The sequence below is a fragment of the Rana temporaria genome, chromosome 6, assembly GCF_905171775.1.
Source record: "Rana temporaria chromosome 6, aRanTem1.1, whole genome shotgun sequence".
Classification (NCBI taxonomy): Eukaryota; Metazoa; Chordata; class Amphibia; order Anura; family Ranidae; genus Rana; species Rana temporaria.
In genome coordinates, this window is record NC_053494.1 from 43,922,443 (window position 1) to 44,066,621 (window position 144,179).

At 44.0% G+C, this 144,179-nt stretch overlaps 2 protein-coding genes across 4 annotated transcripts in view; both read left to right on the forward strand.

The window, feature by feature from the left end:
* The first annotated feature begins 24,968 nt into the window (after positions 1-24,968).
* PDPK1 (3-phosphoinositide dependent protein kinase 1) lies at positions 24,969-108,093 on the forward strand. Its single transcript, XM_040356718.1, has 14 exons — positions 24,969-25,100; positions 70,655-70,921; positions 72,533-72,575; positions 73,630-73,767; positions 79,172-79,316; positions 81,853-81,950; positions 89,480-89,555; positions 91,258-91,326; positions 91,422-91,518; positions 92,599-92,772; positions 98,315-98,532; positions 99,996-100,053; positions 102,409-102,561; positions 106,071-108,093. The coding sequence occupies exons 1-14, from the start codon at positions 25,077-25,079 to the stop codon at positions 106,182-106,184; spliced, it is 1,674 nt and encodes a 557-aa protein (XP_040212652.1). The 5' UTR covers positions 24,969-25,076; the 3' UTR covers positions 106,185-108,093.
* Positions 108,094-126,232: 18,139 nt separating this feature from the next.
* Positions 126,233-144,179, forward strand: part of LOC120943429 (BTB/POZ domain-containing protein KCTD5-like) — a 75,641-nt gene continuing 57,694 nt past the window's right edge. Inside the window, exon 1 of one of the 3 annotated variants that reach the window (XM_040356719.1) lies at positions 126,233-126,631. In XM_040356719.1, the coding sequence (XP_040212653.1) occupies positions 126,419-126,631 (213 nt within the window). In that variant the 5' untranslated portion in view covers positions 126,233-126,418. The remainder of the gene's footprint in view (positions 126,632-144,179) is intronic. The other 2 variants (XM_040356721.1, XM_040356720.1) reach the window with 2 other exon arrangements.

Consider the following 144,179-nt stretch of genomic DNA (forward strand, 5'->3'; position numbering starts at 1 on the left):
TCACTGGTCATGGTAACTCACAGTGCAGGACATTAATACATGAGTTACTATGACCAGTGCAACTGTGTAGGTAGGACATTTACCCCCTCCCCCCGCCGCCATGCTGAATATTAAAAAAATCACAGACAGTCATCACAGTTAATAATCTTCAGACTGCATACAGAATGATGCAGTCTGAAGATTATTAAAGTGGAGTTCCACCCATAAATATAACATTACATCAGTAGTTTTAAAAAAATGTAATTAGTCCTTTACGAAAAAAAAATATTTTTTTAGATGCCTTCAAAGTGTTGTTGCTAGGCAGAATAGTTAATCTTCCCACTTCCTGCACCTAGGTGCTTAATGCTTCCTAACCTACACCGCACAGACTGCTGGGAATGTAGTGGGTGTAACTTTCCAGGAGTCTGTGCACTCCCCAGTCTCAAAGAATCATGTGACTTGGACAGCACAGGTGCTGAAACCTGATCTGACACTGCTTGTGCAGCAATGAGCATGTGCTGAAATCCAGGAAGTCATACAGTCTGGCTTCACGATGCCCACACTTAAGATGGCCCCAGTCAATTTCTATTTTATAAAGTGTCTAAATGCTGTAACAACCTAACAAAACGGACCTTAGTTTACAGACTAACTTTACTAGAATACATTAAGCTTGTGTATTACAGGGGTATTTATATTTAAAAAGTGAAATTGTGGCCGGAACTCCGCTTTAACTTTGATGACTGTCTGTGATTTTTTTAATATGCAGCATAGTGGCGGGGGGAGGGGGTAAATGTCCTGCACAGTGCACAGGACATTAATACATAAGTTACCATAACCAGTGCAGGACATTTACCCCCCCCCCCCCCGACATGCTGCATTTTTTAATATGCAGCATGTGGGGGGGGGGGTAAATGTCCTGCACTGGTCATGGTAACTTATGTATTAATGTCCTGTGCACTGTGCAGGACATTTACCCCCTCCCCCCGCCGCTATGCTGCATATTAAAAAAAATACGCCGTATGTCATGATCCGGTCAGCATATTTATGGCTTACTTGCTGCTGTAGAAATGGTTCCTCGTCGGTGGCGCTGGCTCGTCCCCTCTATGCTCCTCCCATCAGTGCCATCCCAGCCAGCCATGAATGGTAATCCCCGCCCGCCGTGAGTGACGTCACGCCGCCAGGACGGGCGCCGCCGCCGGGCGGGGCTGTAAACCAAGGGGAGCAGCTCATCAACTGCAGTGCAATCATCCTATTGGCTGGAGGCTGGCGCCGGCTAACAGGGGCGGGCCGCAGGAGCGGAGTAAATGTATTGCTAAACACACTGACAATGAATGAATGATCGCCATGATCATTCATTTATTGTCAGTGTGTTTAGCAATACATGCACTCCGCTCCATAGTGACAATCTGCGGCACTGTTTTACAAACCCATGGGGGGCCGGATGGCCATGCTGGCCGCAGGTTCCCCACCCCTGGTCTAAGGTATTTAGTAAGAGGCATGGCAAGTTTTTGAAGTTGCAATTTTTCTTTTTTTTCATACTGTCACCAGTGCAGTACAGCATCATCATATGGCTGGTGTGGCAGTGATAAGGGATACTGACTGGTATCAGTGGGGCAGTGGAGGGTGTCAGTAGTTTTTTTATGTTCTCATTATCATTTTTTTATTTTATTTTCTATTATTTTATTTTATTTTTAATAATTTTTTACAATATAATTTTTTTGGAAGCTTCGTTGGAGGGCTTTGGTGAAATATCAGGAGTCTAAACAGACCTCTGAAGTCTCATTTTTGAGATGGAGAGAAGGACTAGGACAGAGATCTCCCTCTTTTCTCTGCAGCCTCAGCTGCACTGGACAATGAATGAATGGATGGGAAGTTCTCTGTGCTGAGTGGCTTCTTGTTCATTTACAAACCGAAGCATAGTAAACACAGTTTACTATGCAAACAGAAGCATCGTAAACACAGCTTACTATGCTTCATTTGTGAATGAACACAATGAGTGATTGATACCAAACAATCACTGTGCTTATTCAAAAAAGGAAGGGGCTGAAAATGACATATTGGCCCCTTCCCTGCTCTCAATCCTACAATGATTCCCCGCAGCAGACAGAGAGAAGAGGAGTAGAGGAGGAGAAGCCAGAAGCGCTGTGGTAGTGGGGGGAGGGGACCAGGGGGCACAAGGGGGAGGTGGCATATACTGGTACTGATTCCCTGTATTTTCCTCCTATGGCAGCTAAATGCCTGTGGGAGGGAAAGAGAAGAAGCCTACTTTCAGCTGCTGCAGGAGGAAAATTTAAATCAAAACCTGTAAATGCCTCCCCTCCTGTCCAGGTTCCAGGGGTCGACAGGGAAGGATCGCAGTCTACCCCTCACCTGCCCGCGATTGACAGGTAGATTGGAATTGACGGGTTGCCGACCCTGGATTAGGGTGTGCCCGGGCACACCTCGTGTGTATGCCTAAGTCTATACCAAAAAATGAATACAAATATTCAGCAGCCTTGAGAGATTGGCAAGTCTGGAGCACGGCAGTACAGAGACTTTCAGGGAAAAAGCAGGGGTCACAAGGGTTCTCAGGAGGAACATGGACCTGAGAGCCCATCGCGCCCTTCTGGGAGAGAGACGTTTAGCCTCAGACAAGAAAGTAAGGTTCTTATGGTCAGTAAGAATGAGAACCGACACAGTGGTACCTTCAAGGAGATGTCTCCATTCTTTAAAGGGCTAAAATGATTGTTAACAACTCTCTGTCCCAATCTCGTAATTGCATTTTGCAGGTGACAATTTCTTGGAAAAGTAGCCACAAGGATGCATAGCACTCTCAGAGGTAGGACGTTGAGACAAAAGGGCGCCAACTCCAGTCTCAGGCCACGTACACACAGCCGATGAACTCGACGTGCCAAACACATCGAGTTCCTCGGCGAGTTCAGCCCTGAAGCCGCCGAGGAGCTCGGCGGGCCGAGTTCTCCCATAGAACAACGAGAAAATAGAGAACATGTTCTCTATTTTCTCGACGAGTTCCTCGGCGGCTCCATCGGGCCGAAAGTGTACACACGACAGAGTTTCTCGGCAGAATCCGGCTCTGACCGAGTTTCTCGCTGAATTCTGCCGAGAAACTCTGTCGTGTGTACGGGGCCTCAGAAGCATCAACCTTAAGGATAAGGGGTAACGTAGGACCAGGATGTGCCAACACAGGAGCAGAAACAAAGGCAGCCTTGATACTCTCAAAGGCCTTAATGGACTCCGGAGACCAACTCTATGGGTTACTGTCCTTTCTGGTCATATTAGACAGGGGCTTGACCAGAGATGAGAAGTTACGTATAAACGTTCAAAAATAATTTGCAAAGCCAAGAAAACATTGCAGAGGACGTATACCCACAGGTCGGGGCCACTGTAGGACTGTTGAAAGTTTCTCTGAGTCCATCGAAAAACCAGCAGTGGAAATTACATAACCCAGGAATTTAACCTGTTCACGATGGAACTCTCACTTCTCCAATTTACAATAGAAATTGTTCTCTCTCAGCTTCTGAAGCACACGACAGATATCTGTGTGGTGGCTCTCTAGGGACTTGGATATCGTCAAGACAAACCACCACACATAGCTGCAACAAATCTCGGAGGACATTGTTGATAAATTCCTGGAAAACTGCCGAAGCATTGCAAAGGCCAAATGGCATTACGAGGTAACTGGGGACTTACTTTTACTTTTTTGAATAAAAAAATAAGACAACAGTGAAAGATAATGTTACGTCGAGTAAATTTATACCCAACATGTCATGCTTCGAAATTGCGCCCGCTCGTGGTATATTGACAAACTTTGCACCTTAAAAATCTCCATAGGCGAGGTTTAAAAATGTCTACAGGTTACTAGTTTTGAGTTACAGAAGAGGTATATTGCTAGAATTATTGCTCTCGCTCTAACGATCGCAGCAATACCTCACATGTGTGGTTTGAACACCGTTTTCATATGCGGGTATGACTTACGTATGCACTCACTTCTGCACGTGAGGGCAGGGCGCTTTAAAAAAATAAATCTTATTTGTTTAACTTTTTATTTTTACACGGTTTTAAAAATAAAAAGTAATTCTCTTAGTTCCTCCCAAAGCTTCCTGCTCTCTAGCTCCCTTGTCACCTCCTCCCATGCTCCCCTCCAGGACTTCTCCCGAGCCTCTCCCATCTGCTGGAATGCGCTACCCCAATCTGTCTGAATATCTCCTACTTTGTCCACTTTCAGAGAATCCCTGAAAACTCATCTCTTCAGAGAAGCCTATCTGGCCCCCACCTAACAACTGAACATTTATTTTCTCCATTGGAACACCCCCTACAGTTAATACTTCTTGTATCTCTTAACCCTCCCCCTTAGATTGAAAGCTCTAATGAGTAGGACTCTCTGATTTCTACTGTATTAAAGTGTATTGTAGTTGCACTGTCTACCCTCAAGTTATAAAGTGCTGCGTAAACTGTTGGCACTATATAAATCCTGTATAATAATAATAATAATAATAATAATAATAATAATGTCAACTACATCATCCAACACTAGGGGGCAATAAAGCCTGCCTAAAGAGTAGTTTCCTAGCTCCTAACAAAGCCAATTAGATAATGCCTTCAACACATTGCTAGTACATTTTGTCATACAATAGCTTCATATAATATATGTTGCTAAAAGTCAATGGTTTATCAACTTATCGGTGCTCTGTGCTTTCCAAATTGGGGAGGCATGTCAGAAGTGTGATTTAACAGCTAAGCAGCATTCGCCATTTGTGTTTACTTGTAGACTGCTTTTTGTGCATTCTGGTTGTAGTGCAGTCCAAGCTTATAAATTAATATGAAAATTAAATATTAATTTAGCATTACTGTGTCCTTATAAGGGATTTTGCCCAACGAATACATAGACAGCAATTCCATATTTTTAGTGGTGTGGGAAAGAGAAAACTCTTTTATATGAAATCATAGGCGTGCGCAGGGGGTGTCCCGGATGTGCCTGGGCACACCCTAATCAACCTGTTCGGCTCAGATTCCCCCTGCTGATATTTCACCAAAGCCCCCCAATGGGGCTCCTAAAAAAAATTGTAAACAAATACAGTTGTAAAAAAAAAAAATCATCTAAAAATAAAATGGTAAAAAATAATACAAAAATAAAATAATAAAAAACTACTGATACCAGCTTCTGCCCTAGTGGCACATCCACTGCCCTACTGTTTTTTACATTTAAGTATTTAAATGTGTGTATATATATACATGCGTTTTTGAGCTTTGGGGTGTACATCCTAATGCAATAAGCTGCGCATAGGTGTGCGCAATAAGCTGCGCACACCTATGTATGAAATTCTGTTAGAGCTTCTATAACTGGCTGCAAGTCAACGCTTCTATAACTGTACACACAGACAAAATCCTCTGTAAATAGGATGTATATTCATCATTTAACCACTTAAGACCCGGACCAATATGCAGGCTAAAGACCCGAGGTGTTTTTACAATTTGGCACTGCGCTGCTTTAACTGGTAATTGCGCGGTCATGCAATGTTGTACCGAAACTAAATTTGCGTAATTTTCTTCCCACAAATAGAGCTTTCTTTTGATGGTATTTGATTCCCTTTGCGATTTTTATTTTTTGCGATATAAATGGAAAAAGACTGAAAATTTTGAAAAAAAAAAATATTTTCTACTTTTTGTTATAAGAAAAATCTAATAAACAAAATTTTAGTCATACATTTAGGCCAAAATGTATTCAGCCACATGTCTTTAGTAAAATAAATCGCAATAAGCGTTGGTTATTGGTTTTCGCAAAAGTTTTCACTACCGATCACAGTTTCGAAGGCCATTAAATGCCAAAATAGCATAAACCCCCCCAAATGACCCCATTTTGGAAAGTAGACACCCCAAGCTATTTGCTGAGAGGCATGTCGAGTCCATGGAATATTTTATATTTTGCCACAAGTTGCGGGAAAATGATAAACTGATTTTTTTTGCACAAAGTTGTCATTAAATGATAAATTGCTCACACATGCCATGGGCATATGTGGAATTACACCCCAAAATACATTCTGCTGATTCTCATGAGTACGGGGATACCACATGTGTGGGAGTTTTTGGGAGCCTAGCCGCGTACGGGGCCCCGAAAACCAAGCACCGCCTTCAAGATTTGTAAGGGCATACATTTTTGATTTCACTCCTCACTACCTATCACTACCTATCACAGTTTTGAAGGCCATAAAATGCCAAGATGGCACACAACCCCCCCAAATTACCCCTTTTTGAAAAGGAGACACCCCAAGCTATTTTCTGAGAGGCATGTTGAGCCCATTGAATATTAAATTTTTTTGCCCCAAGTAATTGAATAATGACCAAAAAAAATAAAAATGTACAAAAAGTTGTCACTAAATTATATATTGCTCAAACATGCCATGGGCATATGTGGAATTACACCCCAAAATACATTCTGCTGCTTCTCCTGAGTACGGAGATGCCACATGTGTGGGACTTTTTGGGAGCCTAGCCGCATACGGGACCCCAAAAACCAAGCACCGCCTTCAAGATTTCTAAGGGCATACATTTTTTATTTCACTCCTCACTACTTATCACAGTTTCGAAGGCCATAAAATGCCAAAATAGCACAAAACCCCCCCCAAATTACCCCATTTTGGAAAGTAGACACCCCAAGCTATTTGCTGAGAGACATGGTGAGTATTTTACAGCTCCCATTTGTTTTTGAAAATAAAGAAAGACATTTTTTTTTTTTTTACACTTTCAAAACTTTGTGACAAAAAGCGAGATCTGCAAAATACTCACCATACCTCTCAGCAAATAGCTTGGGGTGTCTACTTTCCACCCCAAGCTATTTGTGAAATCAAAAATGTACACCCTTAGAAAGCCTGAAGGCGGTGATTGGTTTTTGGGGACCCGTACGCGGCTAGGCTCCCAAAAAGTCTCACACATGTGGTATCCCCGTACTCAGGAGAAGCAACAGAATGTATTTTATATGACCGCTGGCTGAAAAGAATGATACCAAGATGATACCTAAACCCGCAGGCATCATTCTGGTATAACCATTCAAAGTCCAGCAACATACCAGTATGTTGATGGTTCTTGTTGGACATGTATTGTAATCTTTTTTTTCATGCAGCCTGTTGGCTGAACGAAAAAAAAGAGATTGATCAGTGGGTATGCCCACCATTAGAATACCTCCCTTCATCCACCCACTTCTAATGATGGGCATACATGCACCATTTATATATGCCGAAGCATGGGGGCATCCTCCAGCAAAAAAGTTATGTCACGCACACACTTTTGGACTTTTCCACGGGCAAGCCTCCGTCGGAATTTCGACCGTATGTACGCGGCATAAAAAGTTATGGCGCATACACGCGGTCGGACTTTTCCACAGGAAATGTCCACCATATGTACGCGTCATTAGGAGCAAAATCGCTCCTCCGCCCCTAATGCCCCCATGCTTCAGCATTTATGCTCTTTTTTTAACTGTGGTGGTGAAATAACCTCCTACAGAGTTGGAGTCGTGGCTTTATGTATCGTGGGAGCAAACGCTGTTGCTGTCAAGCAACAGCTGCAACTGAATGGCGTACCTGCTAAACAAATGATGGTTAACATTAAAACAAAGTAACATTACAGTAGAACAGTAAGATCATACCATACCTGCAAAGCAAATACCAAAAAAAACATTGTAAAAAATAAAACATTTACGCAACCTGTGCCTAAAATATATATATGCCGAAGCATGGGGGCATCCTCCCACAAAAACGTTATGCCGCGTACACACGGTCAAACTTTTCCACGAGCATGCCTCCGTTGGAATTTCGAACATATGTACGCGGCATAAAAAGTTATGCCGCGTACACACGCTCGGACTTTTCCACGGGTAAGCCTCCATCGTAATGTCGACCGTATGTACGCGGCATTAGGAGCAAAATCGCTCCTCCGCCCCTAATGCCCCCATGCTTCGGCATATATGCTCTTTTTTTAACTGTGGTGGTGAAATCACCTTCTACAGCACTGGAGTCATGGCTTTATATATCGTGGGAGTAAACGATGTTGCTATCAAGATAGATAAATCCGCGCAACAGCTGAATGGCGTACCTGAAAACAGTAGCTTACATACCTGAAAAGCAAAGCAAGTAAATTACATACCTGAAAAGCAAGCATGATAAAACATAATAACAATAAAACATTGCAGAATAGAATACAGTAAAAAAGAGAAGACCAATAGAGAGAGAATAGAGAGGGAGAGAACAATAAAACGACAACTATTTTTTTTTTGTGTTTTTTTTTTTTTACTTTTTTTTATTATTTTTTTAACACTTTTTTTTGTAACTGTAACTGTTCAACTTCTTTGGTTGAAAATGCGATGGCATCTTGGGAGACCCTGTGTAAGTGTGCCTAGCCTGTGAAATGCTTTACCCTACGCTAGAACTTCACTCGTGTGTGGAAGCGTAAAAAACACATGCCAATGCAGAGACCAGGATTGCCAGGACAGGCAATAATAACGGGTGTCACGCCTATATCCCTGCTTTCTACAGACACGACATCTTTTTTGGGGGGCTCTTTGGGTAAGGGTACTCTCAAGGACAAAACGAAAATGCCTCTCATGCAGATGGCTTACTGCATTTGGTTGGGAATGGTGAGGTGCAGAACCGCCTGGATACAGGAGTTCTAAGATGATCTCATCCTGGAATTTAAGGAAGGATCCAGTCCATCCTGAAGCTCTGTATATGACATGAGCATTCAGTAAAGCCAATTGAAATAAGTACAGAGGCACTTTTTTGTACCAGCATCTCGCCTTACGGGCAATATGATACTGCGCCAACAACTGGTCGTTGAGGTCCACCCCTCCCATATTTTTGTTATATTGGTGACACAGAGGGGTTTCTCCACAACACCAGCCGCCGTACAAATTTGTACTGTCGTGTCTGCGTGAAGGGTGGTAAGAACGAAAACATTCTTATTTGTCCCGCCACTTCACAGTGAGCAAATTATTACACCTTGAGCAGGCTCTCTCCCTCAGCCTAAGACGGGAATCTACAAGCTGATGGGGAACGCCCCAGCAATTAGGTTGCACGGTGCCACATGCTCCAATCTGATGATCAAACAAGTGACTAAAAAGTGTCACGCTCGTGTAATAATTGTCCACATACAAGTGGTACCCTTTTCCGAATAAGGGTGACACCAAGTCCCACACAATCCTGCCAGCGCTCCCCATGTAATCTGGGCAGTCCTCCGGCTCTACCTGACTATCTTTTCCCTCATAAACCATAAAGCTCCGTGTATAGCCTGTTGCCCTGTCACAGAGCTTATAGAGCTTGACCCCGTATCTGGCACGCTTGCTGGGAAGGTACTGCTTGAAAGACAAGCGGACAGAAAATGTAATTAGGGACTCATCAATGCAGACAACTTGATGGGGAGTATACAAGGATGCAAAACATTAGTTGAAGTGGTTTATGAGGGGCCAAATTTTGTAGAGCCAGTCATACTCAGGGCCTTCACGTGGACGACAAAGTTCATTGTCATTGAAATGCAAGAACCGCAGAATCACCTTGAATTGTTTCCTGGCCATGGAAGCAGAGAACACGAGCATATGGTCATGTGGACTTGTGGACCAATAAGTCCGCAACTTGGGAAATTGGTGTATGCCCATGTTGAGGCAAAGTGAATGGGGGAAGTATGGGTTCTGCAGAAGTGGTGGGGACCCAATCAGGATAGGTGAATTCTGCAGGAAGGGCACGATGGGCCTGTCTTTGTCTTCTTCTTGGTGGCAGCGGGACACTACTTGTGCTTGCCACCTCACCAGGTTGAACTGCACTTATGGGACTCGCCACGTCACAACGTGATACTGCAGTGCTGGATGAACGACCAGGGTGTACTAGGCCGCTGGTGCTTTGTACCCCAGGGATTTTTGCACCTCGCGCCTCACCATAGATTCCATTTGCTGGAAATCACTACTTTTCTCCCACCGCTTTCGGGCATAGTATGGCTCACACAGAGACTTGCCCTGTGGGACCTGAATCTCGTATGCCCTTCAGGCTCCTTCCTTGGAGTGGCTGACATGGAGGTGGGTGCAGTACCTAGAGATTTTCAAATACCTTTATTCAGTGGCGTCTTTGGCCTAGTCCTATGATTTCCCTTGGCACCAACCTCTTCCTCTTGCTGGGGGCTGATCCTGCTTGCAGAAATCAGTGTCAATCAATGACATTGGGGTCAATTTAGGCAGGAAGGTACCATGGGATATATAGTCCTGTGAAATTGAAAGTAAACAGCAGAGGAGAAGCTTTAAAGCATGCAGGGAATGCAGGAATTTGTAAAAAGAGATTTCCTGCAGACAGGCAGACTCACAAATGAAAGGGGAGATTTCAATTAGATTGTCAAAAATAACTATTGTCGGTATTGTTATCACAATGCTCTCGTGAAATTAAAGTATATCCTTTGACCATAGAGCAAAGCTTTAAGCCCGATTCACATCTAGTGTTTTTTTTAAACATTTTTGCATGACACACATAGGGCAGCCGATTCATATCAACAGGTTAACCTACGCGCAACAAATGTGGCAAAGAAGCTTATAGAACTTTTTTGCCATGTTCAGGTTTGTATATTTTTACCGCACATTTCATCACCTTTGTTGTGCTTTTTTAAACATGGCAAAACGCATTTCTGTTTGGTATGCCAATAATTATGATTGGCACTGCGAACACTAAACTTATTTTTTGTGGAGGAGTGAACAAAGAATAAAAGGAAGGCAAATTAAAAAAATTTTTTTTTTTAGAAAAGAGATAAGTAGGTATCCCCATTTTACAAGCAGTTCTATCTACTTCAGTTTTCTGTGTTCTGTACATGCAAAAAAGGGAAGGTAAGGGTAGAACTGGGGAGATGCAACTCTCCCTAGTTCTTGCCCACTAAATGATCCCAAATGTTTTTTTCAGGTTTTTTTTGGCACAGTTTTTTCTTTTTCACAGTAATAGTGCTAATAGTGAATTTGCTCACGGATAACAATGCCCCTTATGGGCCTGGATGGGTAACCATGAGGAAGGGATAAAGGGGATTGGTAAGGTAATATAGTGGGGGAAGGTAAGGGTAGAACTGTAGAGACGTAACTCTCCCTAGATCTTGTAGATCTGACCCTGAAATTATCACAAATGTTTTTTTTTTTTTTTTTGTGTTTTCAGGCAGGTTTTTTTTTTTTTTTACTTGGTTTTGCCACATCACTGGAAGTAATGGGGTGATGCAAGGGGGAGGACGAGGGTATGGGGAGTTTAGATCAGGTAGATAAGCCTGATGACTCCCTAGATTTGTTCCTGGGGGGAAAGATCTGGCAGAACTTTTGCATTTAGAAGTGGGGTGTCTCCACCTCTCATGCCACCTCTTGCCTCCTCTAGGGCATGGGTGCTCAACCTGTGGCTCTCCAGCTGTTTCAGAACTACAATTCCCATGAGGCATTGCAAGCTACTGACTGTTACAAGCATGACTCCCAAAGGCAGAGGCATGATGGGACTTGAAGTTCTGCAACAGCTGGAGAGCCACAGGTTGAGCACCCATGCTCTAGGGGGAAGAATCTGGGAATTTTGATATATATTTGTAATTATGATAAGGTTCTAGGAGATGTACCTTTTATATATACTGGCCCGGATTCAAAGAGAATTGCGCTTTTTTTTCGGAGGCGCAGGGCAACGATTTTGCCCTGCGCCCCCGCAAATTTGCTCCGCTGCCCTCGATTCACGGAGCAGTAGCTCCGTAAATTGCGAGGGCGTGCCGGCAAAATTGCCCGGCGCTAGAGCACGCAATTTAAATGATCCCGTAGGGGGCGGGAATCATTTAAATTAGGCGCGCTCCCGCGCCGAGCGTAGAACGCATGCTCCGTCGGGAAACTTTCCCAACGTGCATTGCGGCAAATGACGTCGCAAGGACGTCATTTGCTTCAGAGTGAACGTGAATGGCATCCAGCGCCATTCACGAATCACTTACGCAAACGACGTAACATTCAAATATTGCGACGCGGGAACGACGGGTATCCTTTAGCATTGGCTGCCCCTACTATTAGAAGGGGCAGTCTTACGCTCAACACGCCGTACGGAAATTACGTAACTTGCGTACGCAGGGCTCGCGCAACATTGTGAATCGGTGTTAGTATGCAATTTACATACTATACACTGAGCACAATGGGAGCGCCCCCTAGAGGGCATTGCAAGAATGCAGCCTAAAATATGCGTGGCATAAGAGCCTTATGCCACGCAGATTTTAGGCTGCAGTCGGCGTTACGATGTTCCTGAATCAGGAGCATTCGTAACCCTGGAGCAAGTAAGCAATTGCGCTGTGTAACCTATGGTTACACAGGCGCAATTGCTACTTGAATCTGGGCCACTGTATATATAGGTTATTGTATTTATGTCATGTCTGAGGTTTAAAAAAATTATGTAATGTAATTTATGGTAAAATATTGTGTTTGGTAACCCATTGTTAAATGAATAAAAATTGTTTAAACATAAAATGTAAAAACATAAAATGTAAAAAGAAAATTTAGCTGCCCCATGAATGGAGCCTTAACAAAAAATAAAGAGGCAGATTAATTTTTTTTTTTTAGAAAAGATGAGAAGGCATTCCCATTTTACATGCAGTTCATTCCACTTCAGTTTGTGTGTTCTATACATGCAAATAAAAGAAAACAAAAATTAAGTGATAGCACTGGAAAAAAAATTCCTGTGCAGTGCACAAGAAAAAGCTTGGAAGTTTTATGGAAAAAAGTAGAAAACGCTGCAATGCATGGTAACAAAGCATTGCAGCACAGCACACCATACAACACACGCTACACACTAAAGCCCTGTACACACGATCGGTTTTTCTGATGAAAACAGACTGATGGACCATTTTCATCGGACAAACCGATCGTTTGTGGGCCCCATCAGTTTGTTTTCGATCGGTGAAAAAAAAATAGAAGATGTTTTAAATTTTTCCTATGGATAAAAAACCTGATAGAAAAAAACAATCGTCTGTATGGAAGTCCATCGGTCAAAAATCCACGCATGCTCAGAATCAAGTCAACGCATGTTTGGAAGCATTGAACTTCATTTTTCTCAGCACGTCATAGTGTTTTAGGTCACTGCGTTGGACACGGTCGGATTTTTGACCAATGGTGTGTAGGCAAGACTGATGAAAGTCGGCTTCATCGGATATCCGAAGAAAAAATCCATCGGATTAGATTCCATCAGATATCCGATCGTTTATACAGGGCTTATCGCTTGCACATTATGTACTCTATAACATGCACGCTGTGGTGTGAATGAGCTCTCAAACTTCATCACTTCACTAAAAATATATAGTGATTGTTGCAAGTTATTATTTCTTCTCAATTCTTGTTCTGGGTGCGGGCTTATACAGATGGCCAATAAGGGGTGCACGCTGCCAAAATCTGTGTATTTCTATGCTGGGTAGCACAGGTGTTTGTGATCAACCACGACCAGCAGCCTGTGCAATGACAGGGGCCATGCTGCATAGCAAGTGATTACATGTGTTTAGGGACAGATGAAAGGCCTTGGATGCAAACTGTCCATCTGAATGAGCCAGAACACTTGTCAAATAGAGAAAAAATGGGGAGCAATGCTTTCAATAGGAATACAGACAATAATTGTTTTTAACCCCCCCCCCCCCCCCCAACAGGAAAAAAAGTGCAAGTGTAATTTAATCCTAATAGGAAGGTGCAGATCCACCAGCAAACTACCGTATTTATCTTCATATAGCGTGCCCCGGCATATAGCGTGCACCCCCAACCTGGAAGGGAAATTTCAGGAAAAAAATAAAATACTTACAGTTTGCCCCTCGTCGGTGTCTTGCCTGGCGTCCATCGGCGGCCTTGTCCGGTCCGGCGTCCGTCTGCGGTCCTGGTGGTGTCCTCCCTGCTTCTCCCGCGCTGTTTTTGAGTCGATCCCCGCTTCCTGCGCTGTGTTTGAATGCCGCTGCCGATATATACCGAGCGCAGTACACTCGGGCACGCTCGGCTCCTCTCGCATAAAGGCTAGGAGGCGGCACAGGGCGTGACTGCGAGGTGAGCAGAGCCTGGCCGAGTGTACCTGAGTGTACTGCGCTCGGTATATGTCGGCGGCGGCGTTCAAACACAGTGCGGGAAGCGGGGATCGGCGTATTTTGGGGACCCACGATTTCCCCCTGATTTTAAGGGGAAAAAAGTGTATAGGCCGATAAATACGGTACTTCCTTTCTTTCTCACACTCTTCTTTTTTCTATCCCAAAGCTAGCCAGCTACAAATACTGCAGCTGCTGACTTTTAATATTAGGACACTTACCTGTCCTGGAATCCAGCGCCGTCCGCAGCAGAGGACGAGCGACCGCTCGTCACTCTGCTGCTCCCCCCCCAACCTTGGTGAGGGAGCCGGGGGGGGGGGGGGGGGACAGGAGGTGACGTCATGCCTGCAGTCTGCTCGAGACTGTGTGGCCGGAAGTGGGTGCAAATACCTGTCAGGTATCTGCACCCCCCTCCCCCTTGAAAGGTGTCAAATGTGACACTGGAGGGGGGAGGGTTCCGATCAGCGGGAGTTCCACTTTAGGGTGGAGCTCCGCTTTAATTTAAAAAAACTGTGGGCAAAAAAGGTTTTCCAATGCAGTACCCACACTGCAAAGGGTTAACTGCTTGTTTTGTCCCAGGGCGACCAGAAAGCTGTATACTCACCTGATCCTCTGTTCCAGCAGCAAACAACACTCCCCCGTGATCCAGCAGTGGACGGTTCCTGATGTTCTCACGTCAAGAGCAGCTCTATGGGCTTGATGATATTAGGAACACTTCACCACATAAAACTGCTAGACCACCAGGGTGGACACCAGCCGCAGGGACTGATCAAATTAAATTATAATTCTCCGTACACACGATGAGAGCTTTTCGTCGGAAATCCTGACCATGTGTATGCTCCATCGGACTTTTACCTTCGGAATTTCCGATGGACTTAGATAGAGAGCATTCCGACTGAGTTTGGCCCAGTCAAAAGTCCGACCGTGTGTACGTGTCATAAAGAGAAAAGTGTGACCTGACCTGTGTGATAACAATTTGCCTTCAAAACCGCATCAATTCTTCTAGGTACACTTGCACACAGTTTTTAAAGGAACTCGGCAGTCAATTTTTTCAAACATCTTGGAGAACTAACCACAGATCTTCTGTGGATGTAGGCTGCTTCAAATCCTTCCATCTCTTTATTTTATTCTTAGACATACGTGATGATGTTGGGATCAGGGCTCTGTGGGGGCCAAACCATGACTTCCAGGATTCCATCTTGTTCTTTACGCTAAAGATAGTTCTTAATGACATTGATGGTAGCTTCCTGCAGACTTATGTTTGCGAAATGCATTGATGATAAGTCACTGTCATCACTTCCGTATTGTCTCTGACGTCACATCCAGGTTGTCTCAGATATCACATCTGGGTCTGTGGAATGCATGCCGGCTCTGTGGATGCTTGCAGCGGTCCGCAGACATTGTCCCTTGGCTTAGCCGTTTGTGTTGGTGCCTCTTAGGCACTTTTACATGTGAGTGAATACATCTGTATCCAGTTCGGCTCCAATGCAACTTTTTTTATTCATCGCAAACATGTAAAAATCTTAAAATTTTGGCAATAAAATTACTTAAACGCCCAGAACGTTATATATTTTCTGAAAGCAGAGGCCCTGTAGAATAAAAAGGTGATAGTTGCAAAGTTTTATTTTACATGATACTTGCGCAACTGTTTATTAAATGCCAATTTTTCCACAAAAACTAAGATAAAAATGGATTTTAGTGCAAAAAACACACCTTATAATACCCATTTTTGATTAAAATATAAAAGATGAGGTTACATCGAGTAAATAGATACCAATTATTCAATGTCTTAAAATTACCAAAAATATAATACAATTCTATATAAATATATATATATATATATATATATATATATATATATATATATATTTTTTTTTTTTTAACTGTCATTTTTGGTTTCGGTTTTCGGTCAAGTACATCCTGCATTTTCGGTTTCGATTACCCCAGATCTTGGGGCGTATGGAGTACCTGGGGGGCCTGGTAAGTGACAATGCATAAATATAGTAGCAGTTTAGAAGCTTTGTGCTAGGAGTAAGTTCCCTCAAAGTGGACTGCACTCAAAAAACTTTCATGTTTTGGTTGGAGTGGTGAAAGGTGTAAAACCTTTGTTGGATATTAATTGTTGGTTTTACCACATTTACCGATATCTGCAGGACAAGAGTAAGGGGGAATCTAAAATGTTAAGTCACTGAGCAGGTGTAGAGGGGAATCTCCCAGTGGGGAAACATGTTCAGTGGGATTTCCCCCACATTGGGGAAGTTTCCTATCACTTTCAGAAGTAAATGGAAATCACCCCATAATTTTTTAACTGACATTCAACTGTATGGTAAGGAAAAGTCCATGATATTCCAGAACGGTAAATGACTGCCACTTGAAAAGAAAAATGTTCTGAAAAAGGTTAACAATATATTAAATATTGCGGCGCAGTATTAGATACAATAAATAATAATGAACCCATATAGTGCCACAAATCAAATATCCAAAAACAAAAACAAAATGAACTGTGCATGTTTACAATTATTATGACCTCATGCTGCAAACAGGAAGTGTGTGTGCCGCCATCTTGCGCGAGCCATTTCCAATGTACTTGTATGTAATCTGATGTGGACCAGCAAAATGTGCACTTTTTAAGTTAAAGTGTTACTAAACCCAGGCATTTTACTATATCTGGTCTCCCACAATACACAGAACATGAAAATGCAATTATTTTAGTAAATTTAAACTGCTAAATACCTTTTCTCATCAGCAGTTAGAGCAGGTTTGTGACTGGTGTCTGGTGTGGTGACTGGTGTCTGGTTAAAGCTTGTAGGAAGAGTTTTCATTCTACACTGACTGTCCTATCAGAATGCAGAGCCCCTGACCCTCTGTCTGGACAGTGCTGATTGGCCCTGTGCTGATCACATGCACCCTCCCAAGAAAAAAAAATCTCTCCATCAATACACACCAAACTGAGCACGTGCAGCTTGCTCCCAAGGCTCTGTACTATCAGGAAATATATTTGGGACAGTGGAAGGGGGAGAGCATTAGAGGAAGCAGGATCAAACAGCCCATTTACACAACCCCTTAGGTTCCACAGTGAGTATAACAAGCATGCTTCACTGCATATACATTTTACTATTGTTGGTTTAGTAACACCATGCCGGACCTTCAGAGTCTGTGCCGTAAACTGTGGCTCCAGGTAAAACCAGGTAAACTTTGCTCCAAGGTAAATATTACATAATGAGCTAGTATGCGATGCATATTAGCTTATTATGCCTTTGTCCTACAGGTTTACAATCTCTTTATTGGGGACAAATCGATGTTCATTTTCAATCAAGTGGATAAGAAAATGTGAAGGTTCAGGATAGAAAAACATCTCTTATTTCTTATGTTCTTTTATCTGATCAAATTAAATTCTAATGCTGCGTACACACGATCGGACATTCCGACAACAAAACCGTGGATTTTTTTCCGACGGATGTTCGCTCAAACTTGTCTTGCATACACACGGTCACACAAATGTTGTCGAAAATTGCACACTAGTGTTTTATTTAAGCTCCTAGAAGCTAAATAATGTTATCACATGTAATATATAGACATTACTTTAGGCTATCAGTGTCTTAGAGCAGAACAAATTAAATTTGTAAGGTTTCCTGGAGCGTTTTTCGTGCAGACAAGTTTATAAACGCTACTAATAGCGTTGTTTTTGTTTTTCTTCGCCTTTTTCTGCAAAAATGCCAATAGAATGCTAATGCTCCTAAAACGCTACTACAAAAAGCTATTACCAGCGTCTTTTATCCAGTGATTTTTTTCCAGTGTTTTTTTTAGCTTAAAAAGAAAAACTCTAGTGTGCATGGAGCCTAAGTTTAATAATAATAATCTTACATATACAGAGAGCACTACTATATAACCTTCCTTTTTTAGCTTTTTTCATTTTTTACTCAGGCTGGGTTCACAGTGCCGCTGGAGCGAGGGGTCCAGTGCGTCCCTGTTCACAATTTCAGGTCCGATTTTAATCGTAATTTTTGGATGAATTCGGACCTGAAAACGGACCAGAAGCAGCACAGGACTCCTGTGCTATTCGCTCCGCAGCCATCCCGGAGCTGTGTGTGAACTGGCTCCAATGACTGTTGGCCGGTCGGCAAGTGGTTAAGAGTGGCAATACAAGGCAATCTTCCAACAAATGTTTTCTATGTGCCCCAGCAGTGACCTGTATAACAGTGTAAGTTCTGAATACGAAACTTCCACATTGTGGAAAAAACACTCATATGCATGTGAACATTAAGGATGAGCTTCGTATTCGAGTCAAACTCATGTTCGACTCCAACATCGTATGTTTGATCCTTCGTCGAAATAGGAACAAAACGGACAAATTCGAGTTACGTTTCACAGACCATTATTCACTGCGGCATCGCTGGCTGATGATTGGCCAAGCATGCACTATGACCCGCATGCTTGGCCAATCACAGCGCGCAAAAAAACGGAGAGCCATAATTGGCCAAAGCCAGGGTGGCTTTGGCCAATTATGGCTCACAGGGTTTAGTACACGCTCCACACTATAAAAGGCCGCCTGCAGGGCGGCCTTGTGTAGTGTGTTGCGGCAGTTAACAGAGACCAGAGAGAGACAGAGAGAGTGTCATTTTTTGCAGGTAGATAGAGCAGGCAGGCTAGTCAGTTAATGTTACAGTGTGTAGAGGATATATATACATCCCAGGTGTTGTACATATATTTATACACTGTATAGTTTAGCTAGATCAGTTCTTCCTAATTTACTGGCAGGCAGGTGATTGTGCTATTTAAAGACGTTATCACAGGCATACTATAGACACCCAGCTATATTTTTTTTAATTTAAGCATCATTAAAATCACTGCTCCTGATGCAGGAGCAGTGATTTTAATGATGCTTAAATAAAAAAAAATTAAAAAAAAATGAAAACTTCCTTTAAATATTGTACCTGCTGGGTGTCTATAGTATGCCTGTGAAAATGTCTTTGAGAACCCGGGTCTTGCCCGAGGGAACATGTATCAATGGAAAAAAAGAGTCCTGAAAAAAACGACCGTTTTTAAAACTTTTTTTCCATTGATCCATGTTCCCTGGGGCACGACCCGGTTTCTCAAAGACGTTTTCACAGGCATACTATAGACACCCAGCAGGTACAATATTTAAAGGAATTTTTCATTTATTTTTATTTGTTTTAATTTAAGCAGCATTAAAATCACTGCTCCTGAAAAAACAACGGTTTTTAAAACTTTTTTTCCATTGATACATGTTCCCTGGGGCAAGACCCGGGTTCTCAAAGACGTTTTACGACAATAACTTGCATATTAGGCCCGGTACACACGGGCAAACATGTACGATGAAACCGGTCCGTCGGAGGGCTTCTGTACGATGGCTGTACTAACCATCGTACAGAAGTCCGCGCGTAAACAATACGCGGGGCGTGTCCACGTCATGTCCGCGGCGATGACGCGGCGACGTGGGCGGGCCTGCCATTTAAAGGCTTCCACGCATGCGTCGAAGTCATTCGACGCATGCGAGGGACGGTGGGCGCTCGGACATGTACGGTAGGTCTGTACTGACGACCGTACATGTCCGAGCGGGCAGGATTCCAGCGGACGGTTTTAAAACACGTCCAGGAATATTTGTCTGCTGGGAAAAGGCCCGGCGGGCAAATGTTTGCTGGAATTCGGCCCGCTCGCGCCTACACACGACCGAACATGTATGCTGAAACTGGTCCGCGGACCAGTTTCAGCATACATGTTTGGTCGTGTGTACGGGGCCTTAGGCTTTAAAATTAGCACTTTTGAATTTGAACGTTCGAGTCCCATAGACGTCAATGGGATTCTAAATGTTCGCACGAATGTTCGGTCCGTTCGAAGGTTCTGGTGCGAACCGAACGGGGGGGGGGGGGGGGTTGTTCGGCTCATCCCTAGTGAACATGAGTGCCAATGTTTACAGGCGTGTATACCTGTGTATAACGTATTCCATCAATACAGTTGTATGGACAGAATTCAGCACCAGCTGAGACTTCTTGATGCCACAAATACAGGAGTTTTATATGTTGTATGCCTTTACCCCTGTTTTTATGCCAGTGTGCCTGGACAGATCTTCACCTCCAAAAAACAAATGTTTTTTATTTTTTATCCTGCTCCAGCCTCCATCTTCCACAATTGAATATTTTTATTTTTACTTTTTTTGTGCTGCACTTTCACCAAAGTGAGAATTATGTTGTGCCTGATCTAAACGTGCACAGATATGTAAAGGGCTATTCCTGGCCTTCAGTATCCGGCAGAAACCTTCCACACATGTGCACATCATGATGTGATTAGAAAGGTAAAGGATTTTGTGTTCGGTCTGCACGTGCACCAAAGAATCAGTGCATGCAAAGACCGAATACAATTTTCTGCAATTTCCTAATAGCCCCACATTCCCATGCACGGTGGATCTTTCAGGTCCTGAAGAGCACTCTGGCATATCCGTTCATGCGCCTGGGCATTAAAGATGGCTGCACCACTAAGAGGAGACAGATGTCAGGGCCAGACGTAAGGGGACTGAAGTTCCTCTTTAAATCGATGGATTTAGTTCCAGTTCATGGCTCATGCACATACAGGTGAAACTCGAAAAATTAGAATATCGTGCTAAAGTTTATTTATTTCACTAATGCAACTTAAAAAGGTGAAACTAATATATGAGACAGTGCAAGCCGTGATTTGTCATAATTGTGATGATTATGGCTTACAGCTCATGAAAACCCCAAATCCACAATCACAGAAAATGTTAATATTACATGCAATCAATAAAACAAGGATTGTTCCTAGAATAATATCGGGCCTCTGAAATTGATAAGCATGCATATGTACTCAGTACTTGGTTTGGGCCCCTCAATGCGGCGTGGCATGGAAGCTATCAGCCTGTGGCACTGCTGAGGTGTTATGGAAGACCAGGATGCTTCAATAGCGGCCTTCAGCTCTTCTGCATTGCTCGGTCTCATGTCCCTCATCTTTCTCTTGGCAATGCCCCATAGAGAATGGGGTTCAGGTCAGGCGAGTTTGCTGGCCAATCAAGCACAGTAAGCCCACGGTCATTGAACCAGGTTTTGGTGCTTTTGGCAGTGTGGGCAGGTGCCAAGTCCTGCTGGAAAATTAAGTCAGCATCCCCATAGAGCTTGTCTGCGGAGGGAAGCATGAAGTGCTCCAAAATCTCCTGGTAGACGGCTGTGTTGACCCTGGACTTAATGAAGCACAGTGGACCAACACCAGCAGATGACATGGCTCCCCAAATCAACACAGACTGTGGAAACTTCACACTGGACTTCAAGCATCTTGCAGTGTGTACCTCTACGTTCTTCCTCCATATTCTGGGTCCTTGGTTTCCAAATGAGATGCTAAATTTGCTCTCATCAGAAAAGAGGACTTTGGACCACTGAGCAACAGACCAGGTGTGTTTTTCTTCAGCCCAGGTAAGACGCTTCTGACGTTGTTTGTTGTTCAGGAGGCTTGACAAGAGGAATACGACATTTGAAGCCCATGTCCAGGATCAGTCTGTGTGTGGTGCTCTTAATGCACTGACTCCAGCCTCAGTCCACTCCTTGTGAAAGTCCCCAACACTTTTGAATGGCCTTTTCCTGTCAATCCTCTCCAGGCTGCGGTCATCCCTGCTGCTTGTGCACCTTTTTCTTCCACATGTATAAAAGAGAAGGGATGGGGGCAAAAGAATAGTTGCTGAAGCTAGACTTGATAACATGCCTACCCAGATTTTGGTGGACTATTTCGGTACTGATGAAAAATGATAAAAAGCAGTTGCATAAAAAGAATTTATTACAATTAAAAATTATACAAAAATTTGTTTCCCTTCCACATAACTTTCTATTAATGTGCTTTGATACAGCACTTTGGGAACATCCAATTTCTTGTGCAATTACCTTTTTGAGGCTTTCCCTCCTCATGGAGGGTGTCAATGATGGTTTTCTACACAACTGTCAGCACAGCAGTCTTTCCCATGATTGTGATTCCTACTGAACCAGACTGAGAGACCATTTAAAGGCTCAGGAACCCTTTGCAGGTGTTATGGCTTAATTAGCTGATTACAGTGGGACACTTTGAGCCTAGAATATTGCACCTGTAGCGCTACCCCCGCAGGAGCCGCTGGTTAGATTTTGGGATGGCGTGTTATGTTACCTCTGTGATGTGTCTAGGGATGATGATGATGAGAACAATGACGGAATGTCCAAACAGCAGGATGTCGTTTTCTGTGCTTTTATTACTTGCCCAACATGGCAAACAGTCAACTTGAAGTAGATAGAGATAGGTTGGTGAAAGGAGAATTTGAAGATTTGATTTGAAGGCCTATGGATAACGGAAGCAGTCCTGCCTCCAATGGGACTTTAACACACGTCGCCACTCCAGCCGGAGTGGGTAAAGTGTACCTGGACAGGCCTCTCACACCGACCTGGCAGCCAGGGTATTACTCGGAACGCTGAGAAGGAACAAGTCTCTGCCACTGACTTGGCTCTAGTAGAATAAGAATTAGGAGTGGAACCTCTGCCACAGGCCCTCTACTCAGGAACGTAGATAATAGAGCGAATCCTCTCAGCAAATATAATTTTGCCTGAATCTCCCTCAGGTAGACTTCTTGATTTTGGTGTCCCCGACTGACAAGTTGCAGCATACAACTTCTCAGTGTCCGGTCACCCAGATCCCCGATGGACTGTCCAAGCCCTGTTGGATCACCTGCCTCCGGGCTCACCTCAGACCGACTCCCCACCGAACAGCACAACTCGCTTGGGATCTTTCTCATTGAATGTGGGGAACCCAGTAAGTCACTGGGGCCCCTTTGCAGCTGTAGTTGCTCCGGGCCATGAGGGCCCAGAATTGTGAACTCCGCGTAGCACGTGTGCCCCGGCCTAGTAGGCCATATCGGCGGGGCCCGTGATGTGCGCCACACCCTGAAGGTGGGTGCCGCACCTGGAACCAGGAACGGGAGAAGAACCCCACAAAATGGCGTCTGCCCTAGAAGTACCCTCCCCCAGCATTCCCCACAAGGGAAAAACTCCTCTGATTGGCTGCTGGCAGAAAGGCGCCACCGCCTGGACTCCTCTGACGCCACCTGTCCCCCAGAGATGGAAAAGTATCTCTGGAACACATAATGAAACCACAGACAGCCCAGCCTGGCAGAAACCCAATTTACATAAATCAACATGGATGAGAGCAAAGTAACTCTCTCATCCCCCTCTAAATTTAACATAGCACCTGTACTGAAATTACACAGGCGCTACACACCTTTTCACAATATTCAAATTTTCGGAAGTTTGTGGATTTGGGGTTTTCATGAGCTGTAAGCCATAATCATCACAATTATGACCAATCACGGCTTGAACTATCTTTCTTTGCATGTAATGAGTCTATCTCATATATTAGTTTCAACTTTTAAGTTGCATTAGTGAAAATTATGAACTAATTTTTCGAGTTTCACCTGTACAGTGAGGGAAAAAAAGTATTTGATCCCCTACTCATTTTGTACGTTTGCCCACTGACAAAAAAATTATCAGTCTATAATTTTAATAGTAGTTTTTTCTTACCTTTTTCTAAACTTTATTGAAAGCGTACAAAAGTTTACATGCCATTCAAGTCTCCACCCAGCAGTGTAGTGACCTGCAGTGCCTTCCAGTGTAAATATGCAGCATAGAAGATGATGGTTTTTCCTATGCCCCTTTGCTTTTTACAAACACATGGCACTATTTACTTTTTTCTAAACTTTATTCAAAGCATACACTCCATTCAGGTCTCCGCCCAGAAGCGCAGTGACTTGCAGTGCCTTGTGGAAATATGCAGCATAGAAGGCGATTGTTTCCTATGCCCTTTTGCTTTTTACAAACACATGGGACCTTTTACTTTTTTTCTAAACTTTATTCAAAGCATCCAAAGCATACACTCCATTCAGGTCTCTGCCCAGAAGCGCAGTGACCTGCAGTGCCTTGCAGAAATATGCAGCATAGAAGGCGATTGTTTCCTATGCCCCTTTGCTTTTTACAAACACGTGGGACCTTTTACTTTTTTTTTCTAAACTTTATTCAAAGCATACAATCCATTCAGGTCTCCACCCAGAAGCGCAGTGACCTGCAGAAATATGCAGCATAGAAGGCGATTGTTTGCTATGCCCCTTTTGCTTTTTACAAACACATGGGACCTGTTACTTTTTTTCTAAACTTTATTCAAAGAATACAAAGCGTACAATCCAGTCAGGTCTCCGCCCAGAAGTGCAGTGACCTGCAGTGCCTTGCAGAAATATGCAGCATAGAAGGCAATTGTTTCCTATGCCCCTTTGCTTTTTAAAAACACACAGCACTGTTTACTTTTTTTTCCTAAACTTTATTCAAAGCATACAAAGCGTACAATCCAGTCAGGTCTCCGCCTAGAAGCGCAGTGACCTGCAGTGCCTTCCAGCGTGTTGCGGACAATTGTTTCCTATGCACCCTGTCGGAAAACGGCGTTATTCCAGGGCAGGAAAACGCAGGTTACCACGTCTGTGTGAGGGAGACCATAAAATGAAGACTCCTCTTCTGGACTGAGCTAATATTTAATAACAGGTATTTTATTTGTCAGGTCACACTAGTTCACCCTGCATTGCCCACACATTTCTGGTGTGTCCTATGTTCATAGCACACAGGAGCCCTGAGTGCCGGCAGGTGTCATTGCGCCCTAGCTGTGCTATGTATGAGGCAGTCCCTTCACAGAACATCCTCACACACATCACACTGCGAAATGGAGGAAACAAACAAGGAAACGAAGACGCTTTTTCTGTGAATGAGGAGGAGGGGGAGGAGGGCGCGGCTAGCGCTCGCTGACGAGCACTCGCGTCGCCCAATCGACGGCGAAAGAAGGCGGGCCCGAAACGACGGTGCCCAATGGCGGCTGGGAGAGTGTCGGAGCAGCGCCTCCCTTCTCTACCACGAACATTGTTGTGGAGTGACGTCAGCCCCAGACGATGCGGGCGGCCATTACTGTTGGCTGTGTGATTCCCTGAAGCCATCTGAGGAGAGGGGAAGAAGGCCATGGCCAGGACCACTAGCCAAGTGGTGAGGCGCTTGTGTGATGCTGGGGGGGTGCGGTGGTGGGGCGGGAGGGGGGTACAGGTGGGCTCAGAGGGGGAGAGCCCAGGGCCAGCAGGCTGAGGGGAGGGAAGGCACCGGCAGCAGGCCTCTCCCCTCCAGATCTGCTAGGATGGGCAGATACCCTGTGTGCCCTGTGCCTGTCACTTGGCCACACATGGAGAGGAGGTGATGCCAGGCCAGGCAAGGGGGAGAAGAGGAGGGAGGCCTCCTAGACTGAGCCCCCAGCTCTGCCCCCATCACACCCTTCTTATGTATTTCTATGGAGTGTTTATGGCAGATCTTCACCCATACAAGGCTCAGGTCCTGCACAGGTTAGACGCAGGGCGCTGCGCACAAGATCGCCACCGAGCGGCTCGTCGCCCCTCCGTTCTGAGGTCTGTGTGCCCGGTGTCCAGACAGGGAAGACATTTCTCGAAGGCCACAACCTTTTTTGCATTTTGTTTAGAATAAGGGGGAGGGGGCGTGCTTAATCCCTGTCGTTTTTTTTTTTTTAAGCCATCTTTGTCCCATTGGAGAGATTTTCCTTCACTTCCTGTCACAACAGGAAGTGAGAGGAAATCCCTACAAAGTGAAGAATCCCGGCATGTCACCAGAAATGGTGTCCCCGTTGGAAGAGTTCCCTTCTGTTACTGTTCTGGGGACAACCCAAAATGTGGGATTTTCTTTTTCCATACTTTCACTTTCAGGTTTAATGGTAAACAGGACAAAAGGGAGAGATCTCACCTAATGGGGGTGCGGACAGCTTTAAAAAACCTGACGGGGGTTCTAATCCTTCTATTACATCCAAAACAAAAAATAACGGGTTTCCCTTAACTTATACTTTAAATGTTGTTGTTTTTTTAACCTTAAAGTGGTTTTAACCCTTCCATATACCCAGTGAAGTGACTGGCCTCGGGTGATGCACCGAGATGAAACAAATTCTCCTACATAAGGTCCATTTAAAGTCCAGAATCTATACAGATTGTCTGAGATTTCAGAGAGCTGAAGTTACACTCTGCAGAGCTCAGTGATGAAAGCTCTGAGAGCTGATTGGAGGGAAGGGACACACCCCTTTACACAGGAACAGAGCTGAGGCTGCCAATCAGCTGGAGATCCCTCCCCTGTCACCATTTTTCTCTTGGTGTCAGAAAAACTTGTCAGAAGTGATTCATGCTGATAGCAGAGGAACAGAGCAGCAGACAGAAATGACACTTAGTGCTCTGTATTGAGACAAGTACACACTACAGAGCAGGGATATGCAAATAGTGGACCTCCAGTTGTTGCAGAACTACAAGTCCCATGAGGCTCTGACAGCCGCCAGCATGACACCCAGAGGCATGATGGGACCTGTAGTTTTGCAACACCTGGAGGTCCGCTAATTGCATATTCCTGCTATAGAGGGATAGGCTTTGTTCATATTTCATGTGTGAGGTTTACAACCACTTTAAGACATAAATCCTCCCTGAGAGAATGAAAACTGACTCTCGCTTCCTAATTAGGTGTCTGTTTAGGCAAGATTCACACTCTTTTGGTGCAAGAATGCAATCGTGTTGATATACAGAATGTGATAATTTTGTATTTATTTTTTGTAATGAAATGTACAACCACTTTTAGGTAAAAATCCTTCTTTGTTACAGGATTCCCCCCAGCCCCCCTTGCACTTGCCTGATCTGGATCTAGCGATGTGCACAAGGGCTCTCTCCCTCCTCACAGGGCAGGTTGATGGCAACGGGAGCCATTGGCTCCTGCTGCTGTCAGTCAATTAATGTGATGAGGGGGGCGGGGTTAATAACTATAAATTGGCTGCATGTGTTCCCATTTTTTTCCTTTCTAAGCTACGCTCACAGCAGCTGTAAAGACCAACACGAGGGCACATAGAAAGCAATTGGCGACACCATAAAATTGTGCCCTTGTGGGGGGTGCAGAAAATTGTAGACCTGCAGCATTTTTACGCAGCGAGAGGTACCGCAGGTCACTGAGCTGCAGCTGATTGTGCTGCATAGACTTGATTGAAGTGCCATTTTGTGACACTTCGATAAAATTGAAAAAGGTAAACAGTGCCGCCTTGGGTTGTATAAATACAAAGCAGAGTCCCCTTACACCAGGGGTTGATAAATTTGCTTGGAATCTAGGAGCCAGCTAAAAAAGTTAGGAGCCAGAAAACGCGCCCCGTCTCGACGAGCTTGCGCACAGAAGCGAACACATACGTGAGCAGCGACCGCATATGTAAACGGTGTTCAAACCACACATGTGAGGTATCACAGCGATCGTTGGAGCGAGAGCAATAATTCTAGACCTCCTATGTAACTCAAAACATGCAACCTGTAGAATTTTTTAAACGTCGCCTATGGAGATTTTAAAGGGTAAAAGTTTGTCGGCATTCCACGAGCGGACACAATTTTGAAGCGTGACATGTTGGGTATCAATTTACTTGGCGTAACATTATCTTTCATAATATTAAAAAAATGGGGATAACTTTACTGTTGTCTTTTTTTTTTATTAAAAAAGTGTAATTTTTTCCCAAAAAAGTGCGCTTGTAAGACCGCTGCGCAAATACGGCGTGACAGAAAGTATTGCAACGATCGCCATTTTATTCTCTAGGGTGTTAGGATAAAAAATATATATAATGTTTGGGGGTTCTAATAAGAGAGAAGAAGATGGCAGTGAAAATAGTGAAAAATTACATTAGAATTGCTGTTTAACTTGTAATGCTTAACTTGTAATACCAACGGCTCACCACCAGATGGCGCCAGCTCACAAAAAAATTAAAAATTTTTTTTTTTTTTTTTCCCCCCTTCCAAGCCAAGTCGCCAGGACCCTATTTCTAGTCGCCATGGCGACCTGGCGCCCGGGATTTGTCGAGCCCTGCCTTACACGGAGGGAAGATGCCAGCCTGCATGTTTAGCATGCTAGTGTGATCAAGCTCTGATTCACCTGATCACCATAAATGTAAACGTAAAGCCACAATTTTTGAGTTGCCACCAGAATAGGAATAAAGGAGAAATCTTCCAATGGGGACACCTGTTTTGGTGACAACTGTCTAAGTGGAGGGTTCCCTCACATTGGAAAGAGATCCTCTCACATCCTGTTGAGTCTACATGATCCTAGCCTCAACCCACGTGAGGGTGCCAGCCAGGAAGCTTCCACTGTACTGGGGGTCAATCTTGTGTGACTGAGGCATTCCCTGCCCTGTGGATGCACATATAGAAGGGGTGTGTATGTGCAACTGCAGGGCAAGGAATGCCTCAGCCACAGGTGATTGGCCCAGTACAGTGACAGACTCCTGGTGGGTTTGGACTAAGATCTTCCCTATTAATGAGTAGATGGCAACAAAATAAAATGTGGATTTAACACCCCCCCCCCCCACCCACTGTACCAGATATGAGAAAAAAAGTTGTGGCTTTAGGTTTACTTTGAAGGCATTGTACATTTTTTGTTGTTTTTCACTAGGTGTTGGTGTAGTTCTTTTTCCTGTGTTGGTTACCTTGTAAGGCTTCATGCACACAGAGCGTTTGCTCAGCTCTTCTGAACGCCTTTTTGTCCTGGCAGGAGATGAGCAGCATTAACACGGTGCTTAATGCAATGTTTTTCTGATCCATTTAGGCACGTCGGGCATTTATTCATTTCATTTCATTGGCCAGAGCATGAATTTACTCTGGCCATTGAAACAAATGATCACTTGGCATGTTTATGAACGGTTTGTGTTTTTGTTTTTTTGCCAGAACTCTCCTGAATGTGCAAGTGCCTCTAAACACCTTTAATGTCTATGTGTGCAAGGATATACAGGTTCTCAGGCAAATTTAATGCAGATAAGGCACCAAGTGAGTGTAATTGCCACCTTAATCGGCCTCAGAACCTGTGTACTTCAATGTGTTTGGGTTTAAAGGGATGAGGTGGCAACCCTACCAAAGGTGTCCCAGGCCTGCTAAAGTGTTCGGGTTTGGTCTGGAGAAAAGGTGGCAACCCTACGGCCGCTGTTAAGTTAAGTCAGGACTGTCCCCAGCTCTGCTGATGTGACATGGCCACTTCATTGCACACTCTGAGCATAAATCGGAGACCCTTCCCGGTAAATTAAAAGCCGCAAAATGTAAAAAAAGGATAAAAAAAAGAACAGATCCAATTTAGACCGCTATCTTCCGCCACAATATTAATTTGTTCTATCTGGGCTTATTTATACTTCAATGACTTAGTAATTTACATATTTTAAATTTCTATGTATCAGGGAGGTTGAAGCTTATGTAACCTTGGCACCACAGTCTAAAATGTATTTGTGGACAAGGTAATGTACAATGAGACGTCACACTAAGAGTCGGCTAACCAAGGACTTAGGTAATGTGTGCTTCTGTTATCAACAGACCACAGAGAGACACCCACTGTCCTTTGTATAGGTCTATTGGCTGCATAGATCCTTAGATTTGTATAGACTGTTCCCTATTTCTAAGTTCTGGAGATTTGTTGGTGAATTCCTCTTTAGATTTATTTTTCTGTGTTTTGTATTTGCATCGTATTGAGTCCTCTGAGACGGTTATTTGTTCTTGAGCACAGTAGTCTATGTACCGGTTGTTTTCAGTTATCGGAGTTCTGAATTTATGTACCTGGAAAGTATTTTAAAACGTAGGCAGCTTTATTAGTGTCATGTGGCAGTGCGTTGCAAAGTAAACATAATCGTGAGTCTTCTTTCAGATGACTATATTATCTAATATCCTATGTTGGTCACATGCATACCCTGCTGGCACATGGATTGTGAAAGAAGGTTTTCCCGATTACAAATTAGAGCAGACTTTCTACCAGGATTCCTCCAAAGCTTGCCACAGCATGGAAACATTTCTGCCCATCACATAAGTAACCACTGATAGCGAATTCTAAGAGGGACATTCTTCCCCTGACCTTTAATCTTGCAAGGAGCATTCTTTTTACAATTACTAGTATGAGGGGTTCCTTCTTCCACAGACCTCCAATAAGAGGGGCTTCCTTCTCCCGCAGACCTCCAATGAGAGGGGCTTCCTTCTCCCGCAGACCTCCAATGAGAGGGGCTTCCTTCTCCCCCAAAGGGGCTTCCTTCTCCCGCAGACCTCCAATGAGAGGGGCTTCCTTCTCCCGCAGACCACCAATGAGAGGGGCTTCCTTCTCCCGCGGACCACCAATGAGAGGGGCTTCCTTCTCCCGCGGACCTCCAATGAGAGGGGCTTCCTTCTCCCGCGGACCTCCAATGAGAGGGGCTTCCTTCTCCTGCGGACCTCCAATGAGAGGGGCTTCCTTCTCCCGCAGACCACCAATGAGAGGGGCTTCCTTCTCCCGCAGACCACCAATGAGAGGGGCTTCCTTCTCCCGCGGACCACCAATGAGAGGGGCTTCCTTCTCCCGCAGACCACCAATGAGAGGGGCTTCCTTCTCCCGCAGACCACCAATGAGAGGGGCTTCCTTCTCCCGCAGACCACCAATGAGAGGGGCTTCCTTCTCCCGCGGACCACCAATGAGAGGGGCTTCCTTCTCCCGCGGACCTCCAATGAGAGGGGCTTCCTTCTCCCGCGGACCTCCAATGAGAGGGGCTTCCTTCTCCCGCGGACCTCCAATGAGAGGGGCTTCCTTCTCCCGCGGACCTCCAATGAGAGGGGCTTCCTTCTCCCGCGGACCTCCAATGAGAGGGGCTTCCTTCTCCCGCGGACCTCCAATGAGAGGGGGCTTCCTTCTCCCGCGGACCTCCAATGAGAGGGGGCTTCCTTCTCCCGCGGACCTCCAATGAGAGGGGGCTTCCTTCTCCCGCGGACCTCCAATGAGAGGGGGCTTCCTTCTCCCGCGGACCTCCAATGAGAGGGGGCTTCCTTCTCCCGCGGACCTCCAATGAGAGGGGGCTTCCTTCTCCCGCGGACCTCCAATGAGAGGGGGCTTCCTTCTCCCGCGGACCTCCAATGAGAGGGGGCTTCCTTCTCCCGCGGACCTCCAATGAGAGGGGGCTTCCTTCTCCCGCGGACCTCCAATGAGAGGGGGCTTCCTTCTCCCGCGGACCTCCAATGAGAGGGGGCTTCCTTCTCCCGCGGACCTCCAATGAGAGGGGGCTTCTTTCTCCCGCAGACCACCAATGAGAGGGGCTTCCTTCTCCCTCAGACCACCAATGAGAGGGGCTTTCTCCTCCCGCAGACCACCAATTAGGGGGCTTTCTTCTTCCAAAGAACGGAGAGGGGGCTTCCTTCTCCCGCGGACCACCACGGAGAGGGGGCTTCCTTCTCCCGCAGACTATTTGACTCAATTCTAGTTGCCTGTCTCACTTCTGTCCTCTGACTACAATGACCTCCAAGTCACTGACCCAGGGACGATGTGCAAATCAAGGCCTATCAGAAATCTTTATTTGGATCCTTGGTTCTGAAGAAGTTACAATATTGTAGCAATAAGGTCCAGCATGGCAGCCAGTCAGCAATAACATCCTACATGCTTTTCTAGTGAAAGGTTTTCTTTACATTTCAGAGAATAGAGAGATGCCCAATTCTGTTTAGTTTTAGTTTTTTCCCATACATCCAAATGACATTCTAGTTCCCTTTCTGGCAAGTGAAAATAGGAAGTTGGGGAAAATAGTAAACATGATGTTTTATTGGATAATATGCACATTAGTCCTGTGGGTTTTTTTTTTCTTTTTAAGAAGTTATTCAAGTTCATTGTCAGTCCCAGGATTTCTTCCATTAACTGGAAATTTGAAAGGGGGAAAAAAAACAGTGTACTGCATCTAATATTCTGTGTTGTTACCGTCCTTCCATGAGTTGCCTCCTAGTTTCTCTGCAATATTTATGGCAGGCGTTGTGTTGTACAATTATGGCAACATGTAACTACATGTGGATGTATACAAGGTTTTGGAATGTGGATATGCCATTTGCATGCCTTTATGACAGATCGCTTTTTCCGTTGTACGATTTTAAGATTTAGTGAACAAGCTTGTTCAAACGTAGTTTATGACTGTATTACTTACTACTACTGTTTTGTGTGTTTGTGCGTGTGTAAAATATTTCATTAAAATATATATATATATATATAATTTTTTTTTCAAAAATAATGCATGTTTACATTAATAGTCCAGTAAATGGTTGTGAAATCTAATGTAATTTTGCATGTGTATAGGGTTTATTTCTGTATAGTTGTTTTGACAAAATTACAGGTGCTGTGTTTGAAGTTATTAGTAAAGCTGTCGTTGTGTTTTGGTGGTGATATTGCCTTTTTAGTGGTAATGTGGACAGGAAGTCTGATGTATCAAAGCAAATGCTAAATATACAAAAATGGATCTCGGATACTTTGTTCTCACGGTTTTAGGGTTTTGTGAATGTGTATGTGTTCTGTGTAGTAATAATATTATATATTTTTAATATTATTATCAATTGTGTGGCCGCTGCTAATTCATTGTAATGGTAAGCTTAGTATAAAAGATTTGAGTCACGTAATTTCAGATATCATACGATTTGAATGGTGTTTTATATTCACCTTTATCGCAGTCATATCTGTGTATTAATGTGATAGTGGTTCTTATGGTATTTTATGTTTATTGGTTTCCTTGTATATTTAGTCTCTGGACCACAATGTGCAAAATCAAAATTTGTTGGTGAAAAAGTACAGAAATAGATATAAAGTTTGTGGCAGTAAAATTTTCTTTGCATAAGAATTACTTTTTGTTAATAGAACTAAATAACGAAAGTTGTATAAAAAATAATCCCCTGTTTGCAATCTTAGTGAGCATACAAATAACAAAGCTACCCTGCCTGAGACAGCCATAGCCTGGGTTACTCCAGGGGTATTTATTTTTTTCCAATTTCAGTATATTTTAATTGAAAAATAAATTTCCTAATCTTTTAATTTTATTTATCCAAAAACCTGATACTTAACTTGGTTCGTTGAATTTGTAATTTTAGTTTTCGAATCTAATAAAGATTTATTGTTTTAAAAAAAAATGTTAAATTAAAAATTTTAAATAAATTAAAAACGCTCAAACATATTTATAGGTAGAGTCTTTCTACTAAAGTGCCTTTATGTGCGAACATGTAAAGTCATTAGAGAATATCTTTATAGATGTATTGCTAGACATTGATATTGTAAAACATGTCTATGTTAGGTTAAATTGAACTTTTGTTAAGTATGCAAAAGTTAGTTATATTTAAACAAATATCTGAAGGTAAAAATCTCATCAGCAATAGTTTACTGATGGTGAATACATAAGCAGCTTTCAGCCCAGTCAGTGACCTCAGGAATTGGTTAAGTAACAATCCAGATACAGTTTTCTCCCACCACATCATGTGAAATCGGATGTAAGCTATAAAAAAAACTGTCACATTTTTCATTTTACAGTGGACCACAAATTGTGACATTTTATGGAATGTTAGATTGTAAATGATCACAAAGAGCCTTTCATTCACAAAGCACGTGCTTGTGAATGATAAATATGTACATTATCAGGAGGAAGAAAACAAGGGAAATAGTGATTCGTTTCATCTCAACTTTGTTCAGCTAAGCTATTAAAAACTCGTACTTTCTTTTTCTTTTTGTGCTTTAGCCTATTGTAATTTTTTTTTTAAGTAGTTGTTTCTATTATTGTAGATATATTTTATCAAAATACTTTAAAAGTTAATACCGGGGAAAAATCCACTGCTGCAAGGACATTTCATTTTACATAAATAATATAGACAATATACCAGATATAAGGGTTGATTTACTAAAATTGGAGAGTATAATGTCTGGTCCAGCTGTGCATGGTAGCCAATCGGCTCCTAACTTCAATTTAAAGTGGATGTAAACCCCAATTTTTTTTATGTCACAATGTAGAGAATACGATTTCCTATCATCTGTGCCCAGTCTTGCCACACAGAGTTAATCCAGCTCTGAGCAATCCTCTTTTATTGTTCAGTGAAAATGAACAGACTTCCAGATAAAAACCTGTCTAAATAAAAAGTCCTTTCCTCTCTCCTTGCTTCGAGTGACATACATTACCTCTCACACTGAACTGTGGATCACCCCCCATATTATGATAAACATCCAGGAATGTGCATGTGTCCAAGCTAGTGCACGAGATATGTAAAAACCCTGTCACTCGAAGCAAGGGGACGGAAAGGACTTTTTATTTAGACAGGTTTTTATCTGGAAGTCTGTTAATTTTCACTGAACAATAAAAGAGGATTGCTCAGAGCTGGATTAACTCTGTGTGGCAAGACTGGGCACAGATGATAGGAAATCTTATTCTCTACATTGTGACATAAAAAAAAAAAAACTGGAAGCTGATTGGTTTCTATGCAGAGTTGCACCAGATTTAGCACTCTCCAGTTTTAGTAAATCAAGCCCCTATATCTTGTTCATTGTCTATATTATTTATGTAAAATAAAAAATGAAACGTCCTTCTCGCTGCAGTGGATTTTTATTTTAGTAAGCTATTAAAAACTCTTACTTTCTTTTCCTTTTTCTTCCTTTTTGTGGAGTTAATATGAGCTTTAGCCTATTGTGATTTTTTTTTTTTTTAAGTAGTTTTTTCTATTATTGTAGATATATCTTGTTCATTGTCTATATTATTTAAAATACAAAATTAAACGTCCTTCTTGCTGCAGTGGATTTTTATTTTAGTAAATCAACCCTATAAAGGTAAATAAGGGGTTTTGCCTATAGCAGCCAATCAGATTAGGTATGTGAAACAATTTTCTTTTACGTTTCTTTATAAAACTAGTATTCGTAAATCTGAATAAATGTTTTTGTCAATCTCTTCCCTGAAAACATTTAATTGGGACATCAAAGACAAGAAATACTTAAGCTTGATTTTTGTATTTTCTGCAGTAATTTTGTATCAAAGTAATACTTTTATGTAAAAAAAGGAGATTAAAGAAAGACGGCCTCATTTAAACTGAGAAACTGGAACATTTCGTTAAAATATTCAGTCATACTCAGTATGAGTGTTTTCTTTTTTTGACTGTCAGTCTTTGCAGGCATGAGAACAATTAAGTAATAGCAGAAATATCAGTTATGTAATATACCGTTGAATAATTCAGTTTCCCAAAATAGGCATTTGTGAAATGATGTATAATCTGGTTGCAATAATAGGTGCTCTCGTGTTCACTGTATAGTTTTAATGCCACAACATACTGTATACCTCTCTAGAAGAACGTTTGCCAATGAATATTGAATGAGGAATAAGAATAGATGTAGTCTTTGCTGTTTTTTTTCTGCTGACCTGGAAATTGGATTTGCTACCCAGCTTGTAGCTTGTCTCCTGCCTTGTTTTCTGTGTCTTTTCGATTTTTATTTTTTTATATTCTATTTTTAATGGTTGGTGTACACACAAACAGTTTTTGTTTTGGAAGCAGAAAGTGCTTTAGTCTACCTTCTTGTCTGTTTAGTGCTTGTTAACCTGCCAAATTCCACCATGTAAGTTAAGTGTGTTTGCTAAACCTAAGTTCAAATGGTTTATTGTGCCTGGGATGGCAGTTGTGGCTTTGAACAGAGTGACCCAGCCACAGAATTGGGTCAATAAAGCAATTGACGGGTTTGTGTTAATTACACAACACAGTGACAGGACCAGAGTTTACTCGTTTTAAAGAGATACTACAGTTAAATAAAGAAATAAAACCTAAACATTGGGGGAAATAATTATTTGATTCCTCCCTGTAGATTTTGTACGTTTACCCACTTGCAAAGAAATGAAGGATTTATCATTGTTATCAAATGAGACTATCAACCAAAACTCCAGAAAAAAACATGATACAAATGTTTTAGCCCAGGTTCACACTGGATACGATTTTCTTCGATTTGAGATGCGATTTCACTTGTGAAATCGCATCTCAAATCGACGGCATTTGTCGGCAATGACACCGTCCCAATCGGTGCGACGCCGCATCTGCGGCGCTGCACCGATTTCAAAAAGTAGTTCATGTACTACTTTTTGCGATTTCGGGCCGCGATTTACAGAAACCTGCACAGATGTCTCTTAAATTGCGGCTGAAATCGGGACTGCCAGCGGGAGTGAAATCGTGCAAGTTCAGCTGAACTCGCACGGCTTCACTCCCGCAGCCCAGTGTGAACCAGGGCTGAAATTGAGTTGCAGTTCAGAAAAATAATTCTGGCTACCGTATGTGCTCCTGTGGTACACAGATTAGTCCTGTCAATTTAAAGTGATTTGTAAAGTCTTGTTTGTTCAAAAAAATTTTGTTTATACTTGCCTGCTCTGTTGCAGTGGATTTGCACAGAGCAGCCTGGATCCTCCTCTTCTCGGGTCCCTCTTTGCTGCTCCTGGCCCCTCCCCCCTGTCGAGTGCCGCCCCAGCAAGCCATGGGGGCACCCAAAGCCAAGCTGCGGCTCAGTGTGTCCATTCAGACACGGAGCTGTGGTTCGTCCCTGCCCCCTCCATCTCCTGATTGGCTAACTGACTTTGACAGCAGCCGGAGCCCGTGGTGCTGCTGCTGCTGTGTCTCAGCCAATCAGGAGGAAGAGTCCCAGACGGCTGAGGGACTCGTGAACATCACTGGATAGAGATGGGGCTGGGGTAAGTATGAGGGAGGCTGTTGCACGCAGAAGGCTTTTTATCTTAATGCAAAGAATGCATTAAGATATAAAACTTTCTGACTTTTCTACCACTTAATGAAGGTTCTTATCGCAAATCCTGTTCTTCCTTGCATCAGCAATTGACTGAAAGCTGAACTCCAAGCAGATATAATAGATTCTTATTAATGCAGCTTTGTAACAATGAATACATATTTGAATTTATTTACGTGCAAGCAATGTAAATACATTTCAGATCTGGTACTAGTCTCTTGCAGTCCCTGTACATCACGGCTGGAGTGTGGGAGGAAGAACTAGCAAAAATAAGCCATTCATCTCATGTGCTTGCAAGGAGCATGCTGATGAGAGGAGAAAGCAGAGTGACAGTACAGCTGATCTCTGTATTGCTTCTTCTTTCACCATCTAAGCACTATGTAGGCATACGAAAAAATATATATGAAAGAAAATGCTACCGGCGCAAAGGAAATAAATAGATCTCCATTGATTCAGTCTGCTGCAATCAGATGTATGCCACCCTAGAGTGGAATAAATGTAATGTAACCAATTGTGGATTGCGCTGACCATTATTCATATTTTTATATATAATTGAATTAAATTCAACTTTTTAATTTAATATTATCAACTTCAATTAATATGAATTTATTGTTGGCCATTATTGGAACCTTTAGTGCAAGATAAGCTTAAAAAAATGTTCTGTCTCTCTAACCATCGCTTGTATCATGTTCCTGTGGGATGCAGCCTGCTGCCGGTGCCTGTGGGATGCAGCCTGCTGCCGGTGCCTGTGGGATGCAGCCTGCTGCCGGTGCCTGTGGGATGCAGCCTGCTGCCGGTGCCTGTGGGATGCAGCCTGCTGCCGGTGCCTGGATCAGAGCAGCGATCTCCTGCTGTGAGTCACTGAGCTGGATTTGAATTGCCAAGCCGCAGTAATAATGTCCCACCTCCTGTGATCAGGTCACACTGATTCAATGTCCCAGCATTGTATCGGTGTGCCGTCTATCACAGGAGGCAGGACATTGTTATTACGGCCACCCGGACAATTCGGCTCCCTGACACAGGAAGATCACAGCTCTGCAAGGAGAGGTGGAGAAAGGGAGGGGAGGACAGGACCTTGAGCCACCAGGATGACACACCGCAATGGGCAGCACCCGGCGACGTGGCCACCGCTACTGCGCGTGCGCTATTATCTGCGCCTATCAGCACAATTTTTTGCCGATATATGTTACGGCAGCTGAAATTTAGGTGCATCTTTAACATTTAGCATTTTGTAAGCACATGTACCTTTTTCGAACGTCGAGTCTTGTGCACTTTTTAACCGCATGTTTTTTTGTCCGCATTTGGGGTGCCCTTAATGGTTTTGCAAGCGTGACAGGTCTTTTTTAGTTCTTGTTTTTTTTCTTGGTCCTTTTTTTCAACCTGACTAACTATGTAGTTAACGGTAACAACAGTCAGTGTTTCAGTCATGCTTCTTTGTTGTCACACTGACTGGACTTTTACTGGATCGTGCAACACACATAACGCAGGCATGGTTCACTGTTGTCAGCATTTAGAAACCTGCCCCGTGCAGCCATCATTAAAGTGCATGGAGACAGGAAGAGGTTGTAAATAGGGTGCCATAGATCAGCAGCAATAAAAGATGAGAAATAAAAACGTAAAAATAAGTATTTTATAGATATATATTTGCAGGTTTTTGTAGGACGCCTTGCCAGTGCTTTAGCAGATTAAAAGTAATTCAGTTAGGATTTACATATTATTTTAATGGAGTTAAAATGACACTAAACGATATTCTCATTCTCCTAAAATAATCAATACACATCCACTACTTAATCATCCTGTTAGCTATTTTTACTGTGTTTTTCTGCCTCCTTGTAACGTCCTTCATGAGTTCCGCTCCCGAACCTCTCCTTACCCTTCCCCTCTACATTTCTTTTTGTTTGGAACAAGCAGTGCATATTAGTTGCAGCCATGTGCATTACTCCACCACCACCTAGTCCATAGGAGTGGTCAGGAGAGGGTGGCTACGTTGCTACACACAGTGGGACCATGGAGAATGAATGTAGTCACCCTCTCACAGGAAGTCAGATCACTGCAGCATAAAAAGGAATTTGCCGATTTGGATGAGGCTGAAAGCAGCCTATTGCATTAGGGTGTGCACCAAAAAGCTCAAACACACATGAGTGCCACCTGCTGTCACAGGGAGGAGGCTCTCGTGGTGGGAGACAGTTGGTTGGCAGTATATTATCCTACACCCTAAATACGAGTGTAATGTGTTCCTAAAGTTGGACCTCTCTTTGATAGAGAATTGGATGACAAAGAGTTATCTCAAACTCAACGGTTGAAAACAGAACTTCTCCTGTTTCACAACATTCGGAAGAATCAACTTGCAACAACCTGGACACCTCCGCACATTCTAGGAAAAAATCATCACCCCCAGCACCAAAATCAAAAGTCTCTGAGTCATCTTCGACACCTACATGAAAATGGATGCACAAATAGGGTCAGTAGTCAGCGGATCCCACCATCTACTACGCAGACTAATTCCATTTATTCCTAAAGAAGACATAGCAGTCGTGGTGGGAACAATTGTTAACTCCAGGCTGGACTATGCAGATGCCCTCTACCTCGGACTCCCAAAGTACCAAATCTCTCGCCTGCAGGTCGTTCAAAATACGGCCGCGCGACTTGTGATTGGGGAAAAAAACATGGGAATCAATCTCCCCATCACTGAGAAGCCTTCACTGGCTGCCAGTGAAAGAGAGAATCGCTTTCAAAGCACTCTGTCTAACGCATAAATGTATTTGGGGAAATGCCCCCAAATATCTATGCGAAAAAATAAAAGCCTACAACTCCAATCGCGCTCTGCGATCCTCCAACCAAAATTTACTCCAAAACCAGATACAAGTCCAAAGGAGAAAGAAGATTTGCTGTCCAAGGCCCTCGACTTTGGAACACTTTGCCAACCTCCATTCAGTTGGAGGAGAACCACTTGGCCTTTAGGAGAAAGATCAAAACCCACCTCTTCTGAGCTCAAAGGAGAAGTGCTCAAACAAGCGCCCAGAGGCGATTCAGTTCGCATGTGCAGCGCTATATAAGTTTTTCACTCACTCACCTAGCTTTTAATATAATAGGGGCATTCACACCGGCCACTGGCATCCCCCCCCTTATCCTCTTCTCCCTTATCCTCTCTCCCCCCCCTTATTCTCTCCTCCCTCCCCTTATCCTCTCCTTCCTCCCCTTATCCTCTTCTCCCTTATTCTCTCCTCCCTCCCCTTATCCTATCCTCCCTCTTCTTATCCTCTCCTTCCTCCCCTTATCCTCTCCTTCCTCCCCTTATCCTCTCCTTCCTCCCCTTATCCTCTCCTTCCTCCCCTCCCTGCTTGTCAGCCAGTCTGTGCCACTATACTGCCCGCCTCTTCCCTTCATGCTGCTATACTAACTGTATTACAAACATCCCATCCCCTCTGACTCATCGGCTCTCTCTTCTCCCCTCCTCCCCGGCTGACGTCAGCGGGAGTTCTTGGCCCCTCCTGCTATAGCTGTCAGCCGTAGAGAGGAGAGAACGGACAGCCGGATCTTTTGTGGTCCGATCGTGTGAAAGGGACCTACAGCAGAAGGTTTTATTCAGCATTAACATACATTGATATGATTGTTTGTTTATATGAAGCTTTTGACTTTCACATACATATTAAAAAAAACAAACAAGAGACTGCATTCTGTTTAACTGTGGGTGTTGCTATTTATTTGGTAAGGTCTCCCCTCCCCCCCCCCTCCTTTCTACTTCTATGAAGTGGGTTACACACAAGCATTTTAAAACCATGCCTGTTAATGATTTGTTTGGCTGATTACATAATTTGTGCTCTGCCCTAAAAACATATAATAGTAAGTACACTATGCCATTGATCATCCTGTCCATGAGTCATTTACCATATAACCTCTTTGTAGTTCTTCTGGACCATAAATTACACATCGTATTTGGATAACCACATGAGTCAAAAACTGATTCATCAAACCATATTTGGTTCTGTTTGTTGATTAGGATGACTGCTTATTAAATAACAAACAATATCAAGTACATCTTTCCCCTTTCTGTATGCTCTTTGGGCTATCAGTAAGCTCAAACTGGCTGACTGCCATGTACTGTTCATCTTTCAGAGCAGAAAAAAATGAAACTTTCCATGACAGGATTTGTGGAAAGAGCCAAAAATGTGCTAGCTATATAAAGCTTGATGGCTGGCTAAGATATTGAAAGTGATTGACCATGATCATAAGAAAAAAAACATGTTTGTTTTGCAACCTCCAGCAAACCAATGCATAGCAATGAAGGCTTGACGTTTCTAGTATGTTATTGTATTGGTCCTTGAAGCATGAAGCTTTCAATTGTAATGCAACAACATTTTTGGTGCTGCTTGATGTCATTACTTCAAACACAATTGGTAGGTTCCATTTTCAGAAATATTGATTATGCCGCCACCGCTACAGTATTTATATTTGCAGAGCATACTTGATGTTTTAGGCATTCCATAGAAATTGGGTGGTTATATCAGTAATTTTGTGGCAGGCGTGGATGAAAATCAAGTTGCCATGCTGTTCAGTAAGCACCAATTGGCCACCACCTGAAGAAGATAATTTAATGTATAAGTTCACCTTAAAGGGGTGGTTCACCCTAAAAACTACTTTTTTTTTTATTACACTGGCCCCCCACATTACAATACGATTAAGGCTATTATTTTTATTTATTTTTTGATGCTGTACATACCTTTGTACAGCATATTCACCCGTTGCTTCGGGGTTGCGAGTCCCGCGGGAGTGGGCGTTCCTAACATGTCTGATTGACATTTTGACCAAAAACGAGCTCCCCCCGTCGCGTAAGCCGCGTCACGGTTGGCAAAAGGAGCCGAACGGCGAGTCGGCGCTATACTGCGCATGCGCCTTTCGCCAATCGTGACGCGGTTTATGCGACGGGGGAGCTCGTTTTTGGTCAAAATGTCAATCACAGACATGTTAGGAACGCCCACTCCCGCGGGACTCGCAACCCCGAAGCAACGGGTGAATATGCTGTACAAAGGTATGTACAGCATCAAAAAAAAAATAATAGCCTTAATCGTATTGTAATGTGGGGGGCCAGTGTAATAAAAAAAAAGTAGTTTTTAGGGTGAACCACCCCTTTAACAGAAAAATCTGTAAGGTGAACTTACACAGGACCCCCTCCTCAAACCCCCCCCCCCCCCACCAGTCCCGCTGCCCTTGAGCGCGGCGACCTCCCATTCTGAGCCCTGCTATAGCCGCGTCACGGGTCCAGGGCTTAGAAATACCCTCAACTTTCACTCTTCTTCCCCGTTGACGGGACAGGCTACACGGGTTATGATTGCTCGGCGCCGGGCAATTAAAATGCTCCTAAACATACCTCCTGATCGGGTACGTGTTGGAGATTAAGTTGTATTAAGTTGGATTTCTAAGTACCAGACCCGTGACGCAGCTATAGCAGGGCTCAGAATGGGAGCTCGCCACGCTCCAGGTCAGCGGGACTGGGGGAGTGTGTAAGTTTACCATTATAGATTTTTATGTAAAGGTGAACTTGCCCTTTAAATAGATGTCTGGAAGCAGACAGTGCAGTCTAGGAATAACACAGAGCTTGACAAATTTGCTCTGAATTTAGGAGCCAACTAAAAAAGTTAAGCTGGGTACTCGCTATTAGGCTACTTTCACACTGGGACCGTGCCATGTCAGTGGTAAAGCGCCGCTCATTTTAGCGTTTCAGTGACCACTGGCGGGGCGCTTTTAACCCCCGCTAGCGGCCAGAGAAAGGGTTAAAATCACCCATGCTTCAAAGCTCGTTTCAGGCCCTACCGAATCCCTGCCCGTGCATTCCAATGGGCAGGGGCAGTTTAGGAGCACTGTAAACGGCGCTCCCAAACCGCCCCAAAGATGCTGCTTGCAGGACTTTTTGTAACGTCCCGCAAGCACACCAGGCTTTCACGCTGGGGGGACATGGGAACCTGTTTTCAGGCGCTTTACAGGCTATTTTTAGTGCAAAAATACTTTCAGTTTGAAAGTAGCCTTCGTTTTTTTGTTTTTTTTGGTCGAACGAAAAAAAAACTGACAGCTGTGGTCGGGAGCCACTGTACTAACCATGCAAGTTTAGTTCAGTGATCTCCACTACTGAGCTGTTGTGTTCTGACAGGGGAATGGCCCCCCTCTCGCCAGAACACTCAGATCAGCGCTCTCTGCCATTGGCTGATTGGGAGTCATCGCTGCTGGTTTTTCAGAATGCACGTCTGACAGAAGCCTGCTGAACGACCTGTTTCTATCAGACAGACATACACATGGGCCAAATGTTGGTCAGGTTTTTATTTTTGACTGGTGGTTGTCCCCCCACATTCGGCCTGTGTGTACCCGGCTTTTGGAGCAATTTTTTTTTGGACACAGGGCTTTATATTCAATGACGGACATGGCAGATCTTGAATTTACACATGGAGGGGACTGGAGCCGAGCATGCTGCTAGGTGTGACGGCTTTCTCAATGGGTGGTTTCAGGGGATGCGTGTCCCTTTGGGGCTCTTGCGGTGTGGATTTGACACTTGAGGTTGTTGGGGCTGAGGCTTTTAATGTGTATCTTGTGGTGTGTGGCATACTGTGTATGCAGGACTCTGGTTGCCTTCAGTGCCGTGCACGTCGTGGACTAGCGAGGACAGTGAGCACAGATTGACTGGTGCCGAGGGAGAGGGGAGTGTGAGGGCGGTGACACCGGCGCTGGGTCTGCTTGGGGAGGGTGCATGGGGGTGCCAGTGTATAGGGAGGGAGAGAAACGTTGGTTCTGCTGCAGGTATGCAATAAGGCCCATACACGGTCTGACTTTTTGCCAACAAACCTCAAAATGAGCAAATTTTCCCAAAAATCCGACCGTGTGTACGCTCCATCGGACAAACTTTTCCGCAACAAAATTCCTACGGTGTGTACAGAAATCCATCAGACTCTTGTCCGAAGTACAAATACGCATGCCCAGAACCAATGTTAAAATCAACCAACAATAGCAGAAGTTGACCAAAGGGTGGCGGTAAAGAGCAGAAAAACCACGTGATTTTGGGAAAGTTTGCAGAAAAGTCCTGCCGTGTGTATGCTATGGGTGTGCCCGGCCAACTCCCTTCGGACAAAAATCCACAAAGTTTGAAGTCCGATCGTGTGTATGAGGCTATAGAGTTGAAGTTTTTGTTTTGTTTTTGGATGTTGGTGCTGGATCGGCTGCCCGGCGCCCAGAGCTGCATGTCTGGGGTGTCAGGCAATGGAAGTTGCTCACACCTGGTACCGGTGATCTGACGATATGGTTCCTCCTATCGATATGGTTCCAGTCTTGACTGCGCAGGCGCAATCCTTGCTGACGGAATCACTGAACCTCCAGGGCGACGTGGAATTTGACGGCTTCGCTCGGACGGCTCGCTGCGCTCGCTTGGCCTCCTGGCTCTTTTTTTAACATCCTCCAATCCACAAGGATGTTAAGGAATGAGCCTGGATGCCGCCCGAGGTCCGGAGATTTCCGTGGGCTTCGCCTGCGCAGTCAGACAGGGAACCATCTCGATAGGGGAACTAGATCGACAAGACACCGGCAGTGAGCTTGGTGAAAGCCCAGGCGCTGAGACACGGTTTCTGGTTTCCATGGCGACTTGCCGTCTGAGATTTGCTGAAGCCTGAAGTAGAAAACACTTTTTAAAGCTCCGCACTTCTGAAAAAGCTTAACACAGTTAAAATTAAATGTGTGGAAACTGTTTTAAGTGTAAAAATATTTGGGATTCTGTTCCTTGACTTTATAATTCACACAGTTTTGCCACACTGCCTGGTCAGGAATGTGATGCCTCATTTTCTGTTGCATTTAAAGCTGAACTGACATTTTATTAGCTGTCAAAACAATAACATTATTAGATGTTTATAAGGGGCTTTCATGCCTTTAAAGATTTTCTTCTTGCTCAGGTACACTGTTATCCTGGCATTGAGAAGCACAGCCTTCTTTTCTCATGGAAAAAGATCTGTCCCCTTAAAGCCCAAATAAAAAAAATGATCCCTTGCAGTGGGGTATTTCACTGAACAATAAAAGAGGATTGCTTAGAGCTGGATTTACTCTGCGTGGCAAGACTGGGCACAGATGATAGGAAATCTTATACTGTACATTGTGACATCAAAAAAATAACTACACATTTTAGGGTTTACATCCACTTTAACCACTTCCCGCCGGTCAATAGCATATTGACGTCCGGGAAGTGGTTGTGAAATCCTGACTGGATGTCTATTGACGTCCTGCAGGATTTCATGCCAGCACACGCCCGATCGGTGATGCGGGGTGTCAGTCTGACACCCTGCATCTCCGATCTTGGTAAAGAGCCTCCGGCGGAAGCTCTTTACCACGTGTTCAGCCATGTCCAACCACGGCTGATCACGATGTAAACAGGAAAAGCCGTTGATCGGCTCTTCCTCACTCGCGTCTGACAGGCGCAAGTAGCGGATGGCCGATCGGCGGCTCTCCTGACGGGGGGTTCGCGCTGATTGTTTATCAGCGCAGCCCCTCCTCGGATGTCAACACTGGACCACCAGGGAGTGCCCCCCCAGTGCAAAAAAAAACACAATCGATGCCAATGAGTGCCCACAAATGGGCACTGACTGGCAACATGGGCACTGGCTAAAATAATGCCATCAGTGCCACCCCTCAGTGTCCATCACTGCCACCCAGTGTCCATTAGTGCCCATCTGTGCCACCCATAAGTACCCATTAGTGCTGCCTATGAGTGCCCATCAGTGCAGCATACCAGCGCCGCCCATCGGTGCCCATCAGTGCCACCATATCAGTGCCCCTAATTGAAGAAGAAAACGTACTTATTTACAAAAATAATTAACAGAAAAAAAATAAAAACTTAATTTCTTTCAAAAATTTCGGTCTTTTTTTAGTTGTTGCGCAAGAAATAAAAATGGCAGAGGTGATCAAATACCACCAAAAGAAAGCTTTATTTGTGGGGGAAAAAATGATAAAAATTTCATTTGGATACAGTGTAGCATGACCGCGCAATTGTCATTCAAATTGCGACAGCGCTGAAAGCTGAAAATTGGCTTGGGCAGGAAGGTGCGTAAGTGCCTGGTATGGAAGTGGTTAAAAAAAAACAGGGGCAGATTGGTCTTTGACAGCTCACAGCAGCTAACGAAGTTCAAACATGCGCTAGAAAATAACAGTTTGTGAATGGCAGTTGGATTTCTGGTTGTTCCATTGAGTTCTTCCCACAGATGGTTTTATAAATAGTGCCCAGTACATCATAATCTTAATATTTGCACAGAATATGATGCTTTGAGCGTCTACTTCATCTCTCTTGTCCAATCATATTTCATTAAAGCCAATCATTATCAGCTAAAACAGGATTCAGATGCAGGAAGTGATTCATATACAAACCATTATCTTATTAGTGCATGGACAATATTGACCTAAAAGGCACTTAGCATCATCCTTTTACAGGAAAGAAGAGTGATCTTCTACACTGCGTGTGTGAACTGTTGTGACTATACACTGTTCATCACATTTCCTTATGCAATTATGATACAACTACTATAGTCAAAATACAAAAGCACATATGTGAAGTAGGCTACTCATACCAGTTAAGCTGACAATACATCGATCAAAATCCCGCCAGTTCACCAGGGACCAGCTGAATTTTGATCCATGTATGGGCAACCTGGGTATGACTAGTATGTCAGATTTTTCTACACATGGTTACTGCCAGTGGCTATAGCTGCTAGCAGTTGCCGTTGTATTCTGCCATCCAGGAATTCTCCCTGTGTCCCCCGTTGGCAGAATACAATGGCCAGAAGAAGTAATTACTATTACAAGGGATGTTTACATTCCTTGTAATAGGGATAAAGGCGATCAATGTTTTTTTTTGTAAAGGAAAGCATCAAACTAGAAAAACGAAAGTAAAATTTAAGTAAAATTTAACAAAAATAAAATTACAAATTAAAGTGGCCTTGTCCCCCGTGTGCTCGCTTGCAGAAGCAAACGCATATGTAAACGCAGTTCAAAGCAGGTATTGTCGCGAACGTTGGAGTGAGAGCAATAATTCTAGCACCAGACCTCCTCTGTAACTCAAAACATGTAACCTGTAAAGAAAAATTTAAAGTGTCACCTCTAGGGATTTTTAACCTCTTGATAAGAGGACATCCCTGGGACGTCCTCGACTTTGTGCGGTGATATCTGAATGATGGGTGCAGCTACAGGCATCATTCAGATATCACCGTCTTCAGCCACCGATTCTCTGCGCGATAAAAATGATCAAAGCGGCAGTTCCGCCGCTTGATCGTTCTTATAGGTAGCGGGAGGGGACATCCCCCCCCCCCCTCCCGCTGCCATCCGGTGCTTCTCTGGGCTCTCCCGTGCGATCGGTCGGCGCTGGCTGGGAAGCATAGCGATGACTGGTGACCAGATGGTCACCAGTCATCTCTATGACTGTCGGAGGCCCGGGCGCGACGTTATGACTTCACGCACGGTACACAGAAGTAAACAAAGCCGCAATCGTGGCTGTCGGCCTAAGATCGGTGATTCTTTTTTTCACAATCTCGTGCTTGTAAGCCTGGAGGAGAGATGTGGGGTCTTAATGACCCCACATCTCTCCATAAAGAGGACCTGTCACACGGATTCCTATTACAAGGGATGTTTACATTCCTTGTAATAGGAATAAAAGTGATCAAAAAAAGTGTAAAAATTAAGTAAAATAAAATATATATATATTTTTTAAACGCCCTTGTCCCCGGTAGCTCGCGCAGAAGCGAACACGCATGCAAGTCCCGCCCACATATGTAAATGCCATTCAAACCCCACATGTGAGGTATCGTCGCATGCGTTAGAGCGTGTGCAAAAATTCTTGCACTAGACTTCCTCTGTAACTCAAATAGTAACCTGTAAAAAAATTTAAAGCGTCGCCTATGGAGATTTTTAAGTACCGAAGTTTGGCACCATTCCATGAGTGTGCGCAATTTTAAAGCGTGACATGTTGGGTATCTATTTACTCGGCGTAACATCATCTTTCACATTATACAAAAAAATTGGGCTAACTTTACTGTTTTGTTATTTTTTAATTCATGAAACCGTTCCCCCCCCCCCCCCAAAAAAAAGGCATTTGAAAAGTTATTGCGCAAATACCGTACGCGACCGCGTGCAATGACCGCCATTTTGTTCCCTAGGGTGTCTGCTAAATATATATATATATATATATATATATATATATATATATATATATAAAATATAATATAATGTTTGGGAGTTCTGATTTAATTTTCTAGCAAAAAAATGTTGATTTTTACATGAAGGAGAGAAGTGCCAAAATCGGCCCGGTTGTAAAGTGGTTAAATACCGAAGTTTGGCGCCATTCCACAAGCACGTGCAATTTTAAAGCGTGACATGTTGGGTATCAATTGACTCAGCGTAACATCATCTTTCACATAATTTTAAACAATTGGGCTTTTTTTTCCCCCAAAAAAAACGTATTTGAAAAATTGCTACGCAAATACCGTGCAAGATAAAAAGTTGCAATGATTACCGTTTTTTATTCTCTAGTCTCTGCTAAAAAACAACATCACATATATAATGTTTGGGGGATCTGTGTCATTTTCTAGCAAAAAAAAAGGATGATTTTTTTTTTGTTGGAGAGAAATGTTAGAATTTGCCTGGGTAGCAATCTTAACAATATTTGTTTTTGTTTTTCACACTGAGGGACTTTACAGGCGCTATAGCGCTAAAAATAGCGCCTGTTACAGCAGAAGCGCCTCTCCTTTTTGCTGGACCTGAAACTTGGCACACATGTACCCCCAGTTCTCCTCCTACAGCCGGGGAGCACCGATTTTTCAAAGCCAGGCACCCCTTCTATATACTCCCATGTTAAACGTAAGTCTAGTCATGGGCACAGTAAGGCATGGGCAAAGTGAGGCATGCAGATGGACACCCTAGGCTTATACTCGAGTCAATAAGTTTTCCCATTTTTTGTGGTAAAATTCGGTGCCTCGGCTTATATTCAGGTCGGCTTATACTCGAGTATAGACGGTACTTTTCCATAATGAGTGTGTTCCCCATGTGTGTTATCCAGGAGGTGGTGGTAGGTGGCAAGGTCGACTTCCACCCCATCAATATGAGTTTCCTGGCCTGAAACTTGATCAATTCCTCAGGGATCGCATCCTCCAGGACTCCCAGTAAACAGCATTTAGGGTCTATAGGGACTTTCGTTTGAAATACTCCATTTAGTGTACCCACCACCTCGCTCCAATGCCTGTGAAGCTTCGGGCAGTGCCACAAGAGATGAACGAGGTCCCCATTGTGTCGCTGACAGCGACAACACAAAGGGTCTGGCAGCCTACCCATCTTATGTCGTTTTGTCGGGCGTAATGTACTCTCAGCAAAATATACAATTGGGAAACTTTCTGTGCCACATTTAGAGAACATGAGGTTATGGATTGCATGGCTTCCTCCCACTGATCTCCTGTAAGTTGGCCAAGGTCCCTTTCCCACAAGGACTCAGCCTTACAAGGGTACGCCCACAGGTGTCTTGCTAGTAACATTTGGTAACATTGGGAAATGATCCCCTAAGGGCCCCGTACAGACAAGCCTCCGCCGGACCGTTTTCATCAGACATGTCCGCTGGGAGATTTCAGTCTGATGGCTGTACACACCATCAAACCGAAATCCGCGCGGACAGAGAACGCGGTGACGTAGACGACATCGACGTTCTCTATCGCACGAGTTCAATGCTTCCACGCATGTGTCGAATCAATTCGACGCATGCGCGGGATATCTGTCCGCTGGTTAGACGTACTAACCAGCGGACATGTCCGCCGGACAGCTTCCCAGCGGACATGTTTCTTAGCATGCTAAGAAACATTTGTCCGCTGGAAATCTGTCCGCTAGCCTGTACACACGATCGGATCTGTCCACTGACACTGGTCGGCGGACCAGTTTCAGCAGACATGTCCGGTCGTGTGTACGAGGCCTTAGTTGCAGTGCTGGTGTGAAACACAGGAGCGGACGACAGAGCCCACTCCACTGTGTATCCCTGCGCAGCAACCGCATGCATAATATTGCATGGTGGCGGGTAGGTTAAACTTGGCTCGCTGTTCAGGGAAGGTTAGCAGCTTACCATTAGTAAATATGTGGGATAGCAGAGTCACACCATGAGCGCCCCATCTGGGCCCCTGCTGCAACTTAACCAGATCTGGAGTGCTGCTAATTATAACAAGGAGCCTGCATGGGCATGTGATGGTGTCTCTTTACATACAACATGGACAGTTTGGTACATTGGATTGAAGTTCACAAGTCATTTGTACTTTTTAGGGGATGTAGTCGTATCTCTCAAGGCCCACTTATATTTTTAAAAAGAGAATTTTCAAATATTAACCCTGATAGTAAAGCTGGTTGTAGAATTTTAAACTGGCATTCCACTGAAACTCCGTTAATGAGTAAAGTATTACTTTATTGCAGTAAACAGTTTAAGGCCTTCCCCTGTGAGCCAGAAGACAAAGGAGAAAACAAATACAGAATCTTTAAGTGCCCATTCACACGTATACATTGCAACTTATGGTAATGTGCATTTCCATTGTGACAGATCTTCGAGATTGGTGATGAACTGGATGTGCACAGTCTGTCCTCAGAAAGGGTTAATGTGTGTTACCCATAATGTTTTATTTTCTATGTGTGGTCACCTGTATTTTATAAATCGTATAAATATAATTTAATATTATAAATCACATTTTCCTGTACTTCTTGCATCTGCAGTACTTGGTTGATCCTGCCAGTCACCTTTTTAGTAGGGAGGGTTTTAGTAAATCAACCCTCATGTGACTGCACAGTGTCCTTTAACCCCTCCTCCCACTATCAGGAATAAAAGATGCATGTCACAAGACAGAACTTTTTAACAAATCTGACACATTTCACACAAAACTCCAAAAATGGACTGGACAAAAATTGGCACTTTGTAAGAAATAAATGCATTTCAAGTTTGTGATGCTCCTGTAATTTTTTACACCTCACCTGTATCAATTAACAGGTGCTGCTGACAATATAGAAATCACACTGAGAACCAGTTAAAATTGGTGAAAAATTGACTCAACCTTTCTGTTGTGTGTCTCTGTGTGCTACACAGAGCATGAAGAAGAGAGAGAATAGCAAAGGATGAAAAACTGAGAAAAAAAATTGTGGAAAAAGCATAGACAATCCTAAAGTGATTGTAATTTTTTTTTTCATTAAATAAACATATTCTACTTACCTGCTCTGTGCAATTGTTTTGCACAGAGCGGCCCTGATCCTCCTTTTTTGGGGTCCCCCGACGGTGCTCCTGGCTCCTCCTCTCTGAGTACCCCCATGGAGAGCCGCTTTCCATGGGGGCACTTGTGCGGGCGCGCTCTCAAGTCCTGCTGCTGCGTCCATTGACACGGACAGGACTTGGGAGGGGGGGGGGGCGGCTTTCGTTTTACTGAATTCGATTGAAAGCAACGGGAGCCAATGGCTCCCACTGCTATCAATCCATCCAGTGAGAACCGAGACAGCTGCTGGGCTCGTCCTCGACGCTGGAACGGTTGGGTTCAGGTAAGAAAAATGGGGGCTCTGGGAGGCTGCTGCAGCACAGAATTTTTTTCACCTTAATGCATAGAATGCATTAAGATAAAAAACCTCATGACTTTACAACTCCTTTTAAGGTTCGTCTCCAGCGATCTTAATGTTCCTGTGTCCACTGTGTGCAACATTGTCAAGAAGTTTACAGCCCATGGCACTGTAGCTAATCTCCCTGGATGTGAACGAAAGAGAAAAATGTATCAAAGATTGCAACTAAGGATTGTTTGAATGGTGGATAAAGAACCTTGATCAACTTCCAAACACATTTAAGCCAACCTTCAAGCACAGGGTACGACTGTGTCACCTCACACTATACATCGCCATCTGGACAAAAAGGAATGCTATGGTGGAGGACCCCACTGCTGACACAAACGCAAAAAAGACAGATTGGAGTTTGGCAAAACTTACCCAAGGAAGCCAAAATTATTTTGGGAGAATGTGCCGTGGACAGAAACAAACATACAGCTTTTTGGTAAAGCCCATAATTTTGCTGTTTTCAGATAAAGAAATGAGGCCTTTAAAGAAAAGAATACAGCCCCTACAGTCAAACATGGTGGAGGTTCACTAATGTTTTTGGGTTGCTTTGCTGCTTCAGGCACTGCAAGCCTTGACTGTGTGCATGGCATTATGAAATCTGAAGACTCCCATAGAATTCTGGGGTGCAATGTAGGGCCCAGTGTCAGAAAGTTTGGCCTTCATCAGAGGTCAAGGATCTTACAGCAGGACAATGACTCAAAGCACAAATCAAAAAGCACCCAGAAATGGTTTCGGTCAAAGCGCTGGAGAGTACTGAACTGGCCAATAACGAGTCCAGATCTAAATCCCATAGAGCACCTGTGGAGAGATCTCGAAACAGCTGTTGGGAAAAGGAACCCTTCCAGTCTGAGAGAACTGAAGCAGTTAGCGGAAGGACAGTGGTCCAGAATTGGAGGTAAGTATAACATGTTTGTTATTCTTCCTTTACATACCCTTTAAGGGTCCCAATAATTTTGTCCAGTCCATTTTTTGGAGTTTTGCGTGGAATGTTTAGATTTGGCTTTTTATTTCTCCACTTTTTTGTGTCGTTCCAATACAAACAAAAGAAATAAACATGAGAATGCCTAAACATTTGTAATTGCAACACTTTTTCTGGGTGAAGTGGTACAATAGCTGACAGAAATGCAGGGGTGCCAATATTTTTGTCCATAAATGAATTTTAAAGAACTCAAGAACTTGGGTGGTACATTGGAGGACATTTTTTAATCCTGTTGCAAATGGTAAACAGGAGCAGTGAGACACATTGTGATACAGATTTTTTACAAGGTTACAGCGCGAATCATGATTTTCTCCTTTTGACTGTTTTAAATTCCGAACTTATGACTGCAAAAAAAACCTGACTCTGACCTCTTCCTAATTCTGTGTCAGTTTAGAAGGCCTCATGCACACAGGGCATTTGTCCAGCTCTCCTAAACGCCTTTCCTTCTGGCAGCAGCATTTGGTATAATAAATATGTAAATGTGTCTAGACATGTCAGTTGCTTGGGCGTTAATTTAATTGGCCAGAATAATAATTTATTCTGGCCATTAAAATTAACTACTGTGCAACTAATTTTGCACAGAGTGGCCCTGAACATTATCTGGGTTCCACCTGCGGCTCTTGCAACTCCTCCCTGCATTAGATGAGCCCCAAGAGAAGCCCTTCCTGAGAGGGGTTACCTTGCGTGCATGCTCTGGGTCCAGCTGGAAAGCCACATGAACCCAGTTGAACTCTCTCCGCTCTCCCATGGACCTTACCCACAGTTCGGGGGGGTTCGGCCCTCTCACTGACCTTACCCTTTAAACGATTTAGATTTAGGATCGCATGCTGTCCAGAAGGGGCTTGTCGAACCACATGGGGCCTATGACTCCCTTCTTTGGGACCTCGGCCTTTCCGCCAGCTATGTCTGTAACAAGATTCGTACCATGGCGAAAAGAGGATCATAGGAGACTTGCCCAGGTCCTTCGAGCAGACACCACTTTAGGGGCAGATACCCCTACCGAGTCATTCATTTGGCGTCCATAGACGCAGAGTATATGGCTCGGCCCCGCCCAGGGGTCAAGTCCTGGGTAAAAAAGTGTGGGAACTCCCACCCAAAATCCACTCCCCCACCAAAAAAAAAAAATTATACGCTCATATGCATAATTACTAAACCGCATGTTTTTTTTTTTTTTTTCGATCCACCGTACCTTTGTAATCCTTTATGTTACTGGCCGCTTTCTGTATATGGATTCATCAGGTAGTGTGCGGGTATTCCGTCACTTCCTCAAAGCCTTCCTTTAAGCAAGTTCTTCATAAATCCCGCTATAACTCGCTGCAGACCTCCGCAATGTCTCCTAGGAACAATGACAAAAGCTCCCAGGAGACATTGCGGCATCGAGGAAGTGATGGAATACCCGCACACTACCTGATGAATCCATATACAGGAAGCGGGCAGTAACATAAAGGATTACTAAGGTTCGCCTGCCCCTGACAGTGATTAGAGCCGGGCATCGCCGCTTAGTGAAGGATTGGCTTAGGCGGCTCAGCTGCTCTCGGCTGCTCTCGGCTGCTCTAAGTCCTGCAAAGGGAACTGCGTTCCAGCTGTGAAAAAAGTGCAGGAACTCCGTTCCCGCAGGACTTGAGCCCTGGCCCCGCCCCATCGTTGCTTTTGATTGACGGCAGCAGGAGCCAAAGGCACTCCGTAGAGAGAAGGACAGCGGGGACGCACCGAGGAGATGAAGGGGCTCAGGTAAGTTAAACGGGGGCTGGGGGAAAGACAACAAATCAAAACTGACCTTACATGTCAGTAATAAGTAATAAATGGGCCCCGTAGTGTGAATGGTTCCTTAATGTTTGTGCATAATTGGTACATTGACGTAATGCTGCTGCAACATATGCGATCACACTCGCAGTATTGTTTTAGAGAGACAAATCGTTAAACAGTAGTCTGACCTCCCCGCAAAACAGTAATTTAAGGAATCTGCTGAGATCACTAGAGACCCATAAACATCCCAGTGTTCCTGTCCCAGTGGGTTTTGAACCAAGGACTCCAGAGCTGCAAAGCATGCTAAGCTAATTTGATAATTTTACATATTTTTCTGTTTAATTCCTTCTTTTTTTTGCCAGTTTAAAGCATGGGAAATGGCAAATTGGTAAAATCAGATGCTATTGAAGAAGAAAAAAAATATAAGAAATATCCTTTTAGTTGTGTATTTATTTAAAAAAAAAATTAAGTGGATGTAAACTCGATTCATGAAATTTTAAGCATGGCACATATATCTGCAGTGTTTTATCTCTATTCAAAACGCTAAGTCCTGTAGCTGTCTCCTGCTTCGTTCTTCTGTTATCAGCCTGATAACTTCTGACAAGTTCTCCAATCAACTGAGATAAAAGCAGCCTGAGTTTTGTGTTGGGGAGGATGCTATAAATAGATTAGCACTGAGCTGAACGATTCAACAAACAGATCTGAAAGTCTCTAATTATTTATGAGGAGAGGGGGGGGGGTGTGCCTTTCCTCCAATCAGCTATCTTGGCTGCATGTCTGAGCTTAACTGCAGTGTTAAATAGAAAGAGAAAATCTCCTAATATGATCTGAACTTTCTAAACAGTATTTAAAGCTGAAGACAGCAGATATACATGTTAAACTTATGTAGGGCGATTTGTTTCCCTGGGTATCATCTGTGGCTGTTCACTTTACTGGGTATATGTGAGGGTTTACATCCACTTTAAGGTATTTTATAAGAATTTCATAAATACCTGAATCTGCCGAAAAACGCCAGCAAAGCGTTTCCGCAGCTCAGCAACAAGGGCACTTTTAACCCTTTCTTCGGCTGCTAGCGTTGGTGTAAAGTGCCTCGCTAACGCCGGCACCACACTAGTGTGAAAGTACCCTAATGCCTTGTACACACGGCTGGACTTTCTGAGGAAAAAAGTCAGACGGGCTTTTTTTCTCGGAAAGTCCGGCCGCGTGTAGCCTCCATCTGACTTTTTTTCTCGGAAGTCCGATGGCCCTTAGATAGAGAACCTGTTCTCTTTTTGTCCGTTGGACTTCCAACGGGGTCACGGTGGACTTTTGCATGGTCAAAAGTCCGACCGTGTGTACGAGGCATTAGTTTGAGTTTGGCTTCACTTGTTATGGTTTCTAAATCTGCTAGTACATCTCAGGCCTCGTACACACGACTGAACATGTCTGCTGAAACTGGTCCGCGGACCAGTTTCCGCGGACATGTTCGGTCATGTGTATGGCCGACCGGTCAATTTTCCGGCGGATCGGTCAGGTTTCCAGCGATTCGACGCATGCGTGGAAGCATTGACCTTCCAGGGTCGCGCACGTCCACGTCACGACCACGTTACCGCGTTCTCTGTCCGCGCGGATTTCTGTTTGGTGTGTACAGCCATCAGACCAAAATCTCCGAGCGGACATGTCCGATGAAAACGGTCCGCGGACCGTTTTCATCGGACATGTCCGATGGTGTGTACGAGGCCTAACACTACCCACCCTCGAGGCTGACAATGCTGCTGTCCAAATGTGCCCCCTATGCTCCTTCATCCAGAGTGTGTTGCTGGCCAGCTCACCAGGTGAAAACAGAATGGGGAAAAAGAGGATAACTTTCACTCCGATTGCCTAGGTGATCCAAGCTGAAGTGGGAGGCAGGAATCTGTCAAAACCAGGCACACGCCCCCTCCCCCCAATAAAGGAGGAAGAGCGGAACCCCTTTTGGGTAAAGTTCTGCTTTAATTTTTGTTTCTTTCAGACCATTTTCTGAACAAGAGAAACGCAGTCGATGTCCCCCATCAACACAACCACTGTTACTAAAAGATTATGATTATCATTAATATTTTTAAAGCATTCAAAAAGATGCAAATGTCGCGGTATTTGTGCGTTTCTTTCATTATTGTTTCTCAGTAAAATTCTTACCCTTGAATGACACATTGTAATAAAGTTTTTGTTGGCCTTTGTTTCTGAAATTTGATAGGTGAGTAAGTAGCAGCTGGAATGCAACCTAGAATTCCTGCTCCTTTTCCCCCTTAGGAATTTACCAATCGCTTCTACTGTTAAATCACAAGTCATGGACACGGACCTGGGCAGAATGTAGCCAGTAGTGTGTCCCTGATATAAGCTGAGCAAAGCATTGGTCATTGCTTTATACAGTATATTACTGTAGTAAAAGGATAAGCACAGCCGCCTGGTTTTATTAAGAAGGTGCTCTGCATTCATCTTCTGCTTACATTTGCACCGCTCCTTGCAGTTTGCACTGTTTGCTGCTGGTTTCTGCAGCCTGAGGCACATGAAGTCATTGGGGAATAGTTTATGCTTATTACAGGTAAAACACTAGCACAGAGAGGACTAGGCAAAGCACAACATTAAGCAAGGTAGATTTCTATTTGTCTGCCTTTTTGATGTTTTTAGATTAAACATGATTGTTCCATAAAAGATTTGGATATGGGCGGAAAAACCTGTATACAATTATGTCTTGCTTTTCTGTGTTGCAAACAACGGCTAGCCATTGCATGCAGTAGTGAGTCATTTCATCTGCTGCTTTAGGCTGGGTTCACACTATTACGGCACACAGCAGGGGTCCGGTGCGTCCCCCGTTCAACGTTTCGGGTCCGATTTCAGCCGGAATTTTTGGCTGAATTTGGACCTGAAGCAGACCAAAAGATGCACATGACCCCTGTGCAAATTCACACTGGAGCCGCAGCGAAGATATGTGAACCGACTCCATAGAGAGCCAGTCACAATCTCCTGCTATTGCAAATTGAATGCGGGGAGACGCGCAACCAAGTCGCATAGGCGTGAACCCAGCCTTAAAGCGGAGTTCCACCCAAAAATTGAACTTCCGCTTTTTGGAATCCCCCCCGATGTCACAATTGGCACCTTTCAGGGGGGGAGGAGGGAGCAGATACCTGTGTAATACAGGTATTTGCTCCCACTTCCGGGCATAGATTACAGCGTGATCGCGGTGATCTACACCACGTCCAGAGCCTACTTCGTTCCCGACGCACAGGTCCCAGAAGACAGCAGGAACCAGTGGGAACGCGCAGCGCGAGTCGTGCATGCGCAGTAGGGAACCAGGAAGTGAAGCAGCAAGGCTTCACTTTCTGATTCCCTTACCGAAGATAGCGGTGCCTCCACCCGATATCCGAGGGAGACATCGGCTTTGGGTGCTGACATCGTGGGCGCCGGGAAGTGTCCTAATATTAAAAGTCAGCAGCTGCAATATTTGGAGCGGCTGACTTTTAATATTTTTATTTTTTTGGCGGAACTCCGCTTTAAAGAAACCCTACTTTTACCTTTAAAAAATGCATGTACAATTACAGAAAAATCGGCTGGCTGAGGTGCAGTTCATTTTGATTGCTAAAGTATTGTTTATAGTAAACGGTTTATAATTTAACCGATAGACCAATTTTTTTTTAAAGTGAAATATTTGTTAATTTTTTATTGCTCTTTGTTGCATCCATGTTGCTGATCTCTTGCAACCTCATTATAGCCACATCCTATCAGTAGGTACTATGGGCCAGATTCACATAGAACTACGTTACGCTGCGATGGCGTAACGTATCCCATTTACGTTACACCGCCGCAAGTTTACAGCGTAAGTGCCTGATTCACAAAGCACTTACCTGTAAACTTGCGGCGGCGTAGCGTAAATCCGCCCGGCGCAAGCCCGCCTAATTCAAATGGGGCGGGACCATTTAAATTAGGGGCGTTCCCGCACCGAATGTACTGCGCATGCTCCGTCCCTAAAATTTCCCGACGTGCATTGCGCTAAATGACATCATTGGTTTCGACGTTAACGTAAATGGCGTCCAGCGCCATTCACGGACGACTTACGCAAACAACGTGAAATTTAAAAATTTGACGCAGGAACGATGGCCATACTTAAAGCGGTAGTTCACCCTCCTTTCCATCATTAGACCATTAAATTCGGCATCGTAGCGCGAGCTACGGTATGCCGGTCTTAAATTTTTAATCCCCGTACTCACTGTGCTATTGTTGATTGAAGAATCCGACTCCCGCGGGGAATGGGCGTGCCTATGGAGAGGGAGGATGATTGACGGCCGGCTCTGGCACGTCACGCTCCCCGAAGACAGCCGGAGTAGGTCTCGGCTATTCACGACGCCTGCGCACAGGCTATGCGCAGGCGCCGTGAATAGCCAAGCCTATTTCGGCTATTTCCGGAGAAGCGTGACGTGCCAGGGCCGGCCGTCAATCACCTTCTCTCACCATAGGAACGCCCATTCCCCGGATTCTTCAATCATCGATAGCACAGTGAGTACGGGCATAAAAAATGTAAGACCGGCATACCGTAGCTCGCGCTACGATGCCGAATTTAATGGTCTAATAAAAAAAAACTTTTTTTTTTTTTTTAACAGGGTGAACCCCCGCTTTAACATTGGTTAGTCCACCTAGAGGGCAACCTTAGTTTTACGCGACGTATCTGTACGGAAACAACGTAAATTTTGAGCGACGGGCAAAGCGGACGTTCGTGAATCGGCGTAACTAGTCATTTGCATATTCTACGCCGACCGCAATGGAATCGCCACCTAGCGGCCGGCCTAGAATTGCAGCCTAAGATCCGACGGTGTAAGTCACTTACACCTGTCAGATCTTAGGGCTATCTATGCGTAACCTGATTCTATGAATCGGGCGCATAGATACGACTATCGTATCTCAGAGATAAGACGGCGTATCAGGAGATACGACTATCGTATCAGGAGATACGCCGTTGTATCTCTTTTGTGAATCTGGCCCTATGTATGCACTCCTGGGGATGGTGTGCAGCATGACTTGGGGCCAGGGTGACAGTAGTGGACCCTGTCTGTGTATCATTTGTTGAAACAGCCACTGGAAGTCTGGAAAAGAATGTGAACATGTTCCTTCATCCATGCTATACAGCGCTGATGGACGCATCTACCTGCCGAGTTGTTGTATTCTGACAATTGCCAACATCGGACATTGGGATGCCCAAACAGCAGTTGCAGCCGTTCTTTGCCCGACAGTTTTTCTCCAAATCAAAATGTCTTGGGTAGGAGATGATAAACAAGGCCACCTATGAAGTGAATTTGGCTGGTCATCAGGAACTGGCTACATTTCACATATTGAATGCCCAGCTTATGGGTCATTGCAATTTGAAATCACAGTTGCTCTTAGTATTGCATTTTAAGTAAGCCAGACCGTTTTTATTTTAGCATTCTATAGCTATACAGTAAATTGCTAAATGGAGAAGGTATGTGGAAGAATACCTGCATAATTTTTCATGTTTTAGGAAAGTCCCAAACATTCTACCTGTGTCATGTTTTGCAGTTCCTATCTCCATTTTCAGAAGCTTCCTACTGGAAAAACAGCTGCCTCATTACCACCTCTAACCACCTTTGTACTGTAGAAGTATAAAGGGTGCAACTGCTCAGTTAGCACATGAATAAACAGAGCCAGATAGTGAATTTCCATTTGAATGCAACATTTTACAGCCTCTAATGTGCTTCTGTTTTTAAACCATATACTTCTAGTATTACAAAACACCTTGGAGTCTGTATTTGGTAGGGAAAATCTGTATAGAATCTCACTGGGTGCCAAGAAGCCATTGTTTCTATACACTGAACTGATGATCGCCTAACAGCCTAAAATGGACGTATATTCGATCATTAAAGTGGAGGTTCCGCCCCAATTTTTTTTTTTTTAAAGCCAGCAGCTACAAATACTGCAGCTGCTGACTTTGAAAATATGAACAATTACCTGTCCAGGGTGCCCGCGATGTCGGCAGCCGAGGCCAAGCAATCACTCGTCGCTCGGCTGTACCCGTTACCATCCTCGAGGGAATCAGGAAGTGAAGCGTTGCGGCTTTACTGCCCGATTCCCTACTGCGCATGCGCGAGTAGCGCTGCGCACGCTCACTGGTCCCCGCTCTCTCTTGGGAACAGTGTGTTTCCCAGAAGACAGTGGGGGTGCGGTTAGGGCGTGACTGCCGCAGGAGTGTATTCCTGGAAGTGGGTGCAAATACCTGTCTTAGACAGGTATCTGCACCCCCCCCCTCCCCAAATGTGCCAAATGTGACATGGAGGGAGGAAGAGTTGCGAAAAGCGGAAGTTCTATTTCTGGATGGAACTCCGCTTTAATAGAAGTTCAGGATTTTAAAGAAAACTAACAATTATACTCGCCTAGGTGGATCCAGCATCAATCAGATGCTGCCTTTTTCCCCTGCCGGCTCTACAATCATAACTGAGCTTTTAAACACCATTGATCGCTCAGTTCTCACCCTCCTTTCTAAACCGAGAACCATGACTGTCAGTCAGCGTCTCTCTGCTCTCCCCTCTAGCTCTCACTGGAGTTCTGGGCTGTGGAAGGGGCTGGCTCAGGCTCTCAGCAGCTCACTGAGAGGCGAAGCCCAGATGTCAGTCGAGGCAGCTGGGTGGATCTAGTCGATATGGTTTGGGATCTTTCTAGACCCTGGACTAGCTGAGTGATGTCAGCTGACAGCGGGCTTTAGCTTGCTGTTGGCTGAAAACGGGTCACCAGAGTGCAGAATGAACTGCACTCCTGTGATCCATTGGAGAAGTATGGCCAAAAAAAGCTTTGGCCCAATATTGGGCTATAAGTGGACTTTACGCCAGCGGTTATGGATGTGCATTTATTTGGCTCTTTGGGCGTAAAGGAATGATTTGTATGGCTCCACCCAGTGTCCTAAAATTAGGAGTAATCCTCTTATTTTAGGGATATGTGATGGATTTAGACATGTGAATACCTTCTGTTGTATGAAGACTTTCCTGTGCTACGCACTGATTAGAGTTGAGGACTTTTGGATTTCTTTAGTCTCTTCGCCATAACCTGTATGGGTATACTGTCTTGTAGGTAAAACAAGATGAGCAGAACTCCACCTCCTGCAGAACTCCACCTCCTGCAGAACTCCACCTCCTGCAAAACTCCACCTCCTGCAGGAAATCCAGATATGTTTTTAAACAGATGCCCTCTGTTAGCCATAGATAAATACACAGTATTATTAATTTCTGTAACCTGGAGTTCAACTTTTAAATATGTTTCACACAGGCTTCCGCTTGTATAAGAGCAGTGTGAACAGCAAGCTCTGACAAAATATTTGCAGAGCTTTCAGTAAGCTTTGTTGAAGCTTTTAAAGTGCCATTCAACTCCAGTGTGTAAATGTTAAGCACAGATCCTAATGGGAGTATTAATTGCCGCATTAAACAAGCCGTTAGCAGGCCTCGGAACTTCTTGAAGCTTGTTGAAAGCCCGCTATCGGCTTGCTTAAAGTGGTTGTAAACTTAAAAAAAATAAAAATAAAAGTCAATGCATAGCATTCTAGCTTATTAAGAACTACTTACCTTAGTGCGAAGCTGTTGCAGCGGTCCCGGTCCACTTCTGTGATCGGCGACATGTCTCCCGGAGTTATTTTCGGGTTTGTGGGCTATGGCGCTGTGCTTGGCCGGAGCAGCAAAGCCGTCACTCCCGTGCATGTGCGCTGGAGCCGCCGGTCATGTCACAGCTCCTGAAGAAATTACACGAGCGAGCCATTTTTTCAGTGCGCATGTGCTGATGTGGATACAGTAAATATCTCCTAAGCGGTGCAAGTTTAGGAGATATTCACGGTACCTACAGGTAAGCCATGTTTTAGGCTTACCTGTAGGTAAAAGTGGTAGTACAGGGTTTACAACCACTTTAAAGTGGCAATGAACACTCCCATTAGGATCTGTGTTCAATATTTAAACACTGGGGTTGACTTTTTTAGCTGGCTCCTAGATTCCAAGCAAATTTGTCAAACCCTGGTACCGTATATACTCAAGTATAAGCCGAAGCTTCGTGATCGCGGCCGTGGGACCCACGGACCTAATCGCCGCCGGTGTCCCGCAATTGGTCACCGGAGCTGAAGAACGGGGAGAGGTGTGTGTGTGTGTGTGTGTGTGTATAAACACACCTTCCCCGTTCTTCACAGTGGCAGTGTCATTGATCGTCTGTTCCCTGATATAGGAAAAGGCGATCAATGACGTCACACATCCAGCCCCGCCCCCCTACAGTTAGAAACACATATGAGGTCACACTTGACCCCTTCAGCGCCCCCTAGTGGTTAACTCCCAAACTGCAATTGTCATTTTCACAGTAAACAATGCATTTTTATAGCACTTTTTGCTGTGAAAATGACAATGGTCCCAAAAATGTGTCAAAATTGTCCGATGTGTCCGCCATAATGTCGCAGTCACGAAAAAAAAAGCTCATCGCCTCCATTAGTAGTAAAAAAAAAATAATATTAATAAAAAATGCAATAAAACTATTCCCTATTTTGTAAACGCTATAAATTTTGCGCAAACCAATCGATAAACGCTTATTGCAATTTTTTTTTTACCAAAAATAGGTAGAAAAATACGTATCGGCCTAAACTGAGGATTTTTTTTTTTTATAAATTTTTGGGGGATATTTATTATAGCAAAAAAAAAAAATATTGAATTTTTTCCAAAATTGTCTCTCCTATTTTTGTTATAGAGCAAAAAATAAATACCGCAGAGGTAATCAAATACCACCAAAAGAAAGCTCTGTTTGTGGGAAAAAAAGGACGCCAATTTTGTTTGGGAGCCACGTCGCACGACTGCGCAATTGTCAGTTAAAGCGAAGCAGTGCCAAATCGCAAAAGGAACAAGGTCCTTAACCTACATAATGGTTCGGGTCTTAAGTGGTTAAAAGCTTCAAGAAAGCTCTGCAAATGCTTTGTTCTCATTGCTCTTATACAAGAACATGACCCAATTATATATAAAAATATATATATATTATTTTTAAACTATATTTTTTCAGTTTTGGCCAAGTACATCCTGAATTTTTGATTTCGGCAGCAAATTTCTATTCGGTGCACCTATATGTACATATTGTAGTATCACAAAAATATCATCAAAGAGTTAACAGAGAGGAGAGTGCATTCTCTAGATTAAATGTTTACAAGGTACCTGGTAGCCTTAGACAATGCAATTTTGCCTTATGCCAGGAGCTGGTGCAGCAGTTTACAATGCCAGAAAGATGGTAGAGACAATAAAGAAAGCAGCAACTAGGAGATGGAGCTTAAATAGAATAACACTCTTTTTTCATGAATAAGATTCCCACCAGTGTGAGCTGGCGTTTGGCTCCAATATATAAGTGTATCTAAATCTGCTAATACTACGCTCTCCTCACACTGACAATACTGCTGTGCCTCCTGTACTGATTCCTCCAGAGTGCGCTCTCACTAATCCTGGAGGTGTGTTACTGGCCATATCACCAGGTTAAAACCGATGAAAAGAGCCAAAGAAAATGAATGCAGCCACCACATCTAATGATGGTAAGCTGCAATATATTACTTTGTTTGTTTTGGGTTTAATACCGCTTTAAGGGTTTGGTCAGGGAAACCCCAGGATTACCAGGTAATTTATTTATAATAGCTCAGCTAAAATTAACCACTTCAGCCCCGGACCATATTGCTGCCCAAAGACCAGAGTACTTTTTGCGATTCGGGACTGCGTCGCTTTAACTGACAATTGCGCGGTCGTGCGATGTGGCTCCCAAACAAAATTGGCGTCCTTTTTTTCCCACAAATAGAGCTTTCTTTTGGTGGTATTTGATCACCTCTGCAGGTTTTTATTTTTTGCGCTATAAACAAAAATAGAGCGACAATTTTGAAAAAAAAAATGAATATTTTTTACTTTTTGCTGTAATAAATATCCCCCAAAAATATATAAAAAAACTTTTTTTTTTTCCTTCAGTTTAGGCCGATACGTATTCTTCTACATATTTTTCGTAAAAAAAATCGCAATAAGCGTTTATTTGGTTTGCGCAAAAGTTATAGCGTTTACAAAATAGGGTATTTTTATGGCATTTTTTTATTATTTTTTTTTTTTTACTAGTAATGGCGGCGATCTGCGATTTTTTTTTTTTTCCGGTACTGCGACATTATGGCGGACACTTCGGACACTTTTGACACATTTTTGGGACCATTGGCATTTTTATAGCGATCAGTGCTATAAAAATGCTTTGGATTACTATAAAAATGCCACTGGCAGTGAAGGGGTTAACACTAGGGGGCAGGGAAGGGGTTAAGTATGTTCCCTGGGTGTGTTCTTACTGTGGGGGGGGGGGGGGGCCTCACTAGGGGAAATCACTGATTGTATGAACAGAGGATCAGCATTTCCCCCCCTGACAGGACCGGGAGCTGTGTGTTTACACACACAGCTCCCGGTCCCCGCTCTGTAACAAGCAATCGCGGGTGCCCGGCGGCGATCGCGCCCGCCAGGCAAGCGCACGGGACTCGGGGGCGCGTGCGCGCCCCTAGTGGCCTGCGAGAGCCGACGTAGAGCTACGGGCTCTCGCGCAGGGGAGCCAACCTGCCGCCGTAAAAGTACGGCGGCAGGTCGGCAAGTAGTTAAGAAGCATATTGTGGATGGGCATATATTATAGGATATTTATTTGATAGACGAGAGCCCTTTTGATAACGGTTGGTAAAAGATTTGCATATTTAGTCAAAATAATTACAAAGATATTTTCCTTATGAATTCCCCCTCCGAGTTTTCCAGTCAAAGCAAGCATCTTATTTTTCATGTCATTAATTGAATTGGCCTCGTTAACACAAGGAGGTGATTCTTTCTCATCTTCACCCTGTCTGGCATTGAGCATTCATTCAGTGTAAATATTTTCAAGGCATTGCAGGCAAGGGACAGACCCCTGTGGTTTTTCACTTGATAGAAGTTCCAGAAATAGCGTGAGCAGCCAGGTGCTTGGAAAGTACCAATTACTGTTTATCTGCTTGTAACTTTAACTTTTAAGTTTTGTAGTGTGTTTGCAGTTCACGATTTGCCTCTGAATACTTTCCGTAACAAAAACATTTCCAGTAGTAAAGCAATGGGGCTTCCTTTACCAACATGGTACAAAGAGCAAAGGTAATGAGCGCCATTTCAAGAAGTTCAAAACCATATTTATTGTCCTATAAGCTTTTATCTTGTTAATAAGAGCTCCAATCCCCCCCCCCCCCCCAAAAAAAAATTAAGTCGGCAACTACAAATCCTGTAACTGCTGACTTTTAATATAAGGGCACTTACCTGTCCAGGGATTCCACAATGCCCTCGCCTCAGGGCCGTTTGAAGGAATTAGGGGGCCCCAAGCAAAAGGGACATGGAGGCCCCCCCCCCGCACGCACAGCGCAGAACCACAGCAAGCAGAAAACCAACAGCCGGGTGGATGGAAGGGGTGATGGTGGGGCAAGATGAATCACTAGTGCCCCAGCATAGCATGAAATATAAAAGAGGGCTCCATATGGTGTAGATCAACCAATGAATTTTATTTATAAAAATATCTTACAAATCAGTGTAAATATAGCCAATAAAAGTGATCACAAAATGGTAAAATATGAAAAAAAGCAATGTGGGAAGCATAAAGATGCAAGCATCGTTATGCTTCCCACATTGCTTTTATTCATATTTTACCATTTTGTGATCACTTTTACCCCCCCCATGTTTTGTTCTATTCTCACCTCCCCTTCTTACCTGTAGCGTGGCCAAGCTCCTCTTCCTCCTGTCGTTCAGGTGTCCTGCCGTATTTTCGGAGACTTGCGTCGCGCATGCGCAGTACAAGGGGGGTCCTTATCCCCTGGACAGAACTTATTCGGCAGAACACCGGCCGGGCTGCGGACTCCGGCGCTGTGATTCTCCGGAGCCGCGTGACGTCACTCCCGCGCATGCGCACGAGAGCAGCAGTTCCCGGCACAGGCTGGGGAAGAAACGGCACTTAGTTACGTTTCTTCCCCGCCCATGCGCCGTGGGGAATTTCAGCGGACTACAAGTGAAATATCTCCTAAACGGCGCATGGGCGGGGAAGAAACGTAACTAAGTGCCGTTTCTTCCCCAGCCTGTGCCGGAAACTGCTGCTCTCGTGCGCATGCGCGGGAGTGACGTTACACGGCTCCGGCGAATCACAGCGCCGGAGTCCGCAGCCCGGAAAGAAGAGAAGACGGAAGATGGACGCTTCCTGCAGCTGGGACATCGCTGGATTCTTTTGCAGATAAGTGTCACATAATGGGCTAATATGCGATGCATACTAGCCCATTATGCTTTACATTTGCAGGCTATTCATGGGGCAAAAGAGGAAGTAAAACTCATCAGGGTTTACTTCCTCTTTAAATGCATTGGGTTAAATTGGGTCTATTTTTTCCCTATAAAAATAACAAACATGTTATACTTACCTGCTCTGTTGCAGTGGATTTGCACAGAGAACCCCAGATCCTCCTCTTCTTGGGTACCTCTTCTGTAATCCTGGTCCTTCCTTCTGTCAAGTGCCCCCACAGCAAGCAGCTTGCTATGGGGGCACCTGAGCTGAGTCACAGCTTCCTGTGTCCATTCAAACATGGAGCCCCTGACCTGGCCCCACCCTCTCTCCCTTCCAATTGTCTAGCTGACATTGACTGACAGCAGCGGCAGCCAATGGCGCCGCTGATGTGTCTAAGCCAATAAGGAGGGAGAATCTCAGACGGCTGAAACACTTATGGACAGAGAGGGACCTCGGGTAAGTGCCACACAGTATTTTTATCCTAATGCATAGAATGCATTAACCACTTAAGGACCGCCTACTTCACATATACGTTGGCAGAATGGCACGGCTGGGCACAGGCACGTACCTGTACGTCGCCTTTAAGAGCCAAGCCGTGGGTCGCGCATGACCACGATCGGGTCACAGGAGCTGAAGAACAGGGAGAGGTGTGTGTAAACACACCTTCCCTGTTCTTCTGTGTGGCAGTGTCACTGATCGTCTGTTCCCTGTTTATAGGGAACGACGATCAGTGACATCACACCTACAGCCACGCCCCCCTACAGTAAGAATCACTCCCTTAGGGCACACTTAACCCCTTAGCGCCCCCCTAGTGGTTAACCCCTTCACTGCCATTGTAATTTTTACAGTAATCCGTGCATTTTTATAGCACTTTTCGCTGTGAAAATGACAATGGTCCCAAAAATGTGTCCGCCATAATGTCGCAGTCACAAAAAAAATCGCTGATCGCCATCATTACTAGTAAAAATTATTAATAAAAATGCCATAAAACTATCCCCTATTTTGTAAACGCTATAACTTTTGCGCAAAGCAATCAATAAACGCTTATTGCGTTTTTTTTTTTCCCCAAAAATAATTAGAAGAATACGTATCGGCCTAAACTGAGGGAAAAAAAAGTTTTTTTATATATATTTTTTGGAGATATTTATTATAGCAAAATGTAAAAAATATTGCATTTTCTTTTTCAAAATTGTCGCTTTATTTTTGTTTATAGCGCAAAAAATAAAAACCGCAGAGGTGATCAAATACCACCAAAAGAAAGCTCTATTTGTGGGAAAAGAAGAACGCCAATTTTGTTTGGGAGCCACGTCGCACGACCACACAATTGTCAGTTAAAGCGATTCAGTGCGGAATCGCAAAACAGCGCAAGGTCCTTAACCTGCATAATAGTCCGGGGCTTAAGTGGTTAAGATAAAAAAACCTTCTGCCTTTACGACCACTTTAACCAGCAATACGCAGCCAATGTGTAGCATTGTAGATCAGAAAGTGAAGTCTGCAAATGTAATGAGAAAACATGGCTTTACCCCCCTACATACAGTATTTAATCAAAAACTACATATAATAAGATTTTTTCTTTTTATAAAACTATAAACACTTGTTCACATTTTTACAAAGGGCCGCTCTACAAATAGACACTGAAAAAGCACATTTTATCAAACCAGCAGCACATATCCAAAAGTTCTCAGTAATAGTGGGCCAGATTCACGTAGCCCGGGCGCAGCGTAACGTAACCGATTTACGTTACACCGCCGCAAATTTTCTGTCTAAGTTCCCGATCCACAAAGCACTTACCTGGAAATTTGCGGCGGTGTATCGTAAATCCGTCCGGCGCAAGGCAGGCCAATTCAAATGGGGCGGGTACCATTTAAATTAGGCGCGCTCCCGCGCCGGACGTACTGCGCATGCTCCCAACGCAAATTTCCCGACGTGCTTTGCGCAAAATTACGACGCGCCGACGCTTTGTGAATCGCGACGTGAAAAAAAGACTTGCGCCGGGGAAAAGAAAAAATGTAAAAAAAATTCAAAAGCGACGCGGGAAAGACGGGTATACTTTTACATGGTGGAGTAATTTTCCACTTTGTAAAAGGTGCCCTATCTTTGCGACGGTAAACTAACACTCGCGGCGACGTAACGACGGGAAAAAGCTTTGTGGATCGCCGTAACTCCTAATTTGCATACCCGACGCTGGTTTACGACGCAAACTCCCCCCAGCGGCGGCCGCGGTACTGCATCCTAAGATCCGACAGTGTAAAACTATTACACCTGTCGGATCTTAGGGATATCTATGCGTAAATGATTCTATGAATCAGTCGCATAGATAGAAACAGGGATGCGACGGCGTATCAGGAGAAACGCCGTTGTATCCCTTTTGTGAATCTGGCCCCAAGTTTCTTAAGTACAAAAATATGAACAGTTGAAGAGTATCCTTGGCGATTTGAATAAGCAGTTCAATATATTGTGTTATATCTTCAAAGTACATTTCTACTTCTTTTTAAATTGTTCCCATGGATTCCAATAAACATGAAATTGCGCTCTGCGTTATACGCCGTTATCCTTTTATACATATGACTTGGGTCTATGTGCCTTTTTAACATCCAAAAGGTTAGGAACATTCAGACCCTTCCAGTTCCTGACTATAATCAGCCGTGCAGCAAATACATTGCCATAGGTCTCAGAAGGGGTAGATGTTTTTTCATACCTATACTTAATGAAGCTGAGATATGATGGAAATTTTGTAGTGTAACGATGCCCCCTAGTGGTTACCCTAAATTATAATTTTTTTCTTTGATCATTTAAAGGCATAATTTCTATGTTTGATTCTACTAATTGCGTCGGCACTGAGTTATATCTCAGAATTTATTCATATATTTGGTTTAAATTGAAGGTTTGCAGTTGGATTGGCTGAGAAATATGATGTAAGCAGTGTACTTCCAGGCATTAGAGAGAGAAAAATTGATATTAAATAGGAGACAACAGAAAGCCGATTGGCTGTTCTTCTGCCTCCTTCTTAGTAATGGTGACAAAAGAAGGTACAATTATAGGCATTGGGGATGACAGGTAGAGCTGCACGATTCTGGCTAAAATGAGAATCGTGTTTTTTTTTTTTGTTTTTTTTTTGCTTTGAAGATAAATCATGAATCTCGCGGCATAACATCTTTCACATTTAAACAAACAAATTGGGCTAACGTTACTGTTTTTATTTATTTATTTTATTTATTGAAGTGTATTTTTTCCCCCAAAAAATTACATTTGAAAGACCGCTGGGCAAATACAGTGTGACATAAAATATTGCAGAAATTGCCATTTTATTCCCTAGGGTCTCTGCTAAAAATATATATAATGTTTGGAGGTTTCAAGTAGTTTTCTAGCAAAAAAATATTGATTTTAACTTAAACAAGTGTCAGAAAAAGATTTGGACTTTAGGTGGTTAAACTTCCTGCATTTAGGCCTCATTCACACGGATGGACCGTTTGGGTCCGCCTGTCAGCATCCCTATGGAGCTTCGGATGTCAGCGGAGACATGTCCACTGACATCCGACCCTATCCGATCCACTAAAAACAGACGTATGGGGGCACGTCCCCATCTGCCCATGGTGATCGGATCGGGTAAGATCTGATGAAAACGGACATGCTGTCCGTTTTTATCAGATCGCTCCATAGGAGACAGCGGTGCCCAACAAGCCCCTCCCCGCTCAGTGAGCAGAGAGGAGCTTGTCATCCATCGGCTCAGCGGAGATCTGCGGACTGATCTCCTGCTGAGCTGGCGGGAGCAGGCGGACTCCGAGGCCTTACACACAGACTTGCTCTAAAAAGGAAGCGTTAGTTACAATGTTTCATGTTGTTACAAACTTGGCAGACTGCCCAGATTTTTTTCTTTACACAAAGAAATGTTATTATCCCTTTGATCTAAGAAGGATTGTTACAATGTTTCCTGTTAAGAACTTGGCAGACTGCCTGGATATTTTCTTTTGACAGCTGAGTGAGCAGATAAAGTCTCTCCACTTGTTATATGAAAGAATCGGCAAACTCTGCATTTGAGATGTCAGGGGGAGTTTAATTGAGATCATAATTTTTTAACGATTAATTGTGCAGCTCTAATGACGGCGTTTACTGGGGATGAGCAATGAAGAGGAGGCACCCAAAGTGGAGAGATGTATCGTATATACCGAATAATGCATAGTGATTCATGGAAAAGATGTCAATGATAACAACATAATTTGTTGACTTTATGCATTCTTATCAATTGAAATAGGGCATGTATAATCTGTGTAGTGATTGGCTACCTTTGACTTCCAGTCTAAGAGATAATGATACAGTTTTATTTTTCTTTCTTTTTCCCCCCTTTTAGTATGATGCTATGCCTATTCAGTCCAACGTGGTCATGTGCTCCTGCCCATCTCCTTCATTAGTGATTAACTCTGACTCCAGCTCTCCAGCAACTCTAGCAACTTGCAGCAGCCAAGCAGGTTCCACCAGTGAATCGAAAACCACAGACTTCAGGCCCAGTTCAGACACCGAGCAGAACACCGGGCAACAACAAACACAACAGCCTCGAAAGAAACGTCCGCAAGACTTTAAGTTTGGCAAGATCCTTGGTGAAGGGTCCTTCTCGACAGTAAGTGACCCATTGCTGGCAGATAGGGGTAGTTTGGTTTCTAGGAACTTTATTATTATCGAATAATAAATTGCAAATACTAGCAATGTGTTGTTGGCCATGACAACACAACAAGCTGTTAAAAGCTGAAATCTTACTGGCTGCTAGAGCGTCCAGGTGCTCTTTGCATGACATGACTTAAACCAGTAAAAAAAAGAATTGTTAAGTTTTTGCAGAAATGGTGACTGAATCAATTGAAGCTGGCTTTTCATCCCCAAACATATAGGTCCCAGATGAATGCAGCTCTGCATGTTGCTAAATTTAATTTTTGTGAATTTTCATATTTTTTCTTACTTCCTGGATTCCTAAGACACTGGTGGCAGAGCTAGTGCCACCCAGCTGACCCCTGGGAAGGCTACATTGGTACTGATCACTCACTGTGCGCATTCAGAAGTGAAATCTTCTTCTATCCCCAGTGTAAAAATGAGAGGGATAATCTAATTGCGGACTATTGTTTCATGGCTGATCAGTGCCTGTCTGTCATCCACACGGAGAATCTGACCGCCACTGTTCTGATAATCTAGTACGTATCCATTGTGACAAATCAAGCAGAGGACAAAAGCTTGTTTTGTAATTTTTATAGTTTTAGTTTTTGTAATTTTAAGAAGTCCAAAGATTTATGCAGATACCTCCTTGTGCTTGTGTTTTCATATGGACAGCCTGGCAAGCATTTTTTTAAGCACCAGGTGTACTTTGATACACTTTATGTACAAATATGCTAAATGAGCTGCAATGCAAAGATGTTGGCTACTAGCATGAGTCCTATTTTCCTATGATCAATCTCGGTTGCTACAGAGGGCAGACAGAGACTCTAATGTATGAGATGTTTTGGTAAATTATTCATGTGTTTGTATGAAGCATGAGTCTTCTGTGGTGAAAGGTTTAGCCACAATTTTGGCATTCATACACGAGGGTCATTCTTTTACTGAGTTAAAATGGTATGAAATGGAACTTCCGCTTTTTTGAATCCTCTCCTGTCTAATACAGGTATTTGCTCCCACTTCCGGGCATAGATCGCTGCAGTATCCGCGGCGGTATACGCCATGTCCGGCCCCCCTGCTGTCTTCTGGGAGACACACAGGTCTCAGAAGACAGCAGGGACCAGTGAGATAGCGCAGCGTGACTCGCGCATAAACATGAGGGAAACCGAGGAAGTGAAGCCACATTTTTTTATTTTATTTTTTTATTTATTTTTTATCCATCTCGCTGGGTTGAACGAATAAAAACCTCAGTGTGTGCCAGCCTTTAATTTGCCAGTTTATTTAACACCAACCTCTCCTAAGACTGACAACTTTGCTGTCAAAAGGTACCTCTGTAGCTCCTGTTTCTTCAACCAGAGTGGAAACACTCTAATACAGGAGGTGTGTTACTGGCCAGATCATCAGGTGACAGCAGAGGGAAAAAAGGAAACTAATGTAGCCACCACATCTAATGATTGGTAAGCTGCAGTATACTATTTTGGTGGTAACTAGTTTTAATTTCTGTATCTTTAAACATTCATGTGAAAGTGTAATGCTGATAATGTCCTTTTTATAAAACATTAAAACAACTTTTTTTTTTTTTACCTTGTAGGTTGTTTTGGCTAAAGAGGTAGCAACAGGAAGAGAGTTTGCCAGTAAGTTTATATTTTTTAGTTATTTTTCACAACTTCAGACTTTTTGTCTTGATCCCAATCAGTTCTGTCTAATGTGGTTTATATTGGGTCCGGATTGCTGCTGGGTATGGTTCATATCTTAGTTTATATTCCTGCCGGATACAGCTGTGATCTTTTTGCAGCTGACAGTTACGGTTACAGTATGGTGAAAGATTATGTTGTTCTTTCTTTTTTTTCACCTTGTCCATTCAAAGAAAATCTTGTATTTTATTAACCACTTAAGACCCGGACCTTTAGGCAGCTAAAGGACCTTGCCCCTTTTTGCCATTCGGCACTGCGTCGCTTTAACTGACAATTGTGCGGTCGTGCGACGTGGCTCCCAAACAAAATTGGCGTCCTCTTTTTCCTACAAATAGAGCTTTCTTTTGGTGGTCTTTGATCACCTTTGCGGTTTTTATTTTTTGCGCTATTAACAAAAATAAAGCGACAATTTTGAAAAAAATGCAATATTTTTTACTTTTTGCTATAATAAATATCCCCCAAAAATATATAAAAAAAAAATGTTTTTTTTTCTCCTCAGTTTAGGCCGATACCTACTCTTCTACATATTTTTGGTAAAAAAAATCTCAATAAGCGTTTATCGATTGGTTTGCTCAAAATTTATAGCGTTTACAAAATAGGGGATAGTTTTATTGCATTTATAATAATAATTTTTTTTTTTTTACTACTAATTGCGGCGATCAGCGATTTTTACACACACCTCTCCCTGTTCTTCAGCTCCAGGGACCGATCGCGGGACTCCGGCTGTGATCGGGTCCCGCGGTCACGGAGCTTCGGACCGCGACCCACGGCTGGGCATTTAACAATCACGTACAGGTACGTGATTGTGCCCAGCCGTGCCATTCTGCCGACGTATATCGTCATTAGACGGTCCTTAAGTGGTTAATGAAATACGAGATATTTTGTCAATGAACAAAGGGAGAAAAAAGGAAGAATGAACAACATAATCTTTCAGCATACTACTATATACTTTTTTGTTATCTCTGAAAATGCCCTAATTTCTTGTTTGTTTTAGTTAAAATTTTACAGAAGCGTCATATTGTAAAGGAGAATAAGGTACCTTATGTGACGAGGGAAAGAGATGTGATGTCACGTCTGGACCACCCGTTCTTCGTCAAACTCTACTTCACATTTCAAGATGTTGAGAAACTGTGTATCCTTATCAGCAGTGTGCTACTGTGAAATGGGAGGGAATCTGTTTCCAGAATATGCTAGATTTACCAGCAAAGTATGTATTCTAGCCAAAGTCCAGGCTTTCTTCAATCTCAGTTAGATGGCAGTCTGTACTCTACTTTGACTATATGTAGAAGCCAAAAGAAAGTCATTTCTAAGAGGTGCCCTAAATGCCTCCTGACTCGCTATTGTAGGTTTTCCCCTTAATTTTGGGGCATTTTTCATTTGTATAGTAAAAAAAAAAACTGGTTATTAACCTCTTGCAGACCACCCGCCATCATACTGCGGCAGGTTGGCTCTCCTGCGCAATCTGCCGTAGGTGTATGTTGGTCTTTGCACAGGAGACTCTGTCTGCCGGCGACCCGAGTTGGCGGTATACAGAGGCAGAGCGGGGAACTTGTAAACAAGGCGATTCTTCGTTCTGCCAGATGACATGTCAGATCTTTTACAGTGATCAGGAACAGTGATATCTGTCATGTCCCTGATAGCCCATCCCCTCTACAGTTAGAACACACTTAACCCCTTGATCACCCCCTAGTGTTACCCCTTCACTAAAACACAGTCTCCTGCGCTCGGGAGATTGATCACTTAGTGACACAACCAGAGTCTTCCGTTGGAATAGGGAATGACCAGGGATCTTGCTGCCCTCCTCAGAATATTTGGTATTCTTGAGACTAAAATGTAAAGGGAAATGAAGGACACACTGACCTAGTGCATTATCGATGGCTAGGTTTAATTAAAATTGTATAAAAGATCATGAATACTCACAAAACAAGTAAAATACAAGCATAAACACCACTCCATCAAAGGGATAGATGCCTCCGGAAAGTCTCCTACTGGAACCAAAGAGTCGGAGAGTCCAGATGACATAGGTTACAACTATTTACACACACACACACATACACATATATATATATGTATGTTTTATACAATTTTAATTAAAAATAGCCATTGGTAATGCACTAGGTCGTGCGCCCTTCTTTTCCTTTTACATGTAACGCCTTCCCTGCCAGTGTCATTTATACATTGATCAGTGCTATAAAAAATGCACTGATCAATGTAATAATGTCACTGGTCCCCAAAAAGTGTTATTTGGGGTCAGATTTGTCCACTGCAATGTCACAGTCCCGCAAAAATTTGCAGACCGCCACAATTGCCAGTAAAAACAATAAAAATAAACGTCCCTAAATTTATCCCATAGTTTGTAAACGTGTTAACTTTTGCGCAAACCAATCAATATACGCCTATTGCGATTATTTTACCAAAAAAGAAAAAAAAAAGCTTTAACATGCATATTGGTAAAATGATGCATGAGTAATTCAGTCAAGCTGTCTCAAACTATATCAACTGAAAAATGACCTATAAAGGAAACGGGGTAGGGCCTAAACAACTAATCGATTAATCGATTATAATTTTCATAATCGATAAATCGGCCAGTAACATAATGGGGTTAAAAAAACTAAAATTAGCCCTCTATAGTACAAAAAAGCAAATCACTACTGTAAATATTACTTTCACTGTCCCACAGTAAAAAAATGAACCCCTTACAGTAGCGAATATTTGCTCTTTTTGTACTTATTTTAGTTTTTTTAACCCCCATTATTTTACTAAACATCTCAGGCCTGGGTCACACCTCTGTGTGTTTTTTGGTGCTTTTTGCAGAAACGCACTACAGTTCATTTACATGTTTTCCTATGGGACATGTTCTCGGCCATGATTTTTTTTTCAGCTGCTGCGTATTTGGAAAGGGCAAGGACTTTTTAACGCAAAACGGTGCTATTTATTTATTTTTTTGTTCAATATACTTCAATGGAGAAGCTGCAGAAAAGCATGTAATGTGTTTTTGCGGCAATTTGTGTTTTGTAATCTGCCCAACAACAAATTGGCCCCCAAAAAATGTAAAATGATAAAAAAAAATTTAAGGCCATTATCCGATTAATCGAAACAATAATTGGCCAACTAATCGATTATGAAAATATTCGTTAGTTGCAGCCCTAAAACGGGGTGTAACATGCTGGTATTGAGGAGGATAATGAAGGGCGCCTATGAAAAGCAAAAATCTCAAATGAAGCTGGAACAGGTTAGGATCGCATAGAGCACCATGATAGGCTTTTCACACTACATGACCTGGCTTTAAGAGCTGAGCAAGGTACCAAGATACAAAGTTGGCTTGCATCAAACTGGAAAGGTTTTTTTGTGTTTTTCTTTTGGCCATTGGTGTGTGGGCATGCACACCCGTTTCTAGTTTGTTCAGTATAATTACTTGCTATATTAAGAGAGTTTGTACATACATTATAGTAGGAAATTTGTTTAGTAGTCCTTTTCGGAAAGGGTTTGCTGCTACACTTGACTCACGTAAAGAGTCATGGCAGACATCAAGTTACCCTATAGATGCTAATAATGTAAGGATGTTTTCCAATAGCATGGTGAGTTGGTTTAACAAGGAGTAGTGGTACTGTATGTGCCAGGGTCTCATTTCCCCATAGAGATTGTTAGAGGAGCTCCAGGCTCCTTCAGAAAAAACATAAAGTCAGCAGTTCCAAAAACTGTAGCTGCTGACTTTTAATATTAGAACACTTTCCTGTCCACGAAGTCAGCAGTGTCTTTTTTTTTTTTTTTTTTCAATTGTCTCTCTGGTGATGCCGCTGCCATTTCTTGTAAGGGAAATCAGCGGGGAAGCCTTGCAGCTTTACAGCTAGTTCCTTATTGCACGAAGCACGCTGCCCTTTGTGAATGGCCCGGCAAAATTTACGGAAACCAGGTACCCCCCCAAAAAAAAATGTGGAGGTGGGGAAAAGGCAAACAAACAGAACTTCCCCTCTGCTTTAATGGGTGCTCAACCTTTTGAAGAGCATGGCCACTTAATTGATTTGGTAACCAGCCAGGGGCCACAATTAGGGTTGTCCCGATACCACTTTTTTAGGACTGAGTACGAGTACCGATACTTTTTTTTATGTACTCGCCGATACCGAATACCGATACTTTTTTAAAATGTGTCCCCAAATGCAGCTATGTCCCCCCACATATTCCGCCATGTCCCCCCACATATTCCGCCATGTTCCCCCACATATTCCAGCCATGTCCCCCCACATATTCCAGCCATGTCCCCCCACATATTTCGCCATGTCCCCCCACATATTCCGCCATGTCCCCCCACATATTCCAGCCATGTCCCCCCACATATTCCAGCCATGTCCCCCCACATATTCCAGCCATGTCCCCCCACATATTCCAGCCATGTCCCCCCACATATTCCAGCCATGTCCCCCCACATATTCCAGCCAAGTCCCCCCACATATTCCAGCCATGTCCCCCCACATATTCCAGCCATGTCCCCCCACATATTCCAGCCATGTCCCCCCACATATTCCAGCCATGTCCCCCCACATATTCCAGCCATGTCCCCCCACATATTCCAGCCATTTCCCCCACATATTCCAGCCATGTCCCCCACATATTCCAGCCAAGAAACTAGTATTTTCAGAAGGGAAGTCAGTAAAAGCAGACTGGCTTTGCAGTGCAGTAATGCAACACACATTGGCGCACTTTATACGTATTAATGTTTGCACTGACATTTTTTTAATGGCTCCTCAATGCACTAAAGGAACACACCTGCTGCATAGTAATACACTTGGTAATCATACACTTTGATTTTTACTATATGAATTTGTGATTGTTATTATTCGAGTTACTCGAATGATAACAATCACAATTTCAAATAGTAAAAATCAAAGTGTATAATACCAAATATTACCATGCAGCAGGTGTGTTCCTTTAGTGCATTGGGGAGCCATTAAAAAAATTTCAGTGCAAACATTAATACTATTAATGTTTACACTGACATTTTTTTTAATGGCTCCCCAATGCACTAAAGGAACACACCTGCTGCATGGTAATATTTGAAATTGTGATTGTTATCATTCGAGTAGTGAGCCATTTTACAAGTATGTGTGGTGTGTGTCTGTATGTTAAACTTGCCTAAACAGCGGCGCTGGCTCCTCTTGGTACAGCTCTCTACGCTCCTCCCATCAGTTCCACGATGATCCCCTCCCGGCGTCAGTGACGTCACGCCGCCAGGACGAGCACTGGACTGGCCTGGACTGTAGGGGGAGTGAGCGATCATCTATTGGCTGGCCGGAAAATAGGGGCGGGAGCGGAGCATAAGGTAAACAAATGACTGACTGACTGACTCTCTGTCCCGCTGACCTACATGACAGAGAGACAGTGACAATCGCAGGTGCGAGAGGCGGCCACGGCAAAATGTGTGTCACTGATTCCAGGGGGGGGGGGGACGCCCAATCTTGCCCTATGGAGCGGACGCCGTGCGGGGAACATTTAAGCTTTTGTTTAAATAGCTGTATCCGCGCCACGTATAGACACTCCCCCTTGCTCTGGATCCGTCCAATCCCGCGCAAGGGGGAGTGTCTATACGCGGCGGGGATACAGCTATTCAAACGAAAGCTGTAATGTTCCCCGCACGCTGATTAACGGCGGCGGGTTTGCGGCGACGGGTTTGCGGCGACGGGGGGGGGGGGGGGACAAGTATTCTATTTCGGTATCGGGGGTATTTTCGGGAGTACGAGTACTCCCGCAAATACTCGGTATCGGTCCCGATACCGATACTGGTATCGGTATCGGGACAACCCTAGCCACAATGAAATGAAATGTTTCAGAACTTCAATTTTTTTTATTTTGAATAGCATAATGAAGATTTTAAATCACAATCAGGGTCATCATTTTTCATAACACCAATCTCCATTGGATATTTACCCACTGTTTAATCACAATCACATTTTTTATAAACCAGATCACCATTGATCCCACTCTCGCGCTCAGGTGTGACCAACCTTCACTATATCAGTTTCTTTGCAGCCATCCCTTGGATTGCCAGAACAAGGACTGTAGACAATCTAAACAAAAAACAAACCAAAGAAGCGCTTGCCCTAGTAGTGCAATAAACGTCTTTATTAAGCAAAAATAAAATGACACACAATGCAATCGCATGCTTCTGAAATGGCACCAAGCTCATCACAACTATAAGAATCCACCTTTACAGCCCCTGTATGGATGCCAATAGATGTAGTCCAGTCGGATAAAAGCTCCTCTGCCCGTGTCTGTGTGTTAGAAAGGAAAGAGAAGAGTGAAAAGCCAACTTGTGTATGACAACCTCTGGGATTATAGGGGAGCAGCAGTCATTCAGTAGAGCGGTGTGCACCCAAAATGAGGCTCTGCGGGTTGCCATAGGTTTGAGATCGCTGGCTACAGTAGACGGCTCCACAGATTTTTTTTTTTAGCACAGTTTATAAGTGGTAGCTTTTAGCGTTTTAGAAAGGGGGAAAAAAATATATACTGTTGTACATGATGTTTCTTAACCAGTGCTGCAGATTTTGGCCTCAGTTACGCTAAGAATGGTGAACTACTGAAATACATAAGGAAGATCGGCTCATTCGATGAAACATGCACAAGGTTTTACACTGCTGAAATGGTGTGCGCTTTAGAATATTTACATGATAAGGGAATTATTCACAGGTGAGCAAGTCATGTTAAATATAGTTACAAATGTGTGTATGATGGTAAAATTGTTCCCAAACTTCAGTTGTACAATTGGTTTGAAGTAGTGACTGCTGATGGACCTTTTTCTCATAATACCTCTAAACATGAAGTGCAAGCTTGTTTGTATAAAATAGAATTTAAAGTGGATGTAAACCCACTCTCATCCTTTCTAAACTACTGCCATAGTGCTGATCTATAAGGATAGAGATGTCTCCTGCATGTATCCTTACCTGTCAAATGTCTCCCCCTCTGTCTGTAATAAGAACTGTAAAACTGCAGATTCTGTAGGTGGATCTGTTGTCTGGAGCTCAGTGGGTGGAGTCGTGATGTCAGTAGACTCCCTGCCCACTTCTACACTCCCCTTACACTGAATTCTGCTATGCTCACTAACATCCAGTCAAAATCCAGAAAAGTAACCACATGACTTCAGAAAAGGAGTGGGGGTGGGAATTAAAAAATAATGCCTGTCTCCAAGCTAGTGCATGAGATATGTAAATAACCTGTCACTCACAGCAAGGGGGCGGAACGGACTTAGATTTTTCTCTGTAAGTCCGTTTTATCTCACTGAACAATAAAAGTGGATTGCTTAGTGCTGGATTAACTCTGTGTGGCAAGACTGGGCACAGATGATAGGAAATGTTTTACTCTACATTGTGACAGCAAAAAATAAAAATAAAAAAATTGGGTTTACATCCACTTTAAAGTGGTTGTAATTGCTGAATGTTTCTACCTTCATGCATTCTATGCAGGAAGGTGGTAAACCTTCAGTGTGCAGCTCCCCTCTCAGCCCCCCTTTTATACTCATTTGTGGCCGAACCAGCGACATGCACTAGAGCACAGTCTCTCCTTGCTCATTGGCTAAGACATTGCTGCGGGAGCCATTGTCAATTGTAGCCAGTGACGAGGGAGCTGGAGGTGGGGCCGAGCCATGCTTTGTGTGTCTGATAGACACACAGAGGCAGCTTGAGAGCAAGCACGTACGAGTGCCCCCAGAGCAAGCAGCTTGCTCTGGGGGCATTCAGCAGGGGGAAGGGGCCGGGAGCCCAAGAAAAGGTGGATTGGGGCTACTCTGTGCAAAATCATTGCACAGAGCAGGTAAGTATGACGTTTGTTTTGTTGTTGTTTTTTTATTTATTTTTTTAAGTTGTGAACTTTTACAAATGCTTTAATAATAAGATAACATTGTAGAGGTTTTCTAAGGATATGACCTCTAAAGCTATTTAAAGATGGCATAGTGCTTGTCATTTCAAATAAGCATTTGAATTCCTGTTCAGTAATCTACATGAAAAAAACAACCAAGCATCACTAAATTAAACCCGACAGTTATTTAAACATGTAAAAGACCTACCTCCAGTAGATACCTGCCGTTACCTTCTATTACCCAGAAAACTATTTACAGTGTCCCTGTCTAGTTTCAGTTTGTTTTTGGGTTGTGATTTAAAGCTGAACTCTGGGCACAGCCACTTTTATTTAAATATATTCAATAGTCACAGAGGATATAAATCCAGTTTTTGTACAACTAATCCCTTTCCAAACCGACATAACGCCATCATCACAAAGCCTGTAAAAAGAGCAGAACTGTGGGATGGAGCCAGCAGGTCCATCCCCACCACAGGGTGCACCCAAAAAAAAGGAACGGTGGGTACAGGACTACTTGCCTTACACAAGGACTGCAAGCAGCAGTGACTTTTTCAAAGATGCAACGTTTCCTGTTGGATTACTGTAAAGATCTGGATGAATTGCATAAATTGCAATTAGTAAAATACATGCCTCTTGTATTTAGACAATGTTTGTTTATCCCAAAGCAGAGTTTTTCTAAAGCCTCGTACACACAATCGAATTTTCAGATGGGAATTGTGTGTTGACATCCTGTTGGCGGAAAATCCGGCCGTTTGTACGCTCCATCGGACAATTGTATTTTCCGCGGACAAATAATGGATGGTAGGCTTTAAAACTTCCGTGGACAACGGTCTGTTGTCGTATTTTTCCGATTGTGTGTACAAAAGTCCAAAGTACAAACACGCATGCTCGGAAGCAATGCTCACCAAACACATTAGCAGAAGGTGCCCAAAGGGTGGCTCTAAAGAGCTGAAAAACCACGTAGTATGTAACTACGTTCGTGTTTGTTGGCCAATAATTGTGTGCCGTTTGTAAGCAAGACAAGTTCCTGGCCAACGCCCTTCAGACTAAAGTCCGAGGCTTTGTCTGTGTAAAATCCGATCGTGTGTACAAGGCTTTAGGGCAATCCTTTCTAACTTTTTTTCCCCCATCCAATAAATGTGATCTTATTGGCAACTAAGGCACTTTCTTTGGACAGGGAGCTAGCAGTTGGTGGTGGGGCTTAGCCATAAAGTCAGACAAGTCAAGTCCTGAGTAACAAAGTCAAATTCTATTCAGTGATGCACACAAAGGTGGAGTTACAGTAGCATGTGCACATAGAGGAGGGCAGCTGATATGCAGTTTTTACCATTTTTTACATGCAGTGACTGATATTGACTGCTTTTTGTTTCAGAGACCTAAAACCTGAGAACATTTTACTTAGTGAAGACATGCATATTCAAATTACAGACTTTGGAACAGCAAAGGTCTTATCGTCTGACACCAGGCAAGGTGGGGTCTCTTGTTTTCATCATCTGATTATTATTAGTAGTAGTAGTGTTATATGGGAGTTTTGCTATCCATTAGCGCAGATTAAACAGCTTGGCAATCTTATAAGCTACATTTGGCATGCTTGGAAATTGAATACAGAAGTTCAGAAATTGAGAATTTCTGATAGCGTGGATTATACAACTTGCTTTTAAAGTGTTTTTAAACCCCAAAGGAACAATTCAATATAAGATAACTAATGCAGCCAACCACATTTGAGGATTTGTAAGCTTTTAGGTAGATTCAGTAAGAGTTAGGCTGGCTTATCAGTAGATAAGCCGACCTAACTCAGAATCTACGCCGACTTATGTTTAAGCGTATGCTCAAACAGAGATACGCTTAAACATATCTAAGATACGACGGCTTGCGCCGTCCTATCTTAGATTGCAATATTTCGGATGGCCGGTAGGTGGCGCTTCCATTGCGGTCGGTGTAGAATATGTAAATGAGTTGATACACCGATTCACGAACGTACGCCTGGCCGCCGCAGTAGATTTACGCCGTTTACTGAATAGCGATTTCCGTCCACGTCGAAATCAATAGGCCCGTGCGGCGTACTTGGCTGCAATGTACACTGGGAAATGTAGGCGCCCGGCGCATGCGCAGTAAATAAATAACGTCAAAAACGTAAGGTCAAGCCTTATTAACATAAAACACGCCCCCCCCCCCCCCCTCTTACACACATTTGAATTCCGCGCCCTTACGCCCGCCCGCTTTAGGCTACGCCGCCGTAACTTAGCAGGCAAGTACATTGTGAATTATGTACTTGCCTAGCTAACTTACCGCGGCATAGCCTAAACACGCTAAGCTATGCCGCCGCAAGTTTAGGCTCTTCTACCTGGATCTACCTATTTATACGCATTTTGCTTTGCTTTTAAGGGCCGGTGCACACTGGTGTGATGTCAGACATTGCATGTGATTCACACCGCATTGCTGTGCAGATCACATGTGATGTCTGTGCAATGCTAATTCAGCCATAGAAACTGTATGGCTGAATTTGCATCACATTCAGACCAAACTTGTGCAAGACCCTTTTTTTTTTTGGTCCGCACCAGAATCGGTTCACACCCATGCGATATGATTCCTGTCTTAATTCACAGTTTGCACTGCGAATCAATCGGGGGGTATCAATAACTTTGTATTAACACCCACAGCTGTTCTGCGAGTCCGATGCGATTCATGAATCTGCACTGTATTCGCAGGGTTTCCTGCATCACACCGGTGTGAAGCAAGCCCTAGTTTTAATACCTCTTTAACTTATTTTGTAAGTCCCAATTCTACTCATGGAAAATGTGTTATGTGGGTTTGCGATTATGTTAATGGGTTTTTGATGAATTATTATGCTGGGAAATAATAATAAAAAAAAAAAGCAGAGAGCTGAAATATGTACTTTTTGATAGCCAGCCGTGCGTCAATAAATGATTGACTTATTTTCTAATTGATCTCTCTTGAAGGGAGTAATTGATCTACAGTTGACGACCCATTTGATCAATATGCCACACACAGGGAAGGATTTAAATCGTTTGTTAAGATGTGATCATTACTTACCAATTGCATCTCTGTTTCCACCATGTAATCGTATAATCTGATCGATCAAAATGTGATCGTATTCATAAACAAAGTATCTCTGTGCTAGAGCTGCACGATTCTGGGACAAATGAGAATCGCAATTCTTTTGCATAAAATGAAGATCACGATTCTCTCACGAATTCTCAAAAACAAAAAAATCAGTTATGTTCAACACAAAACGGAGCTTATGTGCTTAAATACAGTATATGTTAATCTGACGAACTGTTTACATGTTACATTTTAAAACCTGCAGCAAACCTGCTGACCTTACATTCTTGCTAATGTGAAAGAACGCCTTTGATTTTCACATTTAACTAAATGTGAAAATCAGAGGTGTTCTGTCACATTAGCAAGCATTGTAAGGTTTGCTGCTGCTTTTTTGTGTTTAAAATAACTGTGAATGCTACGTTGGGTGTAACAAGATGTCCGCTTGCCCCCTTCTGCACAGTAATGTTAGTGAGGAGTGTGGGGTGGAGCAAGATGGCGGTGATGAAACGTCACTTCCTGATGAGACAGCCGCCGCCAGGTGTACCAAGATGGCCGCCACTCCGGAGCTAGGCCAAAGCTGGGGACTTTCCTACGGCCGCACCCAAAAATCGCGTGTCATCCAGCCTGGAGATCGCGGGGGATGGTGATTGCGATCTTTTCGCGATTAATCGTGCAGCTCTAGTTTCAGGCAATGTGCTCAGTCATACGCCTTTTACTTTTGGCTGGTTGAGCTTCCAAATGACAAGAGTTCTACACTTTCTTCCATTGACTGTCTTTGATAAAATTCTTCTGATTTAGACATTAATGGCTGTGTGTTGTGATATTTTGAGGGGACAGAAAATGTACACTGTTATACAAGCTGTACACTCACTACACAACATTGTAGATACAAAGTGTAATTTCTTCAGTGTTGTCGCATGAAAAGATACAAGAAAAGATTTACACAAATGTAAGGGTTGTACTCAGTTTTGTGACATGCTGTATGTGATCTCCCGCACACAGAGGGGTGTACTTACTTTTGTGAGATGCTGTATATATTTATTGTGATCTATAAGTGGTTACATCACACATGGTGTGTGCTGAGGTCTGCAGCAGTGAAGGATTTTTGTATTTGAAACTTTAATGTAAATCTAGACAGTTGAGGGGGTGTAATATTCCTGCTGGGTGGAGTACGCGATCCCCTTACTTTCAATATCGCCCCAATCGAGGCGTGGTTTTTGCCGCGATTGTCGCCTGACAAATCGCAGGACTGCTTTTGGGAAACAGGTGTCCCGTCATTTTGCTTGTGTGTTTTGTCAGGTGACAATATTGTTCCGTGATTGGGGTGCCATTGAAAGTAACGGGATCACAAGTGTGTCACGTCACGCGTTTTGCAGCAATTTGGGAAATTGCAGTAATTCCGCCCGCAATCCGGAATGCCTAGGTGTGATCGCAGCCAAAGCTAAGCGTCTTCTATCAGTTGCTGGGTTCTCCTTCTATAGATTCTAGGGGAACATTTTATTCCACACATTCTTTATTCCACCGCTAATATATACTCTGCATTGACCTTGTATTGCATTTTTCTCGCTGAGGACTCCAAGTATTGGAGATGGCATTGGCCGGGAATCGAACCCGAGTCACCTGCTTAGAAAGCAGCTATGCTTACCACTGCACCACCAACGCAAAAGTAGCATGTCTTTGTAGTGTGGGAGGAAACCGGAATACCAGGAGGAAACCCACGCAAGCACAGGGAGAACATGCAAACTCCATGCAGATAGTGTCCTGGTCAGAAGCTGAAACAAGGACCCCAGTGCTGCAAGGCTAACCCCTAAGCCTCTGTGCTGCCCATATGCAGCCTCTGTTCTAAGGCCCGCCCCCGCTGAGCGGGGTAAATCACTTATGTTCCCTTAAAGTGCCTTCAGAAGAAATCCAAACTTATCCTAAACTACAATATATAGCACTCCTATAATAAAACACACCCAAATAAATAACAATAAAGAGGGGCACAGTGTTCCCCTAATTGGCAACACAATGGAGCTAAATATTCCATTCACCCTTGGGCCTCATTCACACGGGGGGTATTAATCCGTACCCCATGGGAGGGCCATGATTACCGGAATGTCGATGCACAGGTGTTACCAGCATGCCGTGTAGGCAGTCCCATTGCTGTCATCTGGGGTGCAGTGACTGTACCCAATGTGACATCTGTGTGGGTGCCGGTGCACCGCCCCGAACGCACCCAGGGTGCGTCCGCACAACTGCACCCACATGGATGTCCTTTTTGGGGTTAACGCAGCCCCCACACAGGGTACAGATTCATACACCCCGTGTGAGTGAGGCCTTGGACTTCTCTATGAAGGACCTCACTGACAGGAAGAGTTCTCATTTCTCCAGCAGAGAAAGCCTAAAGAAAGCTGAAAAGACTTCTCCGACCTCTAAAGACAAAGAGTTCCAACCTCCCCTCATAGCTGGTCCAACACACGCCTCAAAAACATACCGACCTTCAACCTCTTCTTATAGCTGGTCCAACACACGCCTCAAAAATATACCGGCCTCCAACCTCCCCTTATAGCCGGTCCAACACACACCTCAAAAATATACCGGCCTTCAACCTCCTCTTATAGCCGGTCCAATACACGCCTTAAAAATATACCGGCCTCCAACCTCCCCTTATAGCCGGTAGGGGTGTTGAAAATAATCGTAGCATCGATGCATCGAGATTCGACCACCCACGATGCTGCATCGATGCTACGACTTGCATTAATCGATTTTTGATGACGTCACCTGCGCGCCGCTTTAAAGGCCTTTCGAGTCTCAAAGCAGAAGCCGAGGGAAGCCGTGGGCGTCAGCTGCGGGCGTTAGCCGCGCCTCTATTCCCGCCCCCGCCAATGCAGCTAAGGGAGCTGTGGGCTTAAGCCGCGCCTCTTTTCCCGCCCCCGCCAATGCAGCTAAGGGAGCCGTGGGCTTAAGCTGCGCCTCTTTTCCCGCCCCCCTGCTGATGCAGCCGAAGACGCCGCGCCTCCTTTCCCGCCCCCCGCTGACGGCATGCGAGAGACACGTGGAGCGAGTGTCCCCGGTCCCGGTTCCGGTCCCGACCCCCGGAGCCTTCCTCCTTGGCTCACCTCACGCTGTGCACACTGCACAGGCTGCTGTGGGAGACCCGACACGGCCGAGTACTTCAGGCAGCAGAACAGTGACAGGAGTCGGAGACCATCATCATCAGGTACTTGGGGGGATGCACACTGGCGGCAATTTATGGGCACACTGATTGGCAGCAATTGATGGGACACTGATTGGCAGCAATTGATGGCACACTGATTGGCAGCAATTGGTGGCAAACTGATTGGCAGCAATTGGTGGCACACTGATTGGCAGGAATTAATGGCACACTGATTGGCAGCAATTGATGGCACACTGATTGGCAGCAATTGGTGGCACACTGGCAGCAATTGGTGGCACACTGATTGGCAGCAATTGGTGGCACACTGATTGGCAGCAATTGATGGCACACTGATTGGCAGCAATTGGTGGCACACTGGCGGCAATTGGTGGAAAACTGATGGGCAATTTGGGCACACTGGCAGCAATTGGTGGCATACTGGAAGCAATTGATGGCATTGGCACACTGGCAGCAATTGATGGCACACTGGTTTATGTATGTCTTATTGTCTTAGTGATTGATTAACATCACAACTTCATTGATTTGAAATTGATACCCTTTTTTTTCGTATGATTTTTGCTTTTGCTCATCACTGCCACACACATGCAGCCATGCATTGCACGTGTGTGGCAGTAATGAGCAGAAGCAAAAATCATACAAAAAAAAGGTATCAATGAAGTTTTGATGTGAATCAATCACTAAGACAATAAGACATACATAAACCATAATTTATGACATGGCATACATTGTCGTTTGGCAATACATTGTCGTTATGGGGACAATGTCCGCAGTCTCTGATCCTCTCTAGTATCATTGTCCGCAGTCTCTGATCCTCTCTAATATCATGTCTGCAGTCTCTGATCCTTTCTAGTATCATGTCTGCAGTCTCTGATCCTTTCTAGTATCATGTCTGCAGTCTCTGATCCTTTCTAGTATCATGTCTGCAGTCTCTGATCCTTTCTAGTATCATGTCTGCAGTCTCTGATCCTTTCTAGTATCATGGCCGCAGTCTCTGATGCTTTCTAGTATCATGGCCGCAGTCTCTGATCCTTTCTAGTATCATGTCTGCCGTCTCTGTCCATCTCTTGTAGTATTTTGGGGTCAGTCTGGAGCTCCTCTTTAAGTTGGCTGCTATGTATACAGTTTTCTACATGCAGAGATTTTTTTTTAAGAACAGAAGAAAACCGTGCGCAGTAATCTTGATGCATCGTGATGCATCGTGATGCATCGCGGAATCGAATCGAATCGAATCGTGGACTTGATAATCGTAATCGCATCGAATCGTGAGACCGGTGAAGATGCGCAGCCCTAATAGCCGGTCCAACACACGCCTCAAAAATATACCGGCCTTCAACCTCCTCTTATAGTCGGTCCAATACACGCCTCAAAAATATACCGGCCTTCAACCTCCCCTTATAGCCGGTCCAACACACGCCTCAAAAATATACCGGCCTTCAACCTCCTCTTATAGTCGGTCCAATACACGCCTCAAAAATATACCGGCCTTCAACCTCTCATTATAGCCGGTCCAATACACGCCTCAAAAACATACCGGCCTTCAACCTTCACATATAGCCAGTTCAACACACGCCTTAAAAACATACCGGCCTCCATACTCCCCTTAGCCGGTCCAACACACGCCTCAAAAACATACTAGCCTCCAACCTCCCCTAGCTGGTCCAACACACGCCTCAAAAACATACCAGCCTTCAACCTTCACCTATAGCCAGTCCAACACACGCCTCAAAAACATACCGGCCTTCAACCTCCCCTTATAGCCGGTCCAACACACGCCTCAAAAACATACCGGCCTTCAACCTTCACTTATAGCCAGTCCAACATACACCTCAAAAACATACCGGCCTCCAACCTCCCCTTAGCCGGTCCAACACACGCCTCAAAAACATACCGGCCTTTAAACTTCACAACATAATCCAATTTCTTTATGCTGATCGACAATGCAAGAATGTTTTCAAAACTTGGCTGGCTGCCCAGACTTGGCAGATTGCCCAGACTTTGGCTTTTGGCTGAGAGTAGAGAGGAAATTCTTTGCATACCAAAGTGCAGAGAGAAAATAATTTTCATGTCAAAGATTGTGAAACCCAGGGTCAAGAATCGCAATGGGAAAAAGATTGTGATAACGATCCTTGACAATTAATTGTGCAGCTCTACTCTGTGCTGACAATTGGTGCAACGTGATTTTTTTTATTTATTTTTTATAATTGACAATTTTTATTAGGTTTCAACATATGCAATACAGTTGTTTAAAACATAAACAAAAGAGAATAAAGTAATAAAAGGGAAATAGTAGTCACAAACAGCTCTGTAGGGTCTGTGATTTATATTTGCGTGGCCCGCTATTCCAGAGAAGAGAAAGGAGAGAAAGAACGGAAGGGGAAGAGCAAGGCAAAGGTATAAGAAAGTCCCGATCAGAAGGGCGTGTCTCTCCTGGGCTTCGAGCAATCGTATTGTTCAGAACGAAGGGGGGGGGGGGAGACTCGAGATCATGGGGGGTCTATTGTGATTGATAATTTTCCACTCTGGCCGATTGACTCGGTTTGATTGAATCTGGTCGAAATCAAGTCCAAATCGATCAAAAGTGTACAGATTCGATCATCTTTGAATAAAATCGACACATGTATGGCCACCAATTCCGTGCTGTCCAAATAAGTAATGGCAACTATGCTGTTTTCCAACACTGAAAAACACCAACAAGAGACAATACCTGTGTTATGAAGTTAACAGTGAAAGTTTGTTTTGAGTTTGCTAATAATATTTCTCTTTTGTTGGTTCATAGCACGAGCAAATTCGTTTGTGGGGACAGCGCAATATGTGTCACCAGAACTTCTCACAGAGAAATCTGCTTGCAAGAGGCAAGTATTCTTTTACTCTAAAGCCCAGCTCTTAGTTGTCTCCATTTGTTTGTGAACCTTTTAGGAAGCATACCTAAGAATATTATAATTTGTTTATTTGCATTTTTAAGTTTAGTGGTATTTTTCATATATACTGTACATTAATACAAATATATATCATGTTTTTGTACTCTGACTCTGTCACAGGAGGGACACACTCTCCTCTTTGTCCCCGCTCAGAGGGGCTAGTATGAGGTTTTAGTTAGGAAGAGGCATTGCTGGGCTCTCTTTTTAGAAAGCTTGGTGTGCTCTGCAGATACATTATGGTGTAAAACACATATGATTAAAAGTTTATAAAATAGATTATACATCAGTATAGGAAAATGTATATAAAAGATCAGTTTGTAAACTTATAAAAATGGTCTTGTCTTTGTTTGTTTTTTTAAAATTGTATTGATTTGTATTTGTTAATCTGATATCAGGACAAACATATTCTGCCTTGTAGTGTGTGCATTTAGGGTATTTTATGCATGTCGTTTACCTGTAAAAGTTTTCCTGGCATAGATAATCAAAAGCCCTGAAGCTGCTGCTGGGCGCCGCCATCTCAGATGTAATGTCAGCAGCCCCTGTAGACTCTACTTTTAGAATTTTACACTTAAAGGGGTTGTAAAGGTACTATTATTTTTTTTCCTAAATAGCTTCCTTTTTCTTAGTGCAGTCCTCCTGCATTTAATGTGGAACTGCGACCACACTTTAAGAGATTAGAATCAAGTAATAGGAAAGCCGTTGAATGTGTTGGGTAAATCGATCCCATGTAGTGTGGAGGTATGCTTGTTGGGGCGATTGGAAGATGAGATATGGCCTAGATATATTTAAAACCTTACTGCAGGAAACATTATTCTTGGCACGGAAGAAAATGGTGGATGCAGGTGGAACCACCTTAGGTAAACCAATGAATGAAAACGGTTAAAGGGTCAGAAAGGGAAAAATTATATTTTTTAAAAATAACAAACATGTTATACTTGCCTCCACTGTGCAGTTCGTTTTGCACAGAGTGGCCCCGATTCTAGTCTTCTGGGGTCCCTCGGCGGCTGTCTCGGCTCCTCCCTGCAACAACTCCACACAGATATGCGAGCGAGCTTGCATAGTGTGGAGCTGTTGCGGACGCGCTCCGGTGATACAGTGGCGGCTATCAGATGTTTTTTTACCTTAATGCATAGAATGCATTAAGGTGAAAAAAATGTACCTTTGCAACCCCTTTAATCAAGTGATGCGCTACGATAAAATAATGTATGAGCATATAGAAGGGATACAAAAATATCATAAGATATGGGACATATGGAATAATGCGCATGTAACTGTGGATAGGAATGTTAGATAAATAGAGAATTGGATGAGGAATATTATAAGAAGGGGGATGGAAAATGTTTAAAAAATGTTAATAAAAAATAAAGGTGACTGGCAGCAGCCAAAGGAGTAATTAAGATTGGTATATGATCGAAGTGAGAGTGTATAGACGGTTCTTGGAGGATAAGTTGGAAGTATGTATGAAAATGTAAAGGATATAGACTAACACACACACACACACACAAACACAAATAAAAAATAATTGGTTGTGTATAGTAATCTCGCTTTTTTTTTTTTTTTTTCCTTTAAAACCTGCTTTTTTTTCATTAGACTGACATTCTGTAATCTTCTTCCTTTTTTTTTCTCCTTCCTGCAGCTCGGACCTCTGGGCACTGGGCTGTATTGTATATCAATTAGTAGCCGGACTACCACCATTCAGAGCTGGGTAAGAGATCGCCATGATTGATGTGCCATTGTACATTTGTGCCTAATTTTTGTTCTAACTTTATTAAATAATGCATATGTCCTTCTGTCTTGCAGAAATGAATATCTTATATTCCAGAAGATAATAAAGCTGGAGTATGACTTCCCAGAAAAATTCTTCCCTAGAGCAAAAGACCTTGTGGAAAAGCTTCTGGTAATTTATTTCCCCTTGGGAACCATGTCTGTGGTTTTTTGAATCTGTCACAGATGTAAACTGGTTAAGTTATTTATCCATATTATTTACCAAAGTGTTAATTTATGTTCAGCTTAATTATCTATGACATTTGCCTGAACTCAGTTAAGAAAAAAAAAAAAAAAACGTTCTTTCCTGTCAATTGAGGAACACCGGAATTTATTTTCACTTGTGTTATACTGCATACCTGTTTTTTTGCAAGCATTTTAGGATTTCGGGTGCCTAAGCTTGCAAACTGTACTCTTTTTTTGAAGGGCCCAAAGCCTGCAAGATTTAACCAGATAGGTCCTCCCAGGTGTCTGTCATCGGTGGCCATCTGTCATTGGCAGGGGAAAGCTGTTCAATTTAAAGCTTTACTTAAATGTTCTACATCCTGTATGTCATTGGGCCCTTCGTTAACAGTCTGGGAGTTTTCCCACTTTAACCTACTAGGGGTCTGTAGGGCATTGAGGGAACCCTTGTAGCATAGTCTACCCGTCTCCTGTTTGCTCCCGGTCCTTCTCATCCCCGCTTTTTAATGCTGGGGGCCTGGGCTTTGGGTGAGACATCCAGAGTCTTTATAGACCAGGAATTCCCTGGCATGATCCATCAGTTCCTTTAAATGACTGGGTGTGGTCTCTCCTCCCTGCCCTCCAGGGACCACACTTGCCAGGATATCCCATTGCAAGGGATTGTAGTCTAGTTACCCAGAGCGAGCAGATGGTTTGCTCTTTGTCAGGGGGATCCTACTGAGTTCAATACCGTTCATCCCTCACCCAATTTGCTGGGTACCACTTGTGCACCTACCCTCTACTTAGTTTAGCACCCTTCCATTTTCTAGCAGACTCCCAGCGGTCACTTAGCTATCCTTAAGGGGTATTTCGCTTTGAGGATTCTCAAACTATTTGGACATCTCATTGCGAGATTAATTGCCTGGCCAACTGTTTCTGAATTTCTGTGTCCCTCAGACTTTTTTCTTTTTTGGTAAGTTCAAAAATAATTTTTTCTAAGCTTTGTTCCACTTCTTTTTAACTGCTCTTTTGATTTTATCCTCTCTGCCAGGTCCAAGAACCTATTAAACGATTAGGCTGTGAAGAATCGGGAGGCTTTGGCCCCCTCAAGGCCCATTCGTTTTTTGATGGCATCACGTGGCAGGACCTGCACCTTCAGACACCTCCAAAACTCACAGCTTATTTACCTGCAATGGCTGAAGACGATGAAGAATTCTATGGAAATGTAAGTACAGTGGAACCTTGGATTTTGAGTAACGCGGTTAACAAGCATTTCGCAATACGAGCACTGTATTTCCTAAAATCTTGGTTCGAGAGTGTTGTCTCACAAAACGGGCAGGATTCAGGCCAAAGCCGTGTGCAGTACCGCGTTTGGCCTGAGGTGCGGGGCTCCGGAGCCGATCGGCACCGGGTACTGAAAATTTACCTTGAGCTACACTCGGCAATACCGCTAAGCAGGTTAATTTGCAAGGGTCCCAGTTGTAACACAATCCATTTTATGTCTTTCAGAAACTAAAACTTATGTGTTGATGGGTAAGCAGCACCGTGATATGAAAAATATGAAAAATCCTTACAGTATTTTATTGTTAAAGACATTTCAGGGTTTGTTAAGGGCAACCATTTTTTCCTAATTTTTTTAGAACAATAAAGTAATGGGTTCTTCATGCTGAAAAGCCTATTGACCACTGTTTGCAGTGTTGTTCACCCACCCACACATTAGGATCTGTTCATCCCCGCCACAGGAAGTTTTTCTTACCACCTCCGGAATCAGAGAAAAATGTTGCTAATTTAGTACAGCGCATTCATACAGGCATTATTTAAGGAATAATTATACATTATACCATACCCATTCACACATAGGCATTTACTTGTTAACTCTCTGTCTTTGTTTGCACATCTTTTTCTCAGCATGTTGGGTGCAGAACTATGCAAGGTCTCATCAGCTGTATCAACTTTAAGTCCTTGTTCACACTGGACGTAGGTTTGAAATTGTTTGAGTTCAGGTGAACTCCCACGATTTCAAACCCGCATTTAAGTGTGAGTTCAGAGGTGATTCGAAAGACATCTGTGTTGGTTCATGCACAGATGTCCATTGAAATTACCCCCGAAGTCCTTCAAAAGTAGTGCAGGAACTACTTTTGGAAAGCCAGCATCACACCAAATGGGACAGTACCGTTGCCGTAAATAGGCTACAATTTGTCAAATCACGCTGATGTAAATGTGGGCTAAGGGTCTATGCACACTGACTTAAAAACTGCTGCCTCTATAGGAGATTTGTGTTTTGCCCAGGGGTGGCCTGTCCATTAAGGGCGCACAGGGGCCGCCCCCTTCCCTCTCCATGCGTGCGGCCCCTTGCAGGACATTGGGCACATGAATTTCAGTGGCAGGGGTGTTTTTTTTTGAAGCACTGATTGGAGTCAAAGGCTCTAATAGGGTTCAAACTGTGGACTCCGGTCGCAGAGAAATGTGCTCACAGCCCACCCAGGTATGTTAGAATAGCAAATGAATATGGACACTGGTCCTCCTGGCCAATCAGAAAGTGGGTATGAGACCCGTCGCCCAATTTGCTGAAAGGACAGGTGATCCTATTGGATGCCTAGGAGGACCGGAGGAGCCGCATGCTGGAAGCCGCAGATGGAGGAGAGGACACGGAGCTGCTGCCCGCCACCCGCCTAGATGGGGCAAGTTCTGGACCGACCGGCAAACAGCGGCCACTTGTGGGGTGTTTTCTACCACTGGTTGTGCCTGTAAAAGCAGCTTAATATTATCTTATGCGCCCATGCACATTAGGATATTTAGAGGCATTTTTTTAAACTCTGTGTTTGAAGGCAGAAAAATAAACATTCTAGTTTGTGTTTTTGAGACCAGTTTTCTGGCAGAACAAGAACGCTAAATGCGCCTAAACGTTTGTACAAAAACGCTCGATCGGAACATTTTTCTTCTGCTAAGGGAAGTGGTGTTTTTTTAAGCCCAGACTGAATGGACCCTAATGGACTACCTGTTGTTGTGTGTTGACTAATGAAGCAGTTCACTAAACTGTAGAATTTGTTTATTTTAGTAAAAATTCCTACGTTTATAATCAAGTATGTCCCATATTCAGACAAAGCTGGTTGCTATATTCTATGTTTGCTCTTTAACCTGAGTTTCTAAACAAAGCCCACTGCTTTGTGACCCTTTGGAAGGATTGGTTAGGGAAGGGGACTTATACTGAACTTAAAATGTTACATATTCCCCAATATTGATGCTTTTCACTTGAATGCTATCCCTCCTCTGCAGACTTTTTAATTTAACCAGAGTGGTGAGGAGGAATATACCAATTTTATTACTGTGCTCTTTCATACCTCACTGGTGTATAAGTTCGTATTATTGCACTTGGTAGCACTTTCGTGCCATGTGAGCATTACATGGGAAATATTTCAGTACATGTGATAATTAGTATGGGGTATGTAGAGTTCACTCACGCATACTGCTGGAAGCACAGTTCTCTTAATTTAGCAAACAACGGCTTATTTTGCCTGATCACAAATGTAAATAATTACCAGTAATACAAGGGTTACAGCAAGTTTAATGTTATGTAAGTCAGGCTTATAGTCAGCAGCATAACATAACAGGTCCTCGGGCAATATGAGTAATTTATCAAGACTGGTGCAGGAAGTTATTTTGGACTTAATACTAGCAATTTGTATATTTTTAAAACATTTTCTTCAGGTTTGAACTCTTTATCACACGTTATGGAATATGCTTTTTAAATATCAATTTCAAGTATGCCCTGGGTCATACCTAAAAAAATAAAAAATAAATGTTTAACATGTGGTGTATATATAACACAAGGGATATTCTTGGCTGTCAAGTTTCACTTGGTATTATAGTTGGAAGGCTTAAGCCATCTACACACGATCGGATATCTGATGGAATTTAATCCAATGGATTTTTTCGTCGGATATCTGATAAAGCTGACTTTCATCAGTCTTACCTACCCACCATCAGTCAAAAATCGGATTGTGCCAAAACGCGGTGACGTAAAACACTATGATGAGCCGAAAAAAATGAAGTTCAATGCTTCCGAGAATGCGTCGACTTGATTCTGAGCATGCGTGGATTTTTATCCGATGGAGTTCCACACAGACGATCGGAATTTTCTGTCGGTTTTTTATCCAAAATTTAAAACGTGTTCTTTTTTTTAACACAAAAGACCGATGGGGCCCAAACACGATCGGTTTGTCCGATTAAAAACAGTCCATCGGTCTGTTTTCACCGGACAAACCGATCGTGTGTACACGGCTTTAGTGAATAATGGATCTTCCACATTGCCAAGTGGATTATTTAATTAAAAGGATAAAGCATTGCTTGTAGAATACTGTTAGTTGTTTAGATGGTATATGCAGTAAATGTACAAACTTACTGGGTAATTTTTAGGGTTGTCCTGATACCGATACCAAGCATTTGCCCGAGTACTTGTACTCGGGCAAATGCTCCCGATGCTTCACCCGATACTTGTACTGTCGGCGGTGATCAGTGCATGGGGAAGTTACAAGCACCGATCACCGCTGTATAGATTTAAAATTAATTTCTCTGCTTCTCTCCCCCCCCCCCCGCGGCTTTCAGCTGCTTTAAAATCAGCGGTGATCGGTGCTTGTAACTTCCCCACACACGATCACCGCTGACTGTCCCGTGTCCTCCTCCAGCCCCCCTCCGTTTTGCTGCAGCCTGTCTCCCTCCCTCCATGTATGCTGCCGTGTATGCCACAGTGTATGATCCCGTGTATCCCGCCGTGTTTCTCTTCCCTTCCATGCTCCTCCTCCACCCCCTGGAAATGTCAGGATGGAGAGCGGGGTAGGAGCCGGTAAATCCGAATGGACAGTGATTACTGACTCTGTCCAATCACATAACTGAAACATTGTAACCTGTGATTACAAATCACAGGTTATGAATGAAGAGAGGACGCTGTCTTCTCTCCTTTCATTTTCAGTGCAGCTGGATGCTGCCGAGAAAGGGACAGGGGAACATGTGTCCCTAGTCCCTTTCTCTGTCTCAGAGGGGAGATGTCAGAGGTCTGTTAGGACCCCTGATCTCACCAAAGCCCCCCCAACAGGGCTGAAAAAATAAATAAAAAAATAAAGAATAAAAAAAACAAAAGAATAAAAAAAATGATTGTAGAAAATAAAAAAAATTAAGAAAAAACACACTGACACCCCCTTAAAAAAAAAGAAAGCATTATAAATAAAAGAAAAAAATTATAAAAAATTAAAAACAAATTGTTAAAGATAAAAAAAAAAAATACTGACACATGTGCCACTGTCACATTAGATTAAAAAAAAGTATCGATATTCGGTATCGGCGAGTACTTGAAAAAAAGTATCTGTACTTGTACTCGGTCTTAAAAAAGTGGTATCGGGACAACGCTAGTAATCTTTATTCCTACTAAGGGCATACAAAATATAATAATATTGAGAAATGTTGTTCTAACACACTTTTTTTTTATAAATAAGCCACTTTATTAAGAAATCCTCAGATATTAAAGGAACAATGTGTTTTCCCTGCAGTAGTCTTTATAAATTCCCTGTTTCTTCATGTTGATATTTGTCATTCTAAAGAGATCAAATGTGCGGCCTTCTCTCCAAAATGTATCTGTATAAATGATTTGTGTTTTGTCACATGGACTGTATATTACATTTACTGGCCTCATACACACGATCGGATTATCCGATGGGAATTGTGTGATGACAGGCTGTTGTCGGAAAATCCAACTGATTGTACGCTCCAGCGGACAATTGTTGTCGGATTTTCCGCGACAATTGTGGGATAGCATGCTTTTAAAATTGTCCGCCAACAAATGTGCGTTGTCGGATTATTCGATCATGTGTACACAAGTCCTTCGGACTAAGCTCCAAAGTACAAACACGCATGCTAGGAAGCAGTGCTCACCATAACACAACATTAGCAGAAGTTGCCCAAAGGGTGACACTAAAGAGCTGAAAAAACACTTAGTTTTGTGTTTGTTGGCTGACAATTCTTGGCCGTTTTTATGCAAGACAAGTTCACGGCCAACGCCCTTCGGACAATAGTCCTGCACTTTGTCCGATTAAAATCTGATCGTGTGTACCAGGCTTTAATCCTACGGTTGAGCACCTCCTGCCTAACTGTTAAACATCAGATTCTGTTTCCTCTGTTTTGTTTTGTTTTTTCATTTGATTGATAATGCAAGTTTTCTCCCTTTTCTATAGAGAAAAAGTGAATCAGACATTTTAGATTTTATCAGCTAAAGCATGTATTGTCCCACTGTATAAAAATGTCAGGTGTTGAAGTGAGGAGATTCTCACTAGGCGCATTTTGAACTCTATGGAGAAAACTTTGCCATTGTTTACTTCCTAATAGTAGCCAGAGGCTGGGATAGTGGAGCTATTATAGTACAGTGTTTTAGGCATTAAATTGTGCCAAAGTTGAATGTCGCTTTGGCAATCTTTCGACTACGGCTGTATCTTCACTTCCAGTGTGATGTTGCAAGACAAACCTAATACTTATGTGTACTAAGAGAATAACTACCAGGAAATGATGGGATAGCCTGCATAAAGATGTAAATTCTTTGGTAATACATTCACTGTCTGTTTATGGCAATGTACAATTACAGATCAAAAATGTATTTTTTTTTTTAATGAATGAACATTATTTCCAATGTTTGCTCCCCCATTTGTGATCCAGACTTACAGGTGGTGCACCTAGAGTATAGTCATCTAATGTAATTTAATGTATGCTTCTCTGTCTTTCAGTATGATGATCTTCTGAGTCAGTTTGGAAGTATGCAAGTAGCCTTGTCTGTATCGCCCCAAACACTGCTAACACCAGAACCCATTCAGCCGAAGCGGTCTGGCAGTAACATAGAACAGTACATCCACGACATTGATAATAATTCTTTTGAACTTGATCTACAGTTCTCAGAGGAAGAAAAACGGCTACTGCTAGAAAAACAAACCGGAGGAAACCAGTGGTAAGCGGCTCAATTTCTGCCCTTTTAAATCAAAACTGTTAGGTTCTAAATTAAAAAGATTGCGTGGGAGCGAAGTTCACCTTTTTGTCACCATGTTTTGTGTTACACTCATAAGAAGTCACTGCACTTATAGTCCATTGTTTACTTCTTCCAGCTCTATAAAGGTGGGTTCTTACTTCCTTACAGACCTGGGCCTCGTAGTTGCAATGCTCTTCAGACTTGAATGCACAAAATTGATACATGTACACTTTTTTTTTACCAGTATCAGTGGTGCATTTTTTTTATGTTTTTTTTTATTTTTATTTTTTTTATTTGGACTATGACTTTAAATGCAGGCATTTAGTGGCTACTTGCGTAACTAAAAAGTGTCTAAACTACATCTACATAAAGGAAAAGAAGGTTTCTTTGTACTTTTTATTTATTTAAAAACGTATGCAAATAAAATATAAGGGTTTACAGGGTCACCATACCACGCCTACAGACCCTGCCCACCCCTTTTTCCTTTGCCCCTCTGATCCCATAATAAAAACCCTTTCCTAACACAGACCCTACCAAAGACTGAAAAACGTTGTTTATACATCCTTTTTAACATTACCACCCTTATTTTTATTTTTTTACTCCTTACCTATGCCATAAAAATTGTTATGAGTTCATAACTATTGTTATACCCCAAGGAAAACCAGGGGGGGTTGGGGGCAAGGGAATAGTTGCTGGGGCCAAGCCTAGAGCATACCCACCCTAATAAATGTATGGACTGTCTCGGTACTGATGAAACACAATAAACATTTATTATATTAAAAAATGTATTACAAATATAAATTACATAACGGACAATTATACCCCAAAGATTGGTCAGGGTCTCAACTAGTTTCGTGGGATTGCATCGCTTTTTCAGGAGAGCCAATCTATAGGATAAATAATACAATACAATTCATATAATACTGTTCAGCTATGGAGTATATAATGCATAACGAGAAGTAATAGCTTACCCGATGAGTAATTAAACAAGCACGGAGCTGGGCCACCCATATGGTTCCCCACGCGGCGTTATACCCCGTTTGAAGTTACTTTGCTACTAATATTAATACGCTTTGTCTTTATGTGCATTGTACCTCCTGAGATTCAATCTTATGTTATCGTTGTACATGTTCAGTTCCATTGTACCGCCCTAGCTATATTGTACTGGTACTGTACGATGTATTAGGTTTGGCATTGTTTCCAGATTATAACACTCCCTGCAAAGATGCAGCAAGTAGTGATTTTTCCAGTGCATCCATAATGTTCAGATGTGAACAGGTCCTTTACTGCTCATCAAAGTATTGTTTGTTACATGAAGAGCTATTAGGGAATCATCTGTTATCCTGTGCAAGGCAAGGACTACATTTGCACAAGCATGTCCGTTTTTGCTTGGTTTTACTCATTTTTGTTTGTGTTTTTTTTTTTTTTTCCTTTTTCTTCCACAGGCACCAGTTTGTAGAAAATAATTTAATCCTAAAAATGGGTCCAGTAGATAAACGAAAGGTAAGCATATTTTTTTTTTATGGAATTTATAGTGGTTTTGTACATATACAGTGGATATAAAAAGTCTACTTAAAATGTCAGCTTTCTGTGATGTAAAAAGAATGAGGCAAAGATAAATCATTTCAGAACTTTTTCCACATATTTGGTCACCTTTTATGTGACCTATAAACTGTACAACTCAATTGAAAAAACAAACTGAAATATTTTAGGGGCAGGAAATAAAAATAAAAACATAAAAAAATGTGGTTGCATAAGTGTGCACACCCTCTTATAACTGGGGATGTAGCTGTGTTCAGAATTAGGAAATCGCATTCAAACTCATGTTAAATAGGAGTCAGTACACCTCTGTCATCATTTAAAGTGCCTCTGATTAACCTCAAATAAAGTTCAGTTGTTCTAGTAGGTCTTTCCAGACATTTTCTTAGTACCGTTCTACAGCAAAAGCCATGGTTTACAGAGAGCTTCCAAAGCATCAGAGGGATCTCGTTGTTAAATGGCATCAATCAGAAGAAGGAGTACAAAAGAATTTCCAAGGCATTAGATATACCATGGAACACAATGAAGACAGTCATCATCAAGTGGAGAAAATATGGCACAACAGTGACATTAACAAGAACTGGATGTTCCTCCAAAATTGATGAAAAGACGAGAAGAAAACTGGTCAGGGAGGCTGCCAAGAGGTCTACAGCAACATTAAAGGAGCTGCAGAAATATCTGGCAAGTACTGGCTGTGTGGTACATGTGGCGACAATCTCCCGTATTCTTCACATGTCTGGGCTATGGGGTAGAGTGGCAAGATGGAAGCCTTTTCTTATGAAGAAAAATATCCAAGCCTGGCTAAATTTAGCAAAAACATATCTGAAGTCCCCCAAAAGCCTTTGGGAAAATGTGTTATGGTCTGTTGAAACCAAGGTTGAACTTTTTGGCCATAATTCCAAAAGATATGTTTGGTGAAAAAACAACACTGCACATCACCAAAAGAACACCATACCCACTGTGAAGAATGGTGGTGGCAGCATCATGCTTTGGGGCTGTTTTTCCTCAACTGGAACAGGGGCCCCTTAGTCAAGGTAGAGGGGATTAGAAACAGTTCCAAATACCAGTCAATATTGGCACAAAACCTTTAGGCTTCTGCAAAAAAGCTGAACATGAAGAGGAACTTCATCTTTCAGCATGACAGCGAAGCGAAACAAAATCATACATCCAAATCAACAAAGGAATGGCTTCACCAGAAGAAGATTAAAGTTTTGGAATTGCCCAGACCTGAATCCAATTGAAAATCTGTGGGGCGATCTGAAGAGGGCTGTGCACAGGAGATGCCCTTGCAATCTGACAGATTTGGAGTGGTTTTGCAAAGAAGAGTGGGCAAATATGTGCCATGCTGATAGACTCGTACCCAAAAAAGACTGAGTGCTGGAATAAAATTAAAAGATGCTTCGGCAAAGTATTGGTTATGCAACCATATTTGAGTTTTTTATTTTTACTTCCCACCACCTAAAATATTTCAGTTTGTTGTTCAATTGAGTTGTACAGTTTATAGGTCACATTAAAGGTGGAAAAAGTTCTGAAATGATTTATCTTTGTTTCATTTTTTTACATAACAGAAATTTGACATTTTAACAGGGGTGTGTAGACTTTTTATATCCACTGTATTTTCCTTGTCAGGATGAAAAAAAAAATGGTGGGATTATAATAACAATAAGTATCCTTTCTCAGTTGAAGAACAGGTGTTAATGAATGTGAACATAAGCTCGCAACTGCGTAAGGAAAGATGGGAAATATGTTTCCAAAAATTTGGTGAATATACTACTTCATAATTGCACAATAGAGCGATCCCAAGCCAACTGGGTCTTTAAATTAAATTAAATTGATTTTGATTAATTACAAATGTTACAACATATCTGGGATAAAGTGGAACTAGCCAAGAACATGCATAGAACACAGGGCGACTAACTACTGTGAATGCAAATATTAGAATGTACCAACGTCCCGATAATGTGGAAATGGAAATTAGTCTGGACTATTAGAATGGACTTTAGACGGTACAGATAATGAATGTAAAAAAGCTATAAATATTTATTCATAAAAGAAAGTATATAGAGGAAATATACATAATTTTGGGAGAACAATACAACATCAGCATAATAGCTCAGTATAAATTCTAAAAGGTATTACAAAAAAGCTTATACTTATGCACATATACTCATGACATGAGATCATCTAGCACAGAAGGGTGTATGTAAACTTTTAATCCTTGAAACTGAGTTTAGTCCAGACTAATTTCCATTCCATATCTGGGAGAAAGATTCACCCATGTTCAGTACTAAAAACTAATCATTTTCTTTGTATATGCAGGGGCTGTTTGCTCGCCGACGTCAGCTGCTTCTTACAGAGGGTCCACACCTATATTATGTGGATCCAGTAAACAAAGTCCTGAAAGGAGAGATTCCATGGTCACAGGAACTGCGCCCAGAGGCCAAGAACTTTAAAACATTTTTTGTTCATACTGTAAGTCTATTTTGGAATGTATGGCAGAAGAAGTGTTTTCATGTAACATTTAGGCAGACCTTCCATTGAAAATGGACCCCTTTCTTGCCAGCCCCCTTTCCCCAACCAAAATCATTTTAAATCTGCATTAACCATTTGACTGCTGGAAGATTTGCCCCCCTTAATGACCGGGCCATTTTTTGTAGTCTAGCACTGAGTTACTTTTACTGACAATTGGGCAGTCGTGTCACTCTGTACCCAATAAAAATTTGCTATAAAACAAAACCTATCCATAAAAAAACTTCATAAATTTAGGCCAATATCTATTCATATTGTTGGTAAAAAATGCCCAATAAGTGTATATTAATTGGTTTGCGCAAAACTTATAGCGTCTACAAACTATGGGATATTTTTACTATTTTTTGTGATGACAGCCATCAGCGACTTATTGCAGGATTGCAATGGATATTCTGTCACTGACACTTTTTGGGGACGAGTGACACTAATGACACACAGTGATCAGTGTTAAAAAATAAATAAAAAAATAAATGCACTGTCATTGTAATAATGACACTGGCTGAGAAGGTGTTAACATCAGGTGTGGTCAAAAGGTTAACTGTGTGCCTAACCACAGTTAAATTGTACTGTGTGAGGTGCTTTTACTAGGGGAAGAGATGGAATTTATTCCCTGCTTTGCAGGGACACAAACTCCACCCCTTCCCACCTGTCAGAACACCGATCTGCCTTGTTTACATGGGCAGATCAAAGTTCTGTCTCTCTGCCTGATGATCAGCGGGTGCTGGTGGACATCTAGTACCCAGCACCTACCGATCGGCTTTGCTGTGTGTAATCACAGCGGAAGCGAGGTGGCCCTCTACCCGGAAGTGCGCGATCGCGTATATATACATGCGATCCAACGCATAGCTGCTGCCCTGTAGCAGTAAATCTGCTATAGGGCAGACAGAGAGCAGTTAATCTAGTAACTGTTCCCCCCAAAAAAATAAAAATGTTTACACTTCCAGGAGGTGCAGGTGACATCATCAGAGCTCAAGGCAGAGCTGATACTTGAAATCCTGCAAGAGTCAGCCCACCCTTTTAAAAAAAAAATGTACATGTTTTTGCAGGTAAGGAAATGTACATTTATTAAGTTTTTAATTGGGAGCTTGAAAAGCATTGCACCCATGATCTACATCGTACAGCCAAGCAGTTGCACATTGACAGGTAGCATCGATGAACTACCACAGTGCTCAACAGCGCCGTGGTAGTTCTACAAACTACAGGGTTCTTGTAGTTTTCAATTTACAGAATTCTGTGAATGAGTGATGCGGGCAGAGCCCCGCACGGGCACGTTCTTTGCAGATTTTGACAACAAACGGGGGTAGATGGTCCCCTGCCGCCTGTGACATCGGGGAGGTGTGGGGGCTGGTGGATTTGTTACATGTTACACCATGAATATGGGTGTAACGTGTTACAAAAGGTGAACTTATCCTTTAAGTTGAATAGTTTTATGTGGAGATCTGTATACAGTCTAGCATGCAAATGTTCTAAGTAGTGCTTATTATAATTCAGCATTGTCACTTTCTGTCAGGGATTTCTATCCATTGGGGTCAGAGTGAGGAAGGGTTAAAACTTTTTGTCTTCCTGTCCTGATTATGCCTGCATCCCCATTTGTACTGGAGTCACATGGACATGACTAATTAGGGTCTAGGTGAAAAGTTGCTATGCCCTGGTGGGAGGTAACCCATAAGGCTTCATGTACACAGGACGTTATAAACTTGACAGCTATTAACTAACATTTAAAAATGTCTGTTGTGCTGCATTTCGCCGCGTTTGAGTTTAGAAGATTTTTTTTGCATTTTTTTGCATTGCAAATAGTCAGAAATGTATCTCCATTAAAAACGCCTATAAGCGAAATGCGGCTGAACGTGAGTTACCACGTTCACATAAGTTTACAAGCAGTTACAGGCATTTACCAATTCAAATGCCTCAAAACATCCGTCCTGAACACATTTTTTTGCTTTTCGAACCTCAACTGCCTAGAAACGACTATAAGACCCCTTTCACACTGGGTCGCTTTGCAAGCGCTATAATGCTAAAAATGGCGCCTACAAAGCATCCTGAAACAGCCGCTGCTGTCTCTCCAGTGTGAAAGCCCCGAGGGCTGGAGCTGTGCGCTAGCAGGACGGTAAAATAAAGTCCTGCTAGCCGCATCTTTGGAGCGGTGTGTATTATCGCTCCTGCCCATTGAAATCAATGGGGCACCGTGGCTATAACCCTATAAAACCGCCCCATTAGCAGCCGAATAGCGCCGCAAAAATTGACAGTAAATCGACACTAAAAATAGCGGCGCTTTAACGCCGACCCCGCCCCAGTGTGGAAGGGGCCTAACTGACCCTGTGTGCTGATAGGATAACATAGAGGAGCGTTCAGGGGTAACTGAAAAAAACACCCAACTGCTCCTAAACGGCCCTTTACCAGCATCAGAGTACATGAGGCCTAAAAGAACGAATTCACTAAGTTGTGCACGTGAGAAGTGTGGCTTTCTCTGATCTTTACTGTGGTCTGGTGGCAGGCTCAGTCGTCTCAATTTTGCTAGCTGCTACCCCATCTAGTGCCTCCCTGCATCCTGACAACTGATACTAGGGCTTAAAGTGGAGGTTCACCCTTTAAAAAAAATTCTGACATCACACGGGGTCGCGCCATCCTACTGACAGAATGCCGGTGTTTTTTTTTTTTCTCAGCACATACCTCTTAATCCCGATTTTCACCTCACGGCAATCCCGCGGGAGTGGGCGTTCCCAAGCACTGCCTGTGGAGGTTCACCCTCAAAAAAATTTCTGACATCACACGGATTCGCGCCATCCTACCGACAGAATGCCAGTGTTTTATTTTTTTTCTCAGCACATACCTCTTAATCCCGATTTTCACCTCACGGCAATCCCGCAGGAGTGGGCGTTCCCAAGCACTGCCTGTGATTGACAGGCTTCCAAACGGCGCATACTGCGCGTCACAGGTTGCCGACAGAACCGGGTTTTTTCGGCAACCTGTGACGCGCAGTATGCGCCGTTCGGAAGCCTGTCAATCACAGGCAGTGCTTGGGAACGCCCACTCCCGCGGGATTGCCGTGAGGTGAAAATCGGGATTAAGAGGTATGTGCTGAGAAAAAAAATAAAACACTGGCATTCTGTCGGTAGGATGGCGCGAATCCGTGTGATGTCAGAAATTTTTTTGAGGGTGAACCTCCACTTTAACTCCTGTCACATCCACAGTGTACAGTTTATGATTTTAAATATGGGAGTTTATGGTTATTCCTTTTCCTTGTCTTTATTCTGGTTACATTTTCCTGGTTTTGTTACCATTGTTTTAGTGGTGGAGTGTTAACTGGTTGAATTTTGTGATTTCAACAGTTCTTTATTTCAAAACAATACTCAAGTTAGATTTCTCAGGTGCTTTAATTGTACTCTTGTGGACTCGTATATCTGTAAGCATTATCACTTTTTTTTTCTTACTTTTGTGGTTTTCACTTGCAGCCTAACCGAACATATTACCTGATGGACCCCAGTGGAAACGCTCACAAGTGGTGTAAAAAGATTCAGGAAGTGTGGCGGCACAGATACCAGAATCACCAAAACAGCAGCATGTAGCATTTGCGTCTCTTCCACGTCCTGCAAGCTTCCCTCATGCTGCTAGACTCCCTGATTCAACAGATGAGCTTTACATAGCAGAACAGACGAGAGAACCCTTCTCCACTCACCCAAACCACCATCTCTCCGTGACAAATCATACCGTCAGAAATCGACATAGAGTGAAGAAAAAAAAAATTACAAAAAACACACGAAGACAAACATGGACATTAATGGAATCCAGGGTTTACCTTGGTTCTTCTCTGTGCTTCTGTTGAGTTACAACATGCATATCGTTGCTGTGGTGATTTTGCTTTTGTGCACACCAGCTCTATATCTTCTGCAACCTAGTGGGTAGGCCTTGTTATGCCAGCTTTAACGTACAGTCGGTAGAAACACAGATCGTCGTACTTGTGCACACATTGACAAACTCATATACTGTAGTCTGTGGGACCTTCCTCTTGCCTATTTTAGTTATTTTTTTCCGGTTTGCCAGTGAAATTAGTTTTTGGTCAGGAAGCTTTACAAACCTATACAATACTGCAAGGTAGAACATAGCAGTCTTGTAATGGTGTATCCACTGCCCGGTGGTGCAAGGAAAACCAGTTCTGCTCTTTACTTATGTTTTTTTTTTTGTTTTGTTTTTTAAATGGTGCATTCAGTAAGGTGAGATGTACAATTAGTAAACTTATCGTCACCGGTTCTACGTGGTACTTGTAGTTGTGTTTGTTCAGGAACGGTGCACCTGTCAACACAGAGTTTAAATAACAAGAATCAGGCTGCAGAGGAAATATGTTGACGTAAACACTGACTATAGAGTTATATACATTTTATATATATATAAATATATATATACATATATATTTAATAGTAAAAAAAAGTTATCTGAATTTTTATCCTCAGTTTGATAGAACCCTTTTTAAATCCATCACAAGAAAAACATTGTTGCAGGATAATTTGTATGGAGTAAAGTATTTTTTCCTCCATATTTGCCTAGCAAACAAAAGGAATGAAAGGGTTCCACACAAATGCCTAAAGCTCACATTTCAGCTCTGGGTGTGGAAGTTGGGGACATTGATCACGCACATTTCCTATGCCCCATAGAGATTTATTGCATTGACATCTCCCTGCCACCATTGGAAGAATATCACTCTTTGTGTAGGGTGATCTTTAATGTAAAAACTTCCAGCGGGGAGAGTGAGACCACTTGTACCGACAGTGACAGGTGGGCGGAGCTAGGAACTGGGATGCATAATCTTGCAGCTCAAGCCTATGGGAGATACAAGCTAAAAGCCTATTTATTTTGCCTACACCAGTTTCGGGTGGCCTGACCTTTTAATTTGTGGATATTAGTAGGCTTAGTTTTATGTGAAAAGGGAAGGAAAAGACTGTTCCACGGATTACACTTCAATTTGCCCACAGAAAGTTGTCTTAGCATAGAGCTGTGTTTGCCTGCTGCTATTTCAACCATTTTTTTTTTTTTTTTTTGCTTTTTAAAACCATAATTATACAAAGGCCACAAATGCGTTAACGGACCGGTCAGAATTAATGGTACTCGTCATATACCAAACTGGTAGTTCACGAAAGACTTCTGTTTGGTGGTCAAAAACATTTCGTCATTTCTGTATGAAAGCAAAAGGCCTAAACTGTCATTTATTATATAGGGAACCTAAAAAGCACCTGTTGCATGCACACAGTGGGGGCTTTCATATTGCAGGTCAAGCCAGTACTTTTTATACATTTAAAAGGTTTATTAGAAACTGGTGACTACTCACAAGGAAATTCATAATACAGTTCCTGACTGATACTTGTGGAGCAATAACTTTTAAGTGAATCAATTTATAAAATGTCCAATAGAACTGGCTCTGTTCTTCCTCTTCGCAACCAACCAACCAACTTCTATTTCCAGACTGCCCTATCAACAGAAAAAGGAGAAGGATTGGTTGCAAGGAGGTGAAAATACAGATGCGTTTTCAAACATGTCATGTGTCAGGCCTAAAATGGCTCAAGTGATTTCCTACATTCAGTAAAAAAAAACTATAATACATATAAAAAAAAAAAAAACGAAAATCCCCATTTAACCTGCTAGTGATGTCTGGCGAGGACGTTTTTGAACCAGCTTACACCACTTACTGAACCCCTGTTACATCAAGTTGAAGCAAATGTTCACCGTTGTGGCATTTTCTTCCTCTAACATGTTTACTGTACATTCTTAATTTTCTTACCTTGTTTTGCTGGTTGCCATTGGTGATTTATACACACATTAAAGCGGGGGTTCACCCAAAAAAAAAAATGTTAACATTACATTCAGCCGAGTTGTCATAATGACAATCGGCTGTTTTTTTTTTATTTTATCCCCGTACATACCGTATTTTCACCGCTGCTTCCGGGTATGTCTTCTGCGGGACTGGGTGTTCCTAATTGATTGACAGGCTTCCGACCGTCGCATACAGCGCGTCACGAGTTGCCAAAAGAAGCCGGACTGCGAGTCGGCTCTATACGGCGCCTGCACACCGACGTTCGGCAACTCGTGACGCGCAGTATGCGACAGTCGGAAGCCTGTCAATCAGTTGGGAACGCCCAGTCCCGCAGAAGACATACCCAGAAGCGGCGGTGAAAATACGGTATGTACGGGGATAAAATAAAAAAAACTGCCGATTGTCATTGTGACAAATCGGCTGAATGTAATGTGAACCCCCACTTTAAGGTTTTGTGTGTACAGAACAAACAGTTTTTCCAAATTCACCTTAACCCAACTGGACAATGCAGCTCGTTCCATCCCTATGACGAAAAACACCTATTTCCTTTCTTGAGCTGAATAGACAAGAATTTAATTGCTGCAGTAGCAAGCAATTTATCTTTAGACAGAATAATCAAATCTTAAGCATCATGGCATGCAGCATATTCTTCACTAATGAGTGGACAGGTACTTGACCCACAGCTTTACTAACAGGCTAGGATTTCCACATTTTCTTTTCTCAATGTGAAGTTCCATTTCACTTCACTGTATGTAGGCAACAAATTCACTTTAGTCTGCTGCGAAGAGGCATTTTGACAATTAAGCTCCTGCCTTGTGCCAATAATATTCAAATTTTTGGCATAAAAATGCTTTCTAGGCCTAACACCTGAGCCTCTTAAGGAAATTTGTTATCTTGCTCAGTCTAGGCTATTAACCTCCACAAAAATAAGCTTTCATCCATTTTGTAAGCTAAGACCGGCCATAGACAGAGCGATGTTGCAGAAAAGAAAAACATTTGATTCCCCCATCAACACAGTGTTGATGGGGGAATCCCTCCCACGTAGCCATTGTGTTCTCCCAGTAGGAGAATACAGTGATTATTGCTAGCGGCTATAACTTGGTTGTGCCCAAGTTGATCAATCGATCAGCTTGGGTGCGTTCAGCCTGCCCATCCAGTGCCTTGAAAAGGTATTCATACCCCTTTAAATTTTCCACATTTAATGTTGCAACCAAAAACGTAAATGTATTTTATGTGATAGACCAACACAAAGTGGCACATAGTTGTGAAGTGGAAAGAAAATGATAAATGGTTTTCCAAAATGTTTACAAATAAATATGTGAAAAGTGTGGCGTGCATTTGTATTCAGCCCCCCTAAGTCAATACTTTGTAGAACCACCTTTCGCTTCAATTACAATTGCAAGTCTTTTTTTGGGTATGCCTACTAGCTTTGCACTTCTAGAGAGTGAGGTTTTTGCCCATTCTTCCTTGCAAAATAGCTCTAGCTCTGTCAGACTGGATGTAAAGCGTCTGTGAACAGCAATTTTCCTGTTTTGCCACAGATTCTCAATTGAATTTAGGTCTGGACTATGACTGGGCTATTCTAACACATGAATATACTTTGATCTAAACATTTCATTGTAGCTCTGGCTGTATGTTTAGGGTCATTCTCTCCTGGAAGGTGAACCTCCACCCCAGTCTCAATTCTTTTGCAGACTCTAAGGCCTCGTACACACGACCGAACATGTTTGCTGAAACTGGTCCGCGGACCAGTTTCCACGGACATGTTCGGTCGTCTGTACGGCCGACCGGACCGGATTCCTGGCCGAACGGACAGGTTTCCAGCGGACAAATGTTTCTTAGCATGCTAAGAAACATGTCCGCTGGAAGCCTGTCCGTCGGACATGTTCGGTCGTCTGTACGACTCACCGGACATGTCCGCTCGGCCGAAAGCCCTCTCATCCGTCAAAGTGATTCGACGCATGCGTGGAAGCATTGACCTTCCAGGGTCGCGCACGTCGTCGCGGCCACGTCACCGCGTATCCTGTCCGCGGGAAATTTGGCCTGATGATGTGTACAGCCATCAGACCAAATGATCCCATCGGACAGATCCGGTCGTGTGTACAAGGCCTAACCGCTTTTCCTCTAAGATTGCCCTGTATTTGGCTCCATCCATTTTCCCATCAATTCTGACCAGCTTCCCTGTCCCTGCTGAAGAAAAGCATCCCCACAACATGATGCTCCCACCATCATGTTTCACTGTGGGGATGGTGTGTTCAGGGTGATGTGCAGTGTTAATTTTCTGCCACACATAGCGTTTCGCTTTAAGGACAAAAAGTTAGAATTTTGGTCTCATCTGACCCCAGAGCACCTTCTTTCATATGTTTACTGTGTCCCTCACATGGCTTCTCACAAACTGACACCTATGCCATAAGAAGTCCCTTTTGCAAACTCAATATCACTGTGGGCTGCATCAGCATTATGATTGCCCTCAAAAGGGCCGGTTGTATCTGTAAGATTAGATGTCCAGCGCATCCCCTCCCCTTACATTAGATGCTAAGAGCCACTCCACCATCAGAAGTTGAGTCCCCCACTCACATCACAGTGCACCCCCCTTTCTTTATGCTGCTGCTGGGAAGAAGCTGGATGCATTGCTTGAAAGCAGAAAGTAAGGGTCTGGATGAGGACCAGAGGAGGGCTGCATCTACAGGAGAGGTGCGAGGGCCACATGAAATGGCCTGGAGGGCCGGATTTGGCCCGTGGGCCTTGTGTTTGACACCTGTGTCCTATGACTTTCTTTTAACAATATCTGTCTTCTTGCCACTCTTCCATAAAGTCCAGATTTGTGGAGTGTACAACTTATAGTTGTCCTGTGGACAGATTCTCCCACCTGAGCTGTGGATCTCTGCAGCTCCTCCAGAGTTACCATGGGGCTCTTGGCTGCTTCTCTGATTAATTCTCTCCTTACCTGGCCTTTCAGTTTAGGTGGACGGCCATGTCTTGGTAGGTTTAACGTTGCGCCATACTCTTTCCATTTTCAGATGATGGATTGAACAGTGATCAGTGAGATGTTCAAAGCTTGGGATATTTTTTTATAACCTAACCCTGCTTTAAACTTTTCCACAACTTCATCCCTGACCTGTCTGGTGTGTTCCTTGGCCTTCATGATACTTTTTGTTCACTAAGGTTCTCTAAAAAACCTATGAGGGCTTCACAGAACAGCTGTATTTATACTGAGATTAGATTACACACAGGTGGACTCTATTTACTAATTAGGTGACTTCTGAAGGCAATTTGTTTCGCTAGATTTAGGGGTATCAGAGTAAAGGGGGCTGAATACAAATGCACGCCACACTTTTTAGATATTTGTTTGTAAAAAAAATTTGGAAAACCATTTATCATTTTCCTTCCACTTCACAATTATGTGACCCTTTTTGTTGGTCGATCACATAAAATCTCAATTAAACACAGTTTGGTTTTTGGTTGTAACATGACAAAATGTGGAAAATTTCAAAGGGTATGAATACTTTTTCAAGGCACTGCACATAGCTTAAATCTTGGTCGGTTCCTGCTGAACCAGCCAAGATTCGAAACCTCTATGGCCAGCTTAAGCCATTTCAACAAGAGTTCTACAACTAGCACCCAGCCCTGAGTTAAAGTGATGACTACATCCAATGGAAGTTACTAGCCTCTGCTTGGCTAAGAAGTAACGTGCTAAGAAAACTATATAGACTGTCATTGCTGAGCTCAATCTGAAAAAAATAGTTGCTTGGCTTCCTATGGCGCAGAACAAACATGCAGCAAAGCCATACTGAAGTCATGGCACCCGGTCTTATTCAAAGTCGGTAAACTAGAAAAAAAATGAAAGCAACTTGATTGGCATGACTATTAATTTGTTCTCCACTATGTTTCCAAGCACTGCACTTTTTTTTCAATTGCCTTCCAGGCAACTAGAGTTTTCTGAATTAGATGATGGCTGTGGCAGCTGAAACATTTCTCTTGGCTTTAGGTCTTTGGAAAACAAAGCACCATTGTAGGACGGTAAGTGACCCCAGCGCTAGGTAATACGTGACTGTAAGGCCGAACATAGATGAAGCGACTTTTCTTTCCTTCAACCTACGACAGGCTGGTTGTACCCAAGTTGGTCGATCAATTTGGATACATTCAGCCCGCCCATACATGGTTCGAATAGGCCGGTTCCTGCTGAAGAGACCAAGATTCGAACAGTCTATGGCCAGCTTAAGACCACTCAGGATGGCCAAGCATCTTCCTCCGTGAAGCTATGTTTCTTAATAGTAGTAGTATGCCTCTTTAAATGGAACTTACATGCATCTTGCACAGTGACCTGAATGAAAATAATTATTTAATATAGATTTGGTGACACTGCTAGCAAACAAGTCTGTGTTGAACGAGCAATGGTAGACATGGTAGATAAAGCCTCTCACAATGACCACAATCTCTAGGTATAACGTGGTGTCTGCTAAAATGCCTTGACTGGTGGCAGAGTTTAGTACCTGCTGTATTTAGTAACAGGAATAAAAAGAAAAATAAAGCTTGAAGATAGTAGGTTGGCTTTCTTTTCAGGTTGGCGGCAGTTGGATATAAATGTTATTTTTCTTTCTTATTTTTTCCTTCTCTATACCTGGTTTGTAGCTGACTGTAACTGTGATGTACAGGCTAAGCTTAAAACTGAAAAGAAAAAAAAAATCTTAAATAATGCAATGATAGGATATTCACTTTTGTATTTTTATTCTTGTATAAGGTTATTTGCTGGCTAAATGTTGGCCTCTAGTTCAGTCTGTGTTATTTAAATTCTAATATATGAATTATTTGAATTGAATTCATGTTCCGGGCCACGTTGTTGTATGTATTGATGTACAGCCATGAATGTGAATAATTATTGTAAACTATATTTTACAACTTTTTTTTTTTCTGGCTTTATTATATAAATTTTCTATTTGGTCGATGATTTAATCATATTTCTCATAATTTAATGAATTTTTTTTGTTTCTTTTTCTTCTTTCCAAATATTTGTGCCCCTAGATGTAGTTACTGAATGAGGAATTTTTCACATATGCTCGATTTAGTCTTGTAATAAAAAGCATGTAGGGTTATAGGTGTACAACTTGTCTGTTTTGTTTATTTAAGGCTGATGGGATTTAATAATGAATGATTTCTGGTGTTTGTGGATGAAATATTGCCCTTTAACCTAAGTTCACACTAGTGCGGTCTGCGGGGAACTGCATGTGATTTGGACAGAAACCGCCCCGCATTCCTGTTTAAATCACATGCCATGCTATTTGAGCCCATTCGTTGTGTATGGCTCAAATCGCACCAAACCCACGCGGAAAAAGTTTTTCCTGCTACACTGGAATCGGATCGAATGGGGTAGCATACCATATGTCAATCAAATGAAAAGGATGTGATAGTACATTGCATAAATCATAACATTTGACCTGAAAACTTTTTTTTTTTTTTTTTTTAAAACAATTTTATTAAGAATTTGACACGACATACAATCGTTTCCAGTACTGGGTGCAACCAGTAGTACAATACAGGAGGTACAGAAGTAAGTACATGCAAGCAAAAGCAGAATGAGTCCAGTGTCAAAACAGAACAGAAATAGTACAATATCAGCATGTAAGTAATTGTTCGGGCAACATCGATACACCTCAGGTGGGGGAGCATAGTAGGAACTCAAGGTGATCCCGAGCCCATAGCGGGCCCTCCCTAACCGCCCACCCCAAAGGGAGCTACCTGTGGACGAAGCGAGGCCTCAGGGTACGGGACACCAGCAGTGTTTGAGGAGGCTAGTCGGGGAGGGGGGGGTAGCGAGAGAAAAAAAAAAAAACGGGGAGGGGGGGGGGATATCAGGAGGGAGAAGAAGAGACCAGCTGTGTAGGGGACAGAGCTATCACTGCCCAGAGGGCTTAGTCGTGGACGCGGGGAGAGCTGGGTCCACCAAGGCGCAAGATTCCCTGTAGTGGATCCAACACGCCCAAGTTTCTCGAAATTTGTCATTGACCTGAAAACTTGGCCATTCCACATATACAGATATCCTTAAAGGGGTGTTCCAGGCTTTTTTTATGTTTATTAAAAGTCTGCAGCAACAAAAAGTGTAGCTGCTGGCTTTTAATAAACAGACACTCACCTGCTCCACGGTCCAGCGACGCGCCGGCCGGAGCTCCGCTCCTCAAATCCCCCCCCCCCCTCTCCGGCCGGCGTCTTCATTCCTAGTGTGGGCACCCGGCCGTGACAGCTTTCAGCTTCATGGCTGGGCACTCACTGTGCATGCGCGAGCGTCTCTGCACTCTGTGAGTGGTCAGACGATCGCCTGGGACCTGTCACGTGTCCCAGGTGATTGGCTACAGGAAGGGGCCACCGTAGGCGATATGACGTATCGCCTAAGCGGTCCCTGGGCGAAAGGAGGAAGTGTGACAGGAAGTCCCTCTCCTACTGAAGCTCCCACTCCCCCCCCCAAAAAAAAAATCATGCCAAATGTGGCATGTAAGGGGGCAAGGAGTGGAACTCTGCATTAATATTGCTATAATTACTAAGCAGTATACACAGTCGAACTACTGATGACCTTAGCCTAACTGAAGAAAACAGGACGGCCTCAAAGTAACTGGAGGCATAGCCAGCAGTTGAGAAAATAGGGGGTGAAACAGAAAGGGAGTAGAGAAAAAAGAGGAGGAGTAGTTGATTAACACAAGAGTGATGGATCCGGCAAGGGCGTCGCCCTTCAATCGGTCTGCGTCAGCGTGACTTTTAAGAGTTCAGTAAGGTCTCTCCTTCATCGGAGAAAATGAACATATTCCATTCCAACCAGGTTTTAGAGTGCTTCTGTTGGGCTGTGAGCACTAGTAGCTAGATTCAGATAGAGTTAGGTCGGCGTATCAGTAGATACGCCAACCTAAGTTTAAGTGTATTCTCAAACAGAGATACACTTAAACCTATCTAAGATACGACGGCTTGCGCCGTCCTATCTTTGGGTGCAATATTTAGGCTGGCCGCTAGGTGGCGCTTTCTATTGCGGTCAGCGTAGAATATGTAAACCACTAGATACGCCTATTCACGAACGTACGCCCGGCCGACGCAGTACAGATACGCCGTTTACGTAACGCATTATCAGGCCTAAAGTTATTTCATCAAATAGTTGGAATAGTAATGTTAAAGTATGGCCGCCATTCCCGCGTCGAAATTCGAAAATTTTACGTCGTTTGCGTAAGTCGTCCGTGAATAGGGATTTACGTAATTTACGTCCACGTCGAAACCAATAGGCCTGTGCGGCGTACGTTGCCGCAATGCACACTGGGATATGTAGGCGGACAACGCATGCGCCGTTCCAAAAAAACGTCAATCACGTCAGGTCAAGCCCCATTAACATAAAGCACGCCCCCTCAGCTAAATTTGAAATAGGCGCCATTACGCCCGCCCGATTTACGCTACGCCGCCGTAACTTAGCAGGCAAGTACTTTGTGAATCATGTACTTGCCTCGCTAACTTACGGCGGCGTAGTGTAAACACGATACGCTACGCCGCCGCAAAGTTAGGACACCCTCTCTGAATCTAGCTATGGGTCTTCTAGGTTTTTATTGTCCTCTACTTTGTGCAACCACAATGCAACAAAAGGGGGTACGTTTTGTATACAAGATTTTTATAGCACCAACAATTTGCGCAGTGCTTAACAAAATAAAGGCAGACATTACCGTTTGGTACAAGAGGAATCCAGGCCCTACTCATTAGAGCTTACAATCTAAAAATCACGCTGCGTTTTGCGAACCGTTTTTTTTTTTGGTTGTTAACATTGACACCCGCGGCAGTTTGCATAAACAGAGTTTGGTTGTGATGCGGTGTGGGAAACGCACAGGAATCTCTGCAAATCTGTCTCTGCATCGGTGTGAACTGGGACTAAAGTGTATCTACACCCCAAAATAAACATCTAATGTAATGCAGCTTTTCAGTTATTAAATGTGGGAACTTTTGTTTTTTATTTTCAGGCTTTTTTTTTGTGTACCTTCACCTGTGGAGCCTGTGAATAACACATGTCCAGTGCCTTCATGGCTACACTCACTTCTCTGCTGTATATTTGCAGGCAGCCATGGTTGCAACCCAGGTTGGACTTCAAACATGTCTGCCTCTTTTCTTCTTCATTACAAGGTAGCTGATGGTAGTCGCGGTTTTCAAAGGAAAAATAACATTGTTTTGCTGTTTTTTCGGCTCACAGGAAATCGCAAGATTACTGCATTTCGGCAAGATTTAGGCTGCGTTTATATATGAGCATGCAGCAGATCACAGCAGGAGTCCGGTGCGGCTCTGTTTACCGTTTCAGTTCAGCCCGACTTTTTGCCTGAATTTAGGCCTGAAATGGACCAAAAGACACACAGGTCTCCTGTGCAAATCGCACCAGAGCCGCTGAAGAGATATTTAAACCGGCTTCATAGAGAGCCGTTCACAATCTCCTGCTGTGCGAATTGGAATGTGGCAAAATCTGCATCCAATTTGCACTAGTGTGAAACCCAGCCTAATACTTGTTGAAAATGTTCTTTGACTGAAAAAAAAAACAGCCACCACAACTAAAGCCTGGTAAATTCAGAGTTTTGGGGTTTAAATAAGATATGAGAAAAAATAGCCAGAGATACCATATTGAGGTGGGCTAAAAGGAAGCCCTCCACTAAACCCTTGGAAAAATTGTTGGAATTTCCAACAACAAATGTTCGATGTGGGCTTGTTGTCGGAAAATCCGACAGTGTGTATGCTCCATCGGACATTTGCTGTTGGAATTTCTGACAACAAATGTTTGAGAGCTGGTTCTCAATTTTTCCGACAACAAAAGTTCTTGATGGAAATTCCAATGGTCTGTAGCCAATTCTGACGCACAGAAATCCTACGCATGCTCGGAATCAATTTGACGCATGTTCGGAATCATTGAACTTAATTTTTCTCCGCTCGTCATAGAGTTGTACGTGACCGCGTTCTTGACGTTCGGAATTTCCGACAACATTTGTGTGACCGTGTGTATGCAAGACAAGTTTGAGCCAAAATTCAGTTGGAAAAAAATCCACGGTTTTGATGTCGGAATGTCCGATCGTGTGTACGCGAAATAGAAGATCATTGCAGCAGCTCTCTTTGCTGGAGAATGACAAATATGTGGTGATTACCACTGGAGTGTAATTTTGAACAAGGGAAGTCAAACCTGGATTTGCTGCATCCACTATCTGGTCTGCTGCTACTAAGTGTATGAAGATTGATGGGCTTCCTTCTTACCTTATTTTACCTTATACATGCAAATGTGACCTTTGTGATGAGGGTCCACTGCATAGGGTAAGAGGCTGTATTGTTGGGTGACGGTGACCGGTCTTTTTATCCCCTGCCTATCACAGATTGAACTACCATTGAACAATTGTTCCCGGACCAAGTCTTTTTTGGATAACTATTTAAGCGCTGCACCTTAATTACATACACTTTTTATTGACTTTCTTCAATATGGTGCTGCTGATGTTTTATTGAATCAACTGATAGTAAGAATCTTAAGCGCAGCATATTTTATTATTATTTACACTCTCTTACACAAAAGCCGCATCAAAGTAGTGTCATACAAATTTATGGGTGACTTGTCATGTGAACAGAGCCTAAAGCATAAGACATTCAAATTTGTTTATTGCTATGCGATTACTGATGCTTTTTACAACAGAAATTATGTTAACAGTTTTCATGCAAATATCAACTGAATTGCTCATTATATTATTCATTTTGATGCATTTTAAAGCTGAATGCCAGGAAAGCAGCATATTATACTTACGGTATACTTACGAGTCACAGGCAAAAACCAGGTGTACTCCATGGCACTTGATAGCAGGAGCAATAAAAAGGTCGAATATTTCATTACACACAATGTGACAACATCATTTAAACTGGTTTTGTTACTGCTGAACTTGTCTTAAAGCGGAGGTCCACCCGATTTTTTTTTTAAAAGCCAGCAGCTACAAATACGGCAGCTGCTGACTTTTAAAAAATGGACACTTACCTGTCCATCGCGCCCGCAATGTCAGCAGACGAGGCTGAGCAAAATCGCTCGGTCCTCGGCTGCTTCCGCCGCCATCCTCAGTGAAGGAATCAGGAAGTGAAGCCTTGGGGCTTCACTGCCCGATTCCCTACTGCGCATGCGCGAGTATCGCGGCGCGCCATCACTGGTCCCTGCTCGTTTCTGGGAACAGTGTTTCCCAGAAGACAGCGGGGGGGGGGGGGGGGGGGTGACGTGAAGGGGCTGGACTCCTGCGGGAGTCAGAACCCGAAAGTGGTGCAAAAAGCGGAGGTTCACTTTTTGTGTGAACCTCCGATTTAAGAAAAGCAGACTGTACACTGCTAAAACATTGACCACAATTTCCTGAATATTCCTACTGCCGTGGAGTGCACCCGCTTTTTGCCTCTAATTCTACAGCCATGGCCAAAAGTTTTGAGAATGACACAAATATAAATTTTCACAGTCTACTGCCTTGGTTTTTATGATGACAATTTGCATATACTCCAGAATGTTATGAGGAGTGATCAGATGAATTGCAATTAATCACAAATTCCCACTTTGCCACGAAAATTCACTTAATCCCATAAAAAAAAGAGTGCCCAAGAAAGTCCAGCAAGTGCCAGGACCGTCTCCTACAGTTGACTCAGCTGCAGTATCGAGCAACACAAGTGAAGAACTTTCTCAGAAATGGCAGGTGGCAGGTGTGAGTGGAGCGAAGACTTTAGGAGAATGGCCTGGTGTCAAGAAGGGCAGTAAAGAAGCCACTTCTCTCCAGGAAAAACATCAGGGACAGACTTATATACTGCAAAAGCTACAGGGATTGGACTGCTGAGAACTGGGGTAAAGTTATTTTCTCTGATGAATCCCCTTTTTGATTGTTTAGGTCATCCAGAAAAAAACTTGTCTGGAGAAGAAAAGGTGAGTGCTACCATCAGTCCTGTGTCATGCCAACAGTAAAGTATCCTGAGACCATTAATGTGGGGCGTTGCGTCTCAGCCAAGGAAGTGTGCTCACTCACAATTTTGCCTAAGAAAACATCCATGAATAAAGAATGGTACAAACACCCTCCAAGAGCAACTTCTCCCAACCATCCAAGGACAGTTTGGTGAGGCCCAATCCTTTTCCCAGCATGATGGAGCGCCATATGTCAAAAGTGATAACTAAGTGGCTTGGGGAACAAAACATCATCATTTTGGGTCCGTGGCCAGGGAACTCCCCAGACCTTAATCCCATTGAGAACTTGTGATCAATCCTCAAGAGGGGGTGAACAAAAAAAAAAAAATCTGAAAAACTTCAAGCATTGATTATGTAATTGATTATGTAAGAATGGGCTGCCATGAGTCAGGATGTGGCCTAGAAGTTGATTGACAGCATGCCAGGGCAAATTGCAGAGGTCTTGAAAAAGAAGGGTCAACACTGCAAATATTGACTCTTTGAAAAAAAATTATGTAATTGTCAATAAAAGCCTTTGACACTTATAAAATGCTTGTAATTATACTTCAGTATACCATAGTAACAGCAGCAGACTTTGTGAAAAAAAATGTTTGTGTAATTCTCAAAACTTTTGGCCAAGGCTGTACATACTTCTATTTAAGACTGCACTTGGGTCATCATCTCTAGAAGGATGTGCAGTACCCTTTTGCTAACCAAAAACTTGTATTACTCAGTGTTTATCACTATAAATATAACTAATGTACAGATGACAATTAATGTCTTCCCCACTGAAGTAGCTGGCGTGCTTACTCTATACATGTCTGAGCTATTCAAAGCTAAAGCCTTGTACACACGACCGTTTTTCCCGTCGGGAAAACTGCCATGAGAGCTTTTGGCCGGAAAAACCGGCCGTGTATGTATGCTCCATCGCAGTTTTCCCGACAGGAAAACTCCCGGGAAAAAAAAGAGGACCAGCTCTCTTGTTTCCCGCCTGTTTTTAACCCGGCAGTTAGCCTATGGGAAACTATGGTTAGCTATGACTAAGCATTGAAGTTCAATGCGAAACGCATCAGCTGTTTTTCCCACTGTATGCTGGTTCCTGTACAGCATTTTTCTTTTTTTACCCAATAAAGGGCACGTCTTTTTAAGACTTTTGGAGTGCGACTGTTCATATATTCCTTTCTCTGCTTAGCCTATGGGAAACACTGCGATGGAGCATACACACAGCTGGGATTTCCGACCAAAGCTCTCATGGCAGTATTCCTGTCGGGAAACCTGGCTGTGTGTAGGGGGGGGGGGGAGTTACCGAACAGGTCCTCGGTTTGCCCACGGGTTTCCCGGCAGTAAAAAAGTCCGCCGGGAAACCAGTACGTGTGTACGAGGCTTTAGGGATGGGAAATGGTACTATTTCCTGTGAGTGTCTTTAGTTTTTTCTTTCTTTTTAAGCCTCATACACACTAGGCTTAAAAAAAAATGCCACCTATAGAGGCCTATAAAAGCACATTTGTTGGCCTATGTGTCCAAGCCAAGCACACAGCCATTTAAAGGCTGAAAAAAACCCCATCAAAAGCGTGTTCAGGAGAGGGACTGAAAAGCAGAAAAAACACTGAACACACCTAAACTCATGAAAATCCATCTAAACACTGGACAGGTGTGAGCATTAACACATTCCAATGGCCATAAAAAAAATATATATACCGTATTTATTGCGGTATAACGCGCTCTGGCGTATACCGCGCACCCCCAAAGTGGCCCCCAATCCTGTGGGAAAAAAAGATTTTTTGTTTTTTTGTACTTACAGTTTTGGTGTCTTGCGCGGCGTCCATCTGCGGCCTCGTCGGGTCCGGCGTCCTTCTGCGGCTTCGGGTGTCCTCTTCGGCGGGTCGGGCGTCCATCTTCGGCGGGTCCGGTGTCCATCTTCAGCAGGTCCGGTGTCCATCTTCGGCGGGTCCGGTGTCCATCTTCGGCGGGTCCGGTGTCCATCTTCGGCGGGTCCGGCGTCCTTCTGCGGCGTCCTCCCGCTCGTTTCCCGCCACGACTTTGAATACTGCGCCCGCATATAGCGAGCGCAGTACACTCGTGAATCTTCGGGCAGGCTCGGGCGTCTCTCGCACTGACGTCCTGTACGCTCAGGACGTCAGTACGAGAGGCGCCGAGACTGCCCGAAGATTCACGAGTGTACTGCGCTCGCTATATGCGGGCGCAGTATTCAAACTCATGGCGGGAAAGCGGGTATCGGCGTATATCGCGCACCCACGATTTTGCCCTGATTTTCAGGGCAAAATAGTGCGCGGTATACGCCGATAAATGCGGTAAATATTCTGGCCCATGAAATTCATTGCACACAGGATGCCGACCCAACAATTAGACCCACTAGAGGAGTGAAACGTGTCGCCTTTTTTTTTTTTGTTTGTCTACAGTAGAATTCATTAACACTTAAATGCATGATACTGTATGACTAAATGTGTCTAAATGTGTGTACAATCTGGGGCTTTAGGCTGGGTTCACACTGCTGCCAGATGCGGCTCGCAGCAGGGTTCTGGTGCGTCCATGTTCTATGTTTCAGGGACAAATCGGGGCCGAATTTGTGCCGGAATTCAGCCCTGAAATGGAGCCAAAGACTCACGGGACTCCTGTGCAAGCCGCTCCGAAGCCGCAATGTAGATGTGTGAACCAGGTCCATTGAGACCCAGCCACAATCTCCTGTAATGCGAATTGGATGCAGGAAATTCACACTAGTGTGAACCCAGCCTCAGGCATGTTTTTTAAGCAGCTTTTCTCCTGCCTGGAGTTCTGGCATCCAGAGGAGAAAAGCAAACGCCCCATGTACATAAGGCCTTAATGTTTTAATAACCCGTGTTACACTATTATGGCTTTCTTCTCTGCCTGATTCATCACGCTGAGGATACAAATTCTGCCAGAGTCTGTGATGTGGAAGACCAGAATTAATCACAAAGCCTGTTAGACCAGATCATTCACTTAATTGGTCAACTCCCTCTGGTGAGTGTGTTTTCACTGGGACAGCTGTAGTGACAGATCTGGATATTACCTGTGGAAGGAACAAGTGTACATCTTTATACTTTAGGATTATTCACAATCTTGATTGGTGCTTTGAACTTCTAATTCCATGAACCTTTTTTTCACTTTGTGAACAAGTGTGGAGGGGGGATTAATCATTGTATATATTTGGATTTGCAGAAATGACTGTTTATTGGGTATAGAGACATAAAAGTTAACTGATTGCTTTTAAAAATTATTAAAAATTTAATTTAATCTATCATATAATGTGCCTCTAGTTTCACTTTCGGTTTTAAAGGACATACATGAAGTTCCGGGTGAGAGGTGAGTCGGGAAGACTCACAGAACAAAAACAAACAAATCCAGGGCAGTGTTTTGTTTCTAAAATGAATCTGATTGGTGGTTCTGATGAGTTTTAGACACACAGTAATGACAGCTTAGACCACCGTGAAAATCTCCCAGTATGATGGTTATAAGGAAACAGGCAACCAGGAAGTGTGGAGATCACAGCAGAATTACAGCTACTTCAAAGCAAAAACGAACAATGAGGACATGAAACCAGTACTGCAGTAAGGTAAAGGAAGCTATTTAGCTAAAAAAAAAAATTCCTTTAGTGACCCTTTAAGTATGGCCGTCGTTCCCGCGTCGAAATTTAAAAATTTATGTCGTTTGCCTAAGTCGTCCGTGAATGGGGCTGGACACCATTTACGTTCACGACGAAACCAATGACGTCCTTGCGACGTCATTTAGCGCAATGCACATCGGGAAATTTTAGGGACGGCGCATGCGCATTACGTTCGGCGCGGGAACGCGCCTAATTTAAATGCTCCACGCCCCCTACCCTCGCCAGGGTGGGTAAGTGCCCTTTGGACAGGCAATTAACTTGGACCTGGCAGCCAAAGGGTCACTCGCAATAATCAGATCACTGGGAGGAAACAATGCCTCTGCCACAGGCGTAGTACATTTTCTTAGTATAATCGGAGTATAAGGATAGCGAATCCTCCCAGTAAGTCTTATTCTGTAGGATCACCTACTGACAGCAAATATAAGGTACCTGTCATGTAGCGTGGTGATCGGATCCCTGGTGGTTCGTCCAGGCCTCGCAGACAACCTCTGCACTCAGGTTCTCCCGAGCCAATCCCCCACCGTTCAGCCTCCAGCTTAGGATCTGGAACCCAGCAAGCCGCTGGGGTCCCTCTCGTCATCAAAAGAAGTCTCCGCAAGGTGAACAGCCTCAACCGGGCAGGCCATGAGGATGGTGCCCGCGGATGCATGCACCCTGAATGTGGATGCCGCACCTGGATCTCAGCCCCCTGCAGACTAACCAAGAAAAATGGCCGGTGCTCCAGATATACCCCCCGCCAGCATGCCCAAAGAGGGAAACTCCTCTGATTGGCTGCTGGGGAAGGATGGTTCTGTCAGAACCCCTTTAGCACCAACTGTCGCCCAGGGGTGGCAGCGCACCCCTGGACACACAGACTGACCCAGGAGTCAGTTATGAACTGGCAACAGCACAAACTAACAATTAGTGAATGGGAGCAACTGAAATCTCCCATTCCCCACTAACTTTAGCATAACGCCCCACTAATTTTAAAGGGGAGGCGCTACAATAGAAGCGCCCATGACAGCTGAGAGCTGTTGCTTGGCATGTAAGCCAGCCATAATGCGCCAATATGCTGTGGATACTAGTAGATTAAGGCATATAGCTCCTATGTTTACAAGGTTTCTTTTGTTTTGTTTTAAACAGTAAAAAAGTTGGTAAAAACCCACTATCGTTCTATAACCGAGGACAAACCGCGATCTATCCTCAAATACCTTTATTAGAAATCAATATATGAAAATCATGTGCAAAAAAGGTTGGTGACAACAAGAATTCAAATTGACAGCGGTGTCAATAAAACACCCCCGGGGTATCATACGCATCCACACTCAGACCAATGAGTTAGCAGACAAACTGTATTAACACATAATAATTGATAATAAGGGCCAGAAGTGAGATCCTGGGAAAATACCCTATAATTGGATGGATGTGACATGGATGATGTGGCCTAAATGTGGCATGGATGAATACTGATGTGGCACGGGTGAGAACTGAATGTGGCATGGATGAATACTGATGTGGCACGGGTGAGAACTTATGTGGCATGGATGAGCACTGATGTGGCACGGATGAGTACTGATGTGGCATGGATGTGGTATGGATGTGGAACAGATGATCACTGATGTGGCACGGATAGGGTTGCCACCTGTTCGGTATTCACCCAGACAGTTTGGGTTTGGAATCATGCGTCCGGGTTTCACACTGTCTGAGACCCGGACACATTATTCAGACTGGACTTAGTCTCCCCCTCCCCCATTCTCACTCCTGCCTCTAAGTAAGTAGGCCAAGGTAAATCAGGGTTCTTAGAGCACTCATTACATCAGAGCTCCCCATTTGCACCAGAGGCCACAGTGCTCCCCCTTACATCAGAGTCCTTGCCGTACACCAGAGCATCCCTTATGTTAGAGTCCCCAGAGTTCTCCCTTACATCAGAGTACCTAGAGTTATCCCTTACATCAGAGTCCCCAGAGTTCTCCCTTACAGTGAAAGGGTAACACTGGAGATTCAGATGTAAAGGGGTAACTCCGTGGACTCTGATGTAAAGGAGTAACTCTGTGGACTCTGATGTAAAGGGGGAACTCTGTGGACTCTGATGTAAAGGGGGAACTCTGTGGACTCTGATATAAAGGGGGAACTATGTGGACTCTGATGTAAAGGGGGACTCTTGTGATTAACTTCATATGATTAGAAATATTATTTAATAGCAACATCTATGCATAGTTTCTGCATACTAGGAAAACAAAATTGCTGTGCAACGCTGAAGTGTTCGGGTTTGGCCTGAAGAAAAGTTGGCAACCCTAGGCACGGATGATCACTGATGTGGCATGGATGATCACTGATGTGGCATGGATGGTCACTGATGTGGCACAGATGAGCCATGGATGGGGATGGGTGAGCATGGATGAGGATGGATGAGCCATGGACGGTGATGGATAAGCTATGGTTGGGGATGGATGAGCCATAAATACTGGCTGGGGAGCGAAGGAATATCACTCTGCAAGGGAAGGCAAGAAGATAGGCAGGTGGCTGGCCGGGACTACAGCCAAGGCAGAATAATAATAATGTGAGTGGCGCTGAATGGGCATGCACCCGAAACTGAAGAAATATTCCCTCTGCTCCAAGCAGCACATGATCATCAGAAAGGGGCACAGATAATGAAAAAAATACACCCCCCTATGAGCGGCAGAGCTGGGTGTGTAATTCAGATTTTTTTTTTTTTATTCTGCACTGACTGACTTTGAAATTGCCCAAACCCCTGTTCAAATCCAATCTGGAGACAAAACCGGGGACAGACTTGGTCTTGGGACAGTGTCCTCAATCCGGGGACTGTCCCTGGAAACCGGGGACGTCTGGTCACCTTACTTTACGTGTATGGCACTTATCAAGGCTTGTGCCACTTTTGAAAGCAGAAGCCATCAGCTATTACCATATACAGCCAGTCACTTGTTTTGGCACCCGATGTACATGGCACGTGTGGCCCTCCAGGCACCGCCAGGGATTTTACGCCTCAGGAGCTGATAAGAGTCTGTGTGAATGAGGCCTAATGTGCATTCATTTTATAATCAGGAATAAACCAACACCATAGATGTATTGTGCTTTATTTTGTAATAATAGACAGTGCAGTAAATCAGGAGGCAGACACCGACTAGATATAAATCCACATTTATTTATACAGCTTCGCAGCTCAGTTGTGGAAGGACCAATCAGAGGTCCCCTCCTATCCAGGCGGGCTCCTTCCTCCCATAGCTCAGCAAGTTTCCAGTCTATAGCAATCCCTTTCAGGCGCCTTCCTTTGTTTACTTCCGTTGGGTGCATCACTGAGCACAGTCCCCCGGATCGGGGACTTCCGGAGAGTGGCCAGGAAGACTCTCAGCCCGCAGAAGGAGGAGACTATTGAAGAGCGGACACTTCCGGGGTTGTCAGTGACTGGGGAGTGACGGACATGGCGGAGGAGAGCTGTGAGCTGAATGGCTCCGGGGCGGCGGTGGGATGCCGGAGGTGTGCGGCTCCGGGGGAGAGAGGTGGGGTGTCTAAGTGGGTCCGGCTCAATGTGGGGGGGACGTGCTTCCTGACAACCCGACAGACCCTGTGCAGGGACCCCAAATCCTTCCTGTACCGGCTGTGCCAGGCGGACCCGGACCTGGACTCTGATAAGGTAAGGGGGACACTGAGGAGAAGGGAGGGAACACGGCGCAGGGGATGCACTGGGGAGGAGAGTGACACGGTGAGGGGGTGATAGGAGACACTAAAGAGAAGAGAGGGGGGAACAGGGGACACTGAGGAGAAGAGAGGGGGGAACAGGGGACACTGAGGAGAAGAGAGGAGGGGACAGGGGACACTGAGGAGAAGAGAGGAGGGGAACAGGGGACACTGAGGAGAAGAGAGGGGGGAACAGGAGACACTGAGGAGAAGAGAGGGGGGAACAGGGGACACTGAGGAGAAGAGAGGAGGGGACAGGGGACACTGAGGAGAAGAGAGGAGGGGAACAAGGGACACTGAGGAGAAGAGAGGGGGGAACAGGGGACACTGAGGAGAAGAGAGGAGGGCAACAGGGGACACTGAGGAGAAGAGAGGGGGGAACAGGGGACACTAAGAATAGAGGGGGGGACTACGACAGGGAACACTGAGGAGAAGAGAGGGGGGAACAGGAGACACTGAGGAGAAGAGAGGGGGGAACAGGGGACACTGAGGAGAAGAGAGGAGGGGACAGGGGACACTGAGGAGAAGAGAGGAGGGGAACAAGGGACACTGAGGAGAAGAGAGGGGGGAACAGGGGACACTGAGGAGAAGAGAGGAGGGCAACAGGGGACACTGAGGAGAAGAGAGGGGGGAACAGGGGACACTAAGAATAGAGGGGGGGACTACGACAGGGAACACTGAGGAGAAGAGAGGGGGGGAACAGGGGACACTGAGAAGAGAGGGGGGGGGGGACAGGGGAAAGTGAGAAGAGGGGGGGGACAGGGGAAAGTGAGAAGAGAGGGGGGGACAGGGGAAAGTGAGAAGAGAGGGGGGGACAGGGGAAAGTGAGAAGAGAGGGGGGGACAGGGGAAAGTGAGAAGAGAGGGGGGGACAGGGGAAAGTGAGAAGAGAGGGGGGGACAGGGGAAACGGAGAAGAGAGGGGGGAACGGTATAATGAGGAGAAGAGAGGGGTGAACAGGGGACACTGAGGAGAAGAGAGGGGGGTGACACTGAGGAGAAGAGAGGGGGGTGACACTGAGGAGAAGAGAGGGGGGGAACAGGGGACACTGAGGAGAAGAGAGGGGGGAACAGGGGACACTGAGGAGAAGAGAGGGGGGAACAGGGGACACTGAGGAGAAGAGAGGGGGGGAACAGGGGACACTGAGGAGAAGAGAGGGGGGAACAGGGGACACTGAGGAGAAGAGAGGGGGGAACAGGGGACACTGAGGAGAAGAGAGGGGGGGAAGAGGGGACACTGAGGAGAAGAGAGGGGGGGAAGAGGGGACACTGAGGAGAAGAGAGGGGGGGAAGAGGGGACACTGAGGAGAAGAGAGGGGGGGAAGAGGGGACACTGAGGAGAAGAGAGGGGGGGAAGAGGGGACACTGAGGAGAAGAGAGGGGGGGAAGAGGGGACACTGAGGAGAAGAGAGGGGGGGAAGAGGGGACACTGAGGAGAAGAGAGGGGGGGAAGAGGGGACACTGAGGAGAAGAGAGGGGGGGAAGAGGGGACACTGAGGAGAAGAGAGGGGGGGAAGAGGGGACACTGAGGAGAAGAGAGGGGGGGAAGAGGGGACACTGAGGAGAAGAGAGGGGGGGAAGAGGGGACACTGAGGAGAAGAGAGGGGGGGAAGAGGGGACACTGAGGAGAAGAGAGGGGGGGAAGAGGGGACACTGAGGAGAAGAGAGGGGGGGAAGAGGGGACACTGAGGAGAAGAGAGGGGGGGAAGAGGGGACACTGAGGAGAAGAGAGGGGGGGAAGAGGGGACACTGAGGAGAAGAGAGGGGGGGAAGAGGGGACACTGAGGAGAAGAGAGGGGGGAAGAGGGGACACTGAGGAGAAGAGAGGGGGGGAAGAGGGGACACTGAGGAGAAGAGAGGGGGGGAAGAGGGGACACTGAGGAGAAGAGAGGGGGGGAAGAGGGGACACTGAGGAGAAGAGAGGGGGGGAAGAGGGGACACTGAGGAGAAGAGAGGGGGGAAGAGGGGACACTGAGGAGAAGAGAGGGGGGAAGAGGGGACACTGAGGAGAAGAGAGGGGGGGAAGAGGGGACACTGAGGAGAAGAGGGGACACTGAGGAGAAGAGAGGGGGGGAAGAGGGGACACTGAGGAGAAGAGAGGGGGGGGAAGAGGGGACACTGAGGAGAAGAGAGGGGGGGGAAGAGGGGACACTGAGGAGAAGAGAGGGGGGGGAAGAGGGGACACTGAGGAGAAGAGAGGGGGGGAAGAGGGGACACTGAGGAGAAGAGAGGGGGGGGAAGAGGGGACACTGAGGAGAAGAGAGGGGGGGAAGAGGGGACACTGAGGAGAAGAGAGGGGGGGAACAGGGGACACTGAGGAGAAGAGAGAGAGAGGGGGTGACACTGAGGAGAAGAGAGGGGTGAACAGGGGACACTGAAGAGAGGGGGGGGTGACACTGAGGAGAAGAGAGGGGTGAACAGGGGACACTGAGGAGAAGAGAGGGGGGGAAGAGGGGACACTGAGGAGAAGAGAGGGGGGGAACAGGGGACACTGAGGAGAAGAGAGAGAGAGGGGGTGACACTGAGGAGAAGAGAGGGGTGAACAGGGGACACTGAAGAGAGGGGGGGTGACACTGAGGAGAAGAGAGGGGTGAACAGGGGACACTGAGGAGAAGAGAGGGGGGTGACACTGAGGAGAAGAGAGGGGGGGGTGACACTGAGGAGAAGAGGGACAGGGGACACTGAGAAGAGGGAGGGAGGGCAGGGATGCTGAGGAGAGGGGGGTGGGTGGGAGCAGGGGACACTGAGAAGAGGGGGGGACATGGTAGATGGGGGGGGGGCGCTAATGACAAATAGAAGTAGAATTATGGAAGAGGCGGTAAGAAGGGACACTAGAGAGACTGGTAGCAGGAGACACTTGAGAGGGGTCATGGGCAAAGGAGTGGCAGAGAATACCAGGGATGATAGGGAGCACTGAGAAGGATGGGTGGCAGAGTACACCAGTTCATGGTGGGGGTTCAGCCACTGCTGGTCTCGGACATGTGGTTTTATAGCACACTAAAGTTTGTTTTGGTAATGAAGAAACTTGGATCATGAGGTTTGGGAATGAGGTTTAGGTTGGAGTCGCACTCAGATTGGGAGATGAAAATGCTGAGGGTCTGGTCCCCAGAGAATGACACTGTGCTCTTCAGATCCTGAGTCCAATGACCAGTGCAGAGGCATTCATAGGCTGCCCATACTCTGCTGGGACTTGCTGAATACAAGAGCTGTTGGGTGACATTCCATGTCGATAGATTTCTTGTGTTTATCCCTTAGGACAGAATGGTAGAAATTTGGGGTGTGTGGCCGGAAAGTGCTGGCTGTATAGAGCCGAGGCTCTTGTCTGAAAGTGAGATTTGGGCTTCTACTGTTTTTTTTATTTGTTTTTTTAGTTCTCGAATGTAGTTTGTGAATGTAGAATGTAAGTTTTTGAATGTAACCATTTAAAAAAAAGTAGATGACTCAATACAGAAGGAGAAATACCATTTGGCGTGTCATTTGATTCCATGATGCTGTAATGGGGTCTGGTGATGACAGTAGGCACCATTCCGGTGTTCTGACAAAATGTCGAACCCAGAAGAAAATCGAACCACATCGCTTCCCTTGACGTGGAATCAGCTGTTGCAGAAAACCACACATATTGCGCATGCACAGTGCATCATCGCTGATGTCAGGACACTGCATGTCAAATTCGTCGACCATCTTGCTACACCCTGCAATCGGCTGTGCTGAGCCTGCAGTCAGAAGGCGGCAGCAGACATCTTTTTACACCCACCCAAGTCTTGCATTCCACACTTATTTTTAACAGTAAACTCGGCTTATATAGTGCAAAACAGTCTTTGGAAGGCCGCGACATTGTTTTGATGTTAAATTTTAAAAGCAGCTGAAATCCTGCAGATCTGACAGGTTTGCTAATCTGACAGAACACGGCTGCTTTTAAAATTCATCATATATAATATGTGTGAAATCAAATGCAAGACTTTGGGTGGGTGTAAAAAGATGTCCCCTGCCCCCTTCTGACTGCAGGCTTATTACAGCTGAGTGTGGGGTGTAGCAAGATGCCTGTCAGTTGACAAATTTGACATGCAGTGTCCTGACGTGAGTGATGATGCACTGCGCATGCGCAGATGACACGGTGCACATGCGCAGTACGTGAGATTTTCTGCAACAGCTGATTCCATATCACAGGAAGTGACGAGGTTCTATATTCTGCCGGGTTCAACATTTTGTCCTGGATATCCAGGCACTCCTTTTTCTTTCAGGTTTCCTATTATCACTTTAATGGGCTCTGCATGTGACTTATTTCACCTTTAGTGATGTGTCAGCAGGTTCAGCTCCACATGTCACATGACTAATCGTGCTTTCCTGAGGACTTGTGGGAACTGTACACCTTTATTTACGTTTGGGCAATTATTCCGATCACTTGTCTATGGACACTTAATATGAGATTATACGGGATTAACCTCAATGTCCCTTTAGCTGCCTTTATAACTCACCTGGTAGGCCAGGAGCCAAAATAATCTCTTCCAACATATGTCCTGACATCTGTCATTTTGAATGAGCTGGAAAACTTTTCACAACATCCAATCGTATCGCATTGCGTTCTTTAAATATACAACTGCCCATAGTGTTTGCGATGGTTCAGTAACTTATTCTATGCAGTTATACTCTGTATTAGACTATATTTTTGCAGAGGCCCTGGAGAAAAAAATGGTGGTTGTTGCAATTTAATATGTCGCACTATTTGCGTAGCAGTTTATCACACGCCGAATTGTAGAAAAAAATAAAATGAATGGTGAACACTAGGGTTGTCCCGATACCAGTATCGGTATCGGGACCGATACCCCCGATACTAAAATAGAATACTTGCCGCCCGCTGCCGCCGCCGCAAACCCGTCGCCGCAAAGCCGCCGTCGCCGTTAATCAGCGTGCGGGGAACAGCTTTCGTTTGAATAGCTGTATCCCCGCCGCGTATAGACACTCCCTCTTGCGCGGGATTGGACGGATGATCTGTCCAATCCCGCGCAAGGGGGAGTGTCTATACACGGCGGGGATACAGCTATTCAAACGAAAGCTGTTCCCCGCACGCTGATTAACGGCGGCACGTGCGGCATCATCCAGGTATGGGGGACATGGCTGGAATGTGGGGGACATGGCTGGATATGTTGGGGACATGGCTGCAATATGTGGGGGACGCATTTTAAAAAAGTATCGGTATCGGCGAGTGCATAAAAAAAAGTATCGGTACTTGTACTCAGTCCTAAAAAAGTGGTATCGGGACAACCCTAGTAAACACAAACACAATACAATATCTTATCTTTTGGCAAAATATAAAAGATAATGTTACATGGAGTAAAAAGATGTCAAACGTGTTATGTTTTGAGTAGGTGGGGGGTAGGTGTTGCCTTTAACACCTCAATACAAGTGTGTGTGTGTGTGTGTGTGTGTGTGTGTTATTATAATCTATTATATTGAGGCAATTAAAGGTGTCCTCTTCCTTTTTTATTATCTTGATTGTCTGTCTGTGTTTGGCCGTTAAGCAGTCATTGCAGCTACTGTCACATTGTGTCGATTGAAAAGAGGAAGCGTGCATCCTGGATCCATGCAGTCATTGCAAATAGGGAATCAAGTTCTGGGTCATGTATAATGACCTCCATACAGTACCGGGAAAGTCTTCTATAGCCCAGGGCAAAAATGCCAAACTGTGACCCCCCCCCATGGATGAGCATTATGCGTCAGCAAAAACACTGCACCGCCGCCACGCTGGTGGCAGTGATCGGGATCCTGATCGCTCTGATTGGCAACAATGGCTGATAAGTGGACAGTACAGCTTCTCCCTCTGCAGGTAACCACACCCCTGACTGGTCACATATTTGTGGTGGGGGGTGAGGGGCCCCAGGATGGTTGGTGGAGAAGGAGGACCCCTGGGTGGCTGGGGGAGAAGGAGATGACATCTCACCCAACCCCCCCCCCCCTTATATGTCTCAAAGTCCTCCCGGTCACTAACTCCAACTCCAGATCACCCAAACTCCACATCAGGCGGACATGGCTCCCAGTCCATTCCTCTTCCACCCCCCCCCCCTATTCAAACCAATGGCCACGCATAGCCACCTCCCCACCTCCATTCAGTCTCCAACCCCCACCCCATGCAACCCTCAAAAATCTGAGGTCCCATCCATTCTATCCCTGGACTCCTCCATCCTTCCTTTCTTATTCATGGATTCCTCTGCTATCCCCAGACTCCTCAATCCTTTTCCTATTCATTGATTCCTTCTTCCCTATCCCCAGACTCCTCAATCCTTTTCCTATTCATTGATACCTCCTTCCCTATCCCCAGACTCCTCAATCCTTTTCCTATTCATTGATTCCTCCTTCCCTATCCCCAGACTCCTCCATCCATCCTTTCATATTCATGGATTCTTCCTTCCCTATCCCCAGACTCCTCAATCCTTCCTTTCCTATTCATTGATTCCTCCTTCCCTATGCCGGACTCCTCAATCCTTTTCCTATTCATGGATTCCTCTTTCCCTATCCCCGGACTCCTCAATCCTTTTCCTATTCATGGATACCTCCTTCCCTATCCCCAGACTCCTCAATCCTTTTCCTATTCATGGATTCCTCCTTCCCTATCCCCAGACTCCTCAATCCTTTTCCTATTCATGGATTCCTCCTTCCCTATCCCTGGACTCCTCATTCCTTCCTTTGATTCTTTAATCCTTCAGTTCTCCTGACTGCTTGAATTTGTTAATGAAAACCATGGGCAGTAATGGTGATTCATCGCCAATTCGAATCGTTGACATGATGATCGGAATAGAATCGTGAGCCCACTGAAGATGCGCACCTCTACTGGGAGGAGGAGAGTAGATGGGGTTAAAAAGCACGGAACTTGGATCAAAAAACCGCAACAAAATATAGATGAGTTTTTGTGTTTCCATTAAAGTCTTTTGCCAAAATTGTGCTAGAATTGCACCACAGTAGTACAGGACCCCTTTCCAGTATCACGTCATGCTGTGCTGCATTGATTATAATCAGCATCGTTCAAAACCATGTGATTGTCATGCGATTTCTTCTAAGATTACACTCGTGTGACACAGGCCTTGGTTGTACTTCAAAGGTCATTGCCACTCAAAGCTGAAGAATATATTCACACTTTAATTGTCCATACTGTAGAAGAAATACATTGAGAAGTCTAGTTTTGAGAAGTACATTTTTGTTGCAGTAGGGAATGGAGATGCAAACTATTGCAGAGATATTACACCATTGTTGGGTGTTTTATCCAATCTGTGCCTTTTTTGTGGAGTTCCTATGAACAAAGTCAGGCATTTCTTTCAATCCGGTTGTTTTAAATGCCTGGGATAGTGTACAAGGCAAGGCTTTGCTGTCTCGCCCAGCCATTCATGAATGCAAGCCTTAAAATAGCAGTACTAAGTGGGAATACAGATAACTACCATTGTAGTGACACTGACCAGGCCCACATAATGCAGTGAGGCTTTGTTTTGCATCTCAAGCAGTTTTGTAGATTTCTTTGTAATGTGATGTATTGGGAAAAATAATAAGTGGCCCCATTTAGTTAAACTAATTCAGGACACCTCCAAGATGTAGAGTAGAATATAAAGGTCCATATTTCAGTCTTATGTAATGTATAAGAAGAGGGAGGGGCCCATCCTGTAATGACTAGTTTGGGAACAGGATACATTATAAAAATGCTTATTGCTTTCACTCCATCTAATGGCCCTGCTTGGGAAAAAGTCCACATGCATTATTTATCTTGATCAATATTCTAATGTGCATTAAACTAGCTAAATTGCTGGTAAACTGTAACTCCCCCGTTAGGTATCTGTCCATTGCACCCCACTGTTCTTCCCAAAAAAATTCTCAGGCCACCTATGATGGGACTGCTGAATGTGTGTCTTTACTACTTTTTGCTAGCTTAAAGTGGAGGTTCACACTAGATCCAGCCCAGTTCTGCATATAAAATGACACTGACCTTCTTTTTTTTTTTTTTTTTTTTCCCCGTAGATAGCATTTAGCCGTGGAATTCACCGCGGCTTCCGGGTAGGGAATCCCGCGGGAGTGGGCGTTCCTATTGACATGCCAATTGATTGACATACTAAACGACAGCGCGTCACGACTTCCCGAAGGAAGCTCGGGTCGGCTCGGCTCTATTCGGCGCCTGCGCACCGGCGCCGAATGGAGCCGAGCTTCTTTCGGGAAGTCGTGACGCGCTGTGTGCGCCGTCGTTTAGCACTACCCGGAAGCCGTGGTGAATTCCATGGCTAAACGCTATCTACGGGGGAAAAAAACGGTCAGTGTCATTTTTTATGCAGAACTGGGCTGGATCTAGTGTTAGAAATTTTTTATAGGGTGAACCTCCACTTTAAAAACTTGGAGGTCATGACAGACATGCACACAGGTGTTTAAAAAAATAAAATACCGCGTTGAGACCCGTACAGCATATAGCTTTTCAAGGACCTGAAAGCAGCAGTGTTGTATATTATGAGCCCAATCACACTGCTGCGTTGTGCTCATTACTTTGTACTGTGGGTAATTCCATAAAATTCCATAGACAATTCTGCTGTTGTAGTCAGTATTTTTATGAACTATGCATGTAGATGTATGAGCATGCGTACATGCTGGGAATAAAAACTTAGTTTGAGGGATAGTTAAAAGATTTTTTTTTTTTACACATGTGAAGTCTTTACAAACATTTTATGCATCTAAAGTGTGAACAATTTTTTTTTTTATGTACAATAACCTCCTTTTTCTTAATGCAGGATAGTACTGACGGTAGGATCCTGTGTAGATATTGGTATTTTGCTACACCCATGTGCATGAGCCCTAAAAGTCCTGGCTGGCAACGGACAACACTAATATACCTTGCGTTTCCCTTTTTACACTTGAAACTCACATTTTTAGACTGAGATTACATGCGTTGTTTGAGGGCCCCATCATTCATTGAGGCTCCCTCAGCGGCCAATAAGGCCACTTTCACACTGAGGCGCTTCTAAACTGCAAGTAAAAACACTGAGCGCTTTTCAAAAGCTTTCCATTCATTTCAATGGAGAGGGGAGTTTTTCACAGCCCTGCCAGCACACTGCCCCAGTGTGAAAGCATTCATTGATTTTAATGGAAATGGGTTTTTGTGAGATTTTTAGGCACTGTTTTTAGCGTGAAAGTAGCCTAAGAGCATGTTTGATGTACAGGCAGTTAGGCTCCATTCACACAAATGCGTTTTTTGATGCATTTTGCAGAAATGCAGGGATATTTTTTAACATGGTTTGCTATGGAACATATTCACATCAATGCTTTTTCTTTATCGTACATCACGGGACACAGAGCGGCATTCATTACTATATGGGTTATATGGAGTACCTTCAGGTGTAGACACTGGCAATCTCAAACAGGAAATGCCCCTCCCTATATAACCCCCTCCCATAGGAGGAGTACCTCAGTTTTTACGCCAGTGTCTTAGGTGTTAGTCATGGTTTAGCTTGCCTCCGCATCCTTGGGATTAGGTGAGCTACCGGTTCTGTCCAAAAAAGCCTCAGCGCTAAAGTGGTCAGTAACCGGACCCCAAACCCTTGGGGTATAGCCCATAATGCTTTTCTTTTTAGAGAGCTGGACCCTGGGCCCAGAACTTAGAAACCTTTGGGTACCTAAAGTTTTCTGTTGCCAGGGTGCTATATGGGCCCAGGACAGTGGATCCTTCATAGGAACCCAGGGCCTGAAGGTCTAGACATCCCCACCGAGATGGGGGAAGATTGGGCCTCTTGCTTGGCAAAGTCCTGCGGCATGGAGCAGGTAAGTGAGGGGAAAACTTGCGGAACTTGGTTCTTAGCAGGTTTTTTTCTGGGGGGTCACAGGGGACATGCCTAAAGTTATGCACTGCATCTGGCAAACTAGTCACATATCATAAAGATAGGATGGCTCTCTATGTATTATTCCCCATAAGATGTGACCTCCCTTGTAGTGTTGGAAAAGCATTGAGTGGGGCCTGTGTTATATAAAAATATATGTGTGTGTCAGAGAGCTTTGCTTACCTGCAGGCCTCCAGGCGATGCTCCATTCAGTCTTCCTCCTTAGAGCCTGCAAGCAGGCAAAACGCTGACCTCCTCATGGTTCCAGGCTGCAGGCTGCAGTTTGCTGGAACAGAGAGGTCCCTTCCTCCCAAAATCCCCCCCCCCCTCCCCCTGTCGGGAGGGGCATTTCCTGTTTGAGGTTGCTGGGGGGGAAGGGCGGGTCAGTGGCTTAAAGGAAGGGGCGGCCCTTCCTTGTTTGTTCCATCAATACTTTGGAACTGAGGAGAAAGACCAGAGCGGCAGCACGGGGCGCCGAGGACACACAGTGGCCAGAAAGGATATTGCAGTCTTCAGAGGACTGTTTTGTCAAGCCTAGAAATAGGCTGTTTCTTTTCCATCTCATAGTTTTTCTTTGCAATACTACTCAGGGGGACAGAATGTTTTTTCTTTCCTGGATTTGAAACAAAAACGAAAAAAAAAAAAAAAAAAGTCATCTAGGGGAGAGGAAGCATTTTTTTATCCCCCAAACAGGTGTTTGGACAATTAACTTTTATAGTTCCAAATACCAATAGGTAGCAGATGTACCTCGGTATTGTACCATGGTATGCCGCTGTTTTCCCTACAGGGAGCCTTGGGGCCATCGGGATCTGGGGCTGGAGCTGACGCGGGTCAGTCCAACCCTAAGATGGTCACGGAGGAGGTATTACTCACCTCTTTAAAAGAGATGCAGAAAAGCATGGGAAAAATGATATCCGCAGCTATGCGGGGCAGTAAGCGGAATAGATCTCCGTCGCCCGAGCGCGGACCCTCAGAAGAGGAGGTCCTTTCCTCAGGGGAATTGGACGACCTCTTGGACACGGACCAAGTAGGTTCAGGGATCGAAGACCCGGATACAGAGGAGTCTGGGGCAGTCTCCCTGAGGGAGAGCTGGTGGATTCAAGGATTGTCGGACTTGGTCCATAGGACATTCAACTTGCCAGTACCAGATCTCCAGGTATCGACGGTTTCAGCTTTGGGCTCACTGAGGGCGCCTCAAAGCAATGCTGTGTTTCCGATCCATCCTCTATTAGAGGGAATTTTGTTCCAAGATTGGAACAAGCCAGATAAGATCTTCTTACCACCTAAAAGGTTCTCTGTCCTATATCCTATGGAAGAAAATTTTTCCAAAAGATGGGCTACTCCTGCAGTGGACGCAGCCATCTCATGTGTTAACAGATCGTTAACATGCCCTGTAGAAAACATACAGGTGTTCAAGGATCCAGTTGATAAGCGCTTGGAAGCACTACTTAAGAACTCCTTCACTACTGCAGGGGCAGTAGTACAGCCAGCTGTGGCTGCGATTGGGGTCGCTCAAGCATTATCGGATCAATTTAAGCAGATGCTTAAACTTATTCCGGCCCAGCAGGCAGAAAAATTTTCGGATGTCCCTAAGGCCATATGTTTTACGGTAGACGCAATCAAGGATTCTATCCAGCAAGCGTCACGTTTATCGTTATCCCTTATCCATATGAGAAGACTCTTATGGTTAAAAAGCTGGGAGGCTGAGCCCCCATGCAAGAAGCTCCTGGTAGGGTTCCCCTTCCATGGAGGACGACTCTTCGGAGAAGACCTAGATAAATACATTCAGACCATTTCAAACGGCAAGAGTACTCTCTTGCCAACTAAGAAGAAGGTTCAGGGACCTGCGTTTAAACGACAGTATTCCCCTGGGCAGGGGCCCTCTAATGCCAAGCAGTATCGACGGCCTCCTGCAAAAGCAAACTTCGGCTTCAACAGCAGATCACAAGGACAGGCTGTTAGAGGCAAAAGGCAGTGGTTTCGCAAACCAGCAAAACCAGCCCCCAAGCCAACCTTATGAAGGGGCGCCCCCACCCACGAAGGTGGGGGGAAGGCTGCGACTCTTTTCAGAGATTTGGGAAGCCAGCATTCCCGACGAGTGGGTACGGTCTTCCGTGGCCACAGGCTACAAATTAGATTTCCTAAGGTTAACTCCTCCTCATTTACAGAAGTCGAGGATTCCAAACGATCCGGAAAAGGGAGCCGCATTAAGATCGGCATTAGATCATCTACTTTCCCAGGAAGTAATAGTAGAGGTACCAGTCCTGGAACAGGGGCTGGGTTTCTACTCCAACCTATTCATCATCCCAAAATCCAATGGAGATGTCAGGCCAATTTTGGACCTAAAGATGGTAAATGCATATCTAAAGATCCGCTCATTTCGGATGGAATCCGTGCGGTCAGCAGCTGCCACACTCCAGAAGGACGACTTCATGGCGTCCATAGACATAAAGGATGCCTACCTTCATGTTCCAATTTATCAGCCACATCAAAGATATCTACGCTTCATGGTGGCTTCGCGTCACTTCCAATTCGTGGCGCTTCCCTTCGGGTTGGCTACGGCCCCCCGGGTGTTCACGAAGGTCCTAGCTCCAATCCTAGCCAAACTAAGGATCCAAGGGGTCACGATCCTAGCATACCTGGACGACCTCCTAGTCATAGATCACTCGTCTCCCGGCTTGGAGCGAGCAGTGGCCCTCACGGTCCAATACCTCGAGAGGTTCGGCTGGGTCCTAAATCGAGAAAAGTCAGCTTTCCAGCCCACAAAGCAGTTGGAATATCTCGGCATGAGATTAGACACAGAACAACAAGGAGTGTTCCTACCTCTGAGGAAGGTAAAAGCCATCAAGGAATTAATCCTACTGGTTCTAAGCAAGAAAGAACCGACTATTCGCCTATGTATGAGGTTACTAGGCAAGATGGTGGCCACATTCGAGGCGGTACCATACGCCCAGAGCCACACTCGCATCCTACAGGCAGCCATCCTGTCAGCATGGAGCAGAAGGCCACAGGCCTTGGATATCCCGTTGCCGCTCTCATCAAGAGTCCGACAAAGTCTGTGTTGGTGGTTAGACCCTCAGAATCTACTGAAGGGGAGGTCTTTCAGCCCAGTGGCTTGGAAGATAGTGACCACAGACGCCAGCCTGACGGGCTGGGGAGCAATTTTGGATGGTTGCACTCGCCAAGGTACTTGGGCAAAGCCAGAGAAGCAGTTGCCCATCAACATCTTGGAGCTCAGAGCTGCTCGACTAGCCCTCAGGGCTTGGACGTCAAAATTGCAGGGGTTCCCGGTGAGAATTCAATCAGACAATGCCACGGCCGTGGCACACATAAATCACCAAGGGGGAACCAGGAGTCAAGCCGCTCAGAGAGAGGTGAGCTTGATTCTTCTATGGGCAGAGGCTCATGTGCCCTGCATATCGGCAATATTCATTCCAGGAGTGGACAACTTTCAGGCGGACTTCTTAAGCCGCCAGACTCTATGGCCGGGGGAATGGTCTCTGCATCCACTAGTCTTTCAAGCACTCTGCCAAAGATGGGGAGTGCCGGACGTGGATATCATGGCATCGAGACTCAACAAGAAACTAGACAGGTTCATGTCCCGCTCAAGGGATCCGATGGCCTGCGGAACCGATGCGTTGGTTTGCCCTTGGCATCAGTTCAAACTTCTTTATGCGTTTCCCCCGCTCCAGTTACTACCCCGCCTGCTGCGCAGGATCCGGGTGGAGCACATACCAGTCATCCTGGTAGCTCCAGCATGGCCCAGAAGGGCATGGTACTCACTAATCTTAAGGATGGTAGTGGGAGACCCTTGGACTCTTCCTCTACGGCCAGACCTGCTATCGCAAGGTCCGATCCTCCACCCTGCCTTACGGCATATAAATATGACGGCCTGGAAGCTGAATCCCTGATTCTCAGGGGTAGAGGTCTGTCTCAGAAAGTAATCTCTACCCTAATCAGAGCCAGGAAACCGGTCTCTAGGGTGATTTATTACAGGGTCTGGAAGGCCTATGTAGGCTGGTGTGAGTCCAAGCGATGGCTTTCTCGCAAATTTACCATCGATAGAGTATTAAGTTTTCTCCAGCTAGGAGTGGATAAATGATTGGCATTAAGCACAATCAAAGGACAGATTTCTGCTCTGTCAGTGTGGTTTCAGCGGCCGCTGGCCACCCACTCGCTGGTTAAGACCTTCCTTCAAGGGGTCTTGCGTATTAAACCTCCAGTTAAATCCCCGCTTTGTCCGTGGGATTTAAATCTTGTTCTGTCAAGTTTACAGAAACAACCGTTTGAGCCGTTGGCTGATATTCCTTTGGTTCTACTGACAAGGAAGTTAGTATTTTTGGTTGCCATAGTTTCCGCAAGAAGAGTTTCGGAGCTGGCAGCCTTATCCTGTAAGGAACCATATCTTGTTTTTCATAAGGACAGGGTCGTTCTCCGCCCTCATCCTTCCTTCCTTCCGAAGGTCATATCCAGTTTTCATTTGAACCAGGATTTGGTATTACCATCCTTCTTCCCTAAACCTACTTCCAGAAAGGAAGGGTTGCTGCATACCTTGGATATTGTCAGGGCCATGAAGGCCTATCTTAAAGCTACAAAGAAGATCCGGAAGACAGATGTGCTGTTCATTCTACCGGATGGGCCCAAGAAGGGGCAGGCAGCTGCAAAGTCCACCATTTCTAGGTGGATTAAGCAATTAATCACTCAGGCCTACGGCTTGAAAGGGTTGCCTCCTCCAGTATCATTAAAGGCTCATTCTACTAGGGCCATGGGCGCCTCCTGGGCAGCACACCACCAGATCTCTATGGCTCAAGTTTGCAAGGCGGCAACCTGGTCTTCTGTCCACACGTTTACAAAATTCTACAAGTTGGACGTAAGAAGGAATACTGATACTGCCTTCGGGCAGGCAGTGCTGCAGGCTGCAGTTTGAGACCCTCGGATTCCGGGGGCTCCTCTTGTTCGAGTTAAATTTAAAAATTTTATTTTTCTCAACTAAGTTGGATTTATTATGATTTGAGTATATCTCTAAATTAAATCCTTTTGTCTTGGAGATGTTCTCCCTCCCCTCATTGTAAGCATTGCTTTGGGACATCCCATATAGTAATGAATGCCGCTCTGTGTCCCGTGATGTACGATAAAGAAAAAGAGATTTTTAATACAGCTTACCTGTAAAATCTTTTTCTTGGAGTACATCACGGGACACAGAGCTCCCACCCCTCTTTTTTGAGGACCATTTTGGGAGGCATACTGCTTGCTACAAAACTGAGGTACTCCTCCTATGGGAGGGGGTTATATAGGGAGGGGCATTTCCTGTTTGAGATTGCCAGTGTCTACACCTGAAGGTACTCCATATAACCCATATAGTAATGAATGCCGCTCTGTGTCCCGTGATGTACTCCAAGAAAAAGATTTTACAGGTAAGCTGTATTAAAAATCTCTTTTTTGTGCCTCTGCGTTTTTGGAAAGGGTCGGGGACTTTTTTTCCCCAGAAAAAGCAGCGTTTTGCATGTAATGGAATTCAATGGACCCGCATCCAAAACGCAAGTACTGCGATTTGCGTTTTTTTTTTTTTTACCTGTTTATAGCTGGTTGTTAAAGCAAAAACAAATAATCGGTAAAATCGCAGTAAAAACGTGTGTCAAAATGCAGCAAGCACCGCAAAAAGCACTGCAAACATGCTCAAAAGCAACATGCATAGGTGTGAATCATACCTTAGAGTGCCTTGGCCATTAATTAAGGGACATTCACGCTCCAGTAACAGTGTAACTAACTTGGAGGGTCATAGAAGAGAATTTTTGTCTAAAAAGGTAAATGTAGGCACCTGTCCCAAGTCAAGACGTTCATATAAACCGAGTGTAGGTTCTGTTTTCAGATTCCATAGAGAGATGATATGCATAGGGAAGGAACTAGTGTGATTTAAAGTGTTCCTGTAAAAATGGGAATATGGAAGCTGCCATTTCTGACTTGTATGTGAAGGGTGGAGAGATCCTTTTAAAGCGGAGTTCCACCCAATAATGTAACTTCTGCTTTTCGCAATCCTGTGTAATCCAGGTATTTGCTCCCACTTCCAGCCAGTCTGTTGACATTTTCTATACCAATAAACACTATTTCTATGTATATCCCAGTGGTCTGGCTTTTAAAGTCCCAATTCAGGGGGAATATTGTTCCACTTTCGGGCATAGGTCGCCACGGTGACATACACCACGTCCGGCTCCTTCTCCGTCCAACCCCCCCGCTGTCTTCTGGGAGACACAAAAAATTGTACATGTTAGAAGTATAAAGAATTTAGTCTGATATAGATGTTATTTGGGTGAACCTCCGCTTTAAAGCAGTTGTAAACCCGCATGAAATTTTTTATTTATTTTTTTCTCCTGTAAGGCAAAAGTCATAATGAGCTAGTATGCACCGCATATTAGCTCATTATGAAATACTTACCTCGGAACGAGGTGTGTAGCACTTACCTGGTCCACGCCGAGCGAGATTTCATCTTGCCTCGGCGTGTCTTCCGGGTATCGCCGCTCCAGCGCTGTGATTGGCTGGAGCGGCGATGACGTCACGCGTGCGCGCAGGAGATTTAAAACTCGGCAAGGTCCGGCGGCTGCCGGTCCTTTCGCCGTAGATCCCTCCTGCGCATTGCGAGGGGAATATCTCCTAAACCGTGCAGGTTTAGGAGATATTCTCCTTGCCTACAGGTAAGCCTTGTTATAGGCTTACCTGTAGGTAAAAGTAAAAAAAGTGGGTTTACAACCACTTTAAGTAGTAGTCTTCCAGTTTGTATTTATAGGTCACTTGGGGCTCATTCTGATACACCCTGAGACCCATTCTTTGTGCTAAACTGCTTTTTTGCTGTGTGTGCTCATTTATCTTGGATCAGTGCACAGACAGCCCATAGAAGTGGATGCAGATTCAGCAGCTGTAATGACACAGTCATGTGTCAAAATTTGACACATGGGCAGGAGCGGGTGCATTCGGATCAGAACACACACACACACACACACACACACACACACACACACACACACACACACACACACACACACACGCTGTGCATTTGGGTTTGTGCTCCTGCCCACATGTAAAATTTTAACTGTTCATGCAGCCACTGCGTCTGAATGTTCCCATCTGAAGTTTGCTAAATAAAGTGACTTTGTCCGACTCTTCTGGAAGTGTCTGGATGTACCCCATGTGTGATGTGGTTCCATCCGCCTATCCCAACATCACTACAGGGCAAAGTGGTGATGAGTCAACCGACCAACAAATGCGGTTCCATCACAGCTAGATACTTATACTGTAGCATGCAATAAACTTTACAGTAGTGAAGCAGTTTAGAGCCGTTTACATATGTAATTGCTATGTTTGTTGTATTGGTAAATACTTGTGTTAAATATGTAAAGCCTTCTTGATTTTTGCATCTTTCCAGCTTTCAGATGAGCTTCTCTGTTGGGTCTATTTTGGGTCTCCCTGCTTGATTTGCATTCACACAGAAAAGGATTTGCCTATTTACAGCCTTCTGGGAGAGAACCCAGGAAACCTTACAAGTGCTTTAAGGAAAAAAGATTCGCCAACTGAACAATTGGTTAATCAAATGAGGAAACTTTAAATGTTTCAGACAGCATCTGCTGTTTAAAAGCTTAGAAGGGAATTCAAGCTTTACCTAACTACTATTTTTTAAA

Coding starts and splice junctions, on each gene's coding strand:
- PDPK1 (XM_040356718.1), top strand. CDS start 25,077: ATGGCCAGGACCACTAGCCAAGTG. Junction 72,576..73,629: donor AACAGGAAGAGAGTTTGCCA/GTAAGTTTATAT, acceptor TGTTTGTTTTAG/TTAAAATTTTACAGAAGCGT. Junction 102,562..106,070: donor AAACATTTTTTGTTCATACT/GTAAGTCTATTT, acceptor TTTCACTTGCAG/CCTAACCGAACATATTACCT.